Genomic DNA, 144,179 nt, shown 5'->3' on the forward strand with positions numbered 1-144,179 from the left:
GGCAGCAGATGGAACTCTTAATTTTGTCCAGTTGGCTACACACATGTCTCCATCCCCCATCTAAGCAAGAATGAAGCATCATCAGAGCTGAAGGACTCATTCCAGGCAGGCGAAAGCATGGGGAAAATGCACAGAGCAAGGTAGGTGGCTTGTGGAATAGGTAGTAGCCTGGGGAAAGTCCTGAGAATCAGATGGGGAAGTCAGTATAAGAAGCAGAGATCCTTACAGCTATTCCAGTTCATCTTTCCTGCCCCCCCTTTTTAAAAGAAACCCTTAAGACAAAGTCACAAAAAAACATTTTTAACACAAAGCTGCCACAAGGAGCCTGTGAACAACGCATTCGAAATATCTAAGCATCTGCGAGTAAACTACCAAAAAATATTTCCGAATGCAACTTGCAGAGCCCATTTTTAATGAGATGGCAGACCCAAAGCAAACTACTACTGCTAGGCTTGGGTTGTGCTACTATAATATCCACAGTATTTGGTGGGGCTTACTGCAGAGTGGGCAGTATATGTACTGATAGCCTAGAAATTCTTCAGAAGATGCTATTATGAAACTAGAGGTGAGTTTGAAAAATTACTTCTAGAAACCTACTGGCTGCCTGATCTCAACTATGCTGTTTTTGTATTAGCAATTTATGGTGGAGAAGAGGTTATTTAGGGCCATGGCAGAGACTCAGCTCTGTGTTCTAGTCTTGGTATTTTCCCTTGTCCTAATCTGGGGCTAAAGAATGGACCATTTACAGGCACAGTTAAATCCATGAAACAGAAGAGCCCGCTGTTTCTCAGTGGCAATTGACTAGCATCACTTCTCATCACAATACCACGCACCATCCCTCATTTTTTCAAAACTTATTTTGCCCAGAACAAGTACAGATTTATTCACACAGTTAAAACTGTTCAAAGAAGGGGATTCTGCAGCATAGGATATGACCCGAGGAAATTAGCTTTTAAATTTAATTAGCTCCCACTTCTGTGTAACATGTCAGAACTAGTTAGCACAACTACCAACAGGAAAACAACCCCAGACGCCGTGCTTTGTTTTGTTAGGACACTGTCCTACCTTGTCTAGAAATCAGTGCAGTGACCAGTTCTTCTCACTGACAGCACCCAGCCCACACAGGACAAAACAGACTAAAGTTTAAGTTATTTTTATTAAATTAAAAATGTATGTACAGATTGCACAATGTTAGAGTGGAGCACCAATATCGCAGCTGCAGAGAATCAACTGCCTGAAGACTCTACCGCAAGGGCAGCAATGAACAGCTTTCACTCCTCAGCCAAGAGCAAATTTTGTTTTGCTCTAAATCTAATCCAGTGCTTTAAACATTATGGCAGTGCGTTTCCGCTGGTCCTTAAGGTTACAGAAGAGCTGTCATTGCAGTCTGATTTACTGGTTTTAGGCAGTATCTGGGTGTTGAATAGCCCTCATCTGTCAATAAACTGGTTTGGGGCTTCTGATAGCCAGTATTGTAGTCAAGTGTGGGCAAGGCTTTCATTTTTGGCTTGTCATACTCCTTCTGACTTTGAGGTGTTTGATAATCTTCACTCCCTGTTTCAGTCTGGCACAAGGCAGTGAAAGTGCCTGTGGAAAGGGAACATTTATGCGTGGCAGAAGCAGTAGGAATGTTATAGCAGCTCTCTGAAGGAAAAGCGTTTTCTCTTCCTATGTGTCGCTCTATAATAGGAGTGGCGTATTCAGGCTCGTGGTTGGTCAAAGGCAGTGCATAATCGTGCCGATTTGCTCTCTGTGGGCAGTGGTAATGGTTCCCGGTCTCGGCGCTACCTTTTTTCTCATTCTCTGTGTCCATGGGTCTGAAAGTGGATCCCTTTCGGGTTACTGTCCCAGTTCCTATCATGAGAGGTTGTTGATAATCTAGATGGGAAACAGAAAGAATCACATCAGAATCTCAGATCACACCAAATACTGAATGCCACCTTAATTTGTGCTGAGCAATCGGCTATATTATTTGCCTTCTCCCAGAAAGTAATTGTTATTGTGCCTAAAGGAGATAGCTATTTTTTCTGTTATCGCTGAGTCATCTGACCAAGTTACATTATTTCTCAACTGCAGCAAAGAAAATTCAAGCAAGTACTTTGAATCAAATGTCGGGGGACTGTCAGGGCAATTAATTAACTTGAATAAGCTAAAATTAAGCACATTTCCAGGATGCTTCAAAGATGTATTTTAACTTCAAGACAAGAAACAAATAGGAAGCATATTGGATCATGTTTTATGTTTGTGTCAACGGGCATTTTTAATTCATTGTTTGCAATTGCTTATGGCGACGAGCAATAAATATTCATAAGGATCGTAAGATTTTCCTTGGAGTGCACAAATTTTATTAGAGACCATTTGTTTTCCCCCTGCCTTCTCGCCACAAGATCAAACCATCCTTCTCGCTCTACTGACAAACACAGCCTTCAGTCTATCAAAGGTCAAAAACAGATTCCTACATTAGATCCTTAGTAGAGCAATAGCTATTGATTATACAAGCTACATGAGCCATGTGCAATAGAAAGAAAAAAATGTGCACTATAATGTTAGAATTACTAAGCAAGAAAACATGCACACAATTGTCAAATTTATTCACCATCCTATCTAAAGGATGGTACGACAAATTACCGTTAAACTCCGAAAAGCTACTAGTCATGATAGCTATGTTCTGCCCCCACTGTTAGAGGCAGTATGCCTCTGAATAACCATTGCTAGGAATAATAGATAGTCAGGCAAAGTTCTCATGTCCAGCTTGCAGGCTTTGCAAAGGCATCTGATTGGCCACTGTGAGAATGGGATGCTGGGCTAGAGGGGCCTGACTGAGAAATCTCTTCTTAACGTCTTTGATGAGGAAGAATGTTGGAAAGCCAAAGCCATTACTCTACAGGTATCTGGAAGAAGAATGCCAACAGTTTTATGTGAACACACTGGCAGGGCAATAATAGAAGTATGATAAATAAATTTTAAAATGGTACAAGTTCTATTCTGCCAATCCTTACGGATGGGCAAACTAAGCCTGTTCTTTACGTTTCTTACGTGCTACATAGGGATTGTTTTCAGAAGACAGTGAAGTTACCTGCCATCTCTCTTGTGACGAGATCTAGCTTTTGTGGCGTATCCTTTTCATTATTATAACTGATGGTGAATTCAGTAGACTGGTGTCTGACAAAGGGTTGTTTGATTTGTTTCCAGAAACCTAGAAGTTCAAGTCCTAATAATGTTAAAAATCTCAAATGTGATCCAATATAAAACATTGCATGCACAAAAAAAGTAAAACTGTCAGTTTGATTCAGAGTGTGTTGGAAAGGGTGACATGTAATACTTAGGGTTAAAAGAAGCTTGCATTAGCAGAGATCAGTCTATCTATACAGACCACATAGGGCTAAATCCTGACAACTATCTTTCCTTCCATCCTGCAGTTGCTTGTGTTCCTCACAAGTCACCCTTGAGAGTTGGAATGAAGGGAGATATTGGGGGTGAGAGATGCAGTGTGTGTGTGTGTGTGTGTCCGTGCATGCATGTGTGTGTGAAAAAATCAGCAGAAGCTCATCTAGTATGGTCACATAAGGGACTCTCGGATCCCACCAATTTATCATCTGGATGTTCTCTTGGAGTCATGAACACACTTAATTTTAAATCAGCTTATTTGCTGATCATTTTTGGATCTCCCTCCCCAACAACCCATTTCAACAGCAGTGCACTGTTGAATTTCAAAGCAAAGCTAAATTTGGACTTGCTGAGCATCTCATGGAAGCAGGCCCGCAAGGGAGAAGGGAACAAGGGTGTGACATCAAAAAACACTGATCCAAGACTTTTAATGAAAATGGTTCCACAAAACCCTTTTCCTATTAAATTATCCCCTGGTAGAGACTGACATGGATAATGGATGCGTGATCCAAGCCATCCAGATTAAGCCACAGCGATTCCAAGGATCAGGAAGTACTAAGCACAGGAAACTGTCGCTGGCTGCTATCAATGACTGCTCCAGTTCCACCCATCCATTACATATATTAAAAGTTCTTGTGCTATTTGTGTGTAAGATCTTTAAGGGGAATTAGTCCCACTGCACACAAAGATATTGTTACAACTGCATAAACATTTCCCTTTCTCATTATTGTCAGATGATGAACAAAACCACAATTTTTATCACCCACCTGGTTTTCCGGTGTCGTATGAGCCATAAGCACCTCCTTTCTTTCCTCTCCTATAATGAAGAACAGCAACAATAGCACTTGGCTTCAGTTAGTCCTGCCTTTCACTTTTAAGGGGTCTCAAAGCGGCTAACATTCTCCTTTCCCTTCCTCCCCCACAACAAACACTCTGTGAGGTGAGTGGGGCTGAGAGACTTCAAAGAAGTGTGACTGGCCCAAGGTCATCCAGCAACTGCATGTGGAGGAGCGGAGACACGAACCCGGTTCCCCAGATTAGGAGTCTACTGCTCTTAACCACTACACCACACTGGCTCTCGCCAGATTCCAAGGCAGTCGTGTAGTTCTTCCTTGTTTTATATTTATAAAATGGTGGGACTGGACTTTGCAACTGGTTACTCAAAAGAGTGACAGAGAGAAAGAGAGAGGAAGAAAGTGCACTGCCCATGAGCCTTTTGCATAGGTCATCTCTTTCCCGATCAGAAAAGCCCTCAGGTGAGAAATGAATCATTGTGGAAATCTTTCTGCTGTTTTTCATGGAACTTCCTATTTTAGCTCACTTGTCTATAAAAGGCTGGAAGACTCCTTCTGTGAAGAGAGCCACGCTTTCCCATTCCCTGCAATTCATGGGGACATCAGCTGGGAGAAGGAACTCATTGGACGAGCAAGAGCACAATGAGGAGCTGGTGAGGGGACTTGAGGAAGCCCAGGCGACAGAATTTGAAACGCTGGTGATTAAGCTCGAGGCTTCATATTAATAATGCAAATACAGTTATAGGTTTTGGTCATAGCATTTTCCCTCTTCTGTTGTAAAACATCTGAAGGCAATCATCAGGTGCATTCCTGTTAGGTGGTAGATCTGCCAGTTACTCTTTAACCTACTAAACAGCTAAGGCTGTTATGTGTCCAAAAACCACCACAAGAATTTTTATGCTTTTCAACTCTGAAGTGAGAGTTACATACTTTCGTACAACAGCATAGATACCAATTCCAGATATCAGGAACAGCAAAAGCCCCACTACTACTGGAACGATTATGGTAGTAAGATCCAGTCCTTAAAAAGAAATGAAGATGAAAAGTTACAATATACTGAAAACCCAGCTGAAAAACTAACTTGAGGGCTGGACTACATATTGCATAGTACTGGTATATAGGGGGGAGTATGCAGAACCCAGGAAACGGTGGGACTTAATTCACATTATTGAATCCTGGCTTAACAAGCAAGGATATGCATCACCTCCTTGCACCCTTTGCTCCCATTTCACTCCTCCCTTCACATGATCTTGGGGGGGGGGAGCTGCTGTTAACCATGGCTTCTTGTTACGTACAAGCCAGGAATTATGCCCAATGGATTCCAAACAAGCCAAGTTTTGAAAGTCATTAACCACAGTTTCTAGCTAGCATGTAGTAGGAAGCCATGGTTAACTGAGGCCTTCTTCTTGGTTTCTTTCCCCATTTGCACAAGGGAAAGAGTGCAGCAAGAGGAATGTGGTTGCATCTGGGTGCAGCAGGCTTGCCCATATCCAGGCTTAACTTATGATTTGATTATGTGTTCTTCTGTGTTGAATACCACTCCGTGTGCTCAGACCTGCACCCACTTTAGATCGGTATTAAGCATTGGATACCTCTCAAGTTATACAATCAAGCCTTGTATATATCCAGAACACAAGTCACTGTTTCTGGTCATTTGGCCCTCATAAAGTAAAAACCATGTAGCAAAGACATGAATGTGCCCTGCCAACCTCACCCCCAATGAATCACATTTTGTTCCCAGGCATTTGAAAATTGGGGTTCAAAAAGGTGGTTTAGAAATAGGTTTACATTATCACTTCTGAAAAGTTGTCACAGTCTCTGGTAGGAGCTGTGCTAAGACTTTCGCCCTCCATTAAGGTTAGGAAAGGTGTTTCCTACCTAAGCTGCCTTCTTCTGAGGGTATGGGCTCTGTGATGGTTCTGTCTTCTTTTCTAACCGAGACACCTGTGCTTTGACTTGGTCTCTGCCAGAGCGGATGCGTAAGGGAGCTGTTAACTGCAAGGCAAAAGGTGGAACTAAGTGAACCTCAAAACAGTTGAAGGGCATTCAGATCCTGCTGCCAATCAAACCTCTCCCCGCCCCCCGAATGGTAAAACGGCTTACCTTGGTTTATGCGACAACCAATAAGTTCCACCTTCAGTGCTATTCTTTTGTTCCAGCTCTGTGGAATAATTCTCACGTAGCGGGCTACTATGGGGGGAATGAAATTATTCCGGACTATATCTCCATGATTAGAGTTGGCTTTGAATACCTGCCGTTTGAAAGGAAAATGAACCACATTATTTGGTTTAAAGCCAATGAATAACAACTTCTCCCCTTGAAATCACAGAGGATAAAAATCAACAGCAGCCTGTGTTGATTCACTGGGGGATGGCGAGGAAAGACCTCAACTCTCCAGAGTTTAAAGCTCTTCCTCCAATATGTAGACAGTCCTAAACTGGAGCAGTATAGCAGTAAAAAGATGGTTTGTGACCAGCTGAGCAGCTAGTTGCGCAACCAGGCTCAACTCCAAACAGTCCAAGGCCAGCAAGGAGTAGTTAACTCTTCCTCCTCCTTCAGATTGTGGCAGAGTTTGAGGCCGGATGCACAGCAAGCTGTAGAGTCAGCACTATACCACTTTAATTCAACCGGTAGAGCCAGTCTCAGCCTAACAACTGAAGGGAAGGCTTTAGCCCTGTACAATTCTAGCACAATTCTCTCTCCCCCGCCCCCCATTACTGGTGCCTGTTTCCTCTCCTTAACACAGCATTAATCAATGCCACTCTTTTACTGTTTCTAAAACTGTTTTCCTGCAACAAGTCCTCCTCCCACTTCACAAACAGTGGAATGGGCGTGTGCAAAATAATACCCTTCTCCCCTGCACACTGCCCCTCCATGTGTGCAGGTACTCCATGCCCTGTCTGTTGTGGGTGATCCTGCTTCACAGCCCTGCTGCTTGGCATGGGCCCATCCACTTTGCTAGTAAAGGGAATTAAGTATTGGAAACTTCAGTGTTCTAGGATTGGAAGAGCAGCACATTTCTCATTTTAGATTTAAAAAGTGACCACCACCAAAGAATGGTATCCAGCTGGTAATCCCCCATGGACAGAAACTTTGTTCCAGCAGAGCCTTCTGACGGCAGAACAGGGATCAAGATGATCTTTGGCAAATGCCTCCTCACCCCTGCAGTCTCTCCATTCCCCTAAGATCAACTTCTGGGAGTTGGAGGAAGTTTTGGAACTGGGGTGGGGGGTGGGGGTGGAGGGTGGAGACACACGGGGATCTGCAAGGGAAGGAGAAATTGCCAAAGAAGCCGGAGCGATGGGGAGATGGCTGTTTTATTTTGCTCAAAGTGTTCTTGAGATTTTCTTCCGACAGGACAGAACTTATCAGCACTGCCAGTGGAAAGCAAGATAAACATACTACTTCTTTTAAATTAATACCATTAAAAAGCCTTCTCTTTTTATAATTCTTTGTATAAGTTTTCACAGAAGGCCTAATATTAATTGCAATCATATGTTGATAGCCCATACTTTTTTTCAACTATGTGGAATACAGCGCTTTTGAAGTACCTTTGCAGCAGATTCCCATGTTGTGCAATGCAGCTAACTCAGTAATAAAAAAAAATCCAAAACGAGTATATGATGCTGGGAGATAATAACTTCTCCAGATTTGATCTCTAACTTGCCCTTTGTATTTAGGGGCAAAAAAGTAAGTTTCTCTCACTAAGCTGCAAGCAAACTCTGAGACTTTATCAGAGAGTTTGCTTGCAGAGTGTTTGCTTTATCTCCTACTGATAAAGGCTGAGCTTCTCCAATTCTTATTGTAGGTCAAATGAGCAGGAGTCCATGCCTCTTCTAGACTGATTCATGGAGCTGAAAAAGGGCATGGGAATGTAGATGTGCACTTGAAAACACACCCCACATTTAAAGTGCATCTCCCCTGTAAAGAATCATGGGAACTGTAGTTTAACCTTGACAGAGCTACAATTCCCAGCACCCTTAAACTACGGTTCCCTGGATTCTTTGTGGGGGCAGATGTACTGCACACCATCACAGAGCAAACCTTGGAAGTAATTCCCACTGCTTTCAATGGCCCTTAGTTTATTGTAAGGTGTGCTCAGGATTGCAGCCTTAATATTCTGCATATATCCCTGCCACACCTTATCAGATCCTTGTGCAATTACAACCTTGGGCTAGAAACCAGAAAAGTCCTGCTTTCAAGACAAGGGGAGAAGGGGAAATAAAATGGAAGATTTCTAACACTTAAAAGTTATAAACATAGATTGAAAAAAGCTGCTCCACCACAAGCAGTAATTTCACAGAAAATACTTCTCAAATAATGTTAAAGTATATGCAAAATCAGTTCACAATACAAGCAGCTCTTCCCCGCCCCCACACCGTAGGTTGTGAGTGAAGATTTTAAAAATACAGATTGTTATCTACAGGAGGGCAAATAACAGTCTAAGATTTGAGGGGCAAGTAGCTGCTGCATCAAATATAGGTCTCCCTGAAAACAATCCAATCTGCTTCCCCCACAGTGAAATTTGAAGAAGGAAGAAGGCTTTGTCCCTGGGGTGGGTGGATGTATGTATATGCAAAAGCATATTTTACTGTACCTATAAAGAAAGAAAATGGCAAAGAGGGCACTTTAGTACACTGTCCTGCTTCTTCTCATAGCTCAAATAATATTTTTTTCCTGCCAAACTGCTCATCCAGCTTCCTCTAGTGAAGAGGAATATCTAGTTTCCTTACAAATGTTTTCAAATGAAATCACTTCTCCATGGCGAAACTAGACTGGAGCCTTCTGAAAGTAAGGGACAGGGCAAATTACCCAAGTCACAACTAAACCTAGACAGCACAACGTGTGCAATGAGGGTGCTGAAAACCCATTGGAGTAAACAAGATTTGAGTATAACAATCCAGTAGCTCCAGCTGTCTGCAAAGGATGAAAGATGGAAGTTGGGCTGCAGGAGAACACCCGCCCCCCCCCCCCCCGGCAACCACCATTTCCCCCTTGCCCTTTATCTCCCCGCTTCCCCAGTTACCTTTTCTTGATTGCTTAGGATTCCTTTGTAAGTCCTCCATTTTGAGTTGTTATTTTTATAGTTGACAATAAACGTCTTAACGTAATAGTTAAAATTGAGCATTGTGGACCCTGTGGTTCTAATTCCTTGTAATGAAAGAAAAAGTAAACAAAAGGGATCTGTTTTGGTCTGTTGGTTAATAATAGTAAAATAAGCATACATTTCCTTCAAACAACAATCACTCATTTATATCTGCAGCAAAATTAAGAAATGTCGCCACCTGAAAACCTTTCGCTTTCTACTATATTATTTGTAAAGGCATCCTCAGATGTACATGCTAGGGCTCTCCCACTGTCAACAGTGATAGGGGAAAGGCTCCCCTGCACTTGTGAAGCTCATCTGGAACATCACACTTGCACAGGCTCTGGATCGCAAGAATCATTTTTACAGGCAAGTGTCTCTAGTGAGCACACCACAAACCGATAATGAAAGCTAATTAATATTTGAACAGACATGCTCTCCCCTCCTTTGGCATTGGCAATTTGTCCAGCAAAACTGCAAAAGGATGCCAGCAACATGGACTCAAGAAACAGTTGCAAAAATGGGACAAAACGGAAATGGGGTGGTTAGGTCAGCCTCAGTTATGTCCATAGAAGAAGTGGGATGGTTATAGGTCTGCTGGAGTAGAAGTGAGGCCACATCCCACCCCTCTTTGACCACTGAATAGCTACCATGTGACGGGTGAATCAGATTCAGGTAAGCTGCTGAGTGGGATCTCAGCAAATAATAATAATAATAATAATAAAAAACCAGGCCTCCAGCTAATTACACAGGTGTTTCTGTAATGTGGAAAGGGTCCCCATATCCAAGTGTGCAGTGGCTCATCTGAAATTGGGGTACCAATTATAATTACATTTAACATTTATCCTGCAATTGTGTGTGTGGTTTTTCTTACTCAAAAGCAAGCAAAGGGAACCCAATCCAAAACAGGACTGCAGTGCACAAAGAGTCATGCCGCCCTCTCCCCAAAAGGTTCATACCTCTTTCAGCAGCTGCTGATAATAAAAAAGAAACTTTAAAATCCCTATTGGTGTTATTAGGAGGTGTGTTTGAGAAAGGAGGAGGGAGTCTTGGGGAGCATCACAGTTGGGGAGGAAAGGATTAAACCTAATCCTAATCCACGTCACCCCCTATGCACAAAAGAAAAGAGCACATGCACAGCTGCAGCTTGAAGCTTATGTATTAAAAACACAATGCATCGTTTGATCAAATCCAGAATAGAACTACACTCTCATCACCAATCATGGTAACAGTGAATGTTGTCCCTAGTTGTTGGGTATCGGCAGAAGATGTGAGATGTGGAACAATGGGAGGTGGTGGGGCACATGTGAGAGTGTGTAAGGCAGGGCATGGGCAGATGTGGTTGCATTTGTGTAAGCATGGCTCTTTGTGTGTGGCAAAAGAACCATTTTCAGGATGGGACTAAGTGTCCTTTATCAGGGCCCTGCAAATAAATTCTCACCCAGTGTTGTGCAACCTGTTATCTGGGTGCAGCAATTGGTGCCCTACTCCCCTGCCCCCAGCCTTAAGCTATTATGAAAAGAATGGAGCCTCATTAACAACCCAGAAGAATTCATATATATTTACTTTTGTTTGTCTAAAAGCTTTAGAAGAACACAATTATAACCAACGACAAGATTCCGAAAAGACGATAGAAGATGCAAGTATGAGGAATTCCTTTCTGCATTTCAATGATAAAGGCTTATTAGCTGTTGATAAGAAGAGGACCTCAGCCCCATTGGGCCTTCTGCAATTTATCGAACCATAAAATATTTCCCATTTGCTTACTGGAAAGGCATATTGCTCCTGAACTGCAGCTGTGTGAGCAGTAAAATTTGGCCTAAAGGCCTTTCGGGGGGTGGGGTGTATTTCAATTGGTCTTTGCTAGTTTTAACAACTCAATGTTGTAAGTACCTACATTTTACTCAGAGTAGACTCATTGCAATTCATGGTCCTAAGTAAGCAACGTCCATTAATTTCAACAGGTCTACTCCAAGTAGGATTAACATTGGATACAACCCTTAGTTGTTGTTGTTTTTTGGCAGAAAGCAATTGTTGCAGCGTTACGAGACATATATACATTACAATTGTAAATAGCCCTTGCTCGGAGTACCATTTGAAACCTCACTTAAAACCTGAGGAAATCTAGCTTACAAGAACAGTAAGCAAGCTGCATAGGGTCACAACCGATAACTGAATGACACTAAACTGAAATCTAACTTAAGAGACGTACTCTTGCTATGACAGACAACTGACCTGTTATTCTTCTCCTTTCTCCCAGGTCAATTTCTAGCCACTGCCGAGAGTTGCTCTGGTTTGCTGCCCAGGAAGGCCCTTGGACTTTGAGCCAGGCCCTAACAGGAGACCACGGAACCACCTCCCCAATGTCATTGATTTCATCCCAAAATGATGACGCCGTGATCTGACCATCGGATGCATTTCGTCCTTCTAGGTTCAGTGATTGATTGCAACCTTCCAAAGCGAAAAAAAAGGGAGGAAAGTGTATTTTCAGATAATGATATTAACTATGACTATAATCATCAACCTAGAAGACTTGATTAATTTTCCCCCAAATATCATTAAGAGTTTCTGAAAATGCTTTCTTTCTCTACCCACCCATGAGCCCTAGCCTAACTCCAGTAAACAAAAGAATTTGATCTATGTTATAATAACTTGTTTTTAATATTTGCTTTTATCTTTATTATTTTTAAATGAATATTTTAGATAGGTTCTTTGTAAACTACTTGGAGATCTTCTGTAAAGTAAGTGGTATATAACATTCTTCATTAACAAGCAAACAAAATAAAGTAGTTCATTGTATTCGTGCCCAAATTGTATTTATTTTAATTGGAGAGTGCTTTGGTTTTTCCTGGATTATGCATTAATAATGTCTAAAATGAAAAAAAAAATATCCTTACCATTTGAGTTAAAAATAATCCGCTTATCTGACAGAGAGCCACTGTAAGAAAAAGAGATGACATTATCATTTTGATTAGCTACTCATGTACAAGAAATTTTAAACTGAAATAGTTCTGCTTTATTCTTACCCTGCCTTTTGATCCTACAACTTGATGCACCAAAATAAATACTTTAAAGTACTATACAGTTCAGGGATTGGTTGTGGATCATCTAACTCTGGCGAACAATAACCAGACCATTAGGGAGCCCCATCTAAGGTGCTCTGGGGTTTCTCAAAACAGAGCAGGATGTAAGTACAGTATAACAAGAAGCAGTTGACTTGTGCTTAACTCCACACTTGAAATCAACGAGGCTTCAATACATTGAACTCTGGCTTGAATGTGTCCCATAATTTTCTGTGGGAAGGGGACATGCAACTTACATGTTTTTGGAGCTTTTTAGTACAATATGTGAACTCTGGGTGCCATATGAATATCAAGGGGGGGGGGGGACCAAGGATACAGTTGCAATTTTATCATGAGCCTGCATAACTCAGTGCACTTTAAATCTAAACAGCTCTCAGTTTATTAACTCAAAACACCCAAAGAGAATAGATAGTGCCTGTCACTATTAACAGTACCTAAAATGAAATCAATTGTGCAATTGAGCTCCCCCAACTCTCCTCCCTGTTCCCTCCCTCCCAAGATGCCTGTTCACATCTTGGCTGATTAAGTGAAAATATGATGCTCCAAACGTGGCCATTTCAGTACATAGTTCGAACAAAACAATGGTTAACAAGAGTTTCCAACTCACACAAAGGAAGGAGTGAAGGGGCTCTGCGTGCAAGAAAAAGGCTTGTGTGTACACACATTATGCATGAACACAACCAATACTTACTCCTGAGAAAGGATGCCATTGGCTAGGATTCCTTGATACCGGCTTGTTCCTTTCAGTTTAATCACACTAATCTGACCACCCAGTTCGTCTGCAATTACTCCAGCGTGTATGGCAGATTTGCACAATAAGGAAGTCTTAGGTGCAGAAATCAAGTGAAAAGTAAGGCAAGATTTTAGTATTCAAACAAACTCACAGTCAGCACAATAAAACAAAACGAATAAACGCGGTGCCCTAAAAAAATTCAAGTCAAAAATGCAAAAGGAAGTAGCAATTTTCTGTATGCTAAATTACCTAAATTAAATGTGAAAACATGCTGAAGAGACTTAAGAGAAATCTACTTGTTGGACAAATATATTCTAAGGTTAATATTTTACAGTGTAGTAATCCTCCCACACTCATCCTTCCTCAGAGAATAATTAACTGAGTGTCATTTCCATATCATATGTGCAGACGAATAAAACAAGATGCTGAAGATCTCATACTATATGCAGGGCAAGGCTGAGGAAAATGTTCCTAAATTTGGTTATTGCTATTAAAAAGCAGATCAGTTACGCCCATTTTGCAAACTGAACAATAAGAAGTTGTACCTGAAGAACTATACCTATTATACTGTGACCTGAACAAAAATAAATGGCTAAGTTTACAAGCCCACATGAAATGTGCACGTATGAAATGCATATGCACATGTAATCTGTAACACTGTTAGCGCTAACAGAACAGCTGGCCACCATAATACTTTTATGCACAATTCTTTTCCGATTCCATACTTTGTAATTATGATTGCACAGTGGTAGAATAAATGATTTTCTAGCCAACATCTTCAACGAACTGAGGTAACCTAAGAATAATTTACCATTTCTCCCAGTTCCTGTCTTCAGCAAAATGCACTAACCTTCACTGTGCACAACTGGTTGTTCTACTGGTCTTTGAGCCCAGCATTAAACTTTTAGGTTGTGCTTATCTGCAATAAAAAATTCTTCAGAAAACAATGCTGTCATATCTCTAGCTTTCTGTAGACCGTGTTTGCTAGCCTGGTGCCCACCAAATGTTTTGGACAAGAACTCTCATCGGCCTCAGGTAGACAGGCCAATAGTCAGGGTTGATGGGAGTTGCAGTTCAAAACATCTGGAGGGCAGGAGGTTTGGGAAGGCTGTGCTAGACCTTTCCTTTATCCCATGTACTTACGTCTCTGTAGCCTTCCACTATATTCCCAGAAATATCACCTGCTATGTCTCTGCAACCAGCTGGACAGTACCTGCTGCCATGGAGAAAAGACAGGATCTTGTTGTGACTGGTGTAATGTACAATGCTCGCACACATGCACTTTGTAAAGCAAACAGTGTAAAGATAAAGGTTCTTCTTCTTCTAAATTCTAGCATATTCGTGTGCTCAAAATGGCACAAGTAGCCACATAAGCAGCAATGGAAATGAATTTTGTTCTGCTTAGTTCCTTCTAGCATTTTACATGTTCAGGGAACAATAGTAATTGAAGGAAAGATAACACAGCACAACTACATCTGTTCACACCTTGAGCAACTGGCTTACATGCCATTACTCTTTACACTTACTGCAAAGGGTATTTATTCAAGAGAACCGAGAAACAATTTAAACTGACATGGATCAGCTTTCAATCCTCCAGCCTGATCCTGCAAGATGCTTAGAGCTTTAAAACCCAACCACCCCCAAGACAGGAGTATTCAGTACCCAAAGCACTGCCCTAATTTCCCTTGGCATTACTGGTTATGCTACAGATAACGGCTGTTCAGTGGTCTGAAGCTGCATTCCTTAATTACTCTGGAATGCAAAGTCTCTCTCCAAGGAAGACTTCACTGCCTCTCCCATGTAAGAAGATAATCACAGATTTAGATACCTCCGGGTATCTTCAGAAAAACACATTCCTGTGGTTGGCAACAGGGTTCCAAACGCAGCACAAATGGTCATGGACTGTATCCGGCTACAGCTGTAAGTATGTTAATTGCAAGATGCAACATGACAACCAGAGTGTATTACCACCAAAACCTATATTTACCTGAATTCATTCTCCACGTGGTGGTTTGCTCTCTCCAGACATGTGATTAGATCTGCGAAAGGTTAAAAAAAAAGCTATTTGGGAATCACACAGAGAAGATGTGGATAGTCAATTCCAGCTGAACTGGATGTGGATAGTCAATTCCAGCTGAACTGTTTTCTCAAACCTTCCTCAGCAGCCACAGCACCTATTCAGTGTTTCCTTCTGCCAGCAAGCTTCTGCTCCTGCTCCCGTCCCCCCCCCCACCCAATTTGTTCCTCTGGATACACATTTTCTTCTGCACAGGAGCAATTGTTCTAGACTCTGCCCTCAGAGCAACAACTTCATTGAGAGATCAGTCACATCCTACTACATCCTGAAGCAATGGCCAAGTGAGGGTGGTAGAAAGAATTCCAACAGACATTTTTGGAATATTTTTGTACAGTGAGGATTTTGTTCCAAGGCAAGAGGCCTGAAAAGATTTCAGCTTGAGCAATGCGTCTCAACTACCATGAAAAAAAGAGTTCTCTTTAAGGAACTGAATCAAAACTTTGTCTGAGAAAAGTCTTGGTTTATATCAGCTAGTGCTCAAATACCTGTAGAAGATGAAGAAGCCCAAGGATAATAAGGCCTAGCCAATGAGAAATGAGCCAATGGGATCAAAATTAGGATTCCCAGTTCTATATGGCGGCCAATGCACTTAGATGTTCAGGTGCATGAAAGAGCCAAATTTCATCAGTGCCATCTATTAGATGAATTAGCACATTATTGAAATAGCATCCAGACCTTGATTTCTAGAGGGAAAACAAGCGGGTCAAGCAGTTGGCTAAGCGGCCAAACCCATAAAACCAGTTTGAACTACTTAGAAAACTTAAGCACATTCATCTAGGCCAGGTGCTTTTCTAAAACATCTGCTGGTAATACCAGGCAGGGTATTACCTTCCACTTCCACAGCAGACAAGGCAAAGAGGCAACCAGGTAAGATGATGGGGCGAGAGAATCATTGCACTCATCCCTGACAAATCTGCTCCGAAAAGGGCAGAAGAGTGGGGCAGGGAGAGAGGGACGGAGGCTGGATGGAGCGTAGCACCAACCCAAAATCATTAGTCCACGATGATGTGCAGAATTGTACTTTACCTGGATGATCACTACTAGCAAAGGACAACAGGAAGCCTCTTCCAGACACATGGGACCTGCTCTCAAAGTGAATGGTTGCTTCATTAGAATCTAAGATGATTTCTTCTGGGACAGGCACATTCCCACAGTAGGGTCCTAAATGCAGAACAAATAGTATTTGAAATCGTGTTTGTGGCCTAGAAACAATAAAGCGTACAAATATATTCATCGTCTACGGTGCATTCATCTATCCATGTGCATAATTAATTGATTTTTGTTTGTAATCTTTGAAGTTACTCAGACCACCAAATTCTTGCAATTCTGTGTTCAGTAGGAGATAAAAGCTGGCATTAACATTTCAAATTGTTTTAGCTTTGTAGACGGCTGGGGCTCCCTAGCCTTTGAAGCACAGCATTCTTAAAGTGCAGCAATCCATTACAGAAAGAGTACAACAATCAAAGGCAACTGAATATTGCATAGACTCAGCAAGATAGCATCACCAGGTACAAGTTTTAAATGCAATCACAACACAGGGGGAAAACCAACACATTTTTCTTGAGATGGCACATTGTAATAAAGGCATATAAAAAGAATTCTATATTTGAATACTTAACTGTTCATTCTCAATTTTAAAAAAAGAAATCATATTGTTTTCTTAAGATTCCCATCTACCCATCAAAATTTAGGGAAACAATCTATTAGAAGTCAACCTGGAACCAGTCTTACTTTTTCACATGAATTATTAGCTATAAAGCACCTTTACAGTTAACTTCTAAAACCAATCAGCCAAAAAAGGCATTACATTTGAAATTATTTCATTAATTGATTTTTTATTTAAGCTGATATTTTAAATTTAATTTAAATTAAATTAAATTTTAATTTAAGCTGATATTGATTTTTTAATTTAAGCTATATTACAATTTTACAAAAGAGAGGAAACATTAAATGAAGAATGATGCTTAGCTCTTGACCGCACTACACTATATACATTCCATCAGTTACCATTTGTCATAGATCGCAGGGAAAATAAAATGGCACAAGTCCAGCTGAGTCCAGCTCTGATGCATGACAGCCAGACCATCCTTGCCACCTGGTGAATAGTTTGGCAATGGAGGCCCCGAGAAACAGACAAAGTCAACACAGATTGACTCTTGCCATCATTTAAATATGTGAGCACCACGCTGAATTCTGGTAATTTCTTTTGCTTGCTTGGATGGAGATAGAGAGGTATGAGTGAGAGTGTGCAGAAACCCCTTACTGACCCTCAACCATCAGATCCATCTCCCCACATAGGGCTTCTTAACCAAATGATTTAACTACAGGGAGGAAAAATTATTTGTTAGTCAAGCAAGGATAGATCACTTCTGTTAATTCTTAATATGTCATGCCATGTGCCACACGAGCTGGGGGGGGGGGGGGGATACAGCTTTATAATTTGGAGATCATTGCACCTAACCTTCCCATCCACTCCCACATTTTCCCACAAGATTTGCCTCCACATATTTTCCCACAAATATATTTCTGCTGTCTCTTGCTTACGTTTCTCAATGACCTGTCTATTGCTCAGATGTAATTAAGACTGCTGACTCAATCTATGGCTGACTGGTCTGGCGCTTTCAAAGCAGCATACCTGTCCAAATGACGATGAGAACCTATGCTAAAAGTCTAGATGCATGCATGAGAGAGAGACAGGTCAGCAAAAAGTCTCAAGGCCTTAAAAAAAGTGTGTGTGGGTGTTTCTTGAGAGAAAACAACAAGTGGGATGGAACAGGAAATGTTGTTTGGTGCTTTACAGCAAGGGAGGGCAGACATCATGCCTGCAGGATCTACTCTTGCATTTTAAAAGAATTCCAAGATCCACCAGTCAAAGAACTAGAGAACTATGAGTACCAGGGTTGAACTCAGTTGTTCTACACAAAAATATGCTCCCCTCCTCTGGCCGTCTTCGTTTCACCCGTATAACTTAGGGTGGAGGGAAGAGTCATTTTGTCGTTATTGTTAAACAATTTGGAGTCAGAAACACATGTTGATCTACTATGAATCACTCAGAGATCAAACAGTAGATCTTCATCTACCTTTCCACCCACTCCTGCTCTACAGAATACAGACATAATGGAAAAAGTAACCAGCTTCTAAATAATTAAGTACAAAACACAGGAATATGGCAAAGTAATGCCATAAAGAAGAAATCTTATTAAATCTATTTTTGGTTGTTTTTATTATAGTACTATAAAACACATTGCAACTTAAGTGAAAGGCAATCCGTAAATTAGTTTCTAACAATATAACAACAACTGTACCTTAAACATTACCTTGAACATTACCTGTACCTTAAACATTACCTTAAAATAGGACTAGTTAACCTGTAGCCTTCCAAATTCCAACAGCCCATTCCAGCATGGCAAATGGTTAGACCTGGAATCCCGCATCATCTGGATGCCTACAGGTTAAACACCTGTGCATGACCATACCAAATCACATTAGCTGAGTGGGGAAAGTGCCCTTCCAGCCTTGAGCACCCAATGCTCAAGAACAAATCTTAAATAGCACTGGTTTCAGGGTAGCCTTTCTTACTTTGCTCAACAAAGAGTTAATTAGAGCTCTAAGTATTTTAATGAATCCAGTCTTACTGGTACATCGTTACATACCATGCACTGTTGTAGAACTGTGGATGCTAAGATAGTTAGATTCACATTGCTGGGATTCGATATCCAAGTCTCCAATTTTCAAGATCAGGCGTTTTCCCTGAGGCACCTGAATTCTCCTCTCACAGGTAGTGTAGTTGGGGTAGGTCCCCGGATAGTTCTTAGACGCCAGTGTTCCACTGTCTTGATAGATTATCATAGGCCCACATCCATCTCCTGGGGAGGACAAAGAAAGGAAAGGGGGTGATTAAGAAACCATCAAAGCTGTCATCGATAGGCACATACCTACTTCAAATCACTACACCCTTTCAAAATGTAAGTCCTCCTTTTTTCCATTTTAAAATTTAAAGCAGATTCTCAATAAACTCTCGGAAACAGGTCAGACTGAACGGGGGGCGGTACATGGGCCCCCAATTCAGAAATTACCAAATTTCTGTGTGACTCACACTTCCTGTTTACCATGGAAACCCATCGTGTACCAAACTTATTTAAATGCTCCTGTTCTGCCTTACAGTGGAGCAGAACCAGGAATAGAGACCTTCTTGCTCAACCAGGCCACTCAACTATCTTTTGGGTGAGCTCTCTCACCGCAGGATAACATGATCTTCTGTATCATCAGGATAAAGGGAAAGGAAGGTTCACCTCATCTTGTTGAAGGGTCAAACACAGGTGAGCAGCAGAAGGTGTGGTAAAATGTTCATCTGCACCAAGTGACTGTTCTCACTCTGGTAGACAGAATGTCCTCACACAGACTCTACAAAACACTGTGCTCCTTGTAAAGAAAAGTATGGGATCTTGCCTTCTTCCTCCCCACACAGACATTCTATTCCATTAGAACAGGGGTAAGGAACCTAAGAACCAGCGGCCTAATGCAACCCCCCAGACCACTCTATCCAGCCTTCGAGACTCTGTGCAGGTCACACCCCTTTCCTCACGACCACTTCTGTTGGTCCACCTGCTTTTTTCATGTGGAACCACCTACCACCAGCATGTGACCCTAGGAGGTTGCTCATGAAGGAATTACTTTCTTGGGCCTCTGCACTAGCGAGACACAGAAATCAGAAAACACAGGAAAGGGGGATTACCTCTGTCTGGTTTACACAAAGGCATGATTTTGCATGAGCGCTATACAGTGCTTACATTCTGACCCATGGGATGTTTTTTTTGCCTAGAAGAAAATGGTTTAGGAGGAAATGATCCTGACATTAACAGTGAATGACCTAAGCTGGGAGCCTCTTTCCTCCACCTACATGTAGCCTTGGGCTTCATTACTGGCAGATGTTCCCTTTTGTATTCTCAAACAGGATGACGGTGAATTGTCATACTGCCTGCACAGTCCCCTGATATTTCTGCACAGAACATCCGAAAAAGCAATTGCATTCAGAAGTAAGAGAATGATTTCTGGGGGAGGGTAGCTTTATTTATCAAGCTTCTCCTCCCCCTCTTCACTCATCCCTTTACAAATACAGCAACTAAGTTAAAAGTCCACCAGTCTCATAGATCTGGGAAGAGTTTCCTTAGGAGCCAACATAAAAGCACAATCCTATACACATCTAATCAAAAGTAAGTTTGAACGAGTTCAATGTGGCGTACTCCCAGGTAAGTGTACAGAACTGCAGCCTTCAGCATACTTCGGAGTAAAAATATTCTGAGTAAATAGGTGCAAGACTTTCTGAAAATTGCCTCCTTGGTTCCAGAGTGATCTGCTGCAGAACTCCTTTCGCAGTTCTATAGTACGGTATCTGTGTGAAGAGTATACAGTATTCTTTGAACAGTCTTCCCAAATCTAGTGCCCGTTGGTCATTCTGGCTGAGGCTGATGGGTAGTATGAGCTGTATTTATTTATTAACACTGTAGACCAGGGTGGATTTGATTTAAATCGAATCGATTTGAATCACGATTTAAATCACGATTTAAATCACTAATCAGTAAGACTTGATTTAAATCATTTTTTTTACAGAAAGACTCATTCTTGATGGTATAATCTTAATATTTACAACCAGATGAAGGTTTCATTTTTGGAATAAGAAATTTTCAGAGTAGTTTTTACAGTTATATAAAAAATGACTGATTTGGTTATACTATTAGAAATACATAGACAGATAATTATGAAATTATTGTGAGGTTTAATAAGTTAAGTATTTATATTTGGACAAATTTTCTGCTATACTTTATTGGAAGGAGAAAAATAATCATTTCCTTAATAACTATTTAAACCATTTAGTTAACTAAAACAATAATATTACAGCATATGTATCCATGTTTGTTAACTGATGTGGTTAAACGGTGTTAAACTTAGACTGAGATTTAGCACACATGAAAAACTTAAAACAAATCCTTATTTCTTGATGAATAGCCTTTGGACTATAATGTAACTTAAACAGAAAACTATCTTTATAAAGATTTTTCCTCCAAAAGCATTTTATTTTAAAAATCCAATTTAAATTTAAAAAATCCGATTTAAATTAAAAAAAAATCCGATTTAAGTTAAAAAATCCGATTTTATTTATTTATTAAAAACCATTGATTTTTATCCACCCTGTTGTAGACCACTTGCTAAAAATATATACATTCAAGTGGTGCACAACTATATATAAAGCATGGTTAAAACCGCACAAATCCAATTTCAAAAAACGTAAGATGATAAAATAAGAAACATTTAAAACAAATGTAACTAAGGTGGGGTAGAACAGTTGGTAGACTCTTAATCTCAGGGTCATAGATTCAAGCCCCACATTGGGCAAAAGATTCCTGCATTGCAGGAGGTTGGACTAGATGACCCTAGTGGTCTCTTCTAACTCTACAGTTCTATGATTTTAAATAACGTGACTGGACAGGCTTGCAGAAACAGGAAAATTTTCAGCAGGCATCTAACACAGCATAGCGAAGGGTCCTGTCAACAGGCAAGGAGTTCCACAGCATAGGCGCTGCCACACTAGATAGAGGCACAACTTATCACAAAAGCAGAATGGAAAAATGAGCGGCATTTGTAAAAGTGCAAGCTGTAGTCTACTCTAAAATGGCTAGCAGACACCAGTTTAGAGAAGGCTGTTCTGGACACACATACTTGAACATATAAAACCAGGATAATATAACTGGGGTTGTGATTCCTATTCAAAATACAGCAGTGATTATTTAGTTGGGGAACACCATGAGGCTCAATCCGTCCCAAAGCCTGTTGCTCCAAACAGAGGAGGCTTCAGGGATATCCGAAGGTGGATGCAAAGGGAATGCATGTCGGGAATCCCTCCTCCCCATAGGTGTCTGTTTACATTGCCCAATATGGACTTTTAAGGTTATGAAGGGCTTTGTCTGGGACAGCTCACACAAGTTTTTCTGGTTTGACAATCCTGGGTGGCTAAATGTTTACTAAGGTTTGTTAGAGAAACAAGATGCTTTGGGGTTGGGGGAAGAGGGAGCCAAAATGTTTGCCCCGGTCCAAGCCAAGGATGTGTCAGTACTCAAGAATTTTCAGGGAGGAAACCAGGTGCCATTGCAAGACAAAAAGAAGTGAACTATTAAAATGCATCATGAATTAAACAAAGAAACCTGATACTTACTTCTCAGTTCTACTTATTGACTACCCTTTAAAATCGTTTAAGGCAGGGTAGGTCTTAGTTTTAGAAAGACCTGTGCATCAAGAAGACCTATGTCCTCTCTTTCTTCATTTAATTGATTCCTTCCAGCATAGCACTGTGCTTGGGACCTTCACAAACAAACTCAAAGGGAATGAAAATGACACATTTGTCTTTCTTTCTTTCTCTTTCTTTCTTTCTTTCTTTCTTTCGCTCTCTTCTGGTGGGAGACACTGATCTGATTGGCAGCATTGGCTGTGCACAATTCCAGCAGTGGCCTTAGCAGATTATCAGGAGAAAACATTAAAAAGTGGAGCATTTCTCCACCATCACAGTTTTCTTTAACTGCCCCATTGTATATATACTGCTACTGGCCTCATCCCATTTAACTTGGTACACTAGGCACAGAACTTGGAACATATTGATAAACACACAAATACCAGGATGCTCGATTTTTATTTTAAAGAAGAACCTTAGCTACAATGAATCTGTCTCTCTCAAGTGTTTATATTTCAAGAAGATACTCTAAAAACAAAATACTACTTTAGTGCTTTTCTTTTTTATAATATTTTATTCTTTTTCCCCCATACAGAAAGTTACATTTGTTACTCAACAATTATATTCCAATTCAACAGAACTAGTGATTTCCTGCTCACCCAACATCAATGTTTATAACCCAATTCACATACAGTTGCGAGTGTTTTTCAAACTGCGTTCCAGGAACTCGGAGGGTCCAGATCAGGGATCTGGGTCCAGAACAGGGATCTCCCTTCAGAAGATAATTTTTTCTGAAAGACAGCATGGCCACTGGTTTTTGCTACAAATTGTAGACGAGAGCATTGGCTGCATTCTCTGTTCACTCAGGAAGGCAAAAGGCCTGGCCAGTATTCTGCATGAATAGACTGTGAACTTTGATGCATTTTAAAAATAATAATAAAAAAAATTATATCCTGCTGTGGGGGGGGGGGGGGAGAGATGAAGAAATCCGCATGAAGTGGTGAACAAAGCAGCACAAATTATAATAGTGAATAACAAGACAAAAACAGCAATCAAACATCCTCAAAATTTACAATTTGCCCAAGTTCTCAGGAGGCAACTCAGTGAGGAAGCTGCTCCCCAAAAGCATGAAGCCCGAGAAACTGAAAAAGTTGTGTACTGCATGTACGGGAAATGAGTTGGGCAGGGGGGATTGAATTCCACAGAATTCATTCAACAGCAAAGTCTACTGAAAAGTCTCCATAATAACTTAACAAGTTTCACAACTGATGTATACAAGCCCCTGCTTAAAAACTCACATTTCACAATCTAGTCATTCGTAAATAAATGGAAGCATTGGATAACTTCCCTTTTTTGAAATAAATTTCACAAGCTTTGTTATCTGGCTCAAGGGGCTTGTGGGGCGGGGAGAAGTCACAAGTGCAGTTATTAAACATCAAAGGCTGCAATCCTACGTACAATAACCTGAACTCAGTGGGACTTATTTCTGAGTAGACACACATAGGACTGGGCTGTGAAACATATACTTCACAAAGCCAGAACAGCTGGGTTGGGAGCTGGCTTCCTCCCTGACAGTAACAGCCACAAATGCTGCTCTGCAAGTCCTTAGTCCATTTCACATGTGAGAAGTCCTGTCCCAGCCAGGTGCACACTAGCACAGCCAAGCTTAATGTGAAAACCCATCAGCTGCAGAGCTGAATGGCTAGAACTTCCCTATCCAGCAACAGAAGGGAGTGGGCAGTTGCCAGCATCAGCTGCATACGTGGTTGACTACACTGCAGACTGTATTTGTCCACACCCAGACAAAACCAGGACTGCCCCAGCAAGCAAGAAACCGGCTCCGATATGTAAGTCAAAGTTCACATGCAAATGTGGTCAGGGCTGTAAAACAGGCTTTTGCATGTGAATCCTGAAAGCACACTTACTCAGCAGGATTACTTATTGACTGATGTCAATCAGTCGTGGGAGTTACATGTTCTTTGCTAAAATTTGGGGTGCATGTGAACCATCCATATATGGCATTAAAATGTTGCTACAATGCTCCAGGATCCAACACGTTAAAATGTTGCTACAACGCTCCAGGATCCAACACATTTTTTATCATTTCTAGCCAGTCTGATACACCAAACTAACTAGAGCAGCTCTACCTAGGATTGAGGATGGGGCAGAAGAACTTGTCAAAGCCTCTGCTCCCTGCTCCTGCCAACCTGGCAGTTCAAAAGCATGTCAAGTGCAAGTAGATAAATAGGTAACACTCTGGCAGGAAGGTAAACAGCGTTTCCGTGCGCTGCTCTGGTTCTCCAGAGCTTAGTCATGCTGGCCACATGACCCGGAAGCTGTACGCCGGCTCCCCTGGCCAATAAAGCGAGATGAGCACCACAACCCCAGAGTTGTCTGCGACTGGACCTAACGGTCAGGGGCCCCTTTACCTTTACCTACTGAGGTACTAAGCACCTGCACTGCTCTTTTAATAAGAAAACAAGCAAACATCATTAGAACACCACCTTCTCACCCTTTGCTCCATTGACCTTTCTCTTTAAGACTCTACAACTCCATAGACATTTTTATGCTGCTGTTGAGATGGTACTTTGGATCACAAGGATGAATTTGGGAAATACAACATGCAAGCACAGACATACTGCCTAATCTACGACAGGATCTTTCCTTGCTGACACTATATTTTCTGTATATGGAAGTATCTGTTTACACAACTCCCCCAAAACATGTCTCACAGATTGCAATGGGCTGAGATAATACAGTCAACACTATGTCGTTGGAAATGCATTACTCTTTCAGGGAATGATTGTGTATGTGTCTAAGTTAAATCCCACAGAGCACCATTTTGTGCAGGTCAACTTCGTTTAGCAATAAGGTTTGATGCTAAAGCTTGTTACTTCTGCAGGCATGGAGCTTGATCATGTGGAGTTGTTTCAAATGGGAGACACCAACGCCACTGGGATACTAGCAGCAGCACTCCCACATAGTGACAAAAAGTATGTCTCTGCCAGGAGACAAGTGTGCACTCATGCAAGAGCAACTCCCTATTGCTTTTGTTTCCCTCAGCCCAATGGAGCAGTTTGCCATGGTTGGAATGCACTTCAGCTTTTAAGCCCAGAGGCATAAAAACTCCCTCTAGGATGCCTTACAAGTTATTTCAGAGAAGTGTGCAATGGTTTCCAAGCAGTTATTTTAAGGAAGCAGCTCCAGGTTGTTGTTGTTGTTGTGTGTGTGCATGCGTGTGTGTAATTGCACCCCCACCCCTGCCCGGTGGCATAAAAAAATGTATGGGACCTCAATAAACTGCATTGTTTCCTGTGCAACTTGGATGTGTCTCGTTTCTTTTGTTCCTTTGGTTGGTGCCTCCCTCCCCGTTTTATCTCTCAGCTAGTGGAACACAGAAGAGCATCAACCCTACTCCTTGTCTCTCTATGAAGAGAGAAAGAGAGGGCAAAGAGAAAGCAAAAAGCTTTCCACTGAACAGGTTGGAGACAGGTCTAGCACACTGTTGGGAGGAAATTGTGGGTGACACCTCTGCCCAGAAGTCTCTCACAGGAGCAGCACAGAAGTTGCCGGGAATGTAATTTTTGCTCGCACTAGAAATAATTACCACACAGTTTTAGCTTGTACAGTAAGCCCACAACCATCTTCAACACCCAGCATCTCCAGGCAGGGCTGAGAGAAAACCTTGTCTGAAACCATGGAGAGTTGCTGTCTGTCAGCAGAGGTGGAGCAATGGTCCCGTAAGGTAGCTTCCTATGTTCCAATTGTCTTGGAAGCAAATGCGTTAGGTACATAAACGAGATTTTACAGTAAGAGTTTATGTTAGCAATGAGTTAAACTGATACCCATTCCAATTGTTAAAATCTTATGGAGACCCCTGGGTATCGATTTCATTCAGCTATGGCCTGTTTAACAAGCTAATGAATAACCGCAACTCTCATTATTCACTGTCATTCAAGCGACATCACAGCAGATAATATCAATACATACAAAGGTTAACACTAAATCTTTTGCTGGCCATGCCTATCCTCTGACATACCCAAGACCAAGTCAGGCAGTAGAAAAACTTTTGCAGAAGATTAATGTCTTAATATTTATACAGTACTTTGAATGTTTGAAGGATTTCACATCCTATCATTTTACAATCTTTCAAGGCAGGCCATTATTATTATTATTATTCATTATTATTATTATTATCATCTACCACCATCAGTTTCTTTGCTTAGGCTTAGGACTGTAAATTTGGAGGGACCCCTGAGGGTCAACCCCCTGCAATGCAGGAATCTTTTACCCAACGTGGGGGAACCCACGACCCTGAGATCAAGGGTCTCATGCTCTATCAGCTGAGTCCTCTCCTACTTGCATGTTGCTGTCGGGGCTGACACAGAAAGGGGTAATGGCTGGCCTAAGACCAACTAGTATGTTCATGGCAGAACTGAGGTTTAAACGGGGGACTTCCCGGCACTGGTTCTTAGCCATTGCACTACATAGCATCAACTATGCTTTGTAGTAAAACTGCACTTCATAATTTGTGTTTCTATTCTAAATTAAAAATCAAAAGATTTTTTAAAAAACAACAGTCCACATGCATCGACTTTAAAATATGGGTTACTGTTATAATCTTGCTGCTACTTAAGACACATGGCTAAACTAGGCATGGATTAACCGGGTCAAACTATATAAAGCACTAAAATCAGCTAAGACAGCATAATTCATTGTTCTACTGGCACAGACAAAGCAAAGGTGGGGGGGGGGTAGGGGAAGAGGGCAAAGACTAAAAGGAGAGGGAAAAAAACCTCTATTTTTAACTGGCATAGCAAAAATTATTTGGCAATTCTATACCCTTAAGGAAAGCTCTTGTGTGCAGTTAAAACATCTCTTTTTAATTAGAATATTTAGACCGTCCTCCCTCTAGAACTGCCAGATGTCACAGTTTCACAGCACGTAATGGAGATTCCTTTCTACCTCAGCTGTTTCAGCCAGCAAAATCAATGTACCTCCACAGCGTCCCTTAGATAAGACTCTTGTGCCTGGCAGCCTACATTCATCCATCGTCTTTTCTCAAGTTATTATTGACAGCCCTAGGTTTCGGCAGTGGAAATTCCTACATGAACAAAGAGTTACAGAAAGCAAAGTTCACCTAAGAAGTGCACACATAGCTAATGAAATAAAATTGCATGGAATACCAAACATAAAAGGATAACAAACCAGGGGTGAACCCTGGAAGTGAACCTCTATGAGCACACTGCAAGACTTAATTCCAAGTAAACGTGCACAGGATTCCAGCGAAGGAAAACTACCATTAATTTTGAAACCACAAACAAAGCATCTAAGAACAGAGAACAAAGTATATGTGATCTTCCATTGCATGATTTACAGGTTGTCTACTTCAGATTCCTTAGGGAATGCAAAGCTTTAGCTATGGAGGGGCAGGGGCAGGGCTATCCAGGCTTTTTGCCCTGGATGAAGCCTCCAGAGGGGTGCCATTGAGTGTGTGTGTACACAAATATATGTGTGGGGGTGCCAAACTAAGTCTTCAACCGGGGTGAAATAAAGCATAGTTTCGTCCCTGTGAATGAATTGCGAAACTAGACAAGTTTTACAGGCAGAAATGCAGCGATGAAATGGAAAGCACAAAAATCAAAGGACCGTCTTATATTTAAAAGGCAAACATTCAATTTCACACTTCTCATCACACTATTTAATGGTCAAGATAGGATTTTCAGAAAGCTTTTGATGCTCAGCTTCCCAGCAAGATGCCAAGCTATTTAGCAGCAAGTGAATTAACCAACTGTCAAAATGTGGAAAATTATTGTATATTAAATGTGAGTAACGTTGCATTTCAGTCCTATTAAGTGTGCATTCTCTGGCCTTATTAATTTCCCAAGTCAGCCTTTTACTGCCTCCCGCAATCTACATCTCTGCACACACACCACACATCAGGCTTCTTCATTCCCTTCAAAAAAGAAGGCAGCCGTATGTTCTACAAAGGAGGAATCTCTTCATGGAAGCAAATGGGCCAGTCTTGACATTTGATTTGAGCACTGCAGGACAAGTTGCTGTCCATCGACCCCAGTACTCCATCTGCAAATAAACTCCATCTCCTTCAAAGCTTTGTTGTGACGAACAACACTGGGAAGCCAAATACCTTATACCAAGTCAGACCATTGATCCATCCAGATCAGTAATGTCAACACTGACTGGCAGCAGCTCTCCTAGGTTTCAAGGCAGCCCCCCCCCCCAGCTCTACCTAGAGATTTCTAGGACTGAAACTGGGACCTTTTGCATGCAAGGAATGTGCTCTGCTGCTGAGCTAGGGCTCTTCCATGTGGAAATTGGGGTAAAGTAGAATATATATCTAGCACAAGGTTAGCTGGTGTGCCAGATGTTCTTGGGACTGCAACTCCATGAGCCCCCAGCCAGTTTGGCCAATGGTCGCAGGTGATGGAGTCTGGACTTCAACAACATCTGCTGACAAGAGTAGCACCGCAAATCATACCTTGGTCCTGTTATGTGCCAGTTCATCCCAAATACCTTCTAGCCTTTAAGTCCTGCATTTTCAACCATTTAATAAACACAAGCTGACCAGCCACAAACTACTTATTGGAAAGGTGAGAAAAACATCCGCTCTGCCACAATATGCACAATTATATTATGTATTATTATTATTATTATTAAAAGACGATGAAGGAAGAAATCTCAAGTGCTGTTTTAAATCTCCAGGAATCTGATCCCTCGAAGGCAAAGAACATCTGGTATCTTTTTCAGAGAGTTAAACCACGAGCTTTTCCAGTGCTGTCGAATTCAGTCATTCTCTACACATACAGAGAATCTCTCTCTCTCTCTCTCTCTCTCTCTCTCTCTCTCTCTCTCTCTCTCTCTCACACACACACACACACACACACAATCCTTCCGCGCTCGGCACTAAACTTTCCCAGTTCAAAGGAAACGTTCAAAAATGGCCCCGGCGGCCCCGACTCACCGAGCTTCTCCGCGCAGCTCCCGAGCAGCCAAGCGGGCAGCAGCAGCAGGAAGAGGGCGAGCGCCGGAGTCCCCGGCAGCAGCAGCCGCCGCCTGCAGCGACCCATGGCCCCGCGGGACTCGCGGCTGCCTGCCTGCCTGCCCAGCCGCCGCTCTTCGCCCTTTTCCCGCCGCTTTGAAACGCCCGCGGCGGCCCTCTCCCGCTCGCCTGCCTGCCTCCTCCTCGGGACGCCCCCTCGACGACGGTGGCGGCGCCGGAGGAGCGGCTCCCCGTCTGCCCAGCGCCTGGCCGCCTCCCGCGGGAGAAAGGAAGCGAGGAAGACGAGCGCGGCTCTTCCCATTGGACGGCGCGGTGGAGGGGCGGCTCCCAGCGGGCCCGGGCCTCCCCTCGTGCGCCGAGGGAGGCGCGTCCGTTCGCCCCGGCGGCTCCTTTCCCAGCGATGGCTCGCCTGGAGGTGTTCGGTTCGAGCCTGCCTGGAAGCCAGCGGGGATTTACCCCGAAGCCCTCCTCTTCCCTCATCTGGACGTGAGGGAATGGCACTCTGCCTGTACCCAGGTGCAACTCCTGTCTTCTCTAGTGTGTATAAAGTGTATTTTTTCACTTTATTGCACTACGCCAGGACTCCTTGGTTTAGGGACACTCCTTCTCGTTTTGCCTAATGGCGCCCTAGATTTCTGTCCCAAAGCCTTGCCCTGATGGCATCACTGAGCACTCCTTCGCCCTCGAAAAATAAATCGCAGCACCCAGATGTTTTCATGTGGGTTAATTTCATGTGGGTTAAGTCGTATGACCTTGAAGTCAAATATTGTGCATACATTAACTTGGAGCAATATCGCGTGTCCACCATCGTTATTAACAGTAATTTATAATTGGTAAGTTGCTTAAACTGGGGCAGCCTCTAGGCAACTTGCAGTCAATCTTCATTACCCATGCGCTTGCTTCGATTATTGCAATGTGCTACATACTTTTTAAAATGGCATGGAAACTGCTGTCAATTGAGAACAAGGTGGTTTGACCATATTATCCCTGTGCTTTGGCAACTGTAGTGGCGCCGAGTGCTTTTCTGGGCCCAACTTAAAGTGCCTTAAAGCTGGAGAAAGTGCTTCTGGGCATCCCACAGGTATCTGGTAGGCCACCGAGAACAGGATGTGGGTCACTGACCTGATCCAGCAGTGCTCTTCTTATGTTCTTAATGCCCTGAGTAGCTTGTGACCAGGTCATCTGAAATACTGCCTTCTATCCTATGTACCTAGTCCAACCTTAAGGTGCTCTTTGGAGACCCTTAAGGAATGAAGTGAGGTAGGTAAACACCAGGGATAAGGCCTTTTCAGCAGTGGCCACCCAGTTATTTATTGAGCAGCCTTCCTTCCCAGGAAGGTTCACTTGGCACTGTCTTTGTGATATTTTCTCATCATCCAGGCCTTTTAAACAACTGGTAGTAATGTGGACCGTTCAGTTTTAAAATTTGTGCATGTGGTGAGCTTTTGTTTGGTTGTATTTATGTTGCTTTGGGTTTTGTGTCTTCTTTGTGTTCCAGTTGCTTTCTTATTTAAGACAAACTGTCCAGAAAACTTCTATGCTACAGGGCAGCATCCAAATGCCATTATAATTAATTTGCCACCTCCCCTGCTGTTTCTGCACATCAGGCCAGAGTTTGTGCAGCTGGCTAACAAGAAACAGTGTTGGGAGTTCCCAAGTGTGAGTGCAGATTTGCTTTTGGAGGAATTTATTTGCTTTGCAAACTAGCAGTTCCATGTCCAGGTTCTTTCTTGCTTATCTAGTATATTTGTAAAGAAATGGATTACGTACTAAAATGCCATAAGTGTGCAGTCCTGACCTGCAGAGCCACTGGCTGGAGGAGGTAGAAGTGCCCCTCTGCTTGCAAAAAGGTGCTCCACCTGTGGAAAGTGGCACGCATCCACTGTGATGTGGGTGTGCTGTGGGATGTGCACAGAGCTGGACTTAGATCTACCACCTGCAATGTTTGTGCTAGTGGCAGACCCAAACCAGAGCATTCAGCAGCAGGTAAGAAGCAGCCTTGTATCTAAGGCCCAATGTGTGTGTGTTTTTTGGGGGGGAGAGCAGGATCAAAAACTCTAAAGTTCTGTTGGGAACCAATAAATTCTGCCTCCCATGTTTCCACAGACGCATTACCATGATTTAGCAGTGGCTGTGTTAGAGATCTCACACACATACACATTTAGGATTCATCTGTAAATCATCAATACTCTGGACCAAACCTGTAGCAGCTGTCCTTCGAAGCTCCAACTGCTTGAACTGAGGAGTTTTTGAAGCCATATATACAAGTTGAAAGGATTTATCCATATTTGATTTGGATGCAGGGTCTAATTTTTTGGTTGCTTGCTGTTGTAATATAGGGTAATAGCACATCAGTTTGTTTCAGGAGCCATATTCTTCTATCATGTGCTGAACAAGATCCAGCTGCTCAGCCCCCCTTCCTTGCCTCAGAGCAGGAGCAAGTGGGGAACCTGTGGCCTTCCAGATGCTGCTGGACTACAGCCCCAGTTATCCCTGACCATCAGCCATGATAGTTGAGGCTGATGAAAGATGGAGTCCAACAACATCTGGAGGGCCACAGGTTCCCCGCCCCTGCGCCTCAGAGGATCTGCTGCTTGCCAACTGCTAGTGGGGAAGTCTGTTTCCATTCCATCATGAGCAGAGCAAGATGCAGCTGCTCAAGAATATTCCCTTGGCTCAAGATTTTGGTGGGAACTGCTGCCTGGTCTGACATCAGGGAAGGACAAGGAAGAGGGCAGGAAATGCTGCCTGAATAATCCTGGTCCCTAATGTACACTGAGTGGTTTTGGTTCCTGTACCAGGTTTGAATGTGATCTTATTTTGAGAATCTTTTGGAAGCTTCTTTGAGAGCATCTCAGGACTATAAAGCAGGATGTAAGTATCTGCTTTATATTTTGCAAAGTTTGTTTGTTCACTATGTATTTAGACGCCTCTTAAGATTTTGTAACCAAATAATGCATGATGTTTCCTGAAATCAAGGAGTGGGTTTTCACTGATGTTTGAATACAGTTGGAAGCCATTTTGAGTCAAGATGATGGACTGAAATTTTTATAACTGCACTGATTTTAACCACTGATTTCCAAATGTGCACTGGTTGTTTTTGTTGTTTTTTAGAATTCCCGAGCAATGACAGCTTTGAGTCTACTAGTTGTAAATAAATAAACAAAATGTTCATTATTCCCTTGGTAGTATAAAGTGTTCATACCATTGTCAATTGTTTCCAGTGTGAACTACCCTGTGCTGAAATAAATGGCTGACCATCACTTAACATACCATTTTATTTGGTTATTATTCTACATCAGTGAGAACAAATCCCTGTCTCATGACCAGTTTAGTATCTCATGCGTGACTGTCTTTCCAGTCTGCTCCAGCTTTAACAGCCTTGTTTTCACAAGCTCCTCTGTAATCTGCAGAGGTACGTATCAGTCTTGAGCCAAACTTGTTGGGGCTTTTTGTGTTCATTTTTCTCCCTGTATGTACAAAACAATGTTAAATAAATGGTTCCTGCAAACAGGCAGAATCTATCAAAACCAAGGCAAGACAGAGGGGGTGTGGGTGAAAGAGAGACTAAGTTTGAGTTTTGCAGTCACAAGGGATTTTGTTTACTTTCTTCACATACATTCTCTAAGTATTTAAGGGTCAGTTCGCCAAGCCAACTCATCTTTTGCCATACAAGATCACATAGTGAAATCTCAGTGTGAACAAGAAGAAAGCCTTTAGCCAAAACCTATGGTTTCTGTTCATTGTCTGTCACAAGCCCAGGTTTGAACAACATGCTAAACCAAACCATGGTTTAGCTCAGTGCAGCACAGCAGCAAAATGAGCAAAGCAGCCATGATCTCTCCGGAAGCTTATATGTTTGCTTCTTCATGCTAAGTAAGTCATGTTTTGATTTAATGTTACAGGTAAACTGGGCCATTAAATCAGCCTACGTTAATGATTCAAAAGGAGTAGCCTCCTTAATCTTTTTAAGCAAAGACAACAGCAAAAAAAAAAAAAAAAAAAAAAGACTGTGGCACTGTTGGATGTGATTTATTGCAGTGTGAACTTTTGGAACTGAAGCATTGCTGCAGGGAGTTACATGATCCTTAGAAAACACTGGCAAAGCTTTCAATCCCCCAGATTGTGGTTTTGTGTTGTTGTTTTTTACTATTCATTTCCAAAGCAATCCCATGTGACAAAGGAGCTAGAATGTTATCAAGAATATGCAAAGTGGGCTGGCTGGGCTGCTGTCTGTCAACTTTGCTCTGAAATGGGTTGCCGTGAAGAGATCCAGTCCTAAAGTGACCTTAAGCAGGCAGGGCTAAGTGAGTAAAGGACATCAAGCCTGGGACAGGGAATCTCCACTGGCTCAAACTGCAAGCAGTTTGCTAGGGGCATGTTCAACATTCAGTAACAGGCACCCTCATGAATGGAGGCTATCATTCTCCAAAGTTTCTTAATAAGGGAACAAGGGGCGTGCAAATCCTGACAGGTTCCCACAGCCTTACGTCTGTCCACTGCCAAGTCCAACTGGGTCAAAGTAGCTGTGTCAGCAAGCCTAAAGGTTTTCCCAGCCTAGCCAGCAGAAGGCGTCCCACAATGACTTGGACAGCAAATATTTGTTTATAAAATTTATGAATCATCCATTCTACCTTAAAAAGCTCCCAAGGTGACATCCAATTCATCAGAGCTAAGCAAACAAACAAAACCCCTAAACACTAAAACAACAACATCCAATCACTCCTAAACTGCAGGAGGCATCAACATCAGTTTAAGTTTTAAAATGCCTGGGAAAGCAAAACAAACGACTCTGCCCATGAATTCGAACAGTGAGTTGGCCTGCTGAGCCTTTCTAGACAGTTGTATAGAGAGCAAAGTCTGCCATCATCAAATGCCAGACTACATTTTCTAGGTATTCTTTCTTGGACTGATGTAAACATTTAACGGCTTAATAGCAGCTCAGGTATAAATGCAAGTTTTGGTGGATTTTTTTTTGTGAGCAGAAATGCTACTCACATATTCAGGTGGTGTGTTAAAAACAATTCTCCAGCTTTAGAAGTGAATTGTGAAGAATGTTTTAAAAAAACGAAACAGTTTACATGGATACAGTATATAAAATGTGGTTAAAGGTCCTGTGGTTTGGTTTGGTTTTTTTCTCAATTCATTTCAGCGAAATCTTTCTTTGAAAAGGCAATTAGACAATATTGACTGCTTATTTAAAACATAACTACACCTACTTTAGTGCTTTTAAGAGGTGCTTCTTCTTTTAATATCTTGCCTCACATTTCACAGGGAAGGTTGCAAGGAAATGATTTTGTTGTTCCTTTGCAACAGGATCTAATGTCTTCTCAACCCTGGGATGCGTAATATAACAATATACCACTGAGCGTTTGCAACCCACTGAAAACAAGCACACATAATAACATAAGGAGAACCCTGCTGGTTCAGTCCAGGGGTCCGTCTAGTCCAATATCCTCTTCTCAGAGCAATGCCTACGGGACGCCCACAAGCAGGACCTGAGTGCAGTGAAATGAAACACCTACAGTAAGGACACGATAAGTGGGCTGTTCCCTAGCACCTGCTATCCAGAGGCATGCTGACTTGGCACTTATCAATTTAGAAATGTGTCGTTTCTGTAGGTGTTCCATTTCATTTGTCCATAGCAATGGTTTGTCATGGCATGCTAGTTGAAAGGTGGCACAGCAAGCTCTTCTTATAGCTGGCACTGCACCTGTATTCAGACAAACCATGCTGACTCAGCACATACACACCATGACCTTCTGTGTAATATGTGCTCTACTGCTGCCATCCTTGTAGTCTCTCCAATCCTGAGCCCAGAGGAAATTGTTCTCTGGACATCTGTGGGTTTCACAAAGACAAGAGCCAGACAGTCCACTCACTGTCTTTTGAGCCCCAAGCCTAGAAGGTACTCAGCAGCATAGGTCTGATACGGAAGGGGGGTGGCATGTCTTCTTCACCTTCTTCGCTACAATATATCCGTTTATTTCCAATTGTCAATGTCAAAAGGGACTAAAATCTATAAAATTCATAGAAAATCAATGTGCCAATTTGCTCAATTTCTCTAGGACTCCATGACACCTCCCCTGTCCTCCATAATCCCTCAAGCAAGGTGTCAAGACCCTAATCCTGTCAAATCACTCTGCCAAGCCTTTCCTCCGGGCAATGCCAGGTGGCAGACTATGCATACATGGACCATTGTCTTCTCATCACCGGTACTCAGAATGTGCTTATCTGCGCATATCTCCAGCTCTGCATATTCCTCCCTCCCTCCTCCATATGTTAATCCTGTGTAACCCAACCTCTTCTTAATGTATTCATGATGTAATCTGTGTAACCCAACCTCTTCTTAATGTATTCATGATGTAACTGGGATGTATTTTGCACTGTATTCTGGGACATGGAGGGAAGTTTCAAAAGTTCATGTCACCCCTTTCTCACTGTTCAATCTTGCGCTGTTCAATCTTGCCTTGAACCTCTTGTGCAATAAACTTGGATCTTCTGCAGTTTGCTCCTGTTTCCGGCTGAGCTCATTTTCCTCCGCAGGGACCCGCGGACTTACGAGCTGGGTGGCAGAGCAGCCTCACACCCAGATTTTACTGTAACAGGACAAAGCAGCCAGGTAGCAGGTGAGATTGAGCAGGAGCATTGCAGGGAGTTGGACTAAGATGACCCTCGGGGTATCTTCTATTATTTTAATGTTCTTCACCTGTATGAGAGGGGGTTCAAGCAATGACACAGTTCGTTATATTCATTCTTGCAGGAAAAATGGTGCAGGGTTGTGCTGCATCATATAATTTGTATTTAAATAGAAACATTCCAATATGTGTCAGCCCAGGTGAGGAGTTCAGAAATTCATGAATGCAGACCTAGATTAAGCAATAAGTGGCTGCACACTCCCACTAGTACCTGGCACAAAGTTGATTTATGACTACCCTTTCTACTTCACTGAGTCCAGGGAATGTTTTCTTTATGCATGCCTGGCATTCAATAAAAGAAAGGACCAAACAGTATCCAGCATTTGTAAGGTGTTTACAATTCCAAAATTTAACATGCGGCATATCACAGTGCCACCTAGTGGAAAGCATGATGAAAAGTGGAAAGCTGGTTGCTAGCCTATCAGAACAAGTTTTTTCAACAAACAAACAACCCGTTGCCAGATTTCATGTATTGTGCAAAAGACAGAATCTTGGACTGGCTATCAGAATGTTTTGTGTAAAAGTCAGCATCATCATTTTCATTTAGCGTGTATGGCTGAACTGTGTATCTCAAACATGAGCATGAAGCTTGCTGAGTTTAGCCCTCACATATTGTGTATGAGAGACTGTTGAGTGACTGTGTGTGTTTCTCCCATGCTCACACCCAGTGAGTTTGTTGATTTGAAGAAGATGGGAATAAGACAAGTAGGTAAGAAAGGGCATGCCGCAATTCAGTCTGTCCACTGAAAAAAAGGGGGCTCATATGTATAAAGAAATATATTATGCTCCCAGATTGCTGACTCCGCATGATTATGGTTGAAGTCCTAACCATGTCTGCTCAGAAATAAGTCCTCCTGAATTCAGTGGGGCTTACTCCCAGGTAAATGGGGTTAGTGCTGCATCTTTAGCTAAGACTGCACGTGACAGCTTGAAAGGGACCCACTCAGTACCAAGAGGTGTGTTTGTAGCAATGAATCTCATATGAAACAACCAAGAAAAATAATCACCCCCAAGATAACATTTGGGCTGATAGTCACTCAAAGGTTAGTAATTATCTATCAGCTCCTTGTTAGAAAAGACAGCTGGAACTTTTATCTTGACCCTCTGCGAGCTGGGTGGTCTTGTACAAGGACCCTAAAATAAATCAATAAAACTGCAGGATCTATAAGAAAAAGATGGATCCATACAGCCCACTGAGGCTGCTGTTAGAATTATTGATTATGTTTGCATAGCACATTTTTTCAAAAAAGAAAAATGCTTCATCATCTATGTCTTATCCAATTTCAGATGTTTCTGACTGCAGGTTTTTGAGTTGCCTGGTATAAGTTAAGTATGTAGGACAAATCCTTGAGAGCAGCATGACATGAGATTGTAGCCTCAGGATGTTAGCCACAGCTAGTTTCATGATTACAGAGGTATGGTTTTGAATCTCACAGATATTGATGGAGGATGGTGCTAGTGGAGCCGGCTAACTCAGCAGGTCATAGTGTAATAAGAATTTTAAGGTCTTAGATATATATTAAATGTTCATAAATGTACCAAGCAAACACGTACATAAATATATAAACCACATGTCTGAAGCAGCGCAGGAAGACAGTCCTGAAACCATTTTGACTCCCAAACTGACCAGATGTTTCTCTGCAAGGAGGGAGGAGGTGGAAAAAACCTCCCTTGTTACAGGAATTTAGTAATCACCATTTCAAAGGGTAACAGACTACCAGGAAAAGACTACCAGGAAAGGCCATCAGATAAGGCATTATCAGATAACCTGGCAGACAGGAAAAACAACAACATTCAAATTTCTGTTGTAGAACACCTTTTCTGTGATGTAGGTATGTCTGTGGGGGGTGGTCTTGGGTTACACCCCTTCTGTGATGCATGTGTGATGTATGGAGGAGTGGGTGGTCTTAAGCTCCAGGGCAGGGAATTTAAAATGTCTATATAAGGCCTTGCACACCATTGTTCGAGGTCCTCCTTTCCTGCGGGTGAGGGGAGCACCCTGTTGCAACAGATCAATAAAGATCAGGCTTATTCTCTGGTTGGCCTCTGTTATTTTCTCCTACCAATAGGGAATCCATGTAAGCACTCTATATGGGTTCTTGGATACCGCATAAGGGAAAAAGGGCAGATTTTTATTGTTTACAACAATAGTATGATGCTATGAAACCAAGGCCAGGTGGGTTGCAACCAAGGCCAGGTGGGTTGAAGTGTGAGGGTTCACTTTTATTCATTAAGTCAGGAAGACAGGTCAGTAGTACAACACAGGACCCATTTTCAGTTCTTGGAATGTCCAGGTGGGAACAGGTAAGACTCCAAAAATCTTAAAATCTCAAAGTGGATCACAACCTACCAGAACAACACGAAATAAAACATGACAGATAAAGGGCTAAATACAAAATACATATTTAATGCAACATGAAAAAATAAAAATACTCTGTTAAACATAAAACCAAATACAAAACAGCATCATTAGCAACTAAACAAAATAACCAAGATAGAAGCAGCTCCTGTATGGTAATCTCTCCCAAATATATCTTTAGCAATCTGCCACATATAAACCTATCTCAAGCATTCCCACCAGCTGTGCAGACAACACAGCTGATCCCTTGCCAGCCATTTCTTGCAATGCAAAGTCTGAACCATGGGTGCTGCTAAATCACCCATGTCTGGAAGCACCGTGTGAGATGTGTGGTTTATTGCAGAGCAGCAGAGCATGCAATGTGGTTAAGGTCCCTGCTGAGGAGCACTGCCCAGGAAGATGCCATAATAAGTACAAGAGCCTTTCAAGAGGCTAAATTTATGTCGCATCTTATGATGTAGGGTTGCATTGCAGATTACCGGCTGTACATCATCCTCAGAGAGATTAATATGTGTCATATTATGGAAAAAATCTGTCTGTCTATTTTTGTGACCTGTGGAAGGAAGGGTGTTAAATTACTTGGTGACCCCTGAGTATGAATACTACACATTTTTCCTCTCTGCCTTAATGTGTCACCAAGGGATTGCTCAGAAGAGGGGGCTGACAGCCTGCAGGTGCAGGAGCGTGTTGCAAGGGGAGTGGGGGGGAAATGGCCCCAGAGAGGGTTGAGGAACATTAGTTGAGCAGAGGACAAGGGGAGAAAATTTATCCTCTGAAGCCAATAAAGACCTTAAAAGTAAGGAACTCCTTTCTCACCATGTGACAGCAGCAAGGGTGTCTGTAGCAAAGTTTTGGGAAACCTTTGAGCTAGTTAATTTGTACTACAGTGGTACCTCGGGTTAAGTACTTAATTTGTTCCGGAGGTCCGTTCTTAACCTGAAACTGTTCTTAACCTGAAGCACCACTTTAGCTAGTGGGGTCTCCTGCTGCTGCTGTGCTGCCGGAGCACGATTTCTGTTCTCATCCTGAAGCAAAGTTCTTATCCTGAAGCACTATTTCTGGGTTAGCGGAGTCTGTATCCTGAAGCGTATGTAACCCGAGGTACCACTGTACTGTATTGTTACGTAACGGTCTGGCTGATATCTTGGGAAGGAAAAAAATTCTCATAAACTGAAAGTCTCTGATGGGTCTAGTTGTTTTATTCATTCATTCATTGCCTTTTTCCCTGACGAGACTCAAGGCGATAAAACCAAGAACGTGGCAATGAGATGGCACTGCAGACAAAATTTTCTATAATACTGTCCCACACCACTGCAAGTCTGTATGTCTGTCTGTTCACCTTTGCCTCACTTTGCTCACATGGGCAGGAGAGATAGCCTTAAAAAGCAAGAGATGTGGGTGAAAGGTGGAAAGTAATAGGCTGTGGGTGGGGAGTCTATGGCCCTCCAAATGTTGTTGGACAACTCCCATCAGCCCCAGTTAGTATGGACAACAGAATCATAGAATCATAGAATCATAGAGTTGGAAGAGACCACAAGGGCCATCGAGTCCAACCCCCTGCCAAGCAGGAAACACCATCAGAGCACTCCTGACATATGGTTGTCAAGCCTCTGCTTAAAGACCTCCAAAGAAGGAGACTCCACCACACTCCTTGGCAGCAAATTCCAAATAGTTGGGGGTGATTAAAGCTGTAGTCCAACCACATCTGGAGGGCCACATATTTTCTCATCCCTGTGTAGCAGGTTGCATTGGGGGAAGGGAGCTCACAGCCTTTAAGCTGCAAAAACCAAACTTTCTCCTCAACAAATCCCTCATTCAGCTGGGCACTCCGTAGAGGAAAATTCTGGTTTAGGCAATTGTCAGTGCATTTTAGAAATTAGTCACTAACTACATCATTCGCCACCCATATCTCATGCCTATTTGTGCTCATTCCTCCCATCCGTTTTGTGGCGCATTTGTGGGAGAGTTTCCTGGTGGATTCTTTCCATTTGTATCAATTTAGGGCAACCTATTTGAGGCCACTGTATTCAGTTCAAAAACTCACATTGACTTATGTTAGCCATTCCTAGGGATGGAATATGAACAGAACCATCTTCTTTGGCGATCACTCGTAGCCGAGTCAGATTGTCTTCCACGAACACTGTCTTAACAGTGAGTCCGTAAGTGACTGTGGAGGCCAATTCTGGATCCACACATCCTTCCACAGTGGGGACATAGGTTTCCGGGCTAGAGTTGATCATGGTGAGGGTTTGCCAAGCGTGCCTTCCTCTTAGTATGTTTCTCCCCTTTGTCCTGAGTTTAAGCATCTGTGACACCTTTGGTAAAGGCTGTTCTCCAATTCGAGCGCTTACAGGCCAGTGTTTCCCAGTTTTCGGTGTTTATGCTACATTCAGAACTAAAGCGAAGTCATGCTTCCTTCTGACCACAGTGTGTCACCCTCGTTCCATAGATAGCTTAAGTAGGTTGCTGACACCAGCTCAGCCACAGAAGACTAAAAAATATTTTCCTAGGAAAGCTAGTCATTGTCAGACGATGAGAATTTCTGCTTAAAATTTAATGCTAAAAACGACAGAGACGGGACCTTCTTGCATAATAAAGAGAATGTATACAAATCCTAGCTGTAATAGTAATGAAAACATTCATTTTTAAAAATGTCACTAACTTTCTAGGAGAAATCAGTATTTTATTGTTTGTCCACGACTGGACCTAATGGTCAGGGGTCCCTTTACCTTTACCTTTTTATACCATTGGTCAACACATTTGAGCATCCTTATTTTTGGAAAGAAGAAATCCATAATATTGCAGTAGGGTTTTGGGATTTGGTTGGGAACTGATACTGCTGCCGCCTGTTTGTATGGTGAAGAAGATGGCATGGCGCAGAAGGTTTATATTTGGCAAATGGAGCCTTCAAAATGCAGTAGAATCAGAGTTTCACCAGAACATTCAAAAACATGAATTACAGGGAACTTTAAACCTTATTTATGACTGCTTGTTGTGTCCTACATAGCAGTGAATTATTCTAGAATAAGGGAATTCAAATAAATGGTACTAATGATTTGTTAAATTAACTGTGGATAGCACACTGTGTTAGCAGAAGAAAATGACACATTTAAGAATGTTGACTAAATGTTGACTGCTGTATTGTCCCCAGACTAGGTACAACAATATCTTCTATTGGCACACATTAGGTTGGTGTTAGATTGTGCAAGTTTCTGGGCACCACAGGGCATTTTGCCAGTGCTCCCATTTCCCTCAGTAGCTGCAGCTCATTACTGAAAATATAAGCAAGATTTGTAGTGAACTATTAATTTCTATATGTACAGATTGGGGAAGTGTTATTGGAGGTATATAAGCAAACACATGGTCAGTGCAATTTCATAGCCATCAGTCAACACCCCAAAATGCCTAACTAACTCTTGTTACAACAGATTCTGAAAGCCTTATTGCCCCAGAATAGGAAAATTTGTTTAAATACCTTCCCCAGTCTGATGACCTTCAGATTCCATCTTCCATCAGCCACAAATAGCAGAGTCAATAGTCAGGGATGATAGGAGTTGCAGTTCAAAAATCTGTGGAGCACCAGAGAAGATTGCCTTAGAGAAAAGTATGACCACAATAATATTGATCAAGGGCATATAGCTTGAATAAAGTCACACTGCTTTGCTCCCGTTTCTTAGACCCAAGAAGTATCAGCAAGTGTTCTTACATCATCCCTTCCTGCTCCAATGTGATAAAATTTAGCAGCTAGAAATAGCAGCTAGAAAAAATGTTGCTATCTAGCAGGTAGATTATCAGGCTACAAATATCAAAAATAGGTGAAGCAATAGAGTTATAGAACCTTGAACCAAGGAACGTTGGAAGTCATCTAGTCCTGAGATGGGGAACCTGTGGTCCTCCAGAAGTTGTTGGACTACAACGCCCATCATCCCTGGCCCTTGGCCATGCTGGCTGGGGCTGATGGGAGTCGAAGTTTAAGACATCTGGAGGGCCACAGGTCCCCCATCTCTGATCTAGGCCATCCTGTGCTCAGTGCAGCATCTACAACACAGGATGTAACTATAGCATCCATTTCAGATAACCACCCAGCTCAAACACCTCCAGTGAAGGAGAACCCACCCTGCCCAAAACATGCCCAATGCTGTTATCATTAGGAAGTTTCTCTCTATATTTAACCCAAATATGCTTCACTGAAATTTCCACCCACTGGGACAGTAAAGAGCAAGTCTGTGCTGTTTTATGCACGACAGCCTTCTGATATTAAATTGAAATAAATACTACTACGACTACTACTACTACTGCTACTAATGATATTTGAAGACAGCCTTCATGTCTCTCCTTAATCGTCTCTTCTACAAGCTAAACATACATAGTTCTTTCAACTGTGGCTGCATATATTTAAAATTCATGGCTTCCCTCAAGGAATCCTGGGAACAGAGCTACAATTCCCAGCACCCTTAACAAACTACAGTTCCCAGGATTATTGGGGGGAAGTTATGTACTTTAAATATATGGTATGCTTGCAGTTGTCGTTTTCAGACCATTTACCATCCTGGTTGTCCTATATTTTTACCATCTTCAGATTAACTAATGCAGTTCTGTGAAACTTCAGAGCTTGTATATTCCACTCACCCAGCCTACACTGCCCTTAACACAATGTATTATGGTACTTGCTTTATGTTGCCTCATATATTTACAGTGTGGGAATGTTACTGCAGAAGAACATAATGAAAAACAAACACCTTGCAGTGGACCCCGTATTTTTCTGAAACTTTGATTCCAGCTCAGCATTTAGGATGGGAATGAATGAGGCCAGTGCACTTTAAGAAAAGGAAAGGAAAAGCCTGCTCATGTATTCCAATGCTTTCAATATTCAGGGAGGCGAGGCAGTGTTAAAGCATTTCTGTTATATTAGTATTTGGATTGGAAGGGCAATGAAACAGCAGCTCTGCTACCGAAGCAATACGCTCGTGAAATGTGAAGGACTGACAGCAGTGGTATGGTTAAGCATACTTGATGCTGTATAAGCTTTCATCCAGGCATACTTTCCTGGTGCTGTAAGCTACCAGCACGAGTCCTGTGAATATATGAAAGCATTGACCTGCCTATGATAAAGCTGAGAAGCTGAATATTTTGCTGCTGCTGTTGTTAATGTGAGACTCTGCAAAGCCTCTCTTTTCTCAAAGTCTGTATGCCTTAAGCAAACATGCCTCCTTTTGTAAGAGATTTCACCTCCTCTCTTTTTATCTGAGGCATCAGAAACTGCCATGGTAGGCAGGTGGGTAATGTGGGCATGGGGCTAAAACGCTCAAGACATTTTCTCTTGGGGAGGCCTGGCAGATTATTGTCATTGTTGCTTCTTTGTACCCAAATTCTGTCTCGAGCCTTCATACCTGCCACCCAACAGGGGCTCAGTTAACTTTTAGTTAGAGAGGGTCCAGGGCTAAGTGCACTCTGGTTACTCCCCTTTACAGTAGACTTACGTAGTATCACTGAGTGGCCAGTCAGTGTTCAGCTAGATGGACCAATGGCATGATTTGGTAAAAAGCATTTTTCTTGGCACATTATTATGGAGTGTATTGACAACAAATTGGCCTACAATAGTGATTCTGGATCAACTGAAATACCATAAATGATCCCATTATTGTGTGTGCAAACTTTCATTTAAAACGTTTGCAATCACACTTTATTCTTGGCACCTGTCTGTCTCAGGAGACAATGGAGGAGTGCGCCTTTGGGGGGGTGAAGTCAAGCGTTTGCTTTTAGAGAGTTATAGCGCCTGATGTGGCTGTGGAGACCGATATGGGAGAGACATGTTTTATTGCGGCTGAGGCATGTGAAGAAGTCCAGATGCACCATGGTGTTTCTTCTCTTCCAGCGGTCATTCCTCCTCCAGTTGCTGCTATGGATACACAACCTGATGGTCACTTCAGTTCTGCCAAGGCAGCAAAAACAACGCAGGTGGCAGCAGTTATCCTGTGTCAACAGCTACTGTAGCTTAACACTGGAATATTCCAGACATTTGATTCATCCTCATAAAAATAGACAAACCAGTGTTACTGCTAATGAAAGTATTGGTTGTAAAATTATGGGAACACAGGAAGCAGCTTCACACTGAGTCATACTCTTGGTCAATCTAGTTCAGTATTGCTTTACATTCACTGGCAATGGCTCTCCAAGGTTTCAGGCCAGGTTGTCTCCATCCCAGCCTTACCTGGAGATGGAGGAGAATGAACCTGGAACCTTATGCATGCAAAGCAGATGCTCCACCATTGAACAATGGCAGTCGGAGATACTGGGAGGAATCATAATTAAAGGTGCACAATCCTGATGTCCCTTCTAAGGAACTCACCCATGTGCACTTCTATTCTTGAGAGGCAAATCTGCTACCAATGTCAGGGCCGGCCCAATACATTTTGATCCCAAGGCGAACCACAAAATGGCATTGCCCTCCCTGTCAGGGAAGAAGGGGTGACTGAAGATCTACATCAGGGAAGGAAAGGGGGAGTGGAATAATCTACATTGGGATTTGCTGCCCCTGTGTAGGCAGTTGTCTCATCTTGCCTCATGGCTGGGCCGGCACTGAACAACTTTTCTCCTCTTGTCCACTTCAGTCTGTTTCCTTGGGGACTGTGTAAGTTGCTCATAATTTATTGTGGGACTTCAAAATGAAACCAATGCAGAAAAGGAACAGCAATATACTTGTCAGCCAGCTAAAAACTATGAGAAGCTTGCAAGCTGAATTGGCATGGCTTTTCTTGCCAAGGTCATGCCATGCCTCTTCTCACAGCCAGTTAAGTGAGGTGCACTCAAGTGCTCTTCAGCTTTGGAAATCTAACCTGCCCCCAGTGGATCAAACAACAAAAGTGCATTGCTTTTGCAAAAATAACAAGCTTTGAAATCTAGGCTGCAGGGGGGTAAATTAAAAGGAGCAGAAACGATGCCCTGGTTCTATGCATTTAGAATGTGCTGGCCTCTTTTTTCATATGCCGTGCTAAAGATGTGTGATCTCCTACCCTGCCATAATACTATGATCACCATGTTCTATAGCCAGTCAGTTTCACAGATGTGGAATGGCACTGAGCGGAGGTTGTGTATGCAACTGGAGACTTAAAGGGTAGACCATGGAACTGAGATGATGTATGGGAGAAGCTGTAAATAACACACACTTCACTAGGCAATGTGTCTCCATTTCGTGTGTCCTCTTCAGGAATGAGTCCCATAACTCAAACCAATTAAAGGCCATTGTGGACGATGCTTTAATGCTTTATAGTTGTTTTGCTATTTTATTGAAGGCAGGATCCAGCCACAAGTAAGCACTTTTCAGGTCCATTATTTCCACAGGCAAGAGTAAACATGTGATGGTTGGACTGTATCTCTGAATGAAGGCAAGCAGCTAGTTCTGTTTTGGACTGCCAGTTCCTTGTACATTGGATTAGCTGAAACCTCTTACTCTGTGAAGCATGTAAGTAAGATATACGATCCTCTCTGAGGACAACTTGAATGTATAGTACCCTTTGAAATTAACAAAAAGGTGTGAGTGTCCACCATCTCCTAGGATTGGGCCTGATGCCTGGAAAAGATGAGTCATCTTTCACAGACACAGAGGGTTAGGTTTTCAGGAGTTCAGCTTTCAGTCTGGCACTTCAATAAAGGACAGATTTTTTTTATGTGTGCTGAGAAACCAGGAGCTTTGACTTTAAAATGCAAGGGCAAAACCTCTTTAGGTTCAGGACCACATGAGTTACAACAGTGCTGTCAAGAATCATGGGACTGGAAAAAACGAGAAATTTCATTATATTGAATCCAAAATATTCCCCCCATCTCAATAATTCACACCTTGAAGTCAGCTGTCTAGAAATTTGCACCCTTACAACTTCCATAGATACTGCTGCAATCCATTGAAAACATGGCAACAGTACAGCTAGTATAGTTTTAACAGCACGGTTGTTGCTAAATTTGCATGGGATTAAGATGATTAGAAAACTGCAGGCACAACTGGACCTGTGTGCCATTGATTTCAGTGCAGACTGTGCAGTGTGATCCAAAGTATGTTTAAAAGTCAGTCCTCCTGAATTCAGCAGAACTTACTCTCTAGTTCAGCGTTTCCAAACTTGGGTCTCCAGCTGTTTTTGGGCTACAGTTCCCATCATCCCTGACCACTGGTCTTGCTAGCTAGGATGATGGGAGTTGTAGTCCAAAAATAGCTGGAGACCCAAGTTTGGGAAACACTGCTCTAGCTGATATGTTAGGCTTGCAGATGCCACAAGCAACACTTTTTATTTAAACCATAAGGGACTTTAAAGTGTTGGGGTGTATGTGTGTGAGGACCGGCAAAGAAAGGTAAATCGTTAAGAGATACAAAGCAGTTTGAAATGTTTTATTCTACCAAACCATCTATCTTCATTGCTGACTCCATATCCTAAATAATGTCTGTTTGACCCTGCCCCGTGTCTTACAAATTTCACTCCCAGAGGGGGACTTCTGTACCTTGTCTTCACAGGAGCAGAGGAATTCCTATACATCTACCGGCTTGGATCCTAAGATTAGTTTACTGAAGGAAGACCATCTTAAGGAAAGTCTCCACCACACCCCAGCAGCCCTCATCACCCCACCCACATTGTTCGAAGCCCTTTCAGGGGTTCAGGGGCTCAGAACCTTTCCTTTGATGAACTTCCTTAAGTTAGCTTCTCGGAGGATCCAAGCCATTGTAACCTGTGGGGTCAGGATGTGATATCAATAACACCGGATTAAGATTCAAAGGTCTGAATGAGCTCTTTTGACTCTTGAACCATCTTTTATCTCGGCCATGGAACACTCAGCACCTGTGCGCAGGATTCCGTCAGCAAAGTAAACAGCTTATTGCTACTTTTCTCTGTCATTAATGGAAAACTCGGATTCTTGAGATTCTTCTCTCCTCCTATATTATCTTGAACCTGCACTGGACAGTGGCAGTAATTAATCACACCTCCGCTGCATTTGAGCTTTCTCGTAGTCATTTTACAAAACAAGCAATCAAGAAGAGGAAAGGAGTTCAAAGGCCAAACTCCTTCCACTAAGAAGTGTTTTGGAGTTTGCGGTAGGCTTATAGCGTAAGGGGAGTGAAGAACTGACATGAAGCTGTCAGACATAAAATACCTTAAGTCGGTGGGAATTCATGAGGGTGGGTGCACATGAGCAAAGGAAAATAGGCAGGTTGCATTTTGATTTTTGTGTGTGGAAGGGGAATGCTTATGGAAGTTCATTACTGATCCCCAAAGAAGAGATGGCGCATTATTTATACATTTGTTTTACACCAGCAAAGTGCCCATCTTTATATCAGGTATGGTGCAAAGGGGCCTATATATTAAAGGCTCCCTTGAGGGAGCACACACCCTGGGCTGGGGTCCTCTTCAGGGCCAGCCCCCCCCCCCCCCATGTCCATCCAGTGCCAGCTCTAGCTACCACCAAAATGATGCTCAGAGAGGTGAGCAGGTGTTATTAACTTACATCTGTGGTGTTTAGATTTTAATTGCACATTAGAGCACTTTGGGGGCATAGCATAGTAATGGCAAGAGTAACAAATAATATTACAATTTATTTAGTCCATGAAATGTATGAGCTGCTTGATTGTAAAAAGAAAAAGCCACAAAGCAGTTTACAGAAGAACAGTTGAAGGAATTATCAGTAAAAACAATTTTAAACAAGAATTATATGGGAGAAAACACTCAAGGGCAGACTGGAGGGGGGGCTAAATCTGATCATTTATTCTTGTGGCCCAGGTGAGGGGACAGAACAGATTTTGGGGAATGTGGGAGATTGGAGGACAAAGAAGAGAATGGAAAAGCAAGTTTCTCTAGAGTCTAGTGGATTTCCTAGAAGGAAAGGAGGAGGAAATGCATCATCAAAGCAGGAGGAGGAGGAGGAGGAGAAGAAGAAGAAGAAAAAGAAGAAGAAGAAGAAGAAGACGATGACAAAAGGGAGCATGGATTTGCATACAATTTTCACATGCTAATTTTTATAATAGATGCAAATTTTAGAAGTAATTACTGCAACTTAAATAGGGGATAAAATACATCTCAACAGACTGTGGCTAGGTGACCTATGTGCCTGCTCAGTCTGCTGCCAAGGTGATGGGCAGCTGTGGTCTCCTTACTCAGGGTTCTTCATGTTTTGAACTGTACTTGGGCTAGACAGCCCTTCAAACAGAATACTGCCCTCTGTAATGGAGGGCACCAGGGCAGCAATAGCATTTCCATTGCAAAAGTGGATGGACACCAATGATTGTCACCCAGTAACAATAAAAAAGAACGCAGCCTACAGGTACTGCAAAAAGTGAGTCCAAAAAGCAGCAGTATTTGTATTTATTATCTGAGCTATAGACTTCCTTTTATGACAGACTTGCTCCTTCAAGGTCATGTGCAAAATTCCATTAAATAAGCAAAGATAATACATTAAGTATTAATCATCCAATTAAAAACTCCTTGCACTCCCTTTAACATTGAACAAGTGTTCATCAACGATAGTTATTAATAGCAACAGTAATTAATAAAACCAGCTGTTTATTCCCCAAATGGTGTGTGTGTGTGTGTGTGTGTGTGTGTGTGTGTGTGTAGAAGGGGTCATTCATATTTCTCAGGGTAGAAAGTGTTTGGCCACTTCTGAATAGGTCCTGTAGTCTTACGATTTGATTAATGATAACAATATTCAAATTTCACAAGAGTCTTTTGATACCTGACATTATTTTAGTTCTAGAAATGATCCTAACATCCTGGCTGGTAGTGAAGTTCTCGCAGTCCATATTGCAGATATTTGAGGAGCAATCCGTCAGACCATCACCACTGACAAAGCATAGTGTGAGTCAGTTCTGCTTGATGCCACCACAGGAAGCTCAAAGAAATTGAATTTATCTGTCTTTAGGATGAGTTAGAACCATTGGTACTGTCAGTTCAGATGCGCAGGTGATGGTTTCCAGTTCTGTCCGTGAAGCGCTTGCACAAAGCTGTTTGGAGGGGCAGTAGGAAACAACAGATACGTGAGCCAGATTCTCCCATTTATGCTGAATGCTTTTCAGACCTGTGGATGCCCAGCTGGAATCTTTGCATGAGGCCTTTGCCATATAAATACAAGATTAGTTTTATTATTTGCATAGTAGGCAAGAAACTCGTACTTTGTACCCTTGCAAGGGTAGCGAGAACCGATTTGTAGTATTTTCTCATGGCTACGGCAGGGGGTGGTGATGGTCTGCGCCAAATGCTCCTTTAGTACCTTTCAGCACTCTGCTTCCATGTGTGCTCCATGGTGACCAGCCATCCGTGAGCACAGCACTAAGAAGAGGCCACTTGGAAGCTCTCCACGGGACCATTTTATTAGCTGAATCCTGCTTTGCTTGTGAAACCTGAGGGGATGAGAACACTGTGTTTAGAGATGCATCAACACATGAAGACCTCAGGCCTGGATAGGCATAAATCAATTGCCTAATTTTAGCAAAGCTGGAACTGAGTAAAAAAACAAGCCCATGGTCCTTCTACACCAGAGTAGTGGTGATGCTGCCTTGAGCTCTCGTTCTTTCTTTGGCCTCCAAATGGTCACTATGAGATCAGGTCAACTGGCAACTTCTCTGCTTCACACAATACCTATTTAGGTTGCTCTTTAATGTTGTGAAGTTGTGGGGCTAAAAAAACTTGGCATGTTGGGCATGTCAGAAGTTATTGTGAGCTGAAAGCAACAAAAGTTTTCCCTGGAGCCCATGTACAGCATCCCTCAGAATGGTGCTAGCAGGGCTAGCATAAAATATTTTAATGTCGGAGGTGAAGGACAAGATGCCCCACCCTATGCCTCACAAAAAAGCTAATTGAACCAGCAGTTGAATCTTGCTCCAACACTGGTGGGGATTGGAAAACATACCCATTTCAGTTTCTCAGTTCCCCACTCTTAAGATTAGTTCTCCACATCAGTTTGCAATTTGAAAAAAAGGTTTCATGAAAATTCTCCAATATTTTAGTACAGATTTCTCCTAACCACACTTGTAGAACTGTAGAATCGGAAGAGATTACGAGGGTCATCTAGCCCAACCCCCTGCAATGCAGGAATCTTTCCCCCCAAAGTGGGCTTAAACCCACAACCCTGAGATTAGGAGTTTCATGCTCTACCGACTGAACTTTGCCCATCGAGCACATTTTTGGAAAGCATTTCATTCCTCACAGGAGGCATTTTGTTGTTGTGATTTTCCATCACTCCATGCCTTTTTCACACACATAACTTGGATGGAGAACTGAAATGCAAAATTCAGAAAAGTGTGGATTTCAAAGGATGGCTGCATTTGGGTTCTCGTATTGTTTCAGAAAGTGTGAATAAGGTCGGTTCTTCCTTAAATGCAAACTGAATTGCATTTCTCCCCCAGCCCTCAACCGAGGTGAATGGACAGTGCCCTCCACGGCACTTGAGTGCCGCAGGCTAGGTTAGAGGTCCAGGGCAGGTTGTGTGGTACACACCGCTCTGTTTTTGAACACTGCCTGCTTCCCAGCATCTGCCACCTGAGGCAGCTGCCTAAGGGCAGCGTTGGCCCTGCCACCTACATCTGTACTTTTTTTTTCAAAAAGGTCCACTCTCCACATTAAGAATCACATTGTATCCCACTCCTAGGACTATACCATTTCAGCATGAAGCTGCCTGTCCCTGATGTGCTGATTTTCTCTGATAGACAGTAAGGTGCCTTCTGATTGGTCATATCAGGTAGAAATAATAGAAGTGTCTTTTTGCTTGGGGAACAGCCTGCTGCTTGCCAGGTTCTGATTCCATCCGTCTGCACAGTCTGAAAGGGCCTGCCCTATCACTAGACAAAGTGAAGCAGCTGCTTCAGACAGCTGGTTTTGGGCATCATGAAAAGGCAACAAATTCCTATTTAATGTATTGTTGTATTTTTCTTGCCAGTGAGAGATGCTTGCAGGATGCTCTGCCTCAACTGACAAAATAATGTGGCCAACCTTGGGTACTTAAACAACTTGACTGGGATCATTTGGTGATCAACATTGGGCAGAAAAATGTCTTACACTTCCCCTGCTGATCCACATTCCCATCATGTCAATCTGATTGTGTGAACAGACCTTTAGTCTGCTACTGACATAACATTCTAGGCCTGGATCCTGATGAATGCCATATTGTGATGCCAAACAATGTAGGGTATTTTTTTTTTTTAAAGAGCTTTGATTATTGAAAAACAGAGAAAAATTGAAATGGATAGATTTCCCCATCCCTACTAGAGTGCCACAGATTACTGTATACACTGTATACACTTATCTGGCAGTAAGACTTATTATCCTCAATGGGGAGAATACTTCTGAGTATACATACATACATACATAGGATTCTTCAGTTAATGTGCATCCTGGTCAGGAGAACATGGGAATTCATTTTAAACAGTGCAAACCTTTAAATGTTTAAGATCATGCAATAGCAACAGGCATATTTTTTTTGAAAAAATAATGCTTCTCTGCTTTGGTAAACACATGCGACACCATTCTTCTTTGAATTTTATATCTGAGGTGTAGAGTTTAATAAAATAAAATAAGTCACTTGCAATATATATGGCCCCTCCTCTCTGATAGTGGCACATTGGTTTAAAGGGAATAACAATATTTTTTGTTAATTGTGGGATCGTTTTGTTCATTTAAGGAAACAATCAGAAAGCTATCTATATATCTGGCTTAAAAAATATTGCAATGACCTCATATTTCCATTTGTATGGAGATCACCTCATCGGCTCTAGATAATTATAAAGAAAAGTAATGTGAATGCTTCTCCAGTGGTCTATACTTAGCCAGGTCAACCATCATGTGTCTGCTCTGTAAATACTCAGTTTGACTTAGAAGTCATTATTTTAACTTTCCCTTCTGTACTGCAAAAATACCCAGAGTGTTTTGCCAGCACAGTGGATCTAAGATAGTTTGCCCTTCAAGTCTCCATGAAATGCTTTGTTAATCAAGGAATCTGAATACCAAGACGGCGCAACGTGTTTCATGAAAAGTAAGTGAGGATTGAAAGGCTAAATATTGCTTTAATACTCCTGAACTAACAGTGAGTATCAAGTGATTTTTTCCTAAGCTGTTTGTCATCATGGCTGGGGAATGTGTTTTTGTCTCCAAACCTACTTCCACCCCCACCCCACGCCAAGCTTTGTGCCTAAATTTATCTTTCTAACTTTTACTTTTAACTAGCGATCTTTTCAAGATTATCTGGTCATGTGAAATTAACGCAGGCATTGCTTATGCCTCCTAAGCGACAGCGAGCGTGGATGTCAGTCACGTGCTTCCTTTCCTAGTAGCGAAGAAAACTAAGCAGAGGCTGTAATAAAAAAAGGAATGGGTTACTAAGAATATGTACAGAGAATAGCAACAATAATAACTCAAACCCATTTAGCTGTTTATTTTTGTGTCTGTGTTCAGATGCGCAAATAAGGCTCTATATGTTGACACAAGTCAGGACTAAGGAACGCAATGCTTGGTTGGCAATCGTAATTCTGGGAGAATCGAAAAAGAACAGAAAATGAAAATGGGGCAAGACCCGTCCTCTAATGGGCACAGCTGCATGTACAAGAGAGGGTTGCAGAAGCCTGCAGTAAGGACCAAGGACCCCAAAAAGACACAGAGAGGGAAGAATTAAAAGCCAAGGCAAAACCACCTTTATAGTCCCTGTCTCTGCACATCTCCACCATTTGGTGGGCTTCTTTCTTACAAAAACATCCTGTATTACACCCTGTATAATACTGTATAATTGTTAGTGCTATATTATATGAAACATTCATTGCTGTTATCTATAGTGTCCCCAAAATAAGTGTATTTCAAAATACATTGGGCCAATAAAATTTTATTTCTGTGCATCCTTGCAATGTCATCTCTCTCTCCCACCTTCCCTATTTTTCTGCCTTTTCCCTTGATAATCCTTCAGTGTGTCTTCATGAGAACTGAAAAGGCTATTTTTATGGAGGGACTTATGGAGGTGTAAAGGAACTACCTTTCATCAATACTGTATATTTTGAAGACACAAATGTCTGCAGCTGTTCCTGCATAATCCAAAAAGCAGTTTTCTAACAGCCAATGTTTAAGGAGAAATTTTGTCATGTGTAGTGATGTATTCTAATGCAATACATCTGCATTATAAATATGAACCTGCTAGCATTTTGTTTCTACGATCAGGGAAGATCAACTGCAGTTTCACTGTGCTAAATGCCAATTTAATACGGCACGTTGAAACTGGTCCCCTTTCAGCTAGAATTTATAGACAAGGAAGGAACATTTCTGCCAATACCATTCTACTAATATTTGCAGATCTAGAGCCTGTTCCTGTTGGATGTTGAATCTCAAATATTTTCTTCTTAAATCAAATTTAAAGAACAAGTTTTAATACTGAGCATTAATAATTAACACATTTGTGTTTGTATGTATTTATGCTGAGCTCCATGCAAACAAATAAAATCACTTTACCAGTAGATGCTCTTTATCCATTTTGAATCAAATTAAAAATCCAATCACCTGGTGGCCTTTTCAAATCTGGGAAAATGTCAAATGTCATGCAAGGGCTCTTTTCAAGAAGGTGCCCATATCTGCTGTGTATTTGTGGGGGAGGTCATGATTACAGGACTCAGTGAATCCCTCTTCCCTCTGCACCTTTTGTTCACTTTCTGATGATCTGCGTAGTGAACATTCATCCTGATACATTTGCACTAAGTTTGCAGGGATGTGTGACTCTCTTGGCTATTTTATTTTTTTTAAGCATTCATTCTTATTTGCATGTGGGGAGGTTGCACAGCCTGAATTTGCTGATATGTGTCTGAAATGCACTTGAAAATAGCAGCAGCCCAGATATGCTATTCCCCAGCACTTCGAACGATTCCTACTGTAGTTAATCTTCAGCTTCATTCTCTCTTTTTTTAAAAAAATATTATTCTTTCAGCACTTTGGCCTGCTTAAAGATTATAATTGTTGGGGGGAAATAAACCAAATAATATACATTCTACTGTGTGTGTATTTTGATGTCTCCTTACGTATAATTTATACTTCAGCACAGTAGCTTGTAACATTCTCAAAGCTGAAAAAAGTACCAACAATCATTTGGATGAACTTGCATTGAATTGTAAACCAAACCAGTTCAGTTTGTAAAGAGATGAGAGCGAATTGGAATCAGTTCCTTTTCGGACCTGAGACTAGAACAAGTTACTTTTTACTTTCCAAGCTCTGGTTTTGTGGCCATTGAAATAATACCTGACACCAACGTGTGGGTTGAACGATAGGCCACTTTATTAAAAGTGAACACAAGCAGAACCTGCAATGGGAAGTTATCAGTGTGGGAGCTAAATAACAAAATTTTAAGCAAAAGCTTGCCTGGGTACGGGAAGGCAATTCCACCTCCCCACACCTTCAGCCTCACCAAAGGTGAACAGAGCGGCCTTTCTGCATCACTTCCCCTGGTGCCTAAAACTCTGAGTGGATGAGGCGGGTTCTGCTCAAATGTGGCCCTTATTCTGCATCCAGGTTGTAAAACTTAAAGGTGCAGGGCTTGGGAGCCATTCATCACCCCTAAAGATGCCTAAGGGGATTACACCATACAATAAAAGCATATGGCCTCCTGCAAAGAATCCTGGGAACTGTGGTTTACCTCTCACAGAGCTATAATTCCCAGCACCCTTAACAAGCTCCAGTTCCCAGGATACTTTGGGGGAAGTCATGTGCATGAAATATATGTTGCATATGCAGCCTGAGTTGCAGAGTGGGAATGTAGTATCTTTGTGACATTGACAGCTATCATATCAGGGCTGTGAACCTTTCCTCAGGGTTAATCTATCAGGGACTGCTTGCTGCTGGTAGGTGGGGCCAGACCCCAAAGTGCTCTTTCTTTTTCTCTTTCAATAACCTCCCCCATTTCCTTGCCACACGCATAAAATCAGGCTGAGGGCCACAGGCTGCCCACTGTTGCATTGTCCCAATCAGTGTGTCAGTCAGAGTCATGGGTTCGGATTTAAATTGATGGCCACCAGACATGGGGTGGAGAGAAGCAAGCATGATGCAGGTGTGTGTGCCAGCACATTGCTCATTTGTGTAAAACCACAGTTTGTTTTTTAACCAAGTCAGAGACTACCTCATAGTATGTAACTCATATGCCTCTCAGTATGTATCAGTGCCATCTCCATTGCTTCTGACAAAATCTGCAGACTTTCACGTGATGTAAATGGAGAACTTGTCTCTCTTGTGCAACCCACAGGTTTCACCTTGTGCGTTAGCGAGTGGGGCTAAAAATGGTAGCTGGTCTAAAACCACATGCATCTTTTGCAGTTGAACACGAAGGTCAGGGGTTGATACTGTATTTGCCATTCTCTGTGGCATCACCCCTTCTCATCTGGGCAAGTGCATTGGTGAACTCTTGATCATTTTTATCAAACAATGTTTTAGGGTGCCAGTCACTTTCTATTTCCTGCAACAGGTTTGAATTCAGTGATTCCCAGTTACGCAAAGCTGCATTCTTCTCAACAAAGAAATGATTTGCCACTCCACTAAAACACTTTGATGTGTTGCATGAAGATTTCTCCAGGGTCTCCCTTCTCAGATTCTTAAAGAAACCTGCAAGCCCCACTTCTTGCCCCATAGCCTTCTAACAACAGCTAAGGAAGACAAAAGGTAAAAGACCAAATCCTCTCTGTCCCCCTGTAACTTAGGGTTTCACCTGCTCTTTTCTTGCTTGACTCAGTCTAGAGCCATCATTAGTGGGCAGTAAAGACCATTCCACAAACTTGGAGTCATTTCCACATTATAACAATAAGTGTAGCCTGATCATGCCCTTTTTATACCAGAGCAAGTCTCACTATGTTAGTTGAAGCTTACTTTTTAATAAATGTGCAGAAGATGTCAGCCTTTATATTTATATAGTATTTTTCACCGTGGTCTGAGTATTTGCATATATTATCTCAGTGATCCTTAGAACCCTGTAAAGCAGGCAGGTATTGCTTACTCCATATTATGTAGACCATCTAGTGATTTCATGGGCAAGCTGATATTTGAACTGGGGACATCAAGCTAGCACATACTCTTTCCACTGTGCTACTGCCGTTTAAATGTTTTCCCTGTGAAATACTTTGGTGGTGGGAAAATAAGCAGGTCATAGTTGCTAATGCAGATTTAAGCAGTGGTGCCATGTATATCTGGATGATAACAAGGGACATCTTTATTAATTGTCCTGTATGGCAAATGAACACCATTTGGCTTTTGCTGTAAGCAGCTGTCTGTAATAGACATATGTGCATAAATGTAGAGTCTTGTGCGGGTGGCACTGTGGTCTAAACCACTGAGCCTCTTGGGCTTTCTGATCAGAAGGTCAGTGGTTCGAATCTGCGCGACGGGGTGAGCTCCCATTGCTCTGTCCCAGTTTGAAAGCACACCAGTGCAAATAGATAAATAGGTTCTGCTGCAGTGGGAAGCTAAATGGCGTTTCCGTGCTCTCTAGCTTCCGTTACAGTGTTCCATTGCACCAGAAGTAGTTTAGTCATGCTGGCCACATGACCCAGAAAGCTGTCTGCGGACAAACACTGGCTCCCTCGGCCTAAAAGCGAGAACCCCATAATTGCCTTTGACTGGACTTACGGTAACTGTCCAGGGGTCCTATATGTACAGTGGTACCCCGCAAGACGAATGCCTCGCAATGCGAAAAACTCGCTAGACGAAAGGGTTTTCCATTTTCTGAGTTGCTTCGCAAGACAAATTTCCCTATGGGCTTGCTTCACAAGATGAAAACGTCTTGCGCCTTTTTTTTTAAAACCACCAATGCATTCCTATGGGAAACCGGCAATACACATTGGTGCTTCGCAAGACGAAAAAACTTGTAGAACGAAAAAACTCGCAGAACGAATTAATTTTGTCTTGCGGGGCACCACTGTAATTGTTTCAAAAGTGCCAGAAAAGGAATAACAGTAATCAAAATGCATTTCTACAAAACCAACCTTCCATTTTCTACAGAACTGTGGGAACTTGGGAGATACAGGAGTTTCAAAGCAATTTGTTGTTGTTGTTGCTGCTGCTACATATATAAGATGTTTCAATAAAGAAAGTTGTCCCTACTGGCTAATACAGAAATACCTGCAATATCTTTTCAGCTTTAAAGCAAGCCTGATCTTAATTATGCCTTCTTACGCCTATGGTATTCTGAAAGAAGCACCGCTGAGTTCAATGGGGCTTAGTCCCAAGAAAGTATGTATAGGATTGCAGCTTAAAATCTTTAAGCACTGTCTGCCTTGACAGCCGATGCTCTTGTTGAGATGGATGTCATGGCTGGTGACAACTGGGAGCTGTTCTTGGAGGCTCTCTTGCCTTTTTAGGCTATGAGGGTCTCCGTGTGTTTAGGATAATGTGATTGACGGCTCCACTCCGGCCCCAATTAGCACCCTATAATTTATTAGCTTCTGCTTTCAGATTATGCGTTAACTTCACAAATATTTCAACCACGGAAACAGCAGCTATCAAGTGTCTCCTGCTTGATCCAACTTGTGGGGGCTGCAGTTAAATACAGAGAGCGCTCTGCGGCTCTGTCAGGAGAGAATAATCATTTGCATCTTTGCTGTCCGACTAGCAGCATCGCAGCAACAGGGGAAAAGGGAGGGGAGGCAGAGATCAAATTAAGGTTCGGATCATATTTTGGGGTCTCCGTTTGCAGGGGAGAGGTTGAACCTGTTGACTCGGCTAAGGGAGGCTTTTGTTTGTCTAACGGCTGCCGCTTGCATAAATATCGCCGCTTCAGTTGCACGCAAACAGCAACTGTGAGAATGACAGGAGTCACCACTAGTGCCATTCCATTGCCCCTGACTGCGGAAAAGGAAAGCAAACATAAAAATAAACTGCATGTGAAAAAGCTGAGGGTAGCATGTGCAGAAGAACATGGAATCCAGACTCTGAAAAGGGGATAATAAAAACTGTGTAAAAGATATACGTAGCCTCTGATTGCTTGTGTTGTCCTTATTAGATGGGATCCAGAAAAATGATTATGAAGGGCTGGCTCATGTGTGCATGCACATCAGTGGATATGTTTCACCACTCAATGGATTGCAGCTTAATGTGTGATCGGCCTCCATCAAAATAGTGTTCTTGATGTAATGCAAGGTGGCTCCCCAGTGATGATTGCCACACCTATGCAGATCATTAGAAGATGAGCAGGCATATATGGATTCACCCTAAGCAGTTTGTACTGGTGAGGTGTGAACACATCCAATCAGGAGGAATTTGCACTTAAGGCCATTCTGGCTAGATGCCCTGCTGTGCTGAGCTCTGCAATTGCAAGCCACGTAGCACCAGAGTAGGGAAACTGGCCCATTAGATGTTGCTTGACTACAACCCCCATTTGTCTCTGAACACTAGCTTTGCTGGCTTGGGCTAATGGGATTTGGAGCCAAACAAAGTCTAGAGGGTCACAGGTTCCCCATCTCAGATGTAGAATCCCTATAAGGAGCTGGGAACCTTTGACCCTCCAGCTATCGCTGAATTACAACTCCCACCATCCCTAGCAAACATGGCCAGTAGCCAGGGAAGATGGGAGTTGTAGTTCAGCAACATCCAGGGGGCCAAAGTTTCTCCACACCACCTAATGCCTCCATAAAGACCTATTGCATTCTGACTATATTTCCTTTCCAAATATGCTTAAAGATGTCTTCAAATTAGATTGCCTAGGTGAACACAGCCCATCAGATTTATGATAAAGCTAAAGCAGCAACATAAGAGCTAATGTAGGACATAGAAACCTGGTTATAATATTTGCTAATCTTTATTTCTCTTCCAACTAGGAGCAGCTCTGCAGAGGGCTAGGCATGTTAGTCTCAACAAACAGCCTTGTTCATCTTAAGGACTAACAAATTCATTCTGGCATAACCTTTGATGGTCTGTAGTCGGGCAGGGATCTTTTACGTCACCTGCATCCTTTTAAAATAGAGATTGTCAGGATTGAACTTGGGACTGTTTGCATGGAAAGCATGTGCTCTATGGTCCCTCACCAATAGTATAGTGGCCAACCAACTCAACTCCAAATCAGGAAGCTTTGAATCAACCCCAAACACCCTAGAATATCTCAGTCAAGTCCCTGTCACTCTGTTTCAGACCATCCTCTATCATCAATCTAGGAATAAGAGCAATGGCTTACCTTGCAGGGGCTGGGGCTGGTAACAATTGCAAGTGTATGCGTTCTGAAATCCATAGTAGGACAACAACTTTATTAGGCCAACCAAAAGGTCACATATGGAGCCATAACTTTTCATCAGGTTAAGTGGTCCAAATAACAAGGGGTGGGAAAGGAACAAAGGTTAGCTGATGGTGAAGCCAAGGAGTCGAAGTGTCTGCTCACAGTCTCTCAGCATGGCACGTGGGAGGACGAGGCTCTCTGTGATGTGCTATTCAGGTTAATCCATGTAAAAGACTGTGAACTTGCTTGGGTCTTCAAAAGCAAGAGGTGCTGGTCAAGGAGCCTAGTAGGCCACTTTCTGGTGAGCTGCATTCAGCGTAACAGGCCACATGCTGTGCATGCCTGCTTTAAACCCTTACCAGATATTAGCACAGATCCAAACAGAATTGCAAGGGGAAAGCAAGAGGGCAAGGCACATGGGCATAGCAAGTCAGTAATTTTTGTTGGGGTGGGGCAGAACCTCAGTTTGTTATGTACAGTGGTTAAGAACTTAATTGTTCTGGAGGTCTGTTCTTAACCTGAAACTGTTCTTAACCTAAGGCACCACTTTAGCTAATGGGGCCTCCCGCTGCCGCACAATTTCTGTTTTCATCCTGAAGCAAAGTTCTTAACCCGAGGTACTATTTCTGGGTTAGCAGAGTCTGTAACCTGAAGCGTCTGTAACCTGAAGTGTCTGTAACCTGAGGTACCACAGTATTTTTATTTATTGGGGGGGGGGAGCCGCCCCTTTCTTCCCCTCCTGGCTACGTCCATGGCAAGGCAACTCCTCTGCCATGTAAGATGATGGCAGTGCAGACAAGGTTCCCAAGGGACAGGAAACTCTCACTCCCAGGAGATGATGTTTGTGCACACAAGGATTGCTAGGAAACAGCTTCACCCTGCGGCAAAAGCTCATCTGAACAACCCTGTGGCAAAAAGAAATGAGAATCCGGTGCTAAAAGAGGTAGTTTAAACAGTTCTAGCAGCAGGGGGACCCAAATGCAAACTGAAGTTGTCATCTGTTATATTCTTTCAGCCGCATCAGTGCTAAGAAAGATTCTTGGGAAGCAAACTCTTGTTAAAATTCCGCCTCCAAAAATAAAACAGGGACTGGGAGCTGCTTCCCTGCCTCAAATGGAGATTTCCTTCTGTCTGTCCCACCATATTTTCCCGAGAGAGAACACTGGATCTTCCAGTGCAATGCACTTAAACTCAAAGGTGGTTGGTTATTTTGTTTTGTTTCAACGACACATATTTATGTGAATACAGTGATGTATCGCACAGTGGCTGGGAACTAAGGAGCCCCTGATTCGAACCGCAGCTCAACTAAGTGGCTTGAAGCAAGCCATCTCCCTCCCAGCCTCTCTCCTCCCTTCTGCAATATGGGGATGTTGATCGTCAGGCATCTTCATTGTACCGTTTCCGGCAACTTTAAAAAACTCTTTTGTTTAGATGTGTCAACCCAAACATGCAATTTTATTATGTATGTTTGGTTTTATCTATATTTTGATATTTTATTATGTCTACTGTTTTTAAATTATGCTTTTATTGCTATTTTTAAAATTAAAATTGTAAACTGGTTAGAAATGGGTTTTTAATTGTGAAGAATATAAAACTTTCTAAAGAATAATGCCAGCTTTCCTCCCCGCCCCCCCCCGGACTACTGTAACCATTACTGACTTGTTTTGAGCACTTGAAATGCACTATATAAATATTATTCATTCATTCATTATTTTCAATAGAACAGTTGGATGGAGAAATTTTGTCAAGGAAACCTGAACCTGAGGCATTTTAACAACAGATTCAGAATATTTTGTGGTGTACCTCTCATTGTGCATATACCGCATGAGCACGTAGCACAATCTTCATGCACAGTTGAGATGTCATGCTCTACACTCAAGCTGGCACACTTTCCTGCTACACTGAAGTGTGACCTAGAGGAATATTTGTGACATTTAAAGTGACTCTTAACTGATGTTAGCTAAGAAGGAGCATTGCACACTTATCTAGATAAAATGATTAGGCCATATATCATTTCCTACACTTGCAAAGCTCTAAATGGTTGTCCTCTCTAGATAAGCAGAATCCCCTGCCAAGTCTGCCTGAAACATTAGCAACCAGGGCTGCCCCCAATTTTGATAGGACTTGTTTCATGTCCATAAATCTGGCTGAATTATAGCCCTAAGGGAAAGCTAAAGATAAGATCCAAACTTTAGTGGCCTGGGGGGGAAACTTTTCCTGACCTTTCTGTATTGCTGGGAGTGCCCTCTGTTCTAATGAGAAGCCACCATATAGACGTGCTGCTATAAACACTGACCTTGGAACAGCTGCAGCATTTACAATTAGATGTAGAAAGATCTGAAGCAAACTGGAGCACAACCTTCCCCTCAGCTGTTGCTCATTGCGAGAGAAGACAGGCGATGGGAGAGCAGAGTGGGAAGGCCATTCTCTGGGGGTGACTGGCAGGCTAAGAGGTCAAGCCATCCTCCATCCTCACAAGAGAATGCAAACGTGGGGAGAAAAGGAAGCCTCATCCTGCCAAGTTCACTACCCCCTTTGATCCAAAGAGTAACACACAATATGCAAAAGTAACTAGCCAGCCAGAATAGAGCTCAGCACCCCTGCCTCTCTGGGATAGCCACACATGATGCAGACAGAAAGCAGGCTGGTGGAATAGGTTTGGTAGAATCTTGCCCACTGGCAGTGTAGTCCAGCACATGTTTTCAGTGGGGACACAGGTGGCGCTGTGGTCTAAACCACTGAGCCTCTTGGGCTTGTTGATTGGAAGGTCTATGGTTCGAATCCCCGCAATGGAGTGAGCTCCCGTTGCTCTGTCCCAGCTCCTGCCAACCTAGAAGTTCAAAAGCACGCCAGTGCAAGTAGATAAATAGGTACTGCTGTGGCAGGAAGGTAAACGGTGTTTCCGTGCACTCCTGTTTCTGTCACATTGTTCCATTGCACCAGAAGTGGTTTAGTCATGCTGACCAAGTGACCCAGAAAGCTGTTTGTGGACAAACACCTTGGCCTGAAAGTGAGATGAGCGCTGTAACCCCGTAGTTGCCTTTGACTGGACTTAACTGTCCAGGGTCCTTTACATTTTACCTTTTACTCTTTAGTAAATTTGTTTAGTTTGTAGCCCAATCTCATTTCTTTCTAAATATGGTTAGGGCTTGGAAGCACAGACAACAGCTGAAAAATTAGATGGAGGCCAGAACAGACGTTACAATTTTTCATTGTCATCAACTATAGCGAGCTGCCCCAGAATTTATTTGTTTAACCACTTGCCTGGGGTGAATATTTTGACCCACTCCAGCAAAATATATTGGCTGTGCAATTCTATACATATTTACTTGAAGTTAAGTCCCACTGTGTACAGTGAGACCTAGTCCCAGGTAAGGGTGTATAGGATTGCAGCTTAAGTGATGGATATTGGGATAGCGGCGGGGGGGGGGGGGAATCCTAATTTTACATACACACTGCTGGGGGCTCAGCTGGTGATGACCTACCAGGAAAGAGATCTTGGCGTTGTGGGAGACAGCCGAATGATATGTTGACCCTGCGTGTGACAGCTGTGAAAAGGTTGAATTCCATGCTAAGGATCATTGGAAAAGGAATCAAAACTGCCAATATCGTAACTCCTTTTCCAAGTAAGGCTGGGAAAGATTTCTGTCTGAAACCCTGGAGAGCTGCTGCTAGTCAGTGTGCAGACAATATTGAGGGAGATGGACCAGTGGCCTGAAGTGGTATAAGGCAGTTTCCCATCTTTGGGGCATTTGAACTTAGAGGGGGGAAGATGAGTGAGAGAGGACATGGTAGAGGTATGCAAAACTACACATGATGTGGAGAGAGTGATGCTTTTCCCCTCTCCAGGTATCTGGGGTCATCCAATGAAACTGATCAGTTGAAAATTCAGAGCAGACACTTTAAATACTTCTTTTACCCACTGTACAGTTAAATTGTGGAATTTGCTGCTACAGGGTGTGTCAAGCACCTCCACTTTAGATAAAACATGGAGGTTAAGGATATCACTGGCTACTGACCATAGTAGCTATGGGCAACATCTAAGATTGGAGACAGCATACCTGCACGACAGCACAATAATGTTTCTGGACCACAGCAGGAGAACACTACTGCCCTCATGCCCTGCTCTTGGATTTTCTATGCTTGCCCACTATTCAAAAACAGGATGCTGGACTAGATAAGCCTTTGATCTGATCCAGTGGGGCTCTTGTAAACTTAACATTACCCACACCAACAAAACCCTTGTAAAACATTAACCTCGGGGATGTTTCTGTTGAACACATTCAGGTTCTCGGCACACCAAATCTCCAGTCCGTTTAGCTTGCAAAACTCATACAATCAGATGGTGAAAGGAGACATCTTTAATTCAACTTTCCTACAAATAAACATCTCATATATGTCCCTTCAAAAAAGAAGAGAAAAGAGACCCAGTCACTGACCACTAGAAAGATACACACAGTGAGGATTCATATTAAATGGGGCCCTTTGTCTATCCAATTACTCCCCCACCCCAATTTTCTCCAGTTGTTACTTGTGGAGCCTTTTCTTTTCTTTTCTTTTTTGAAGGGTCTCTTCTTTCATCATAAAACGTTCCTTGTATAAAAACCTTATATATACACATATGGATGGATGCATTATCCAATGCAATTGTTGTGCCAAACTCGGAGAAGTGCCACCTTAGTTGTCAAGTTTCTAGAATTCGAACAGTTGTCTCTTGAACAGCTGCATTTGTGTAAGCCGGGAGGGCAGGTGGCCTGTGCTAGTCACTTGCCACTCATCACCATGCTGAAGACTGAAAGGTCTCTCCATTAAAAAACAAAAAAAATCCCAAACGTGCCTAGGAGTTTAGAATTCCTTTCTTTGTTTCTACAGTGGAAAGGACAACAATCCCATTTACAACGTCTGAATATCTTCTCATGCTGCTTTGAAAAAGGACTGTGGAGGTGTTTTTGTTTTTCGTTTTTTAAAAAATGTCAGTCAAAAAGAAAAGTCCATGCCATCGTGCCGGCAGCAAACCCTTTTTGCTTCCTAAAGTCAGCAATTTCAAAGTCCTTCTTTGTTCATCTTGATTCTTTAGAATGGCCTGGCCACTGTTCATGGATGAGGGCGCCCAACCCCATCATCACCCCATCATCATCTTAGGTCCTGTTGGTTGAAAGTTGAAGTCTAAGCAGCTTTTAACTCCCACTGAATTGCCCGTCTTCTTGTCCTTGAAATGTGACATGAGATACTGAAAGATGGAGGGGGACAAAGAAGATGGAGTTGTGGGGTGGTTGGGAACGCTTTAGGATCAGCAGTTCAGCTCAGGAGGGATCCACCACAGAAGGAATAACGGCGAGCTGTAAACCAAGATCAGAAGCTGTTACAAATCGACTCGATTCAGCTCTGTCACCACCAGTCCTACTTAGGCAGAGATCTGACTAGAGGGGAAGAAGAAAAGGTGGAAGGGCAGGTCTAAAACCAATAGAGGTCCTTGCTTTTATCCTGAGGCTGTAAACCTGAGAACAGAGAAAAGAGAGAGAGAAAGAGAAAGAGAAAATGGAAATAAAATAAAACAGAAAAGGGGGAGGAGTATAAATATATAAGGATGGGGCAGGGGTGGGGAAAGACAACTACCACCATTTTCTTGAAAGGGTAGGTAACCTATCTAAAAGCATAGTAATGCACTCTCGACGGGACAATATGGGATTGGGGGGGCAACTCCCATCTCTTGTGGGGGTGCAATTAGTGCCAGCACCGTCCGTTAAGAGTTTGGGTGTAATCTTCGACACCTCCCTTTCCATGGAGGCGCAGATTGCAGCTATAACAAAGGCGGCATTTTTCCATCTCCGCCAAGCCAAGGTCCCAGGCCTCAGAGAAGTTAGGCTGGCCTCAACTAGAGCCAGGGCTTTTTCGGCTGTGGCTCCGATCTGGTGGAACACTCTGTCACAAGAGACCAGGGCCCTGCAGGACTTGACATCTTTCCGCAGGGCCTGCAAGACAGAGCTGTTCCACCAGGCCTTTGGCCAGGGCACAGCCAGACTCCCTCCCTTGGCAATCTTCGCGGAGCTCTGGCCCAATGGTTGCCAGCGGCTTGAATTAATTAATTTTATAATGAATGATTTTAGAGTGTTGTTTATGCTGTACTTTTCTACTGTTTTATTGTTGTTAGCCACCCTGAGCCCGGCTTCGGCTGGGGAGGGCGGGATATAAATAAAATTTATTATTATTATTATTATTATTATTATTATTATTAAAAGGAGAACCCAAGTTCAAATGGATAGCTTCACAAGAGAATTTAGGGAATCCTGGAGGAAATCCGCTTTTGGCACTGTCCCTCACCTTTAGTTCCACATCTGTAAAAATGGGCACTTGGAATTGAATCAAACATTTTCTAAACAGAGAGGTGACTTGACTATAAACTAGGCATTAACAATGGGTTGCCATGATGAGCCCTCACAAACACAAAGAGCTCACCCTACTGGCTTATTAAGAGGATGGTGACAGTTTAGAAAATTATACTATAGAGCTCAAGGACAGGAGCAACTCCATAAAAATACACATTAGGGGAGCAGGGGGAAGTGGGAAACATTTGGAGGGGGAGCACCTGGACCCATTGTTGCTACCCCTTGGAGTCATCCCTGCTTGGGGAATAAATGCAACAGAGACTCACAAGAGATGTGACCAGTTTTATTTACAACTAGGCCCCTACAGGGATAATTGGTTTCACCCTTAGTCTTTTGAATTGTAGAATCCAGAATTCTTTCCTTAGAGAGGGAAAGAAAGAGAGAGACAAACACACACACACAGAGAGATGTTACCTAAGTTTGCACACCCACTAAACTAAAAATAAAAATAGTAATATCTGTATTTCATGGAAAACACATAGTAGACATCTCCTCTAACAAGAAAACATATTCTCTTTCAAGAATTTGATAAAAACTGAAAGTTTCTTGAGGAAAGGTTATGTTCATTTTGTGAACATACTCCCTAAGATAGTCATGGATAACTTTTGGACACCGAGGGCTGAATAATAAGTTGCATCAAGGAATACTTGAACTTGGGCTCTCTGGTGTGTTTCCTGATATCACAATCATATTACCTATTTTTCTCAGTTTGCCTGTATCAGTGGCTTCAAGTGAGCTCACCTATGATGTGTTGAAGCAGCTACAGAACTATCACCATTCAGCTACGGGGCCAGAGTGTTTGCATGGATACGCTACACTTAATATCACTGCACGAAAGCTAGATTTTTCTTCTTGATAATTACAGCATTTATTATTATTTTTTTGCAGAAAGGCAAGAAAAGCACCTGTTAAGTTTAGAAATAAATAACTCAGTTTTATGTCTCACTCTGTTTCTGTTTGGTGCCTTACTTTGTTTTCATGTGGCGTCATTTAATTTTTTTTTATTATGGCTAAGGACCTCAAAAGCTGGAAATGGCCCCCGCCTCTCTGGACCTCTGAGAAGGGCTGGGGGCAGGAATTGTATTCTATTACTGTTCATTTTGTTATTTGCATTTATTTGGGGTAGAGCAAGGGGACCTTACTGATGATGAACACACACACACACACACACACACACAAAATTCAGGATGTGAGAAAAGGGTGGATGGACAGAAACAGAAAGCTACACCTGCCAGGCCTTACCTGTGTCCACATTGAGGCCTAAACTCTGTGCCATTTCCCCTGCAGGACTGGCGAAAGGTGCTGGCGTTGTCCACGCTGAAGTGGCAGGCTCACTCTTGCCCAGCTCGCACGGAGGGCTGACGGGCGTGGGCACTGAGGCGGGCGTGAGGCGGTGGGGGCGCACGGAAGCGGCGGGCACCAGCAGGGAGCCGTAGCGAGGGTCAAAGTGAGGGCCGTAGACTTCGTGCACAGCGGTGGGTCGAGGGTAGGCTGAGCTCTGTGTTCCAATGTAAGGGTGGTGGTGGTGGTGATGGTGGTGATGGGCAGGGTGCCAGGGCTCCGGGGGGCCCTGGTGGAGATGACTGTGCAGCGAGCCTGGAGAGTAAGGGTCCGCTGTGGCAAAGGGCAGTTCGCTGTGGGCAGTGGCTGACAGTGGGCTGCCCAGTGACGCAGGCACTGAAGAGGGCTGGTACGTGCTGTTCCAGAAGGAAGGCGGGAAGCTGCGTTGACTCATGGGGAATGATCCATCTAACAAAGGAAGGTGGAGAAGGACATCAGAGCCACATCAGAAAGGTGTGATGTCCATCCATTCCGTTAACCACAAGGACTCCTACTGATAAGGCATGTGCTTTCTAGATAAGCATCCTTCCTGTAACCTGTTTCCAAGACAAATTGTTCCACCTAAAGGGTCTTCAGATTAGCCGCTCTCCTGGACTTTCACCCTGGCCATCAACCTCTTTTTCTGATTCACATCAAGAATAGAAGGGTGCTCTCCAAAAAAAAGAGTCCCTTGAATTATAAAGGCCAATGCCGTTTTTACCAGTGATGCCTTTAATAGGCAATTTCAATTGGTCAGCTGTAACCATGACTAAGGGCTCATCCACACTCATCCTTTTGCTCCACACTTTCTAGGAACAGGTCCTCATTTTAAGGCTCTGTGTTCAAGCGTTCCCTCTCCCACTACTTACATCGGGGAAACCTGCTCTTTAATGCTGAATTGGGACAAACAGCAATTCAGGTTTTCTGTGGATTGCTGTTTGGTCCAATTCAGCGATGAAGAACATGTTTTTGTGGGGAAAGCGCTGGGGAGGGGAGCACTAGAACAAGAAGCTTTAAAGCATGGACCTGTGTTTAGAAACGTGGCACAAAAGGAAGTCTGGATGAGCTGATTCAACCTGATTTGTTTGTGGAGAGATTAGGCCACATCAGCTGCTTGATGAGCATTCGCCTTGACTTTTCTGTGGTGAGATTGGATGATGTTGCATCAAGCCACTGTTATCCCACAGAGTGCAATCCCCAGCCCATTTCCTTAGTGTAAAAAGTCGGATATCATGGGGAAGTGGGTTTGTTTCACAAAAGCTCAGAATCAGCTTTAACTGCACAACCTGAATTTGCTGGTATGCAATTGAAAGTCTTAAGTTTAGATGGAACTCTAATGTTGATTTTTACCCTTGCATCATGTAAAGCCTCTGTCAAAATACAAACTAAGCATTAAAATCCACATTGGCTAGAATGTCCAACCAAGACCCTAGAAGCACGTTAAAAACTAACCAATTTATTATGGCAAAAGTTTGTGTGGATCTTAGTCCATGTCGTCAGGTACATGAAGTGCAGTTTTATTTGGCAGATACACATAGGAGTAAAGGGACATGGAGAGTAAAGTTTGGCATTAAATTGCAGTGAAATGCAAGACACAAGCTGACAATCTATTGATTTACGTTAAGTTAGTCATCATGTCCATTGATCTCAATGGGTCTACAGCGATGAGGACTGAGGATAGATACATCCCATTTTCTGTGGCAATTCATTCAGAACTGAAATGGAATTATCATAGCTTGCTTTTTATGTTCCATTGTCACTTAACTCCATCCTTTACATCCATGTATATATCTTTATTGAAATTAGCTGAATTGTAACATGAGTTTACTTTTGTATTGTGTCCAGCATTAAGATTGGTTGAATAATATGACATGAGCATAGATGAGCTGTTTGGTGTCTTGTGTCAAAAGGAAATATATTCTGCACTCTCCTAACTAAAAAGTATTACTGGCATCTTTCAAAAAATAAAATAAAAATGTCTCTAGTCCTTCAGAAACTTAACTCCACCCTGGTGAATCTTTTTAAAGAGAGAGTGCACGGAATGAGCCAGATGAACACTGAACCCTTGATTCCAGAAGAGATCCACACTGTGAGCAGCTCATGATTCTCAAGAGCTCATAAGCAATTTGATTCCCACAGAGGAACAGACAATCTCAGCTGTCAATGAACCTCGAGGCAGATAACAGAACCCTAACAACATCTGATCTCAAGAGATTATCCTTGGGATTATTCTCACAGAATCCCATAGTGATAAAATCTAAATTACACTCTACACGCTCTTTTTTAAAAAATGTGTTAAGTACACCATGGGGGGGGGGCGCATCTCATGCAGCCACCATAAGGATCCCATCTGGGTGCAGGATAATCACTGGCTTTAACCAAGGACACCTTGAGAGCTTCATGAGTAAGCGGGGGTTTAGATTTCTCATGACCAAGTCTCAACATGGAAGATCTGCATTCACCGTAAGGTCATGAGGGAGCTTGCAGATCTCTCTCAAATAATACCCTTGCAACTTAACTATGCTTCATTATAGGCATGGTTCTCACCTATTTTTATTTTTTAAAAAAACAGGGCGGGAAGACGCTTTGCGCCTGCGATCCTTCGCGCGCTTCCTCGGAAGCAAGCCCCGTGGAAATGTTTCCGAAGAAGCATGGCTAACATCAGGCTGCAGCTCGAGACAACGGCATCCTCTGTGTATCCAAAACAACCCTTAGCGGCTCCTCGGGCGTTCAAATCGCGACCAAAGCAAATCGCTGACCAGAGCAAGTGCTTTCCTACCAGGGCTGCCCTGTAAAATATTCGAGTACGCGGGAAAGTCGCGGAACTTCTTTAAGAACAAACGTACATCGGATCGTGTCCCTTAGCTGCTGGCTTCAAGCAGAGTTATGAGTGTCTGGGGCCGAGGTGATACGCTGCGTCCTGTAAGCCCCTGTTTTTGGAGGGCTGCTGCGGTCCCACGGAAGCGCCCTTTAGAGTCACAGAGTCTGCCATGGACTCCTTTCTCTCTCAGCCCTTCTAGTCGCCAGGAGGCATTTGAATGGGGATCGGGGCCGAGCGGAAAGGATTAAGCGGTCCCTGGGATTGGGTTCCCATCTGGTGCTGGACTACAACTCCCATCATCCCTTGGCCACCGGTCCTTCTAACTAGGGGTGATGGGAGTTGTAGTCCAGCAACAGCATGGGACCCAAGCTGGACTTAATGGTGGTGGAGCTCTTCCAGAGGGTAACCTGTCTATCACTTCGATAAACTTACTTCCCAAAGTGGGGAAATCAGATCTGAGGCGTCCACGGACCCGCCTGCTCATCCCACTGACCGGGACCCCCGCTGGATCTCTGCTCCGAAGTCTTGCCCTTGACCGCACGGCTGCACCCCATAAGGCAAAGGTTCGAGATTTTGCAAGTTTTCCAAGGGCGATTTTTGCCCCAGTTTTTGCGCATTGCTGAAGGGCGATGCAGAAGCGCACTAAAAAAGCGAATTTGCACTTCCGATCTGGAAAACCCCAGGGCTTGCTCGAGCAAAGTGGGGTGGGAGCATGAGAGTCTCAGGATCGTGGGTTCGAGCCCCACGTTGGGCAAAAGAGTCATACATTGCAGGGAGTGGATTAGATGGTCCTCACTGCCCCTTCCAACTCTACAGCTCCTTTATGATTCTAACTAGCCGGGGAAACAGAAGCTGGACCCCAGTGGAAGCATGTTTACTTCGAGAGACTGATGCCTGAAAAGAATGGCTATTCGGAAGTAATTCAGTGAGGGTCGCTCTCAGGTATGGGGCTGCGGCCTGACTTTGGGACTTCTGCGTAAACGTCTCTAGAATGGTGATGTCCGCATTTAAACAAATATTGCTGAATTTCGAGATTTCTCCTTTTCAGTAGCTTGCTTCCTGGCTACTGTGACTGTGCTTTGATATCCAAGTGTGTCATACATGGACGTAGCCAGGACTTTTATCAGGGGGGCAGGCTTTTGTTACCGGGGGGAGGGCAGAACTTCAGGTTTATATTGATGGGGGGTAGCTGCCCCCCCTAGGCTACGCCCATGGTGTCATACTCCGTATTGATTTTTGGAGAGCATCACCCAGCGTATCCAGAAATGCCCCAGCCATCTCTTTCTTCCCCAGAAAATGCCATATACTGCGGTGCAGTATTTCAGAATACAGGCAGCATTTTTTAAAAAAGAAAAGAAAAAGAAAAAAGGTTATGGTAGTTGAGAATTAATTGCCAATTTTAAAGATTTGCCTCTTTCTAAAAAAAAAAGCAATTAGTTATCACACTAATTAGTAATAACTAAGATAGCAATTAGTTATTACTGTTCATTACCCTGTCCGCTTATAAAAATGATTAAAAACCCAGCAAGATCCATGAATCGAGAGTGAATGCGTGTTCTAAAACCCAACTTTTTCTCTCTCCCAGAAGTCGTTGCTTGGCATCATCCGGCCTAGTCACAAAAGCCAAAAAGGTGGAAAAAAAAGGCGAGGGGAGGCCCCATTATCCATATTAAACAAAACACCTTGGAATCGAATGGAGAGGGAATGAGACCCCTAGTCTGTGACTCCGGCTTGTTAAGTACTTGAATTTAAGGGGGCTGTCCTAAGCGCACATATTATGGGGTACCTTTCATTGCTGAACAATTCGTTCAGAGTGAATGTACACATAACTGTGCCGTTAGCCCGTGCAATTCTACACTTGCATTTACTCCAGAGTCGGCGAATTCAATGGGATTTCTCCTCCGGTAAGCTATGTGCCACAATTCCAGAGGATTCCAGACAGGAACACCCGCTGCTGCAAAATGATTCCTACAACTATTTAAAATCACTTACTTTCTATATTTTTGCTTCAGGGTCGCCTTATTTCTACAACGCCAGGAACCAGGACTTTAAAAGCATTAAGTAATATTTGGGGGACAAAAAAATTATTTGCTCTCTCCAAGTAGCCTAACAGGTTTGGAGATGAGGCGGCTACGTTTTGCATCCCACGTCTTTTTATTCAGAAGTAAATGGTATTGCATCCCATTGAGTTTCATCTCAAAAGTGTTGTTTGGGGGCTTTTCCTTTGCCTTTATCGGGCAGCTTGGATTTTTCGTTTCTTAGAGCCTTGGAAAGAAAACCCCGTTCTTAAATGTGCGATTTGCGCACCTGGAAAACCCCAGCCTCTCTCCCCATCCGGCCTCTCCCTCGCCTTCTGCGTTGCCGGATTCGTTTCCTTTCCCCATTGAATTAAGACGCTCCCCCCTATCTACCTCCATGCGTTTCCCTTATGTCCCCTGTCCCATGTCCGCGGCCATTACGGGCGGAGTGTCTGTTCGTCAAAGGGGACGGTCTCTTGCTGCGACCTGTCGCCTCCCGATCGCTCTTTAGAGTGAAGAATATTAATCCCGAAATTAACAGTCCCATGCAAGATCCCTTTTTAAAAAGGAAGTTGATACTACGATCCTGTGATCTCTCTGCCTAGAAGTAAACCCCCATAGAGTTCAGAAGAGCTGCTTCCAGGGTGAAAACGGATAGTTTTGCAAGCTCTCTCTCTCTCTCTTAATTATATCAATGTTTAATTGGTTTTTTTTTTAAATGCTTCCCATGTTTTGAACTGTTTTTATTTTTATCTGTAAACCGTCTTGAGTCCCTGGTCAGGGGAAAATACGGGGAATAAATAAATATACTGTATTGTTATAATAATAAAATTCCTTCCAGTAGCACCTTAGAGACCAACTAAGTTTGTTATTGGTATGAGCTTTCGTGTGCATGCCCACTTCTTCAGGAAAGCTCATACCAATCACCTAGTTGGTCTCTAAGGCGCTACTGGAAGGATTTTTTTTATTTTGCTTCGACTACGGCAGACCAATACGGCTACCTACTTGTAACTAGTGTTATAATAATGTTACTGATCTGCATGTAAATTGTTAGAGAGCAACCCAGCCACGTGTCCTCCTGCAATAAGTCTTGTTTTCTTGTGTTCAGGTTGTTTTTAAAAAACCAAATAACCCCCAAATCACCATCCTCCTCCCGCCCCTGTTCCTTTAACAGCTGCTTGATGTGCAGGAATTAACAAGCGCCGCTTTTCGCCGCCGAAAGAGAAACGGAATCCGCTGCTAATTGCTGCAGCTCAAGCGGCGGCTCACGGCGCTGGCGCGGCCCAAGCCTCCGGCATGCTGGTCTCGCTCGCCCGGGCGCAGACGCCCCAGCTTGTTTCTCCCTTCCCCCAGTTGCGCTCCCCGAGGGGCTGCCGAGATTTTCTTGACAACGGCCTCTCGGGGGCCACAAAGGGCAGGGCAGCCCTCTGCCCTTCTCGGCCCGGCAGCTGCTCCAGGGAGACCTTGCTGGGCCATTTGTTTTGTCTTTCTGAAATCCCGGCAGCTGAGTTCCCCTCGTCAGGGATTTTTGGAGTTTGGCAGGAAAGGGGGTAAATTCATTTCTCCCCTCCCTGTGAAAAATTTAGCCCTGTAAATTCCAGAAAGTGGAATAATAATAATGCAAACTTTGGAAATGTACAAAGAGGTAATGTTAAAATTTTAAACTGGATTAAACTTGTGTTTTCAAAACTACACACTTTTTGATCCCATATGTGTGAGCAGCTGCCTTGGATTGAGCCGAACTTTTGGTCCAGCTAGATCAGAATCATTCACAATGATTGGCAGAGACTCTCAATTCAGACGAGGGACATTCACAGCCCTACCTGGGGATTGGACCTTCTGCAGGCAAAACAGGTGCTCTGCTAGCTACCATTGCACTGCCAGAGAGGGTTTAGTTGCAAGCAGGTTATTGAGATAAATGGGATGCTGGCGCTTTTTTAAAAGAAAAAAGGAAAAAAATACATAAAGGCAAATGGAAAGGTTAGATCAAGATTAAATTGAATAAAGCATGGACTGGCATGTCAAAGGTGACCCGGCAACTTCAGAAAAAAATGCATGAAGGGAGAGAACCCACCCCAAAACAAATTCCAGTGTGGATGCACCCCTAGCCTGTTTTTTTAAAAAAATTCTACCTCTCCTATATAGAATGGAATTCTGTAATAGAATTCCCTTCTATTCATATGCATAGAAGTTCATGGACCTACAGGACTATTCAAAACACATCATACACAACCCACCTTTTGCAGTGGAAAAGATTTAGGCTGTAATCCAGGAAGTAAACCTCACTGAACTCAGTGGGGCTTCCTTCTGAGTAGGGTTGCACTGCCAAACAGCACAGAACATGGGGCTCCTGTGGCTTTAAGAGATGTATAGATGAGGGTACTCCAGCAGATGTAGCTATAGGTACCTGGTCCTCCAACTCCCATTGACCCCCATGGCCAGGGAAGCAGCTGGTTTTGCCACTTTGTATTTTTACCAAATACAGAAGTGCGCTGTAGGATCAAACACAGCCTTCTTGTTCAGCATCTCTCTTCACACAGTGGCTGACCAGATGCTTGCTATCAGAAGGCCACATGCAGAGCACGAAGGCAAAGAGTCCCGCCCCCCGCAAATAGTTGCAGTGATATGCTGTGTCTGAATATGGAGGCTTCATATAGGTTTCACACACTTAACTGTTCTATTAAGATCAATAGGGTTTAGAAGAGCCTAATCTGACCTGGCCCACGTCCTTTACTCAGAGCATTCAATGCATCTAGTGTTGGGAATCTGATAATAATACTTTTTTGTGGCTCATTGCTTCCTTCCTCCACCGTTTTGGAAGCAAGGCACAAAAGATGAAATATATGCCCCTCATTGTTACCAATTAAAGTTTGTTTGTGGATTCTTGCAGGCTGCCATTTATTCATAAATAAGGCCCATTGAGTTGAATGCGACTTATGCGTCACTAACTCCCAAGTGAGCCTACAGGATTACAGCCTTGGTGAATGTGATTATTCCTGGATTCATTTATTGGAGTAGCTACTACAGACCATTAAAGCTGTGATCCTATGTACCCTTATCCTGGGACTAAGTCACATAAGGCCAAATCAATAATATAGTCTTAGGCTGTGTACACAATTCTGTTTATTATTAATCCAGTGTGTTCCTGTTTCTAGTTTGGAAAGTGGTATACCCACAATGTTAGCCATATATATCCTGCCATTGCTTATGAAGTACATTGTTTTGATGCATCTCTTCCCCCCTCAAAAAGCCCCAGCTTTGATCCAGATTGGGAAAAAGAAGGACCTAGCTATGTTTTAAGCTGGTACTGTGTACACAATCTTTATTGTCTTGGCTCCCTTCCTAATTTCAAAGAGGATAAGATCTTTTATAGGTGATTATAAACAGTGGGACGCGGGTGGCGCTGTGGGTAAAACCTCAGCGCCTAGGACTTGCCGATCGTATGGTCGGTGGTTCGAATCCCCGCGGCGGAGTGAGCTCCCGTTGTTCGGTCCCAGCTCCTGCCCACCTAGCAGTTCGAAAGCACCCTTAAGTGCAAGTAGATAAATAGGGACCGCTTTGTAGCGGGAAGGTAAACGGCGATTCTGTGTGCTGCGCTGGTGCAGGCTCACCAGAGCAGCTTCGTCACGCTGGCCACGGGACCCGGAAGTGTCTTCAGACAGCGCTGGCCCCCGGCCTCTTAAGCGAGATGGGCACGCAACCCCAGAGTCGGTCACGACTGGCCCGTACGGGCAGGGGTCCCTTTACCTTATAAACAGATATCCCTGAAGAAAATGTGTCAGCCATTATGTTTGCACACATGCGATATAATTCTGCCCCAGCCACTACACACTTTCCCCACTGTAGACATAGAACTCTGTGGGTTATGCTGAACACATCCATTCACAGATGAGCAGCACACCTAGGTTGTACCAAATGCCCCTTGTTTCAAAGCATTAGATCCCATTCAAAGTCTGTATCCAGGTCACTGCTGCTCCCTGAGCTGCCAGGCTTTCAGCAACAGCTACCACGCCTTACGGCTATAGTGGCACAACATTGTGTGCTAATTCTCCCTAGCCCCTTGCGCGGAACTACAGTTCCCTGCTAGGAAGGCACCAGTAGTTAAGCCACATTCAAAGAGCTTTCTAGTGCGGGTGCAGACAGACCAGGCAGCAAGGGTCCTGCAGGGCCAAGAGGCTTATCAGCTCACCCCTCCAAGAGCTGGAGCTCCTCATGGCAGCCTTCGTGCTGGAGCTGCTGGGCGAGTAGCTGCTGGGCTGGCTGAGGGCTCGGCTGAAGTGCTCGTCCACCACAGCACTGATGTCCCCTTGGAAATAGGTGAACAAGACGCATCTGGAATTGATGACTTTGGCCTCTGGGGGGCGCTCTTTCTCCGGGCTGCACTCTTCCTCTTTGATGCTGGCAGGGGCAGTGTGGCTGGAGAAGGAGCTGCTGGCACTGCTGCCACTTGTGCTGGCGCTCTCCGCGGCTTCCTGCATCTTCGAGTAAAAGGCTAGTTTCTGTGGAGGAGAGCAAAATGCAATCAAGGTCTGTGCACACATGCCTGCCCATCGGAAATGTGCCAGTGGCTCCCCTGCCAAACAGTTGCATTTCGAGGGCAACGAGGCAGCAGGAAAGTTCTGCCTCTCAACCCCAGTTTTTGTGTATAAGTAAATGAAATGCAACAATCCCCAGTCTTTTCTACAAACCCATGTAGGAGCCCCTCTCTGTGCATCAGAAGGGAATGAGGTCTGGAGGAGGAAAGCATGCATACATTGGACTGGTGGACTGATAGACATACATAACTTTAAAAAGTGTGTGTAATGAAATTCAGAGCCAGTGTGGTGTAGTGCTTAGAGGGTTGGACTAGGACTTGAGAAACCAGGACTCAAATCTCCACTCAGAAAGGAAGCTCCCTGAGCCAGTCACAGTCTCTTAGCTGCTAATCTACCTCACAGGGTTGTTGGGAGAAGAATACAGTGGTACCTCAGGTTAAGTACTTAATTCGTTCCGGAGGTCCGTTCTTAACCTGAAACTGTTCTTAAACTGAAGCACCACTTTAGCTAATGGGGCCTCCTGCTGCTGCCATGCCACCGGGGCACGTTTTCTGTTCTCATCCTGAAGCAAAGTTCTTAACCCAAGGTACTATTTCTGGGTTAGCGGAGTCTGTAACCTGAAGCGTATGTAACCCGAGGTACCACTGTATTGAGAAAGAGAGAAACCATGCATGCCATAACAAACAAATACAATTAAGCACTCTGATCAATGACTGGTGGTATGATTTATTGTTATTCCAGACTGAAAGTTTCTTTGGCTACAAAAACTCTCATTGCTATTGCTTTGCCAAAGGGCTGCTGGGCTATTTAAAAAAATAAAAAAGCTGGGGATGGGACGGGAGACCAACACTCTACACGTCTAAACTGTCTGCAGGCATCTGACCTACTCTGGCTCTTTTATACGCTCAGGTGGAGGCCTGGTGAAGAGGGGGTGGGTAGAAGGGACATGTGAACACAACACCCAAAATGCACGGATTCCTGCCAAGACAAGCTTTGCCTTTCATCAGTAGGCATATTTGGGACACTGTGGTTTGCGCCTCAGTCAGGTTTTACAATCTCCCGATCCACAAACCTTTCAGGCAAGAGAATTTGGAAGGGCTTTGCTCCAACGGTTCTGGCTGAAGGAGCTGCTGGATCACAGCAAGCTGCCCCGTCCCTTTCTCTGGAGGGAAAAAGCTTCCTACTCAAAGCGTACACTTTGAATCGAAGCAAACTGACCCAGTTCCCTGGGCTTGGAGGGCTGCGGCCAGCGGAGAGCAGCAAGAAGCAACGCGCTCCGGGTTTCTCTGTTTGGCTAGCGCGCTTCGCTCGCAGCACGCAGCGCCGGCGGAAAATTTGGCGACGAGCCTGGCTAGTGGAGGCCGACGCGCCGCTGAGGAGGACCCTCGGAAAGCAGCCGCGCAGGCCGGACAGAAGCGAAGGCGCCGCTCCTGCTAGCTCCGACCCGTATTTTGCAAGAGAAGCGGGGAAACAAAAGCAAGACCAGGGTGGAAATGGACCAGGCAACGGCCGACGTCCGCAGGCAGGAGAGAAGACGTCCGCGGCATCCAAACTAGCCCGAGACCTCAGCTGGAGCAGGCGGATGATCCCATTCCTTCTTAAAGATAAGAGGTGACACCAAGTGTCCAAATTCAAGGGAAAACACCAGGAGGAATCGTAAAATAAAAAAGCAACAACCACAAACTACCTCGCGCATGAAAGCGCTGAGCTTTAACAATGTCCGAATGGGACACAATGCGAATCGAAATCCAGAAGATGTCCGTGTACTTTGGTTTCTTAAACAAAATAAAACTATGCCAACAGCAAAAAGCCCTGTTGATTCTAAGAGACCGGAATGGCAGGCCAGAGATCGCGTGAAATTACTCTCAGTGAAGGGTCCCCGGAGCGCCAACACTATCAAAACCAAAAGAAGGAAAACTAAAAACCTGAGAAACGGCGAGTCCCACGAAATGGGAGCGAGGAAGATGTTGTTTTAAACATGTGGTCTACACTGGGAATGCTATTTTCTGAGCTTAGTGCTGGTTAGGAGCAAGAGGCGGCGGGAAAGCCACGCAGCTGGCAGGACTCGAACTCGGTTTGGGAAGAACAGCGCCCGCTTGGCACGGGGAGAGAGAGAGAGGCATTTCCGACGGGACCAGATTATTTTTCACTGGGTTCTTTGAGAGAGAGAGAGAGAGAGATCTCGAAGGCCTGCTAAATGTTCTCCACGTTTGCTTTGCCGCGGTTAGCGTGTCTGCAGCTGCTGCTGCCGTTGCCGCCGCCTCCGTCAAGGGCCATCAAAATGCAAAATGAATAATTGGATTCGGACACAGCGCAAAAGTCCTGGAGGGAGAGTAAGAAGACGTTGGAGGGGGCGGGAGGCGAAGCAGCCAGGCTCGCCGCTCTCTGGATTTCTGCGATTTAATTATGCTACGCCTTGCCATCTCAGGAGCAAAGAGGCTTTAAAAGGGGGATAGACGCATTCGCGGAGCAGTCAGTCAGTGGCTACTGGCCACAAGGGCTACTTGCACGGCTAGAGGTCTGTTCTGCCTGCGAATAATACGAGTCTTGGGGGGGACGGGACAGCAGGAGGAGGGAAGGACTCCTGCTTGGGGCCTTCGAAGAGGATCTGGTTGGGCACGATGCGACATAGGGCGGTGGGCTGGATCCAGCAGGACTCTCCTTATGCTGGAGCGATTTGGGAGCGTATTTTGACCCACGCCTGCCTCAGTCCCTGCGCTGACCGGCCTCCCACTCCAAGCAGCAGATATTGGAGGGAGGGACCGGCACCCAGAAAGCCCAGCAAATTATTTTTCATTCGCTCCATTTTCACCACCACGGAGGGCCCTGAGAGCGGCATCTCCCGCTCCTCACTCTGCCGAAAGACTGACAAACCAAACGGGACCCTTCCCCTGCTGAGTGACCTTCCCATTTCCTCGAGCTGCACCTCCTCGCCTGGAATGCACAATTGTAAGGTCCTCGGGGCAGGAAGCTTTCCTTCTCTTTGCTTCGTTACTGTGGCAAAGCATCAGGCGCATCGGCTTGGACTCCTGTCCATCTCCCCAGACGGGTCATCAGAAATGTCCCATTTTTAATAGTCTCGGGGAAAGAAAATTAGGTACCGCGATCTCCAAATCCTACTAATAATCAAGGTGCTTCAGAAGCCAGGTGCCGCCACAGCACGGAGTCGGCATAGGGAACTGGGTCCTTTCTCAAGGGACCCTATTCTGACCGGCCTTGCAGAACTATCTGAGAAGGAGCCTGACAAATTAAGAATTACAAGCATTATTCTCCATACATCGGTGGGAAGAGGAAAGAATAGCGAGGGCTACGCTTGGGACGTTATCTCGGAAGGAAGGAAGCAACTCGTGGAACTATTACCTGACATTCATTCGTTTTATGGCGGAACCTGAATCGACGGGGCAGACTAAGGATTTCAAAGTGAACTAAATTGACTTAGCCGCCGGCTGCGCCCTGCAGAGCCTAACTTCGCGTTATCAACCACATTTATTTGGAAGCAAACGGCTAGGATTGTTGGGCCTGTTCCGTTTAAGACGGTCATGAAATACAGAAAGAGTGTCGGACTCAATGTCGCCTGCTATCTCTTCTTTCAATGCTGAGTTTCAGTTTTCCTTGCAAACTGAATTTCTATTCCGCCCGACACAATGAAACAATTTTGAATTTCTTTTGCTGTCCAAGACGGGCTTTAAATGGAAGGCAATATTTCCGCATTTTGTCAGTTTTTTCCACTTAATGATATCTTATCTTTATCTGAACTCTTCAAGAACCAGAATTTATTTCTAGCAAAACAAACAAAACCCCCCCAAAACAACAACAACAATCCACTCACATTTGTTAAAGAGGCACGTTAGCTACCGACGCAATACAATTCAGATTTCCTTGATTCAAGGAAGGTTGCTCTAGCGACGGAAATGAAAACGAATTGCTTTTCTTATTTGCAACAACGAACCGAGGGGCAAGTGAAGGCGCCGGTCTCGGATTTATCGCCGCGCCTTTTGCATGCAAACGAACAGGGCTGAAACATTTTCCTACTTCCGAGTCCAGAGTTCTGAACTTTCTTACAAAAAGCTGCAGAACGCGTCCCGCCTGCTTAGCTTAGGAAATTAACCGAAAAAAAGATAAAAGCTCACTGAAAATTGCAATGGCCAGAGAGAACGAAATTGCAGGAAGCGATTCTCACAGGTTTCTAAAAATAAAATAATCATTTGGGATAGTTTGCGTTTATACAACGTATTCCGAGTCCAAAGCAATCCACGCTGTTAGCTTAGGACATCCTCGCAAGGAAGGCCAGCGTTACTGCACATACGGCTGCGAAGAACGAGGTAAAAATGGAATTCCAAAAGCCACCTCTGGAATTAGTGGCTGAACTATTGTTCCAACTCCTGTTACAATCTCATTAACACTTCTAACCATTACAGTCGTTCTCTCATTCCTGAAAACAAGTTTAAATACCTTTGGTGTCCATGGGTAATATAGTTTTAATTCCAATTGGCGGGCAGGCTGAGCTCGCTGCGAAACATCCCCACCCGCCATCACGAGAGCACTTCCTATTCCGAACAGGAACACGTTTGCAAAGAAAACCAAAATAAAATCACCACAAGCCTGAATAAAACGGAACCATTTGCTAATTCAGTTCCCCCAGAAGTGGAGGGGACCGCGGTCCATTTGCGTTTCAGCCCAAGAATTTTCTGACGGTAAGAGCTGTTCGACAGTGGAACGGGCTGCCACGAGAGGTGGTGGATTCTCCTTCATTGGAAAGGCTTTAAGCAGAGGTTGGATGGCCACCTGTCATGTATGACCTAAACTGAGATTCCTGCACTGCAAGGGGTTGGATTAGATGACCCTGGCGCTCCATTGAGACTCTCAAATCTACAATTCTATTATCCATCCAGGGAATACGAGTGGGGCGGGAAATGGAGCGATACAAGAAGTTGAGCCGCAGGATTCCATTCACCCCCCCCCCATTCCTCCGGCTGCGCTCATAAGTCACCCGCGACACATTATTGTGCCAAGCTCGAGCTAGAATTATAGAACTGGAGGGGACCCCGAGGATCATCTAGTCCAGCCCCTGCAATGCAGAAATCTTTCGGCCAATGTGGGGCTCGAACTCACGAGCCTGAGATTAAGAGTCTCTTGCTCTACCAACTGAGCCATGCCAGGGTATATGCCAGGCCAGTGGCACCTCCTCGACGGTGCCCGGGGCTTCCCCGCCTCCCCCACCCACCCTCCGCCCCGGCGACTTACCTGGTGGTAAGGGCTATAGGCGGCTGCGAAGTACGGCTGGGGAGGACCATAGACTTGGTACATCACATCCAGGCAGCTCATGGCGAAAGGCAGCCGCGACTCCGGCAGCGGAGCGTCAATTCTGGCCCGGCGGCTGCATAGGGGGTTTTTCCGATCGGGCCGCCCGCCCCTCGAGCAAGGAAGGGGCGGGGAAGGAAGCTCGCGGGAGGAAGGGAGCCTGGCCCTGCCCCGCCGCTGTCAGCCAGCGCAGCGCCAGTCCACGCGCCCACGAGGAACAGGCGCGGCGGGCGCCAGCCGGGAAGCATTTAAACCGCACGCTCGGCGTCAGGCGGGGGCGGGGCAGCCTCGGGCCAATGGGAAAGCGCCCAGCGCGCACGCGCGCCTCTCTGCCCGGTTGCTCTGTGACAGGCCTCCCTCGAGCCGCCGCCGCTGCTGCCGGGACAGACGTCGCGCCTTTTCCTGCACCTGGTGCGTTCGGACCCCTTCGCCAGAGCGACGGTAGATCCCGCCCCTCCGTGCACGTGCTTTGCATTGTGTGTGCGGTGGGGGGACCCAGGGGAGGCTGCAGGCAAGCAGGTAATATAGGCAGGAAGAAGGGCGATTGATGCCGCGGAGGAAAAACTGGTCCAAATGTTGTTTGTTTCTTCAGACCGAAAGGTCCACAGAGCGCATCACGTGCAGTCAAAGCAGGCAGTCCCTAACTTGCAGTCTAAAAAAGTAATAAAAATAATAAACGCATATATAAAAGCAGACTATGAGGAGGGAATGCGGCCAGGACGCAGGATTCGATTAATAGAACTCTGCAATTCTGATTCTTTAAGCTGCATGTACTAGAGCAGAGTATTTGAGAGAAAGCAACGAACACGAGCTGAATATCTGGAGGATTCCGTTCAGCGGCAAGATTTGCCTCCTGGGGGGAATATTGCTTCCTTCCACACCACATCTCTGCTGTGGCAGAGACTCATTCATTATATTTATTCGTTTAGTCGTGTCCGACTCTTCGCGACCCATAGACCAGAGCACGCCAGGCATTCCTGTCTTCCACTGCCTCCTGCAGTTTGGTCAAACTCATGCTGGTAGCTTCGAGAACACTGTCCAACCATCTCGTCCTCTGTCGTCCCCTTCTCCTTGTGCCCAGGGCAGTGAATAGCTGTTACTTCTGCTTGCCATCTGCCCCAGGTGGGTGAGCGAGCAGCAACTTGCTGCTAGGAGTAGCAGCAGACACTGTGTGTGTGTGTGTGTGAGAGAGAGGTGTACAGGTAGCATCGGGGATGGATGCTCCTTGTTAGGGATGGAGGAGAAATTCAATACGGTATGCATTTAAAGCCTAGTCTATCAGATTCACACTTTCTGAAACAGTATTTCTTTATTTAGAGCATTTGCACTGTGCTGTTCAGCCAAAAAGGCTCCCAAAGTGGATTACATGCTATGGAAACAAGACAGTCCCTACCCACAGACCTACAACCTAACCCCCCCCCCCCATCAAAGCACAGCTATCCTGCACAATTTGCACTTATCCAAATTTTGCAATGCAGTTCTCCAGTCAAAAATTTATATGTTTACAAAAATTTATATGTTGTAAGTGTGCTTAAAATGAATATATTAGGGAAAATAACGTACAAAATTGCATTGGTTCGGTGAAAATTGCTTGCAAAAATGTGTACATGGGTCAAAACTGCATATGACCATGTGTTCAATAAGAGAAGTTCACACAAAAATGCTGATGTATGAATTTTCATGAGGATTAAAAGAAACAAACTCACTGATTTCTGCAAAATGTGGAGAACGGGACTGGAAAAATGACAAATGGAAAGAACCAAAATTGACAAAATTCTTCTATCCCTACTCCTTGCAACCAGTGACCCTTGTAGTGGCTGGCAAAGAATAGCAGCCATGACCACTGATTGCCCTGTCTCTGTAGGCAGCTGTGCTGGCAGCAGCAGCTGGTACTCTTAACAGGCATTGCCACTCACTTGCATGGCCATGACTGGTGATGGCAGCAGCTGCCACCACCTGCCATCTAACTAGGAGGAGGGGAGGAAAAGGAACAGCTATTCACCTACGAACCCACTGGACTGCATTTTGCCAAGGATACCCCTGACTGACACGGCAGCCAGTGCTGGATTTATGTATAGGCTAAGTAGGCTGAAGCCTAGGGTCTCTTAATCTAGGGGGCCTCGCCAGCCCTCCTGCTCCCCAGTGGGCAGTCTCCCCTCTCCCAAAATTGTAAACTCAAGACTTCATGCAAGGGCAGGGCAACTCAGGCTCAGCAACTATTAGACTTGGCTGGCCAGTGGGGCCCAATTTGAGGCAGTGGGGCGCAACTTGAATTTTTTTTTTTGGGTAGGGTCCCAGTTCACAGCCAAAGTCTGCAAAATCTTATAGATATAAATAAAATCCATCTAGATTGCCCTGGTGCGGGGGCCCCCTTAGGTGCGGCCCCTGGGGCCCAATTTGGCCCAATTGCTCTAATTGCCTTAAGGTCAGTCCGGATGAGACTGTGCAGGGGTTGGACTGACAAGCCCTGCACCTTCTAGGTCCCTGGTGTCACCATTCAGAGTACAGACTCAAGGACTTGTTAGGGAAATAAAGGGGGGCACTTATTGGAAATCAGCTTTGTCACCTCTTCCCCCCCAAACTCCCAGACAATGAGCCCAGCCACCTTTTATTCACAGTCACATAAGCACTACACTGTAGCATGGCCATAAACTTGTACGTTCAACCACTGAAATATACACCCAATATGTAGCAATGGAGATTTATCGTCTTTTTCCGAGTATAAGACTAGGTCTTTTCCCCTAAAAAATAATGTCAAAAATAAGGGGGCATCTTTTATACCCACAGTGCCAAGGGTGGACTGGCGATTGGTTGTTGCTACAAAAATAGGGGGCGTCTTGTAGATGGAAAAAATATGGCATGTTACTGCTTTATGAATGAATATTGTGCTTTATGAATGGACTCTGTATTTTGTGAATTACCTAAGAGCCACCAATAGGGAGCTGTAGAATCTGACAGCTAACCAATTGGGTACTACCAAAAGTGACCCCTATTTCTGAAAGCAGGTAACCAGAAGGAAATGCTTCAGCTCAGCCTTTGCACAGTTGACTGAACACCCCCTGCTGTGCACATAATGGAGAAAGCTCGTAAAGTGTATCCCTTCTGGCTTCCTGGCCAACTCTATTACGCTGGTGTATACGCTGGTGCACCAGAAACACAGAATAGCAGCAAATAAAATCCGCTCATACTTCAGCAACTGATAAGATTTGTCAAGCAGTTCTTCCACAGTCTTCCTAAATTATAAAGCTCCAAAATACAGGCCAAAAGAGAGCAGGTCTGGGAAGAGCAAGGCATACAATGGGCACCACCAATAAAAAGGGCCTGCTCTGTGTAACTTCTGCCCTGTCATTTGATAGAGTGCCCACTTGCCCTCCTTCTTGACATGGAATACTCTCTATTGGAGTCTCCAGGTCCAGTACAAAGACCATAAGAAGGGAGAGCAGCGACCTTGAAGTTCCCAACGGCTGTTAATCAATCAATCAAGCAAGCAAGCAAGCACACAGGTCACCTTTGTCACAGTCAGGATGCCTACTGTATGTCCTGGCCAGGCCTGCACCCAATCTTGTTTTTCTACAATCTTGTTTGTCCTCAGTAACCAAAATTATATTATCAAGATATACAAGCAGAAAAGTTGTTTTCCTTCATTTGCAAAGAATCGTACAAAACAAAGTGGCACTACTAAAGAAAAGTTCCAGGGTGGCAACAGAAAGCAAACTAAAAATCAAGTTATAGGAAAACTGGTGCTATTAACAGTAATCCTTGTAAGTTGGTTAATTGGTTCGGCAACTTCCATGCACATGACGTGTGATGCTAATCCCGCCCCCCCCCCGAGTCAAATGATAACTAATCAGAGGCAGCTACAGCAGAGCTATGAGATTCAGGTGAGGGTCAGATGCCTTGTCAATCCCAGCAGGTATGTCAGAGGACGACCCGGCCTGCCCGAAGCTGCACAATGTGTTGATCTTACTCCTAATGGATGGGGTTTTCAGAGCACATTGCACCAATACTGCACTGGCTTCCTTTTGCTTTCTTCGGCACAATTAAGGGTGTCAGCTTTGACCTACGAAGTCTTTAAATAAATAAATAGGAGCCATTTGGATCTTTGCACAAAACAGAGAAGGCTTACTGGGTGACACAGAGATTGCATTTCTCACAGACACAGATTGCCAGAATGCAATATTACCCCAGCCATGTTCCTCTGTCCTGCAGCCACATCAGCTATGTTGACAGAATGCAATGTAAACTGAGTATGCCATTTCTAAAACACCCAGGATTTCCTCCATGCTAGGGGAATCCTCCTCGGTTAGCTGACAAATGAGGCAAAGACAAAGCAGCCTCAGAAGGGGCAGCTATTTAACTTCTGCTTGTGACTTTCTTGGGCTTAGACTGCAGAAGCATTAAAATACCCTCAAGCATCTGTAAGAGAAACACATTTGCTCACAGAAATTTTGAGTAATTGAAATGTACTTGCTAGTAGCCATAAGCAACAGAATTTGTGCATCAGTGTCATCACAGCTCAGCCTAATGCATTTTTATTTACAATAATGGAATTCCTACTGAGTTCAGTGGGTTTAAAGGCAAAGGGACCCCTGACCATTTGGTCCAGTCGTGACTGACTCTGGGATTGCAGCGCTCATCTTGCTGTACTGGCCAAGGGAGCCGGCGTACACCTTCCGGGTCATGTGGCCAGCATGACTAAGCCGTTCCTGGTGAACCAGAGCAGTGCACGGAAACGCCGTTTACCTTCCTGCCGGAGCGGTACCTATTTATCTACTTGCAGTTTGACGTGCTTTCAAACTGCTAGGTGGGCAGGAGCAGGGACCAAACAACAGGAGCTCACGCCGTCATGGGGATTCGAACCGCTGACCTTCTGATCAGCAAGTCCTAAGCTCTGTGGTTTAACCCACAGCGCTACCCGTGTCCCATACTCCCAAGTAAATGTGCAAAGGACTGCAGCTTAATGGGTAAGATTTTGAAGCAAAAAAGTCATTGAGATAAAGTGGCAAAACATCCTGACCCACTGCTGGGTAATCATTTGAAATATTTTTAACCAAGGAAAGAGAATCAATTAACAGAATCAGCTGGCAACGAATTCCATAACTAAAGAGAAATAAGAGAAACAGCATGAACATGTGAAGCAGAAAGAAATAAAATCTTAACCAGAGAATGGATGCACACAAGGGAAATAAAATAACATCTTGCATGGAGAATACAATGGGAAAGATAAGTAACCAATGGAATTAGTTGAAAAAATGCAAGATAGATACTGCAGACTTGTACAGCACAATGCTTTACATGTCTACTCAGAAGTAAGTCCCATTAAGATGAGAATAAGGAAGACCAGGCCTATGTTATCAGCAGCACCAAGTAGGAAAGCTTTCCTAGGTTGAATGTTTGAATGCTCCCACCTTCATTCAAAGCAAAACAATAGCAGTTGAAGGCTTTGATTCCTAAGATGCCTAGAACTGAGTGCAACTCCAAGCCATGACTGTGTAACTGAGCCACCATAGACATACCTAACACCACAGATGGAGATTTCATGTCACCTGGGCATGCAAGCAATGGCAAGAGTGAGGAAGCGAAGTAGCTTTCTTTGTTTGCCTCTCACTTTCCTGTGGTTGCACAGGTTGGACCCACAGGTCCAATGAATGGGAAGGAAGGAAATAAAGGAAGAGGAAGTAAATGCATGCAAGGAGGAGAGTCACTGAGAGCATCTTTCCAAAGTCTCCCTCCCAAAACCTGGAGTCAGCACTGAGAACCAGGTTCAAATCCCCAGTGTGCGAGCAACACTCACTGGGTGACCTTAGACCAGTCACTATCCCTTCACCTTACCAATCTCACAGGGTTATAATAATAAAACAAAGGGTGGAAGAGAACCTGGAGCTCCTTGAGGGAGAAGTGGGCCATACAACCTAACAACCAACCAACCAACCAACCAACCAATAATACCAATCGCTTGGCTACTGACTCACTTCCAGTGGTGGAGACACAGTCACATGGTCTCCCTTCCAGCATGTAGTACCACGTATGACATGAGAACTACATGCAGACATCCCGATTTAGGTTGCTTCTTTGAAAAGAGAAAGAGAATATGCAGACCAGGCCTTCAGAGGTGTAAGAGTGAAGGCCTCACATTCCTTGTTCCTTGAGTTGCTAGGGAGAAGAAAGAGAGGTGAATCTCAATCCTCCATCACAAAGGAAGGGAACTGGCAGCTGGGTGGTTGAATGAACAGGACTTATGGCTATTCCCTATTATTAACTGAGACCACTACATGGCTTGAAATTGAATACACATTTAAGGTGCCATGGAGAAGAATGTCGAGGGCTTTAATATCCCTGCAGTATTCTAGATAATTAATTTATTCAGTTTTTCAATGGGAGAAAAAAAGGTGTGAAATTAAATCTGCTCTTTGCACCAAGTGATTATGTGCTTTTAATAGGAACTATGCATTGAATAGTTAACCGGTTCATATTAATGCACACAGATAATATTTATTACAAGCACATATGCTACAATACATCTGTTCTGTACTTCAATATAAAACTGCTTGAAAGTCTGCTGCGGTTCTTATTTATGGGGTGTGTGTGTTGGCTGAGAGACTGAAATATGGCATCTGCTCCACGTCAGTCACTTTTCTCATCCAGTCCCAAGATGAGTTCTCCCTATAAGTGAGATGTAAGCATCACCAGTTCCATTTTTGTTGATTGCCGTAAATGAGGTGGTCTTGGAGGAGAAAGTGAGGAAATATATTTTAAAAGTATGTTAAACTGTTCCGCAGCCAGTTTACAGCAGGGTTCTCTCCCCGCCCCCATCCTGTGCCACACTCACATATAGTTGAAGTCAAACTTGTGTCTTTAATGACAAAGCCTTTGTGCTCCCTCTCTAAGTTTATTAGTGAGAAAAGGATATTTTTAATTTGTTGGGTGCTTCATAAGCAGACAGAGACACTTGAATTATAAGGATTCCCTAACCTTGATGAGCATACCATTAAGTCAGGGATGGGGGAAGTCTTTTAAGCCCAAAGGGCAGGTTCTTTCATAGGGAGCCTTCTCAAGGAGAGGCATGGTGGTGGTGGTGGAACAGCACAACAGGTGTTGGTTTCAGGTTGTGCTGTCTGTTCTAGAGAAGGTTGCTAGCTGTGGAAGCATTTTCCTGTTCCTTCCTCTTCCCACTGCTCTTTGTGAATCTCTGGCTCCCGCATACACAGAGACGCATGCATGTCTTTCAGTATTTCCCCAGCCTGTTTCCAGGATGCTCTTGCCAAGCCATACTTCAGCCTCTCGCCTTCCCGCTCCTTGCAAACACCACACGGTCCACACATTCCTGCGGGCCAGTAGCAAGCTTTCGCGTTTCTTTCAACAAGAAGCATAGATTACTGTCGCAGGAAGCAAGTCTGATGTCACAGCTGAAACTCCGATTTCCCTCTTTGTATAGGGGAGAGAAAAACATGTCCCGTAAGCACATTATAATGGTGCTCCAACATCACTGGGAACGATGTCCAACAGCATACAGTAGATTCCACATTAAAAGGATTCTTCTCCCCCACCCACATCTCCAACATTCGGTGCTACTTTTGTTTCTGTCCTACGACATTCTTAGAAATAAGCAAATTCAGAAAGTTCTGTGCTCTGCTTACAGCTGGGTGCTATCTTTTGTGTTCAGGGTGGGTGGGATGCAGTCAAGCACCAGTTGAGCACTCTCACCCATGGGCGTAGCCAGGATTTTTGTTTGGGGGGGGTGCAGGCCTTTTGTTGGGGGGGGGGCAGAACAGAAGTGATTGGTAAATTAGTTAAGTATTTCTATTGTTTTACTTGATTCCCCCCCCCCGGCTACTCCCCTGCTCCCACCCACCCAAAACATCAGCACATAACTTAACGGGTTCTTCACTTGGGCTGGAATGGACTGCAGTGAAAACGGCCCCCATACAAGCAGGCTTAGCATGACATTCCCACAGCCCCCATAGCAGTTAGGGATGCAGATGGAGCAATAGCGACAGGTGGGCATCAGTGTTCAGATGGGTGACAGTCTTGCAGACTGGAAAATAGACACACCTCAATAATATTCCAGGGCACAATATATTGAGGAGTCTGGTGGGTCAGAGATGCTACAGAATCTTTCAAAGTTTGCTGAAAAGACAGTGTTGCCTATCATGGCAGAAGTGCTTCAGCAATAATGAAGTGTAACAGCAGCAATAGCAGCAATAGCAGTGCCCTGATACAGTGGTTTGCTGTATGTATGAGAGGCTCCAGTGTACACATGATGGTCACCAGTTTTCTTCATGGAAGAAAGTGTGGAAGTCCATTTACTCTGTTGCTTCATGTGTGCTTCAGGGCTCTGGATTTGGTGCAAGCCTGAAAAAAACACACACACTGCGGCAAATAAAATATTGATAGACTAATGACAGCATAAAGTGGAGAGTCAAAATGTGAAGCATTTGACTTCTGGTTGAGGTCCAGAAATAGCTTTCTGACGCAAAAATCTAAAAGGAAATCTTTAGGAGAAAGAGGAATGTTCTAGTTTCACAAAGGAGTAGCCAAATAAGAGTTGGTAATTGATAAATCTGGAGGCACAAACATACATTAAAAAAAGGAAAATCCATGAACCATTAGGCTTAACAGACTAACCATACTGTGAAAAAGTATCATCTTCATACTCTGAGGATGTAAGGGAATGTTAAGGATGCATTCCTTGAATTTTCAGACGTTATTAGTGAAATAACACAGCAAGGTGAATTACACTGAGATATTTTTCTAACCATTCCAGCAATCTTGGTCCAAGTTGTCATAGGGCTGGATAAGTCATGAACTTTCGACCGAAGCTCAGATTGCTGGGAGACACATCCTCCTTGTTAGTTTCGGATGACAGTTCAGTGCACTAGAGAGATCCACTTGTGTATAAAGAGGAGGAGAGACGGAGGAAGATTTAGCACTGCATTTTCACAGGGGCAAGAAATTCCATCCATCTCAAATGTGTTTTGGCATGCAGCCCAGCTCCTTGTCAAGCACATGACCACCGCTTTGCCTCCTATTTCTGGCCTGGATTTAGATCTTGGTGGCTGAGCGAGCCACGTTAGAGGTTAAAATTAGGCAGCCCAAACTGCAACACCACACACTTCTCTCCAACAAAGGGAAGGCCCATTTGGAAAACCCAGAAAAAGGACAAGGGGCTTTGAGATTGAATGTCAGCCCTGTGTGCAGTTTCTCTATTTGCTCAGAAGCGTAAGAAAAACTACCTGGGCTCCCTTTTGTTTTGATGTCTAGTTTTTAAAAACTCGCTATTTAATTTATATCCTGCTGTGCTTCCCAAAGGAGCCCAAGGCAATGAAGACTGTGACAAGGGTGACTAACTTTCAGGGGTGATGACAGGACCAGCAGAAGCTGCCTTACAGAGTGTTTGTTGTGGGGGAGGAAGGGAAAGGAGAATGTTAGCCGCTTTGAGACTCCTTAAAGGGAGTGAAAGGCGGGATATCAAATCCAAACTCTTCTTCTTCTTCTTCTTACCCAAAGTCATTTAGCCAGTCTGGTTTAGCGTAGTGTTGTCTGCACCATCAGCCCAGACCATTGGTCATGATGGCTGCGACTGACGGGAGTTGGAGTCCAAAACCCTTGGAGAATTCAAGTTGGGAAAGAGCCAGTCTGCATTGGCTAACATAAATTTCAGAAAATACTAACAGTGACTCCAATCATTCAAATCCATTAGGCAGCACTTGAGCCATCTATTTATTTCAACTAGCAAAGATCTATGCACAATCACACTTTATATGCATATTGGTGTTTACAGCTTTGATTATTTTCCATGTGAAATCCTTATTATTAAGCCATTGTGGAAATCTGTGCAGCAGTTAATAAAAATCTACATTTTAGTGATGATTTGCCCATTATCACATCCATCTTCCTTGCGTGGAATCCTTGTCAAAACCAAATGAGCTCATTCAGTTTGACATGACCATGCATCTTTGACTGTATGTTAGAGACACAAATGTCATCTATATACAGCAGCTACTCACGTATCTCTTTTGGCTGACATTATTGATGTTTCTTATAACTGGTCCTGAGTGTTGGCTAATAGCTACTGCTATGGCTCTGAAAACAAATCAGAGAGGATTGCAGCCAGAGCTGGCTTTACCATTAGGCAGTTGCAGGCTTTGTAGAGTGCAGAACCTTTGCTGCAGCAAGAGACAATTTTCCTTTCCAATGTATTTCTCTTGCTCTGGAACAGCAGGTGAAGGTAAAAGTGAAGCTCTGTTGATGTAAAGGAGCAGTGAAGCTGGCAAATCAATCTTGGGATGAGCATTTATCTGTATCTCCTCCTCCTCCTCCTTCAAAATCTGATCTGTTCTGAGTTGCCCGGAGTTCTCTCTGATTGGATGTGTGCTCTGGATCCCAATTCACTCTGTATAAAATGAATGTTTCCTGTTCACTCTAATGGAGAATCTAAAAATGGCTATAATTCTGCAGCTTTGACTTATGCAGATGAAATTTACAGGCATATGAGTACCTCTAGAGTATACTAAACAAAACCACAGTGGCAGTAACAGAGAGCAGGCATGGCACCCAGTGATCCGGAAAGGCTGTGTGTGACATCATTTCTCCTTACCTCATGAGAATTATTTAACACATGCTACTCAAGTGCAATGGAGCACATCAGGTACTACAAAATGACGCTTGACTCCCCCTTTCTGCCCATACATCCTAGCATATTTCATTATTCTATTGAAAAGGTGCACAAGTCACAAGATAAATTTAAATTATGTAAAAGAGGATCAGAGTCAGTTCCACATACCATTTAGCATCCAAATAAGTCAGATGTAGAAAAAAAGAAAAACTATGGCTGCGTTTATAGAAGAAATCTGCAGTGGTGCGAAAGCCCTGCAGGACTGGCAAGAAAAGAGCATAGTGTCTCCCTTTGTAGTCAATGTATTTCAACTCTGACCATGTTATATTATCAGAAGAAAAAAGAGAGTCTTTTTTGTCTCCCTAGTTCAAGACTATGCTGGGACTGAGCCTGGTCACTCTGCAATTGGGGGCATAGAGCAGAGCTAACTATTCTTTGCTTTGGAACTTGATGTCTGCTGTAGTTGGACGGATGGTTGCCAGAGCAGAAAACCTAAGAAGGCATCCCAGATCTAGCAAGTGTTTGTTTTGGTTGATGGTCCGACTGAGGTTTCACACTGCTTCCTCCTGTGTTGTTTTTGCTGCATTAGCAGCACTGAAGTGACTTCACTGGGACACAAGCCTGGGCAGTGTGCATGGAGGTCCTAGGCTGCCCAGACAATAAGACCCACCTCTTGGCCTCACTAATGTGTTCCAAGGGAAAGCAATGCAGTATGTTTGGCACCTTGAATAATTATATACACCTCTGTCATACCTCTCAAAGCACACCAAACTCCACCTATGACTCACTGCAGCAGGAGCTCAAAAGACAATCCCCTCCCAGGAGCTGAGATTGAACAGCAGCATCCCCTGGCATACGCAACAGCACCATACTTTCCCTGATGAATTGTTGTCCTTTAAAAACACTCCTTTGTCCTTTAAAAATCAGGAAGGTGATTTTGAGAGGAATCGTAGCCTATGGTGGATTGGTTAACATCTCTCCCTCACCTGTCATTCCTTTGCTCTTGTTTGTAGTCTCATGCATTTACTTTCTATTAGTTGGGAGAGTCAAACAGGTCTCTTGGGAATATTGAATTTGGCCTTGAACTTGCATGCTGAGGGCAATCTTTCTTTCTGACATGTGCAGGGATTTTTACACCTTTGTGGAAGCTGCCATTGTAGAGAATCAGGGGGAAAGTGCACTTAGGATGGGGATAGAATCAGAATAGGGAAGAAGAATGTGGGAGCTTGTTTTGGGGAGTTAGAGCTGTGTCTGGAGTCCATTATATAGGACCATCTATCCATCCATCCTTCTCTTCATATACATTTCACAGCAATCTTCAAAAATGCAAGACAAAGAATTAATGGTCATAGCTATCATCTTCCAGCAACTTCATAATAAGAACTGTAGAAACTAAGAAGAGAGAAAGCATTCTAAAATGACTTTGGATTCGGTCCACATTTTCTCCTGCCAACCAAACGTGTCTCACTTTCACCAGCCGTTTAAAGGATTTCTAGGAAAGTATGTTTCCGTTTTTCCTCTTGTTGCCATAAATAAATTTGCCTTTTTTCCCCTGTCTGCCTCTTGTAAACATCAATGTCTAAAAGATGTGCTACCTATAAAAAAACCCAAATGGCTGCCCCCAAAATGTAGCTGCACTAACCCTATTGCATGTAACAAGAGACCTGGGGTTCAGCCATACTGTCATATAACATGGATAATAAGCTTCCAGTGTCTCCATCAATTTTCCTCTCTGTCCATTTGAGGTTCTCTTCCAAATTGCAGCCTCTCAACACTTTCCCTTCCTTCAGTTCAGATTGTCTCATACCAGGGTGCTCTGAAAAGGAGAGGGCATGAAAAAATCCAGACTGAGGGAGGGGAAAGTCTGGGAATGCAGTGATTTTGAGAAGATCGAATGAGTAGAAATCCAGTCAAACCTACTGGATATAAGGTGGGGACTATAGCACTGTGATAGAGTATTTGCTTTCTATGCAGAATGTCCCAGGTTCAGTCCCTAGTATCTCCAGTTACTGCTTGGAAATATTCCCTCCTGAAATGTTGAAGAGCTTCTGCCTGTCATTGCTGACTAGATGGGCCAATGGTCTGACTCGGTATAAGGCAGCTTCCTATGTTTCTATCTGATTGTACCAGCTCAACAGTGGTAGGAACGATAATGCTTCAGCCTTTTGTAATAGCTGCCATTTTATTTTCCCAGAATGCATGTGGTCTTGTCCCCATCCTCCTCCCTGCTGATGAGTCCTACAAAGGCAACCCTTAGACTAAGGAGGCAGAGGCTGACAGTCCAAGCCATCCCCTGGCTGCAGTAAGGAAGGAGGCAGCCAGATGAGAGCTGGCTGTGGGCTAGATGGGCTTTGTGGGCCCATCCATCTTAAAGGACCAGCTACCACCGGTGCTCATGGATAATTCATTGTCTGAAACAACAAAGAATCTTTTTATAGAAAAAGAGGCGCCAGAACTCACCATGAATCTGATTCTCTTATAATGGCAATGGTGCCCATCTGAGAGGTGCTGGAACTGATTTCTGGTGAGTTCTGGCTGAAAAAAAGCCCTGCTTATAACATTTTTTACTGCATGATCGCTCACAGACTGGAGTCCATTCTAGTCCATGACTCTTGCCATTGTTTTTGCTGACACAAACTTACCTGGTTACACCCTCTGGTCGTCTGAGACATACATTTCAGTGCAGTGCTCATGGTAAGAAAATGTCTGCCATGGCCTGCTGGACTGCCAGATATTCTTACGAGGAATGCTTCAAGTGACAGGTAGGCAATTGGCATTGTTCAGACCAGGCCACATAAACAAACAAAATTAGGCAGGGCCTTGCGCACAGTAGCCATGTGAGCTCCCTGTTAACTGTCCCCATTGTATATCACCTCAACATGTTTTGCTCACTGCTTTAGGTTTCATCTTGTCGTAAAGTTAAAGGGTGGCTCTTTAACGACCTCTTTCCACCTGCTTTTTGAGCATAAACGGAACACATGTAATTTCACACAGCTTAATTCGAGCGATAAGCTAAATCGCCTCTGCTTACAACCAGTACTTAGCGCTCAGCTTTTCACTGGGAAAGCGAAAGCAGATGTGATGCTACTAAAAGAATAAAGTGAGATGCTGTCAGTGTGCGCCATTTGTCTCACTGAAGTGCTGCTACTGGTGCCTCTTTAGACTTCAGCTGTTTTGATCTGGATGAAGACCAGAAAATAATCAAGGAGCACAGGATCTTAATTCAGCATGGCTTTTCTCTGGCAGAATTATAATGCAATTGATAATTAAGTGCGGGTGGAATCAAAGTCCAGGCTGCAGTTCTATGCATGCTTACCAAGCAGTAACGCCCATCAAACTCAGTGAGGTTTACTTCTGAGTAGATCCATAGCACTGTTAAGCACAGAAAACAGTTTTCAATATCTGTATTTCTCTTTTGGTTCCCATTAGAGTAGCATGTGCAAGAATCATAGTGAAATCCACTTCTGGGGAACATGCTAATTCTCAGATGCTGATGTTTAATCCCTCTCCACATGATTCATCACTGAAAATGTATGGGGAAAAGAATACAACCTACGTTTAAAATTGACATAGAGCAGTATTGCCAGTTTGGGGTCCTCCAGATGTTTGGGGACTGCAGCTCCCAGAAGCACCAGCTTATTTTCCTTCATATAAAAGTCTTCAAGGCCCACTGATTAATTTTGTTTGCCTCCCTGTCATACACCTTGTATGGTCACTATGAAGGAACTGTCACTTGGAGACTTTGTAGGAAACTGATGGCAAACATGAAGTTGTCCAAGGATGGGTGGGGGAAAAGCAAGAATGATGGGACTCTCTATTTTTATGTTATTCCATGCCCTCCACAGCATCCCATTATGTTATGTCATACTGCCACGGCAGTCATTTTGTGTCCACACTCTATCAAAATTCAAAATGTGCTCACTGGTCCAAAAAGGTTGGCAAACCCTGTTCTAGAGTCCTACCATATGGTACATTGCTACCTGGTAGGTTTTAAGTAGATCAGTCTCTGGTCAGCACTTGGAGGGGAGACCCTACCTGGGAACCATATGTAGGCCTCCTTGGGTTTCATGATGGAAGAAAGGCAGAATATAAATGCAGGACAATCAGACAATCAATCAATCAATCATCAATCAATCAATCAATCAATCAATCAATGTTCAGACTATAATGATTACTCAGTCAATTGGTGACCCATTTTTAGTCATCCTTAACTGAGGGATCTAAACAATTGATTGACCAAAGCTTGTAGCCTTTTGTCAATCCTCCCCTGGCAAAACTCCACCAATTAAATGGAATGTCAAAACACTGGATTTTGGAGCTGATGAGAACACAACTTCCTTCTGGGCCTGCCTCCCTGGCCTGACTGGCAAAAAGGAGGCACCTTCAGATGTTTACGAAGCAGCTCGTAGATCAGCTTGCAGAGGAGGGATATTGCACCACAGTTCAGCTGGGAGAAACATGTTTCAAAGATCTGAGGCGGGTGTTTGGGGAGGTCAAGGGTAGAGAGCCTTTGGAGTCTACTGGGAATTGCTTTCTTTAGCCTGGTCGTGTTAACGCCCTACTTGTATGGGCTGAGTCTAGAGAAGGGATTAATTGCCAGCTTAAAAATTGATCTCTTAACTTTGCCTTTAAAAAAAGAACACAATAAAAGGAGCCTTCTTTAAAAATAGGCAGCTGTCGGTGAGGCAATCGGACTGAGGAGAGAGTGAGTATATGGAACAGAGTGGCATTTGCGGAGACACAGGACTTCTTTCATAGCGTCGAGCCGGTGGTGGTGACAGAGCCATCTGTCCCGTCTTTTTGCCCTTCCCTGTCTGCCATCAATTTCCTACAAAGTCTCCAAGTGACAGCTCCCTCATAGTGACCATACTTGGAAACAAGGTGTATGACAGGGAGGCAAACAAGATTAATCAATGGACCTTGGAGTCTTTTGCAGAAAGGAAGAAAGATAGTGAAACTGGCACTGGGGGAACCATTAGGGCAAGGAGGAGGTGGCAGCGGGACCCTCCCAAAGTGCTGATTCCAGCATTAAGTATTCCTTTTGGTATTTTGGTATTGAGGAATACTTTTTGTGTGTGTGCCACAAGCCACAAACAAGCCTATGCATCTGCAGCAGCAGCTGGTGGAAAAGGAGGAGAGGTGAGTGGGCTGCTGTTCACAAGGAAGGTTGCAATTTGACAAAAGTGAGCTTGGGACACATCCATTCTGCATGCGCCCAAAGTCCCCCAAAGCATACTAGGAACTACACATTAAACACATGCACCCACGAACACACAAATAAATGCATGAAGTGCTTGGATATCTCAGCTGTTTAGAGTGTGGTGCTGATAACCCCAAGGTTGCAGGTTCGATCCCTGTATGGGACAGCTGCATAGCAGGGGGTTGGACTAGATGATTCTCAGGGTCCCATCCAACTCTACAATTCTATGTTTCTGTATCCCTGTCCAAGATGTCTACAGGAAACATGCTTCCTTAGGGAATCCCTTCCTTAGGTATCTTGCTACCACAGTGTGTGGAAATGGTCACTAGGTGATGCCTATTAAATGAGGGGCGAGAAACATGTGGTCTCCCAGGTGTGTTGGACTTCAGCTCCCATCAGTCTCAGCCAGAACAGGGAATGGCGAGAGATTATGGGAGCCATAGAACCAGCAACATCCAGAGGACCATGTTTTCTTTAAAAACTGAGTGCCAGATGCTGGCAACACTCAGTCCCATTTATAGGCTTCCAGTGTTGTGGCAGATGAAGCTTTGGTCTGTTTCAGCAGGACTTTTCTTGTTTTCTTACATCCACTTCATAAAAGGTATTCTCTTGATCTGTTGCTTAGCAGCCACTCTGCTTGAAAAAAAAAACAAATAACCACATTTAAAGCTATTTTTATGCAGTTTGTGTAATATATATATATAAAATACAACAATAAGCAAGATCCACTCAATGTTAAGCACTTGGAAATCCAATTCATTTCAGCAGGAGGATCTGAGCACGTGCTCCTTTTGAAATCAACAGAACCTAAGAATGCTTAATTTAAGCTTGGCAATGCCCTAAAAATTTACAGTGAAATTCGAGTAGGCGGGCCATTTCATTGGAGTAGGCTGAGGTACAAGGTACAGATCACATGGGTAGAGTCTCTCTGTGTATGTGCTTGTGCAGCCTCTGTTCAGAAGATCAGATGACTGCGCAAACTATCTGGTGATGGATGCCTGTGGTAGGGACAGTTGACATGATCCTGGCATTCCCTCCACATGGTCACATTGGTAATCTACATAGGGATGATAACTTTATGCTGAATTGATATATGGACTATGATTTCTCTCCCACCCTCTGCAATATCAGGCAGGCAGGCTGGCAGGCAGACAAACACACCAACATGATAGACTTCATTTTCATGGCAAAAAAACACAAAACCATTGGGAGAAACAGGTATTGGACAATTTATGACAATTTGATCACATGCTAGTGCTCTCGGAAAAGGCATGGTGGTTGGCAGTAGCTTGTAGACATTCCACAGATGCCTCATGGGCATATGACATCTTAGTAACTTTAAATTCAGACTAGGGGATCAGAATCACACTTCAATATACAAGCTATTACCTTAGGTCAATGAAGCATGACTAGTATAAATAAAATTATTTCTTAAATTGGTTCTGATGGGATATTTTGTTGGGTTTTATTAACAAACTGTGCACTGAAGATCAGTCCATGAAACAATGTCTTCCAAATGGTCCCTCTTCTGCCTGACCATCCTTGCTCAAATCAGGAATTATCCTTGCAAGCCACCTGATGTAATTGAAAACGGATCTTCATCTGGCTTTCTTGGACACTTCCCTGGGTAGATTTATCATATCACTCAGTTAGGACTTTGGGTGTGGGACACACACATTACAGGCTTGGTGAGCATGCTTCTTATGAGGACTACTGTACAACCCATATCGACTTCCAGGTGCTCAGTGGAGGAAGGGTGGGAATACAAACTTGATCCATTGATCCAGGATTTGCCAACCTGCTGCCCTCTAGATGTGGGGAATTGCAATGCGCATCAGTCCCTGTCAGCACATGTCGTCCAGAATGCCAGAAGGGCACCAGATTGGCAAAGGCTGGATTGTTCTGTTAGTAGTTATTATCGAGCAAACCATTGGTATTACAGCAGTGTATTTTACCCTGCTCTTATAAGCATTCAAAAAACAATGATGGAGAAAAACGTCCAATCTATTTGGTGAGTTGCCTTTACACAAAGGGGTTGCCCCATCATAACAGCTGCCCCGTGGTTTCCATGCAGCGACTGCAACAGGTGGGTCAGTTTTGATGGACATAATTTTATTCCTCATGGACATAATTCCTCAACATTCAGTGACTGACAATTGCGTGATTGCGTGAAGTCCCTCATTGTGTATCAAGTGATATTAAAAATCTCTTTCATGCAATTTAATCTGTGGTGCCATTGCAGTCTCAAGTGATGACTCCCCCAAGTGTGAACTCATCTGAGGGGCGCTAGCTTGCCAAAGGCTCTCCGTACTCTAGCATAGTTCATCTGCTCTCCACTTTCTCCTGCTACGTTTATGTAGTACTGTTATATTTTGCCCCATTCTTGCTTCTCCCATGACCAGTCCCTCTCCATAGCAAAATGATTATCGAAGAGCCAAAGCAGAGCTTTCCAGGACAGGACACCAATGCTAGAGAAGTGCCAAAGGTTTTGCAAAAATCTAGGGACTTCTAAACATGTGTGTGCCTTTCCTATGACTCAGTGCATAGGAGTCACTGAACTAGCATGGATGCAATTTCTTACATTCACCCAGTCAGTTAGACTGCAAAATTTGGATTTCTGCCATTGTGGTCTCATAGGTGTTGATGGGATTAAGCATTTAAATTGGCTCGGCACTGGCCTGTGAGTTGTCTTTTTGGAAAAAGTGGGTACAGTGATTAGACTGTCAGACTAGGACACTTGGGAGACCAGGGTTCAAAATTCTGCTCATCCAAGAAGCTCACTGGGTGTCCTTGGGCCAGCCACTGTCTGGCAGCCTAACCTACCTTACAGGGTTGTTGTAAGGCTAAAATGAGAAAGGAGAGAACCATGCACTCCACCTGGAGCTCCTTGGAGGAAAGGTGGGGTATAAGTACATTGTTGTGTTATGTAAAGAATAAAACCTTGTGCTGCTTTCATCTCCCGCTCTTTACATTTTCAGTTCTTGAGTGCTATGGAAGGCTTTTCATTGTGTATCCAATTTGCTGATCAATGAGTTAAAGTGCAAGCAAATTGCAGAGCTATATAGCTGAATTTTAAATACCTTTATAGAAGGCTAAAATCTTAAGATCTTACAATTGTTAGTACATCAAAAAACCCAAAAACCTCAAACCTAAAGTATGCAATGTTTACTGGCACATAACTAGGGCCAGTAGTTATTCATTAGTTTTGCAGCAATAGTGTAGCAGGTGCTATAGATTAGATGACAATTCTGAAATGGCTGGGGTGTAGGTAATCTTGCCAGGAGCTGGGGATGACTTGTACATTTTTGTTTCTCATTTTTCCAATCTTTGGTTCTGTTCACCACATTTCCACATTAACTTGTGTACATTTTTAAGAAGCCCTCATGAAAATTCACCAGCATTTCAGTGTACATTTCCCCTAATATACTCATTTTTGCAAAGCAGTTTTCCCTAATATAATGGATTTTTGTGTGTTATTTTCATCAATATATGCATTTCTATGCACACATTACCCCAGTATATGCATTTTTGCACACTTCACTTGGCTGAAGAACTGCATCACAAAGAAGTGTGAATTTTGAAGGGTGGCTGTGCTTCAATTCACATGCATTATTTTTGGAAGTGATAATACCCTAACCAAATTTCTCCATTAATCTCTAAACTGGAGGAGGGTCAACTGGGATTGAATTTTAGTAGGATCAAGTCCAGAAGAGATGGTTTGATTTCTCTTCTAATGCTCCAGGGATGAAGTTCATAGGGAGCAGTACCAAAGGAAGCCTGGAAAAAGTTCCACCAGATTCCAGGACAGAGATGGGGAGCAACATTACCCCAGGGAATGTGCTGAGGACCAAATGCTGGCCATGGGCTAGGCTGAAGCTAGTGGTGACCTTCAGCCAGAACCAAGACTGACAAACCCATCTCTCTCTCTCTCTCTCTCTCTCTCTCTCTCTCTCTCTCTCTCTCCAATCCCATTTCCACAATCTTTTTCCTCCTCCCCACTCATATGAAATTATGCTGATGGCCACAGTTTCCCAATCTAGTACAGAACCCAGCTACACCCAACTAGTGTAGAAAGTCATTTCTGCACTGGGATTTTACAAGGTTTTCCTTGCTGTGCTTTTGAATTTAGCACCTGGGGCAGTGCCAGTGGCTCCTTTTACTGGATTAGGACCACATTTATAATACCAAATAATAGATGATTGGTGATGTCAGTTCTGACAGCACCAATTGCCTGGTTTAGGAGTTGTGAGAACAGATTGGACTCTTCTTACATTTTTAAGAATGGGAGAATCTGCAATTATCATCTATGAAGTTCTACTACATGGACTTAAAAATAAGGGTGTGCTTTTTATAGGCATCTATTTATTCAATGAGGGAAGCGGGTGGCACTGTGGGTTAAACCACAGACCCTAGGACTTGCTAATCAGAAGGTCGGCAGTTCGAATCCCCCGACAGGGTGAGCTCCCATTGCTCAGTCCCTGCTCCTGCCAACCTAGGAATCATAGAATCATAGAATCATAGAATCATAGAGTTGGAAGAGACCACAAGGGTCATCGAGTTCAACCCCCTGCCAAGCAGGAAACACCATCAGAGCACTCCTGACATATGGTTGTCAAGCCTCTGCTTAAAGACCTCCAAAGAAGGAGACTCCACCACACTCCTTGGCAGCAAATTCCACTGTCGAACAGCTCTTACTGTCAGGAAGTTCTTCCTAATGTTTAGGTGGAATCTTCTTTCTTGTAGTTTGTATCCATTGCTCCGTGTCCGCTTCTCTGGAGCAGCAGAAAACAACCTTTCTCCCTCCTCTATGTGACATCCTTTTATATATTTGAACATGGCTATCATATCACCCCTTAACCTCCTCTTCTCCAGGCTAAACATGCCCAGCTCCCTTAGCCGATCCTCATAAGGCATTGTTTCCAGGCCTTTGACCATTTTGGTTGCCCTCCTCTGTACACGTTCTAGTTTGTCAGTGTCCTTCTTGAACTGTGGTGCCCAGAACTGGACACAGTACTCCAGGTGAGGTCTGACCAGAGCAGAATACAGTGGCACTATAACTTCCCTTGATCTAGATGCTATACTCCCATTGATGCAGCCCAGAATTGCATTGGCTTTTTTAGCTGCCGCGTCACACTGTTGGCTCATGTTAAGTTTGTGGTCAACCAAGACTCCTAGATCCTTTTCACATGTACTGCTCTCAAGCCAGGTGTCACCCATCTTGTATTTGTGCCTCTCATTTTTTTTGCCCAAGTGCAATACTTTACATTTCTCCCTGTTAAAATTCATCTGGTTTGTTTTGGCCCAGTTCTCTAATCTGTCAAGGTCGTTTTGAAGTGTGATCCTGTCTTCTGGGGTGTTAGCCACCCCTCCCAGTTTGGTGTCATCTGCAAATTTGATCAGGATGCCCTTGAGTCCATCATCCAAGTCGTTGATAAAGATGTTGAATAAGACCGGGCCCAAGACAGAACCCTGTGGCACCCCACTAGTCACTCTTCTCCAGGATGAAGAGGAACCATTGATGAGCACCCTTTGGGTCCGGTCAGTCAGCCAGTTACAAATCCACTGAGTGGTAGCATAGTCAAGACCGCATTTTACCAGCTTCTTTACAAGAATATCATGGGGCACCTTGTCAAATGCCTTGCTGAAATCAAGGTAGACTACATCCACTGCGTTCCCTTCATCTACCAGGCTTGTAATTCTGTCAAAAAATGAGATCAGGTTAGTCTGACATGATTTATTTTTCAGAAATCCATGCTGACTATTGGTGATCACAGCATTCCTTTCTAGGTGCTCACAGATTGTTTGCTTAATGATCTGCTCCAGAATCTTCCCTGGTATTGATGTTAGACTGACTGGGCGGTAATTATTTGGGTCCTCTCTTTCCCCCTTTTTGAAAATAGGGACAACATTTGCCCTCCTCCAGTCTGCCGGGACTTCGCCTGTTCTCCAGGAATTCTCAAAGATGACTGCCAGTGGTTCTGAGATCACATCTGCCAGTTCTTTTAATACTCTTGGATGCAGTTCATCTGGCCCTGGAGACTTGAATACATCTAAACTAGCCAAGTATTCTTGTACTATCTCCTTAGTTATTCTGGGCTGTGTTTCCTCTGCTGAATCATTTCCTCCAAATTCTTCAGGTCGGGCATTGTTTTCTTTATCGGAGAAGACTGAGGCAAAGAAAGCATTGAGGAGTTCAGCCCTTTCTGTGTCCCCTGTTTGCATTTCACCATCTTCTCCTCTGAGTGACCCCACTGTTTCTTTGTTCTTCCTTTTGCTACGAACATACCCATAGAAGCCTTTTTTGTTGCTTTTAACCTCTCTAGCAAGCCTGAGTTCATTCTGTGCTTTAGCTTTTCTGACTTTGTGTCTACACGTGCTGGCTATTTGTTTGAATTCCTCTTTGGTGGTTTCCCCCCTTTTCCATTTTTTGTACACATCCTTTTTTAATCTTAACTCAGTTAAAAGTTCTTTAGATAGCCACCCTGGCTTCTTTAGGCACCTTCCATGTTTCCGTCTCATTGGTATTGCCTGAAGTTGTGCTTTTACTATCTCCCTCTTAACAAACTCCCAGCCATCATGAACTCCCTTTCCTTTTAGTATTACTGTCCATGGGATCTCACCCAGCACTTCCCTAAGTTTTATGAAGTCGGCTTTCTTAAAGTCAAGAAATTGAGTCCTAGTATGCTTGGCTGCTCCTTTCCGTTGTATAGTAAACTTCAGAAGAGCATGATCACTTGTGCCTAATGATCCTTCCACTTCTACCCCATTAACCAGGTCATCGACATTGGTTAGGACCAGATCTAAAATGGCTGTTCCTCTTGTTGCTTCTCCCACTTTCTGGACAATGAAGTTGTCTGCAAGGCCAGTGAGGAATCTGTTTGACCTTATGCTCTTGGCTGAGTTTGACATCCAACAAATATCTGGGTAATTGAAGTCCCCCATTACTACTATCTCCCTTCCTTTTGCATGCTTGGCCATCTGTTCCAGGAAGGCATCATCTATGTCCTCCGTTTGGCTTGGGGATCTGTAGTAAACTCCCACAATGAGGTCACTATTATTCTTCTCTCCCTTAATTTTGACCCAAATGCTCTCACTTTGGCTTTGAGGTTCTAAATCTTGGATCTCTTCACAGGTATACACATCCCTGACATATAACGCCACTCCTCCTCCTTTCTTGTCTGGTCTGTTTCTCTGAAATAGATTGTATCCCTCCATTTTTACATTCCAATCGTGGGACGTATCCCACCAGGTTTCAGTGATGCCTATTATGTCATATTTAGTTTGCTGTACCAAGAGCTCAAGCTCATCTTGTTTATTTCCCATGCTTTGTGCATTAGTGTACAGACATTGAAGTCCATTAGTCATTCCCCCGTGTCTCTTATTTAAGGATTTTTTCCTCCCACCACTAGGTCTGCTTGCTGTTTGCTCCATTTGGTCTATGACATTTGGATGATCATCTTCATCAATTAATAGACTCCTACCTTCAGGAGCACTGTCTCCCTCCCCCACATTAGTCAGTTTAAAGCCCTCCTGATGAGGTTTCTTAGTTTTTTGGCAAAAACATTCCTCCCAACCGTTGTGAGGTGCAGCCCATCGCTTGCCAGAAGTCCATCCTCAAGAAACTGCAGTCCGTGATCTAAGAATCCAAACCGTTCCTGTTTACACCATTTGCGAAGCCAGCTGTTTACTTCCACTATTTTCCTCTCTCTCCCTGGGCCACGTCGTTCAACTGGGAGGACAGATGAGATGACGATTTGTGCATTTAATTGCTTCAATTTCCTGCCCAGAGCTTCGTAGTCTCTTTTGATCTTCTGGAGGCTATTGCTTGCAGTGTCATTGGTTCCCACATGAACCAAGAGGAAGGGGTAATTGTCAGTGGGTTTTATGATTCCTTGCAGTCGTTCAGTTACATCTTGGATCTTAGCCCCGGGGAGACAGCACACTTCCCGAGACATCTTGTCAGGCCCACAGATCACTGCTTCTGTTCCCCTCAGTAAGGAATCCCCTATCACCACTACACGCCTTCTCTTAGGTTTGGTCAGGGTTCTTCCGTGAGCGGTCCGTTCCAAGGTCGCCTGCACATTCCCTGAGGACTGACTTTGCTGCTCATCTTCATATACGTGATCGACTGTAATGAGGGAGAGATCCTCAAATGGAGTCTGCTCTTCGTCTTCCATGCTAGGGGAGAGGACCTCAAAGCGATTGTGTATTTCTAGACAATCAGAGCGAACCCTGGGCCTCCTACTTCTTTGAGTCACGTTTCTCCACATATCGGGCTCAAGGAGTTTGAAAGCACGTCAAAGTGCAAGTAGATAAATAGGTACTGCTCTGGCGGGAAGATAAATGGCATTTCCGTGCGCTGCTCTGGTTCGCCAGAAGCGGCTTAGTCATGCTGGCCACATGACCCGGAAGCTGTACACCAGCTCCCTTGGCCAATAAAGTGAGATGAGCGCCGCAGCCCCAGAGTCGGTCATGACTGGACCTAATGGTCAGGGGTCCCTTTACCTTTATTTATTCAATTGCAATGATCTGAAGGCCACACAGTCCACCGTTTTAGAGCATGCGCATGGTACTGGAGATAGCATTGTCAACCACATTTCCCTTTTAGCTATAGAGAGGAAGACAGCTAGGCTTTCTCACTAGAGATTTTAGCTACAGGGTCTCCTACAGCCTACAGCCTTCCCCAAAGAGTTAATGTGGCATTACCAAGAGCCTGTAAACATTAGCTTATGAACATATAGTGCACATCTGTGTGTCACCATCATGCAGACCAAGGTGTGGGAAATGGCATTTAAGCATTTCATGTGAAAGCCTGCTTCTGTCTAATAGTTGATCAATGCAGGTTCAGAACTTCAAGCAGTTTTCAAGAGAAGGATTCATTCTACGAAGCTTTCTTTATGAGTTTCGCCTTGCATTCTTAGAATCATGTCATTCTAAGCCCCCTCCCCTTTCGCCTTGCATGCTATAGGTCACAGACCCCTGTCTTCTTAAGCACCAGCCCTTTAGCAACTCAGTGAGACCATTTTAACTTTCGATCCACTGTCTGGAAAGATCAGCTCCGCACAGGTGGAAGAATTTGCTTGCATGGATCAAAATTCAGACTGGAAACCACTGTAAAGGAAACATGAGAAAATGAGTTTTGTTTGTTTATTTTTGTTTTAAAGAAAAGAATGGGAGAGAGCTAAACAAGTAGTCAGAAAAGAGAGTCAGAAAACTTGAGCTCAACACAAGTCATACACAAATGGAGGGACATTGTTTTAAAATTATGTAATGGAATCTGTAGCTGTTTAGAATAGCCTAACTGAACTGCTTATGGGATCCAAATAAGTAATTGAACATGTCACATGTCATAAGCTAACCCTTTCATTCGGGCATTATTACTATGATCACTGTAATGCCCTCATGCTTATTTTTAGCAGCAATTTTCCTCTTGAAAATATTTACCAGCACTTAAAATACCATATAGGTATATACTACAGGGCCTGCTGTGTCGATTGGATCTTGGGACTAGGGCCGAAAAGCGCTTCTGTCAATGAGATCAAATTATAGACAGCTCCACTAATCTGCCTCTCATCAGAAATAGCCAGAGGGGGAGGGAAAAAATGCACAAATGTAAACATAAAAGGCGAAACCTCATGATTTGCATACTTGTCATGTTTCACCAGCAAACAATTCCAAGCGGTTAGAGTGGGATGGGCCAGAGTTTGGCATTGCTTCTTGGGATCCTCCCTTTTAACAAGAGGGTGGGCATCAGTGATATTAATTGATTGGTGGTTTTCACCATTCTGAGCATGATGAAAAACAACAACAACAAACCACCACTCTTTTGTATTTAGGCTTCCGTTTATCAAACAAGTGTGCCAAGCCACCAGACTAAATGAAAATATACCCTCCGCTAACCACGCACGGCATCCCTCATAACAAGCTGCAGAAACTCTCTAAAGCATTGCTGTTATGTTGTGGGGAATCTTGGGAATTTAGCTCACCATGCCTTTGAGCCAGGAAAACGGGCCAGTTGGAGGCTGTGGGGGGCGGAGTGAGGAGGGGAGGATTAATTATTTCTTCCAATATTAACACCTGCCATTTTAAGGGAGAAGCAGAACGTTTGCATGTACCCAGTTACTGGGGGCTGCAAATGTGTACAAGATGATTTGGCAACATGAATCTTGGCATTCGAAATAGGCAGGCAGCCATTCCTTGATGGATATGGATCTTGACACCAGAGAATCAGTCTCAAACTCCAACCCCCTGTCCCATCCAGACTCCCCTCCCCACATCTTTTGGGAGGAAAGTGCATTGTACTATTCTCCTTCTTTAACAAACCTTCAGATCCATTAGATTCTCTTTAGTGGATCCAGCAACATGCTGTCCAGAGTTTCATTTTATGGCACTTTTGTCCCTTGTTGTCCTGATGTGAATTTCTTCACATATGGTAAATGCATATGCACACTTCCTCTTTCTGGGAATTGTGGACTCAGTCCCTCCTCCCTTGCAAAACAACACTAGATGTGAACCATTTTACAGGCATGTTTCCCATACATAATGCAATAAATATGGCACGCTGCACAAGAAATATGGGAATGGAGGGGAAATAGATCTGTGTGTAGACAGAACCGGGAAGCTGTCTGTTCTGGGAAAACACATAGCTGGGTTTAGCTTTGATATTAAAAAAAAGCAGCAGCAGAAACTAGCAAGAGATCCATGGTGAATGAGTGAAATGTGGCACAACTGAGCCAAAAATAAAAGAAGAAGAAGAAGAAGAAGGGAGGGAGGGAGGAGAAGGAGGTAAGGTAGCTCAGTGACAGAACATCTGCTTTGCATGCAGGTCTCAAGCTCTTTCCCTGGCATCTTTAAATAGGGCTAGGAAATACTTCTCTCTGAAATTCTGGGGAGCCACTCTCAGTCAGTGTAGACACTACTCAGATAGATGGATCAACAATTTGACTCAGTATTAGGCAGCTTCCTATGCTCCTATGAAGGCTCTAATAATAGTCCCATTCTATCCTGTCTTGGTTAGACTCCACTTGGACGACCATGTCCAGTTTGGGGCACCACAGTTTAAGAAGGGTTTTGACAAACTGGAGTGTGTGCAGAGGGGGTCGCAGAAAAGAAGCAAAAAACATGTGTGCACAAGAGAGAGAGGTGGAGAGAAGTCTTAAGTTGTCTGTGTGGGAGAGAAAGTGGGTATATGTATGTATGTATGTGTGTCTGTGATGAGGGATGTTTGTTTTGTGAGTGTTTGTGAGAAAGAGGGGGAAAGATGTGCATTTTGTGCCTGCTTGTAAAAGAAAGGTGGAGAGAAGGGATGTGAGTTCTCTGCCTCTGTGTGTGTGTGTGTGCGCATGCATGTGTGCATGTGTATCTGAGGGGAGTGGTGTGTGTTCTCTGCCTGTTTGTGAAAGAGAGACTTACTCTCAAGTAAGTGTGCAAAGGGCAGCAACCTGTTCAGTGTGGATTTGGAATGAAACTAGTCAGTTGCCTTTTAGAAGAATAATAAAATGGAAAAGCGCTGCAATCTGAAAGGAGGAAAAATACTGTTTGTTTTGGAAGTACAACTATATGTTGCTTCGGAGTGGAAGAAGGGAATATTATTATGGGAAGGGACTAAGATAGAGAGGCTTGCTTAAGGCGACCTAGCAAGATCATGGCAGAGGTGAGATTCAAACCAGGGACTTTCTGAATTGCAGAACAGTCTCTTAGCCACATGGACTCATGTCTCCCAAGTATACACATTTTTGTACACATTTCTTGACTAGAATACAGCATTGCAAAATTCAGGGATCTATGAATTTTGGACCTGGGATAGCTTAGTGAGTATAGCATGAGACGCTTAATCTCAGGGTTGTGGTTTCGAGTGCCAACTTAGGCAAAAGAACCTGGCATTGCAGGGGGTTGGATTAGATGTCCAGTGTGGTCCCTTCCAATTCTGCAATTTTATGATTCTATTATGCCTTTGTTTTGGTTGTTGTATTGTTTCAGAAAGTGTGAATTAGGTACAGTAGGTGCACTTATTGAACTGATTTTCTTCTCTATGCCTACATGTGAGTAATTGCATGACCAGGGCTTGGATCCTTTGTGCCTACTTAAATTTCGGAATCACTGCTATGACTGCCATTGAATTATGGAAACTTCTCCTTATTCCTATGCCTAAAACGAGACCACCAAGCTATTTAATCTCAGCTAGGGAACAGCCTTCAAGGGCAGTGACTTTTGGCAACTACTGACCTGGGACTCATTCCAGCCAGTGACTTATAGGCAAAAGGTTTTGTATTCAATTACCAGTCTCATGAACTGCTTGTTCCCTGCCAAACATTATAAATTTCACTCATAGCTTCACATAACTTTTTTATTAGCTGAATTAAATGCTAGCTGCTACTAATCAGGACTCCTTGTCCTCAAGTATGGAGGACATGAGCTATGTGAATCGATGAGGTGCTTAAATTCTCACAATCCCCTTTCAGTGATCATTAGATGTCAAAGACCAGAGGGAGAACGGAGGACCATTAAATTCTACTCTGTATTTCAAATGCAATTGAGAACTAGATCATTTTTATTAACTGCATGCTGTGTTCATTGGAAAATAACATTCATCATCATCATCATCTAACCAATATGTTAAATCACATTTGTATTAAGAATTGATGGGGGAATTATGGGAAACATGATTTTTGTGTGTGCGTTTTGTTTTTATGAGTCACAAATTTTGTCCAGCCAGCTGAAACCATAATTAGAGCCTTTAGAATTAATAAATAAAAGTGGGATTTGCAACAAAATATTGCAGAATGGAGTGCTGCTGCTCAGAGTTCCAGCCAGCCATTCCCTTTTCATTGCATTTTATCTCATGCTGGTTTTGCATTCCCAACCCCACCTCCAACCGTGAGTCAGCATTCCATGGCCACTGAGCATACTCAGTCCTTACTGGGCTGCTCTGGGGTTTCCCTCTCCCTTAAGCTCCCACTAGAGATTTTTCAAGCTTCTGCAGACTTTGATCATCCCCCAGACATGCAGTTACTTTCTTCATGTGCTTCAGATAGTGCTTCAGATAGTGCTGTTTTGGCTACCTAATGATCCAACCAATAAATTTGCAATAATATACAGTATAGGATTTTCCTTGGATGCATGTAGATCACTGACTCCCACCTTGTTCAAATGGGAGCATGGATGCATACAGGTGTTTGTTGTGCATCTGGAAGGTGGAGAGACAGTGCAGTGTAATTCTAGCAACTGGATCTAATGGGGGCAGACAGGGATCTGAAATACGACCCTTACAAAGGTCTCCACAGAGAGGTATCAGTTCCACTCAGTCCTCTCACGCTTTACTTTCCAAGCATCTCAGTTGAAAGTCAAGTTTGATCCACAGGACTTCATATCATTCTGACTTTAAGTTGATCTAAATGCAAATAAATGCAAATAAGTTGATCTAAATGCAAATAAATAGAGGTTTGTGCCTTATTGTTTGTAGCAGTAAAATGGCAAATGTGACTCAAGGTAATCGAGTGTGAAGTGATGCACTAGGGTAAAAGATCCTAATTTCACAAATATGATCATGGGGACTGCACTGAAGCTGACTGATCAGGAGAGAGTTCTCAAGGTTGTGGTAGATAGCTAGATAAAAATCAAAACCTAGTGTGAAGAAGGCCATTGATTGATATTGATTGATCAATAATGACATTGTACAAGTCTACACTGTGACACACTTAGAATACTGTGCACAATTCTGGACAAAAACAATATTGCAGAGCTGGAAAAGGTGAAGAAATAGGCAACCAAAATGGCACAATTACCTATGTGAGGAGTATTTACAACTTTTGGGGAATTTTAGTTCACAAAAAAGATGAGTAAGGGTGTGTGTGTGTGGGGGGGGGTGACAAGAAGGCAGCCTGTGGGGGCTCACAGTGGCATGAGCAGCCATCGTGCCACCGCAGCTGCATGTGGAGGAACCTCCATTCGCAGCTGCAGCCACGAGCAGAGGATCCCAGTGCCGGCAGCAAACTGCTATGTACAGCGCATGTGCGGTGCCGCTACGTATGGCGCATGCATCGTACGTAGCGATGCCACATATGTGTCCTACGTAGCAATGCCCCACCCCGGGTATCACAACTCCTTCGTTCGCCCCTGGCTCCAGGCACTTACCCAGGGTTTTGTTTCCTCTTGCTTCTCCCATAGCTACACCTTTGGATTTCAGCACAAAATCAAGCATGGCTCTGACTCCCTGGTTTCCCAGCCTGCTTCTAGCTTCTAGCTCACATCACTCAACTTTCAGCTCTGGCATTTCTCTCTAACTACCAGAGAGTTGAGGGAGGGGGACCCACCCACTTGCCATCTGGCACAGGGCCCCTTGCTTTGTTATCTCAATGGCCCATACTTAGAGGGCCATTACCTCACCAGGAAGCTAGCCTGGCTATTCCAGGAACTGAATCCACGCCAGGCTGACCTATAGAAGGCACCCAGTTATGGGTTAATTGTCATTTAAATGGGTGTTAATGTAATAACAAGAATCTTTCAAAATCTAAATACAAATATGCAAAAACAAAAACAAAAACCCAACATAAATGCAAATCATAGACTATGCATGTTGAAATTCAAAAATTTCCATAAAATATGATATCTAGCTTGAACTTTGTACCCTCCTTATGGGTTTCAAGGTACAATCAAGTTTTACAGTGAAGAATATTGAGTTTTATGCCCAAAATCCAGCACTGACTCACAATTTTTATAGGAACCCAAGCCCCATTATATCCTTATTGAAGACTCTTAATACTGAGCGCAGGACTTCTTGACTTGTAATCATCAATGATTTTGTTTCTGTGTGACTTTCCATCAACTATATTATTTTGTAGTATTTATATTTCAGAATGATTAAACCTAAGCAGAATTTGATCAAGACTGATGCTAATTTCTTTCTCTCACTCAAGCTTCCTGATGTGTAAGCATGTGGGGAGGCAGACTAGAATTCCTACTGAATTATGTTGTAACATAGCTAAAATACATGTTCTTCATATCTTATTTCCCCTAGAAGAAATTTAATTCAGTGATGAGTGGAAAATATATTCCTTGTCCAAGTGAAGCAATATGAAAAGATTTGGAGGTGGGGTGAGTATTATACATTAATGTAACAACAAAGGACTGAAAATGTTATGGAGCAGCGATTAAGGAAAATTGCTGCCTTGTGGAATTCCTAAAGGATTTAGTCAATTTGATTCTGTGTTTTACTCCCAGTAATGAGATTCCAAAGCCGCCACTCTGCAAGGATCAAATTTATTGTTTTCTTGGCCACCCAGATGGGTGAAAAGGAGCTGGTCCAGTCGTTGGAAATAGTTTCTCAAAGAAAAATGTGTAAAACAGATACATTTCTGCAGCATTTTGGACTTGCAGAATTCTAAACTTGTTTACTCATGTGTCAGCTCCACTGAGTTCAATGGAAGTACTCACAGTCCCAGGTCAGCATGCAAAGGGCTGTGGCTTTAAATGGACATAACAATATCTCCTGTTCAGTAAGGATAAATACGTCTGCTTTGCTATTTCCATTTAAAGCGCTTCACTTTACTGGACCACAAATGCATGCCTAGAGAAATAAAGTTGTAAAGCTGGAAGGGACCCCGACAGTCATCTAGTCCAAGCCCTTGCAACACAGAAATCTCAACCAGATCATACATGGCAGGTGGCCATCCAACCTCTGCTTAAAAACCTGCAAGGAAGGAAAATCCATCTCTTGTGGGACTCTCTTCCACTGCTGAGCAGCTCTTACTGTCAGAATGTTCTTCCTGATGTTCTCCTTTCTTGAATCCATTGGTTTGACTTGTAGTCTCCAGAGCAGGAGAAAACAAGCTTGCTCCATCATCCATGTGACAGCTCTTTAGATATTTAAAGAGGGTTACCAGTCTCCTCTTTACCAGGCTAAACATCCCCCATTCCCTCAACTGTTCCTCACAGGGCTTTGTTTGCAACCCTTCTATCATATTAGTTGGCAGCCTCTGTAACATCACCCTGCCAAGCCTCCTCCTACTTATTGGGCAATACATTCTGAATATTGTGCAAAGACTACTGCCCAAAATCTTTCCAGGAACGGAGAAAAATAAAAAGGGCACACTAGCAATGCCACATTGGTATTTTGTCTCATGCATTAGAAATCTTTATATTCTTTACTTTTTGCCCTCACATATCAACTACTGTATTTTTTGCTCTATAAGACGCACCAGACCACAAGACGCACCTAGTTTTTGGAGGAGGAAAACAAGAAAAAAAATATTCTGAATCTCAGAAGCCACAGCAGCAAGAGGGATCACTGCAGTGAAATCAGCAATCCCTCTTGCTGTTCTAGCTTCTGTGATAGCTGTGCAGCCTGCATTCTCTCCATAAGACACACACACATTTCCCCTTACTTTTTAGGAGGGAAAAAGTGAGTCTTATAGAGCAAAAAATACGGTATTTTAGAATAGGATGGCAAGGTTACCTAAAAAGAGATGACAATTTTTTTAAAATTTAAAAGCATGATTATTTTTTCCAACTGGAAATAATACTGTAGTTGCTTTCAGCATTTGGGATTGCAACATACTCCTGCATTCCCCATCCTATTCATTTCCATATGCTGCCAGGGCACCTTAAATCTTATCAATAACACACCAGGGCAACAGTGCAATTTCAAGTTTCAGTGGGTGAGTTGATGGATGGGACCAAATCAACATCAAGGTTCAAAAGCCAAATTCGGCATAATTCAAGATTGAAATGCAAAATTGTAAATGCATGTTTGTGCTTACTTTTTATCCCTCATCACCTTCCCCAACCTGATGTCCTCCAGATATTTTGGACCCCAACACCCTTGAGCCCCAGCCAGAATGGTCAAGGGCCAGAGATGGTGATAGCTGTAATCCAAAACATTGGGTTGGAGAAAGTTGCATCATCACTAGGGACTCATTATCAGTAGTTGTTCCCAAGTAATAACTACTCAACTTTGCCCTGTGATCACCTGCCACTTTAAGATTGCCCGGTAGCTCTCCTTCTCCATTCTGTTTTAGCAAAAAAAGTCACAAAGTGGGGAATGGATCCCATCTGGCAGGGAGAAATCTGCTCACTATGATAGCCCAACTTCTAAAAGGTGTGGTCAGCTCTCAGATGGAGATTATTGACTTCTGATTGGCTAAAAATGGAGCCTTGTGTGGGTGTTTGTAAAAGGGGTTTCAAGGAGCCCTGTGCTGTGCTTTGAAGTCTCAACAATCAGGGCTTCAAAGCATAGTGTCACTTGATGTTATAGTGGTGTGAGGGGGCCTACAGGTGGTAAGGGAGATAACGATCTGGCCTACTGGCCAGAAAAGGTCCTGAAGTAAGGATTTCTTCTTACTGAATTCTTCTGCACTGCTCCAAAAACTTTGACTCAATGCGTCCACATAACTTTTGCAAGGACAAATGTGTGATCATCTGGCGACACAAGTCATACATTAGGACAAATTACTAGTTTGTGTGAAAGAGGAGAGATACTGAAGTCTATTGCAGTTAATTGGGTGAATGACCACTTTAATAGGATATCTGTACTTACAGAAACAAGTTTGCTTGGGGATTTCCCCCCAGCCTTAATTGGCTCATCATTTACAAGGACAGTATTACTCTGGGCATGAAATGCTGCAAATTGCTCACAGCTGTCCTGCTTGTTCTTGTCTTGTCATTCTTCTCATGTCTAATGTAATGGCTACAGGAAAGGCAAGATTTTCCTCTAAGAACTAGCTACCATCAAATTTATGCTGTAACGGTATCTGATGTTTTCATGAACTTTGACAGATGGAGGATTTAGAGACACTGAAGCAAGACAAGCCCCAACTAGGAGGGAGGGGGAAGAGCTATGGGTGTAGTTGCATGAACTATATACTTTTTACAGAATGAACTTCTGCAAGGGGGAGGGACTGCATGCCCAAATAGAAAACAAAATAACTTGTGTTAAACTTGAAGGAAGACAGAGAAAAAGGTGAGGGAATGGCTACTCTAGTAGCAACAATGATGTAATTCACATTCACCAGCCCTGCTGAGAGACCAGAGATATTTGGTTCTTCCTCTGCTTGAACAATTTCAGTTTCCACTGACCATTATAAGAACATTGTTAACTAAGAAGTGACTGGGAAGATTTCTGTGTTGTTTGTAGTAGTAGTAGTAGTAGTAGTAGTAGTAGTATAAAGCAGTATGAATGTATGCTGATGCCCACACCTTTACTGGTAAACCTCTGTGACCAGAAACCAGTATCCCCCCTCTTGAATGTTAATGAAGCATGCAACCTCGCTTCTGCAGTCTCTCGACAGGGTTGGAAAAATGAGGTGGTTTATAATAATCTAGGTAATCTAGAGATAGTTATCATAATCTAGGTAAGTTATTACTCAGAACTGAAAAACCAAGCCAGGAACACACCAGGGTGAGGAAGACATTGTAGCTCAGACAAGGTCCCAACCCCAACAGGAAGACTGTTAAAGCCCTTCCCGTCCCTGAACTGCAGCAGACAGCATCCCTTTCTTAAAAGAACAAGGAACCAGGATTACCTCAGTAATCAAGTGAAGTAACTGGAAAAACAAATAAATATTTACCTTAAACAGCATACTATGACAGAGCACTCCTTCCTGATGACATGGTGACAAAGAGTTTTTAAGAAAGAGGGAAAGATGGAGGATAGGGAGAGTCAATAGAAGAAAGGAGAAAAATGAAGCAGAGCCAAACCAGTGACCACCACCAGTAGATATGGGTTAGGTCCACATGCTTACCAGCTCATACTATTCTTTTTGCACATGGATGACCAGGTGCCCTTATAACACACATAAGGCAACGTGTGACTATTGGCACCCCATGCAGAGATATTTTCATTTGCTTACGTATTAAAATATTTCTATACTACTTTTTGTTTACTGATGGAAATACCAAAATGGTTCACACAGCAACAAAGCATAACTAATCCAATAAAAAGAATTATAAATACAAATCAATAACATCATCACAATGACCAATATTAATAATATTTAGGAAAGCCGGGTTGAGAGTATATATCTCCACTAGGTAGCAGTAAAGTCCCATTGTTGGCACTCGCCTGATCTCAATGGGGAGAGCATTCCACATGGTTAGTGCCACAACTGAGTAGGCCATTTTCTGTGGCTGTACCAGATGGCACTCTGCAGATTGTGGTATGGCCAGGAGTGCCCCATCTGCAGACAACAGTGCTGAGGTCCAATTTGCATGCTTCTTTTCTCTAAAAAGAAACCCAACAATTGGCAAGATCACCCTGAACTCGGCCTGAATATAGACCTCCACAGGACGCGGGTGGCACTGTGGTCTAAACCACAGAGCCTCGGGCTTGCTGATCAGAAGGTTGACAGTTTGAATCCCCATGATGGGGTGAGCTCCCGTTGTTCGGTCCCTACTCCTGCCTACCTAGCAGTTAGAAAGCACGTCAAAGTGCAAGTAGATAAATACGTACCGCTCTGGCAGGAAGGTAAACGGTGTTTCCGTGCACTGCTCTGGTTTGCCAGAAGTGGCTTTGTCATGCTGATCACATGACCCGGAAGCTGTCTGTGGACAAACGCTGCTTCCTCGGTCTATAGAGATGAGCGCACAACCCCAGAGTCGTCCGCGACTGGACCTCATGGTCAGGGGTACCTTTATCTTTATAGACCTCCACATGGACTGCCCATGTCCACACATTGTGCTATGCCCAAATCAGGGGGGGGGGGGTACATCCACCCATATCAGATGCATGGGCAGATTATGATGGCTAGATGTACATGTGACTTGGTGCTGTGAGGACCTTTTGGTCCTTAAAAAAGAAAAAGAAAAAGAATGGGATCCCATGTTGGAGGCTAAAGGCAGGTTGTGGCTGGGAAATGGCTGGAGCCTACTTTCATTGAACTCTTGTTCTCACCTCCCAGACTCTATGTTCAGTGCAGAAAGTACAGTCCTTGCACTGGTTTGTATCAAGTATGCAAAGCAGCATGGGGCAAACTACCCTGCATGCCTAGACTCCAGGGATTAGAAGCAGCAGTACGTCCAATACCAAAATTAGGGCAGTCTGGTCTCCAAGCTCAAATTCTTCTGTTCTTCCTATCTCGGAATTCTGAGGCTGCCTTCCTATAGCTCCAAAGTGAATTATGGAGAAGGAGACCATATTTCCATAATGTTTTACAACATCATAACGGTCTATATATACATACATAATACACTGAGTTCCCAACTTGTGTTACCAACTGTCCGCTCATCCCAAGCTGGCAGCCTGTGGGGGATACTTAGCTGGCCCCCTGCTGATTTGTCTCTCTGTTTTCTTCTCAGCTGTCCCATCCAGAAGCCACAGTTCTAAAGTTACAGGACAGTTTCTAACTTTGTGCTTGTCCCAAGGCATCAGGACAGGGGCACATGATTTGTAATTTATGAGGACACCCATAGAGCTGTCACTTTCAAGGCAGGTGTTAAGAAACTGGCAGGCAGCCTGAGCAAAGAAAAAGACTGACCTCACCCTGGAATAATGGCGGCTAACATGGTCACAGGACAGAAAGCATTGACATAAGCGGACTTTAAAAATAAAGCACTAGGTCATTCGGCAAGACTACGGACGTTTGCACAAGATGTCGTTTGCACAAGATGCAGTTGCATGTAAAATCTAGGTTGGAAACAGATTTTTTTTTTTTTTGTTAAGAGTCAAAAGTGGTATAGTAAATGCATCATTGCACAGATTATTTTGTGTTCACTTACAGATTTCTCAAAATGCCATAAAATGCCACTCTACCTCTTTTGCAAAAGGTGTTAGTAGCAAGAATGCTCAGCCTCACCCCATGGGCAATGAAACGTTCCTCACACCACCATCAATATTTAGAAAATAAGACTCTTATTATATACAAAATAAGACCCTTGCATTATAATTTCCAGTGATTTTGGAAAACATCCCCTCTCTTCTCCTTCTGCATTGCTAAGCCTTGCAAACGATGTGTTCCTTACTAAACAGTGGTCTTAGCTTTGCTTGTGCAAATATTGTATCTTGAGGATTTTCACAAAGTAGCCCTCAGTTTTTAAGATTTACATAATAGGCACCTCCCAGAGACATGGGAATATGAATAAATAATCTGGTGAGGGTGGCATTTTGAAGATATTTTAATAATTTAAGAACTATATCTATTTCATTTGCAACACTATTGATAGTGTAGAATGCAGCAAGCCTGGATGGAAAGATTGTTAAGATACTATATACTGTGGTAATTCACTAGGCTTATTAATAGTCAGACAAAAGCAAAATAACAGCACAAACACACATGCCATAATATAATTGTGATGCAGTCTGTATTCAGTAGCTGTTTTTGCCATCGATTTCATTGCGATCGTTCCTTTACTTGTTGCATTGCATAGAAGGAAGTCTACCAGAGTGTTACATTGCGTTTCAACAATGTTACATGCACAGACAGGAGAGAACAGAAGCATGTAGCTATGGCACTAATAGTTACGTGTAAGGTTAGAGAGAAGATGCTAAAGTGATATCAGCCTAAACAATAAGCAGTATTAGTCTTTGGTGATTTGCGATTATTATGTGAAGATATATTGGAGACCTGGTGTAACAGTAATAACAATCCCTCACAAATGAGCTTCTTTTTAACAAGATAATTTTTGAAGGGAAACCTCTGTGGTGTTTTTGTGTGCATCTGTTTTAGGGTGGTATCATTACAACCACTGTTATGTCCCCAAATGTGATACTTTTCCAAGATGGGGGCCTTTCTGATGCCATTTTTCCTTGTTGATTGTACCATAGGAAAAACAATGCTCGGGTATTTGCCTTGGTCTCTTCATGGTAGCAAGCAAATGTGCCCATCATTCATGCCTTTGAAGCCTATCAAGACTGGTTCTGCTATTAGGGAGAGTGAGGTGGCTGCCTCAGGTGGAGAGCATGAAGCAGTCCCATCAGCCATTTCTATCCTATCCTCCTGTGGTGCTTCCTGTTACTGGCCTTGGGTGTCTTGCTTTCTTGAAAAATTACCTTTCCCCATTGCCTTTTGGAAAGGCCCCTGACTAACCAAGCAAGAAGAGAGAGAGTCGGCCCAAGCCATGGACTTCAGCAGCCATTGCATGAGTGCTTGCATTGCTCTGATCACGCAATGCATGATGCTGTTGTTGCCTTACATTATTTGTCCGAGTGCACAACAAGCAGGTGTAAGATGGAGCAGGGAGTGGTGGCCAGCAAGGTGTTGGGAGGACAGAGCTGTGCACTCCCAAAGCAAGCCTACTGCCCCCAAGCACTGCGGAGAATGCTGCCCCATCATGAACACTGAAGTGAAATTCAGCTGTTGGTGTATAAAGCTTTACATTGTACAGTGGGGTAGAGGCAATGTCTTGGACCAACCTTATTTCTGATGGAGATGGTCTTCTCTTTACCGCACACGGTACAGTAACACAATATTGCTGATCTCCACATTTGTATTGGAATTGTTTTAAATGTTTTGCCGCCCTGGACTACTTTAGGAGTGTGGGAAATAAATTAGATAGATAGATAGATAGATAGATAGATAGATAGATAGATAGATGATAGATAGATGATAGAAAACACGGCTATCCGTGATAATTTGGTTGCTTTGGGTTTCTCTCAGGGGAATAGAACAGCACAGAATTCATTCATTTATTTATTTTGTTAAATTTGCACACCGCTCTTCATCTGAAGATTGCAGGGCAGCTCACAAATTTAAAATAGAAAATGAAAACACAAAATACACAATGAAAAGAAAAACAAAACAAAACCCAGTCCAGTATACCTGAAGGAGCGTCTCCACCCTCATCGTTATGCCCGGACGCTGAGGTCCAGTGCCGAGGGCTTTCTGGCGGTTCCCTCATTGCGAGAAGCAAAGCTACAGGGAACCAGGCAGAGGGCCTTCTCGGTAGTGGCGTCCACCCTGTGGAACGCCCTTCCAGCAGATGTCAAAGCGATAAACAACTACCTGACATTCAAAAGATATCTTAAGGCAGCCCTGTTCAGGGAAGTTTTTAATGTGTGATATTTTACTGTATTTTGGGTTTCTATGGAAGCTGCCCAGAGTGGCTGGGGAGGCCCAGCCAGATTGGCGGGGTATAAATAATAAATTATTATTATTATTATTATTATTATAACCCAATAACCACATTCTAGAGGATCCTTGGTTAGCTCTGCTTCTCCCTGTAACATCTCATTTCAGGATCCACCCTGGTTACCACCCGTGGCAATGGTAGTAGTGGTAGCATTCACTCCACCATGCTTTCTGCGGTCACAGTGGAGGCTTCTGCAGTGGTAGTGCTTCTCCCACCAGTGGCTGGCAGAGATCTGTGGATGGAGATATCTACCACATTCCCTCCAGCAGCTCAGATTGGGTCCCCAGATTGCCCTGGATTGCTAAAATTTCCATTTAATCTCCAATGTGATATGATGATGATGAATACCCACCCATTTGTCTGGGTTCCCCCAGCCACTCTGGGGGGCTTGCAGTATTTTTATTTCAACTGTGATTGCTTTAATGCTTACTGTACTCAGTTTTTATGTTTTACTGTTTTATGACCTAATGTAAGGCGACCTGGATGTTTTTAACTGAAGAGTGTCACAAAAATATTTTGAATGAAATAAAACAAACAAAAGCTAGTGGAAGAGCAAAAATGTAAAAAGGTAATGATTACTTAAAGAACTGTAAGAGTAATTACAGATCACTGAAGACGAAGTACAAGCACAGCTTATTTGTACTATATATACCAGAAAGCTTTTCTTCTTTAAAAATATATTTCCTTAAGAGTTCTGTAACACTACAGCTAAGAGCAAATGTTTAAAGGAAAGGCTTAAGGAAAATTATCTACTGCTCACTAACTTTCTGTTGGTTAAGTCCCGTTTGTAGCCTTTGTTTACAATCCACGAGGAAAGGGAACTCCCCAAACACTAGCTCTGGTCCAGGCAATGGTTTTCCAGCACGACATCAGCTAAACAAGGATTAGTACTGGCCTTGAGTAGACTGAAGTGATGTGCTCTTCAGTTAAAGGTCAAGCTGACATTGCCTCAGGGAAAACGAGGCGTTATCTTTCACACGGCACTAATGGCCTCCACAACTATCTTACTCAGTATAATGCAAGAATAAAAGGACCGTGTTGATGGAAGGACATGTCTAGAAAGAGGTTTCTGTTCAATGGGCATCTCAGAAGAAATTCCCAGTCTCTGTAAAGTGACCAACTGCTCTGTGTTGCATGTTTAACCAAAAAGTTGCATTATAGCACAATATGGTTTTGTAATGTACAGAATAATGGCGTGCCTGGCATACTCTGGTCCATGGGGTCATGAAGAGTCGGACACAACTAAATGACTAAACAACAACAATCATACAAATATTCAAAGTCAAGTCTTATTTTGGATCTAAGGTAGGACTGTGATACATATTACCTTCCAGAGGTTGCTGCATTCCAACTCCTGTCAGCCCTAGCCAGCACAAACAGTCATCAGGGATGATGTGATTTGTAGTTTAACAACCTATGGGGGACCACAGGTTCCCTGTCCTTGATCTGAGGAGTCAGTGAAGGACTTCTCAATGATTCCCAACAGCTTTGGCTATAATTGTAAGTGCCTGAACACACCACCAGTTACTTTTAATTTCCTGCTTCCAGTGTGCTTGCTATTATAGATGGAACTGAAGCATACAAATCCTAGTCTTGCACTAGAGGTTTAAATAAGTTGCCCTTCCTTTGGAAAAGGAATAAACTTTTAAAAACTTTTTTTGGGTGAAAATATTTTGAATTTGCTTCTTCAGTAAATACAGATGTTAAAATGGGTCAAATAATAAAACAATAAAGTTAATTGCTCAACAGAAACCAAAATTAAATGCACATCAATGAATCCATACATTAACGTGGACCAAAGAATAATCATCATGATGTTGAGAATGAGAATAATCTGCTATGAATTTTCAAAAGTTGCTTATTCATTATGCATTTGGATACCTCTTAAGATATCATAACCAAATTTTGCATGACTGATCCTGAGATCAAGGACCGTGTTTTTGTCTGTGTTTGGATACAATTGGTTGCCATTTTGAATCAAGATGGCAGACTGAACCTTTCAAAACTGCACAGACTTTTTTTTGGTTTCTTAGAATTCTTGAGCAAGGCTTCTAGTAATAATAAGTAGTAGCTTGCTGCATGTATCTGCAAGCATTTGATAATTTGATTGCCTGGGTCATCCTTCTACACTTCCAGTCCACATTCATCAACATTCTGATCAGGGTTGTGGTAAAATTCTCCTTACCACTTGGCAAAGTTATGCAGACAATCAGCATACCAAATGGTTACCTGCACTCTGTGGTAAGTGGGCTCTTGACATCTGAATTCAATCCTTTTTGGTTATTCTTTTTAGATCTTGAGTGACTCAGCAACTTGAGGGCTTGCTCTTAAATGTTGGCAGTAAAGTGGCACTGCTGCACTGCATAGTGCATACATATTGGTTGTCTGAATGCAACTGGCTGGTGATGACGAAAATAACACAACTATATCCATCTAAGTTGTGAATGGGGCACATGTCAAATTACCTTTTGTGAAGTACAGATGTGCCTAGATTAAGAATGGGAACATTATCCCAAATCAGTGATGGATATACATTTCTCAGAGAATTAAAGGATTCTATTTTTAACTAACTGAATAACTCCATATCCTGCATGCTAACTTTCTAAAAGTAGGTAAGCCACCATATTCAATGGCTTTCACGTCAACACTTTGCCTCAAGCTAGTGTTGACACAAAGCTTTTTTTAAAAAAAAAAACCTTTCGAGATTTTTGCTATTCTCAATGAATTCTGTGGAAAGTTTTGTTTATACTGACCTAGCACATTCCACACTAAGAGATGTTAAGTTCACAATGCATAAATGTTAAAGCTGCTACCTATACTTCTGGTACATTGTTTCTTCTAGCATTTTCTATGCTACATGAAACATATATGTGACCCTTAAAGGCCCAATCCCCAATTAAGGTAAAAGACATCCTTCTTCCACATCTCAACTCAATTTTAGGGTTTTTTTAATTTTAGGTGCTTACTCATATGACATTTTACCAATTGATTGATTGATTGTATTTAAACAAATGTGCATATCTTTAAACCCTCAGTATTGATGTGGTTTTGAGACATTGGAGGAAGCATGTGACAACATTTTATTTAATGTAAATGGCCTCTTTAATGTGTGTGTTTACAGTAATAAGTCAGAACTAGCACACCCTCTTCCATTTGAGTTTCATTAATTCATATGTGCCAAACTGATTAGAACTGTCCACCATCAGTCAATTAAAGTTTTTTTAAAAATTAATTTACCAGTTATGTTATACAGCACTCAACACCCACTGTTTCTGAATTTTGGAAAATTCAAAATGGCTGCCTCTTTTGCTGCTTACTGAGGTCACCATTATAGGAAACAGCAGATGAATAACCAAAGAGAACCACACACTTTTAGAGAGTGGCTGGATCATTATTCTGGCAGTTCATTTTAACTGAAAGGTGTAGTGTTAAATACTCGTTCAATGAAATGGTAGTTCAAGCAGACATGCTGAAAATATAAGGTAGTGCATGGAAATTGTTTTCCCACAAATAATTGCAGAATATTTTTGTCTAATCCTTGTTTCCTCCACCTCCTCCTGCGCCATGTGTTATGAATGCTAATCTGCAGTGATATAGTTGTTGCTCTGAATTACTAAATTATTTAAGTAATATTTAATTCTTGTTCACTTTAGAATTTATTTGTTTGTTTCCCACTTTTCCACCCAAGGAGCTCAAGGCTCCTCCCAATGAGGAACTCCCCCTCCTCATTAAATAAAGAGGTGTTTCTTGAATGCCACCAAACTCTGAATATTAACACATTCTTGAGACATTGAAGGATGCGTGTGATAACTTCTAAATCTAAACTCTTCTTGTCATTCCAAATTTCGGAATTGGAATTCAGAAAATACAAATTTTGCCGTTCACTCAACAATGCTCACATAAACATAGTTGTATGATTCATTTTTCTGTTTCTACAACGCCAACACAATGGGTTGGATCCAGACAGTGCATTTCCACTCAATGCTAATTCATCCTTCTGTCTCCTGATGTTTGTGTTTCTCAGGAAACAAATGTATTGGTGGTAAATCGAAGAAAGGAATAAAAGGTATCCCTCTATTAAAATCCATGCTGATGTCTACTTTTGCTCATCTTTGCCCTTCATTATATTTAATGCAACCCCGCTGGCTTCAGGAGAGTGTTGCTTTGAATGCAGTGAGCGACAAAATAAATAAATAAGCGAGCCTACTTGTTTCCAGGAGAAAACAATGAGCTGCCCTGCCTTTCCCCCATTGTCTTTCCCCCTCCTTAATTAAGATGGTGCATTGGGAGGAGCAAGGTGAAATAGGCAGCACAAAGAAAGCGGAGGCGTATGTAGCTTTTGCAGCAGCAGCTGCACAGGAAATGGCAGATCTGGAGGAGGCAGAGAACGGCAATGCTATTTCAGTCCTTTCTGGATTGCATTTGCACATTTAATGTCAGTGAGATTCTCTCGGTGGCCAGCCAGACATCTTCCTTTCTGAGGTGCCTGTTAGTGTGTGCATGCTATTATTTCCCCATTCAATTAACTGCTAAGGAGACTGAAAACTATGTGCCCAGAGCAGGAGACCGAGTCCATCCTCATTTGCTAGTTAATCAAAATCCAGTGGCTTTTGAAAATAGTTCGAAATAGCCATTCATTAGAAGGGATATCTAAATTTGAAATTCAAAGGACAACGTGCAAGGCAAATAAAAGAGCATGGGTGATGCACAGATTGTTCAGCCATTCAAGCTTCCATTTACTTCAGGAAACAATGAAGCAGCATCTGACCTGGAAATGATCTTGACAACACTCGCAGGTGCAGAGATGGTGTCAGCGGCAATTATCTACGAATACACAGACTGACTTTAAACATTGACTTCCATGCTTTGTTTTTCAGGGGATGGGAGCTTCTAAAAGGCACCTTTGCCAATGAGTGCCACTGGTGGCTGGGCCTTGCTTAGCCTTCATGAGATTTGGTTGATGAATTAAGTAGCATCTCAACACAAGACCCTAAACCATATGTTGAGTAAAATGGTACAGTTCCATCCAATAAACAAAAATGGTACAAGTAAAAAAAAATATTGTACAACAAGCCCGCAACTTATGCCCGGGTTATGTTCCGGGGATCGTGTATAATTCCAAAACCGCTTAATGTCAAAACACATTGGTGCAATGGTGGGTGGGACTGCTAAAGTCTTTTTTTCCTGAATGCTCACTCCTTTTCTGCCCTCTTTTAAATAGTTTTACTTATTTTGCCAAGTGTGTAAAGTTAAATGTGCATAAATTGCGGACTTACTGTACAAAGACCAGGGTCCAGGCATGCTCATTCACACAAATAGGCAGTTCAGTTAAATAAACATTCAGCAAATATGAAAATGAAAACAAGCAAACAGCTGATCAGGGAAGACACTCCTGGGCCTTAGTTAATGATGTGTGGATATGACCAAGGAAACTGCTCTGAGCATGATCAGAAGAGCTCCAGAGTCTAGCAAACAAACAGACCACTTAACGTCAGATATCTTGTCTGGGTTGAAATAGTGATAATGAGAGGGAGGGAAAAACTGCACAGCCAGAGCAAATGGCCACTTGCCTTAGTATGATAAATATTGGGTTTTCTGCCTGGAGACACAGAAGATGGGACATCCTGTCCAGAGCAATCATTTTGGGATTGAATTCAGCTGAGTGGTACAGAGAGCTGATTGGGCAGAAAATGGAAGACGGACAGAAAGCATCCAGGACGCTCTCTACATGGAAACGGATTGTGGAAGGATGTATGGAACAGAAAAGAGTATGGCTTTGAGATTTTGGAGAGAATTTGAAAATAATTGCTGGCTGTTACACTTGGTAGGGCTAAGCCCTGGTTGCCCTACTGCCTTGGTGACCCACAAATCAAAAGCAGCTGCCTCCTGCTTATACAGTAGTGCCAGTGGATTAGAATGAAAAAACAGTGTTTACATCACTTGCATTAAGCTACCTAAGGAAGAGGGGGAGCCCATGGTCCAGTAAATAAAAACGTATGTGCCAAATATCTACTCAGTCCTTTATTAGAAGAATCTCTTTTATACTTTTGTCAAACATGGTGATGGTCAAAGGCTGGTTCACACTCCCCCCCCCCACCATTCTTTTTAATGCTTTTTATCTTCTTTCCACTTACAAAGCTTCTGCAAAGGAGTAAAATGAAAGCAAGCATGGCAGAAGACACAAAGGCAAGATATCAATCAGGACAACCAGCCGACTGTGCTCTAGGCAGTTTCCAAGCAATTTCAATGGAAGGCCAGGCAAAAGCAAGATAAAAGGCAGTGGAAGCAAGACATTATTTTCTACAATCAAGTGACCATGAATGCTGCCAGTTACCAGGATATAGAGTGGCCATCATGAGCACTTATTTGAGTATTTCTGTGAATACAAATGAAAATTCCATATAAAGGGGGACTATCAAATTTGAGTGAGAATGTTAATTCCAATGATATGTGTGCATAACCACTCAGTGAGAGAGATTTTTAAACAAATATAAGTCAATGACTTAGAAATATCATAATAACCCTTCCCATATTTTCAAGAATTGCCCTCAGATGATCTCAAAATATCAAATTAATGAATGAGGTGCAGGTACCCATTGCTATGGTTTCCACTGAATTGAATCAGATGTTTGTAAGGAAGCTGCACACAGGCAAAGTGAATTTTTCAGCCATACATGTGGAGAAAGGAATTCCACCCATTTACCCATTTTAGGTTTTCTCTTTATTCTTTAAATTCCCCCACCCACAATAATTTATATATGTCAAACAAAACACATAGAGCAACTGGTTGATTGTTCCTATTAGGTCATAAAGGTGATAACTATCCTTAGATCCTAAAGGACCTGGTTCATATTTATCTTCTTTCAGGTGTAATTTATTCTACTTATCTGTTTAATTCATACTCCTCCCTTCTTCCATGGAGTTCAAGGCAGTGTCCATGGGAGTTCAAGGCAGTCTTCAACACAGAAACTGATCAAATTTAGACTTGCTTGTTGTTGTTATTTAGTCGTTTAGTCGTGTCTGATTCTTCGTGACCCCATGGACCAGAGCACGCCAGGCACTCCTGTCTTCCACTGCCTCCCACAGTTTGGTCAAACTCATGCTGGTATTTTTGAGAACACTATCCAACCATCTCGTCCTCTGTCATCCCCTTCTCCTTGTGCCCTCAATCTTTCCCAACATCAGGGTCTTTTCCAGGGAGTCTTCTCTTCTCATGAGGTGGCCAAAGTATTGGAGCCTCAGCTTCAGGATCTGTCCTTCCAGTGAGCACTCAGGGCTGATTTCCTTAAGAATGGAGAGGTTTGATCTTCTTGCAGTCCATGGGACTCTCAAGAGTCTCCTCCAGCACCATGATTCAAAAGCATCAATTCTGTGGCGACCAGCCTTCTTTATGGTCCAGCTCTCACTAAGATTTGCTTAGCTTCTGCAAAATAGCTGCATCATGTGCCATCAAACAATGCCTTGGGGTTATATAATTATCTCCGGCCATAAAGAAGAACAGATGGATGTAGTTATTCCATACCAAAGCCATTTCTGCAAATTGGCGACACAAGCAGAAGTATTTCAGCAGTGGCATCGACAGAGTGTTACTTGTTGGCTGGTGACAAGCAAAGAACAGATTATATAATAGCAGAAATATTGTATCCAATGCTGGATTTATGGGTTGTATCCAATAAATGGTTTCATGCTGGTGGAGGGCACTTCAGTCGCATAAGGTGTGACACTCAATTCTTGCTGACCCCCTTCTATCTACTGCACTTCTCTGCACCAGAACTCATACTGTTCCAGAGGGTTCCCCAGTCTCCAGGAGCAGCTTATTAAGGAACACAGGGGCTGGGGCTGGAAGGAATTAATGAAAATAAACTGTCCCAACTTACAAGAGTAGAATTACTGTTCCTTAGCACAAGGGAAGAGAACCTCAGCACTTCAGAATTATCTATACCATCCTTGAGTCTCTCTGTAAACCAAACCCTCACTAACCATACTTCTCGACTGCTTTGGCTTAATATGTCTGTGTCCTTGGACTTTGAAAATGCCTCTTGTCTTGCCTGGATGGAGCTGTGTGGTTGAGACGTAACTTGCTACACAAAGCAACACAACCAATTGCTCTGCCCACTTTTCCCCTTGGTCCCTCTCACCATTGGGATATGGCCCCCAGGAGGGTTTCCCACAAGGGAAAATGGCCCTTGGATTGGGAACAGGTTCCCTACCCTTGGCTCTAGCACAAAGCCATTATTATTGAATGCAACCCATAATCTGTACCAAAGATATCATGACCTAATGGAAGCTTCGCTAGTGGTAAAGGCATTAGTTGACTTAATTGTATATTTCGTAGCTCTCAAGACCAACCCACACTATGGACACTGGTTTTATACCATTGTAAGACCTCTCCAAGTTTCAGCTTGGCAGTTGGAGCTGCACTCTGGTACAGGAAATATCATACCATAAGAAGCAACTTTGTCAGTCATCTTTTCAGTTCTGTTGATTTTGTTTAATCAGTACAGGATCTGCTATTGAAGTGTGTGTATGAGTAACAAAGCAATTGGGTGATATTTTAAAAACTGGGAAGGCATGCTTCTCTTCTCACATTCATGGACCTCATTTTCTTTTCTGCTGATAAGAAGAGATACTTCTAAGTTAGTCTTTTGTAGCTGCAGATAAAATATCTGGCTCTGACCAGTCAGGAAATATCGATTATGGTGTATTTCCTCTATTTAAATGTTTGATTCAGTCAAGGATTAAAAGAGCTCCAGAAGCTGGCTAGGGTTTTGCTGCACTAATCACCTTCTGCATTCTGAGGAAGTCTTGTAAATGGGATCATATTGTGAGCACAAGAGCTCCAGCCCAGCCAAGAGAGCGATTTCAGGCTCCTAACAGCAACAGAGTGTTTAGTCAAGCCACAGCTGGGCATGCTGTAGAATGAAAACTAAACCTGTAGCCATGCACTGATCTTGGCAAAGCGGACCGTCTAAGCTCATCATCTGTTTTAGATTTGCTTTCAACTCCCTTGGGAAATATCTGTATGTAACAGCAATGAGTTTAACGATCTACTGGGCTGGGCTGAGAAATAAAGTTTTAACCAGACGACACTATGCTCAAGGACTTCATATAGAACTGTATGTTTTTCCAGAGAAAGAAGGAGCTCAGGTCCATAGGTAATCTGGCAAATCTGTAACCTAGGGGATCAGAACATCGCTGCCAGACGAAAAACTGGGTTTCTGTTTTTGCCGAACTCCTTGACGCACAAATCTGAGTGGTACATAGGCAAGGCAGCAATGCGTCCGAATTCCAGTTTCTGGTAACCACAGTGCTCTTGTGCTGAAATCCTGCCTGCTGCTTGCACCTGGCTGGCCCCTATGAAAACAGGATGCTATTAGTCTGTTCCAGCAGGCTCTTCTTACATTCTTAAGGCAAGGGTTAAAGGCAATGCAGGGGAACTGCATGGCTAAGCATGAGCTGAGACATCGATCGAACAGGTACTATGCTCCCCACCTCTTCCTTTTGAAAACTGGGGCAGCCACAAGCCTTCGTGTGGCAAACAACAGGCATTTCTGCTCCAGTCAAGCCAATGGGCGCTTCTACAAACAGGCTGAGCCTGTGAGATTTGTCCCTGTCAATGCTGACTTCTGCAGGTTCTTGGGTCAGGAGTCGCCGGCACAGCATCTGACTTCCTCTAAGGCACCTCCCCCAGAAGAATCTTCCTGACAGGAGTGACAGGAGGCCCTTGCAGTGAAGGCCGCTTAGAAGGTGCCCGACTAGAAGTTTTTATTGCGGGGGGGGGGGGGGGGCACTTCTCTGACAATCTACTTGAACCTTGACTCTCTTGATCACTGGTGGCCCTCTCCACCAGCCTCCCTCATCCCACTTGGGGTGTCTCCCAGGTTGGCCAGCTCCAATCCTCAGATCTCTTGCTTCACCTCTTTGGAATCCATGCATCCTCTCCAAGATGTTTTCACAGAGCTCATGACATGGAGGACATTAACTGTGAACACAAGAAAAGGGTACCTGAGGAAGAGAGCGGTGGGAATGGGGAATTTCAATCATTTTCCACATTCTCTATTTTGAAAGTTGGATGAATGTGAAAAGACCCAATTTCACCACCAATTGGCAACTGATTGTGGTCCAGAAATGGGTCCTACCTCCTTAACAATATCATGATGGGAATAAATAGGACAATATTTGGAACGATTGTATACAAAATGTGGTAGGATATTAATATTTAATATTAGTGTTAGGATAATAATATCAAATTTATAAAATAATGTATGAGTTAAGGTATTTTGGTATATATTCATTTATATATTTTCCCCATTACACAGTTTTGTGTCTTTTTTTCCTTTTCATTTTGCATCACTTCATTGCTTTATAATTGAAATTTTTTAAATAAAATATCAATATTAAAAAACAATATTATGATTGGTGGATATGGCCAGTGGCAGATCTTGGGGTCTCAACATCAGTGCCTTGTGTGATGCCATAATTTGGCGCCCCTACTTCTCAGGCTGCATTCTAAATAATAGTTGCAGTGCCCCCAAGGCTCTGCACCCAGTGGGACTGAACCAGTTGCACTCCCTTAAGTCCACCTCTAGATGTGGCCACAGCATTGCAGTGAGAGAAGAAGCCACGCCTGTTAAACGTCCCCTGCCATGAAACTGTAAAGGCAACAATTAACAGTGAAAACATACAGCCAGGTGTTGGTAACCCTGGCATTAGATTGCATTGCATGTTAATGGCAGAATTTACGACTGTACAGTCTCGGCCAGCTGTTAGGCAATCATAGAGAATGATGCCGAGTCTACTTCTGTTGAGATGATTTTCCATCCGCAATGCATACATGTACTTTGGACCAATTATTTTCTTGCATTTCTTTTTTGGTTCAAGCACTGCTTTAAGGGAAGCCATTTGTTATATACACATAGTACAGTGCTTTGCTCCAGTTTTGTTGTTAAACTCACCTTGGGCTAAATGCTGAAACCATTGTGAATTTGGGAGAGCTTTAAGAAGTGGAAGAAGGTTCTGAATAGGAAGCACATGAATGCAAGCATCTGTGCTCCCTAAGATTGCCATACTAGTCTTGTGCTCCCACACATTATTGTTACCAGTCAGCATGGGGAGGCCAGCAAGAATTCTTCCTCTCATCTCTCTAAGGGCAACCAGAGAGACACCTGCACAGAAAAGGTAGAGAGAGAAGACCCAGCATGAAGAGCAGCCATGCTTGTAGGCTCCAGGCTCCTTCATATACATCATCCTCATATTCTGCCTCTCTTCTTTTCCCTCCCCGCAAACTAGCTCCTTTTTAGAATTCTGCAACAAAAATCCCAGAAATGTTATTTTGCTGGAAAACACATACAAATGATAAAATTCCACAATCCTAAGGCAACTTTTCAAAGAGTGGGACTATGACAAGTCCTAACTCCATGATTTTAATATTTGTAAATTTGACATTCCTTTTCTGAGTTGGAGAGTAAATGGGTCTATTATCAGTTCCAAGCCAGATGTTTTAGTTTACTGAGCCTGTTTGATCCCTGCACCTGTCTAAGGCCAGCAGTTGCTGGATTAGCATAAGGGACTGTTTTTTTTTTTTTTAATGGACAACTGTTTCTGAACAAGTGAGCAGTGTGAAAATGAGCAGACTTTTGGTATAAAGGCTTGCCTGTTTGTGCCACAAGGCAGTACATATCATTTATGGTGCAAAACAGGCATGCAACATTAGCCCCGTAGGCTCATGTGCTGGAATATACATTACAAAGTGACAATTACAGGAACTGTCAAAGAATGGAAGAAGAATAAATGATGGTTGGGCGGGGGGAGGAGATGTATTACCCACATCCATCTGTGAGACAGCCGTGCATTTACTCAGAATTATGCATTGTTTATGGTGGATTATGATGATTAGAAAAGGAAGAACTGGCTCCCTGCCCCTACAGAGAATTTCATCACGAATCTTAAAGGGAAGCAATAGCTTTTTGTTAAGAACAGCCCATTATCATCTTATATCGGGCATGTCCAAAGTCTGGCCCTGGGGCCACTTGCAGCCCCCGGGCTGGTTTCAAACGGCCCCACAGGCAATTTTGAACAAGCAATCTCTTGTGGCCCCTGAGTGCCTGCCCACCAAAGCCATTTCCTTTTTGTGGGCTCATCACAAGCTCTCTCCTCTGTGCAGGGGGCATGGCTAGCTCCCACGCCATTAGGGAGTCCCCGGCTGCATCACTCCTTGGGTCGACCAATCTAGTTGGCCAGGGGGGCATGGCTAAATAATAATAATAAAATAATACGGTACACGTTCAGGACGCTGATGCTGCAGCGATGGTGGTGGCAGAGGGGCAGCTGCCGCCTTTACCCAGTGTAGGATTTATGTAAAGACTAAGTAGGCTGAAGCCTAGGGCCTCTAAATCTAGGGGGCCTCGCCAGCCCTCTCGCTCCCCAGCGGGCAGTCTCCCCCTCTCCCAAAATTGCAAACCCAAGACTTCATGTGAGGGCAGGACAACTCGGGCCTCTAAATCTAGGGGGCCTCGCCAGCCTGCCCGCTCCCCAGTGCTGCTGTCTCCTCTCTCCCAATATTGCAAACCCAATACTTCATGCAAGGGCAGGGCAACTCAGGCCCAGCAACTATTAGACTCGGCTGGCCAGTGGGGCCCAATTTGAGGCAGTGGGGCGCAACTTGGATTTTTTTTTTTTGGGTAGGGCCCCAGTTCACAGCCAAAGTCTGCAAAATCTTATACATATAAATAAAATCCATCTAGATTGCCCTGGTGAGGGGTCCCCCTTAGGAGCGGCACGTGGGGTCCAATTTGGCCCAGTTGCTCCAGTTGCCTTAAGGTCAGCCCTGATGAGACTGTGCAGGGGTTGGACTGACAAGCCCTGCACCTTCTAGGTCCCTGGTGTCACCATTCTGAGTATAGACTCAATGACTTGTTATGGAAATAAAGGGGGGCACTTATTGGAAATCAGTTTTGTCACCTCTTCCCACCCAAACCTCGAGACAATGAGCCCAGCCACCTTTTATTCACAGTCGCAGAAGCACTACACTTCAGCATGGCCATAAAGCTGTACATTCAACCGCTGAAATATACACCAATATGTAGCAATGGAGCAATGTTACTGCTTCATGAATGAATACTGTGTTTTATAAATGGACTCTGTATTTTGTGAATTACCTAAGAGCCACCAATAGGGAGCTCTAGAATCTGACAGCTAACCAATTGGGTACTACCAACAGCGACCCCTGTTGCTGAAAGCAGGTAACCGGCAGGGAATGCTTCAGCTCAGCCTTTGCACTGTTGGCTGAACACCCTCTGTTGTGAAAGCTCATAAATTGTATCCCTTCTGGCATCCTGGCCAACTCTATTATGCTGGTGTAAACCCTGGTGCACCAGAAGCCCAGAATAGCAGCAAATAAAATCCACTCATATGTCAGCAACGGATAAGACTTGTCAACCAGTTCTTCTAAAGTCTTCCTAAATTATAAAGCTCCAAAATGCAGGCCAAAAGAGAGCAGGACTTGGAAGAGCGAGCCATACAATGGGCACCACCAGTGAAAAGGCCCTGCTCCGTGTAGCTCCTGCCCTGTCATTTGATAGGGTGCCCACTTGCCCTCCTTCTTGACATGGAATGCTATCTATTGGAGTCTCCAGGTCCAGTACAAGACCATAAGAAGGGAGAGCAGGGACCTTGAAGTTCCCAACAGCTGTTAAGCAAGCAAGCACACAGGTCACCTTTGTCACAGTCAGGGCGCCTATGTCCTGGCCAGGCCTTCACCCAATCTTGTTTCTGTACACTCTTATTTGTCCTCAGTAACCAAAATTATATTATTAAGATATACAAGCAGAAAAGTTGTTTTCCTTCATTTGCAAGTAATCGTACAAAACAAAGTGGCACTAATAAAGAAAAGTTACAGGGTGGCAACAGAAAGCAAACTAAAAATGCTTTGCAGTTCATCAAAACTATCCAGCAATATCAAGTTATAGGAAAACTGGTGCTATTAACAGTAATCCTTCTAGTTGGTAAATTGGTTCGGCAACTTCCATGCACATGATGTGTGATGCTAATTATTTCCCCCAAGAATTAAATGATAACTAATCAGAGGCAGCTTCAGTTGCAAATGGTAACAAAATATCTGTGAAAGGAAGAGGAGCAGGTTTGCTCAAGTGTGTTGCAGGTAAAAATACTGTTTGTAATGAAGTAAGAGCAGTAGTTCACTTGCTCGAATTAACAAATAAGAAAGTTTTGAGAATTTAAATTCTAGATTAAAATTGATTACTTAATTGAGAAGGGGATTGTAACAAAAACACTGGGGCCTAATTTGAATAGTAGAGTGCCTAGTATCTGGTGGGCAGACCAAAGCACTTGTCAGGAGAGCTATGAGATTCAGGTGAGGGTCTTGTTAATCCCAGAAGATATATAACAGGAAGACCCAGCCTGCCCAGGCCTTGTGATTTTAAATCTCTGCTGAGGCTCTCCCCTCAAGACAATATTTGCCTCAAACCTGGATCTAGGCATCGAGGGAATTGTTCCTTTTATTCTTTATTAAACTATTAAATAACCCACAGGTTGCACTTTTCCCTGCTTCTGCTCCTGACAATTGGTGGTTTTAATTTCCTGTGGTGCCTTGGAAGGCCACCATTGTGGCCACCATGGGAAGTTGGCTGGCTGGTGGTGCCACTGATAGCCCAGTGGCCCAGCAACATAAGAGGCTCACTAATGTAGGTTAGGGACCAGAGACACTTTGCTGAAGTGCTCAGTAAAACATATCCACAAGCATTAACACTTCTTCATAGAAATTAATCCCTCATTTGTCAGGGAAAGGAAATGAATGCATTTAAAATGTGATCATGGGAGAGTGTTATCTGACCTGAAATAAATATAAATGAGGTATTTATTTACTGACCCTAAGGTATCTGTGCAAATGCTTCCACTGAAGATGAATTAGCCACGTGTCAAACAAGTAAACCTCCATTTGTCCTTATTTTGAGGGACATGGTTTCATTTTTACCATTGTTCTTCTTCCTGTATAGCCTGCCTACTCATGCTTCTTTAGGCCTCTCAATCTCTCACCACTTGAATAGCAGCTGGGCTTCTGTCAAATGGGAGTTGACCCTCAGAGGGACGGAGAAAAGGCAAAGGTATGCAGTGCTGACAGCCACATAATCTTGTTTGCATGAGAGAAATTTGCCATCATAAAAACTCTCCCCCATCACCCCTGGAGTCTTCATGAAACACTGGAGAATATGTGTTTTTCACTGAGGGCCCGTTGGCTCTAACACGGCATTTCTTCTCAATGTCTTCAGAGGATGGATTTTATACAGTGCTCTCTCTCTCTGTGTAGAGAGAGATACCTCCCATTCATGTCTGCTGTGACTGCTACATTGCACCTGGGAGATGGTAGGCTCAGGCTGAGAGAGGGGTGTTGCCATCTTGCCAAATGAGTCCACATCAGAGGCAAGATTTCAGCCAGAGACGACCTGGTCCAGATTTTACCTGCTGTAGTCCTATACACACTAAGAGCACAATCTAAACCCAAAGTACGCCAGTATGAGAGAATTTAGATTGGGAAGATTTTGGGCTTTTCTGGCTCAGCTGGGCTCAGTGTTAAGTCCCTCACTCTGGCTCAGCCAGGGCTTAGAAAGTGGAACTTAAGCCAGTGGACCTCCTGCCAGTGCAAATCCCCACAAAAGGGGTGTGGTGGAATGGGGCAAGGAGGGGCTTACACCTACTCCAAAACTTGTTCAGTTCAATCATGTGGCCTAGGGCCCAATCCTGTAAGCTCTGGCCCACACTCACCTGCTGGTTCAGTCATCATCAGCCCCTCCCAAAGGTTCCTGAATGGAGTTTGGAATTGGGGTAACTTATACTGATGAAATTATGGGATGCTAGCTTCCCATAGTTAGGATTGCTCTTTAACCTGGAAGTAAGTCCCATTGGGTTAAAGCTATGGTTTTCCCAGTAGTGATGTATGGAAGTGAGAGCTGGACCATAAAGAAGGCTGATTGCCAAAGAATTGATGCTTTTGAATTATGGTGCTGGAGGAGACTCTTGAGAGTCCCATGGACTGCAAGAAGATTAAACCTATCCATTCTTAAGGAAATCAGCCCTGAGTGCTCACTGGAAGGACAGATTGTGAAGCTGAGGCTCCAATACTCTGGCCACCTCATGAGAAGAGAAGACTCCCTGGAAAAGACCCTGATGCTGGGAAAGATTGAGGGCACAAGGAGAAGGGGACGACAGAGGACGAGATGGTTGGATAGTGTTCTCAAAAATACCAGCATGAGTTTGACCAAACTTCAGGAGGCAGTGGAAGACAGGAGTGCCTGGCGTGCTCTGGTCCATGGGGTCACGAAGAGTCGGACACGACTAAACAACTAAACAACAAAACATTGGACTCACTGGGTCTAATTTCTGAGTTAGCATGTATAGGATTGTGCTACATTAGCTTAAGGGTTTTTCCCTTCTTGTGGCAATATCATTGCATTATTCTTCCTTACTATCTGCATTTTGAGCTAGGGAAATGTGTTAAACACACACCAACTAATAGAAAGGAATTTCACAGCAAAGTAATGGAATTCACGGTCGATTCTAACAAAATGCCTCGACAGTATGTAACATGCTAATCTTACCACAGTTGTTGCACACTGATCCGTACCAGAGCAATAGATGAGTTTCAGATTGACCACTTCTCATGATAAAAGGGTTTCTTGTGGGGAAGGAGAGTTATGTTATTTTGTGTTTGGGGTTAGGATTTAGAATTCAACGAGTCTGACATTCTTTTGGTGAACTGGAGATTATTATTTTTCTGTATTACTTCTTAAATTATGACTTTATTTGAAGACCTACCTCTTGACTGTATTGCAAAATGAGTGCAGCAGATAGTCACAACTGCTTTTAATACTTTCAGATAGAAACGTGAGGAATATATCTATTGAAAGAAACTGACAACCCATTCCTGTTTCCTAGAAGTCAATTTCTATGGGTAAGTTCTACAAGCCATATTAACCCAGCACCATAACTAGAGAATTAGGAGTAAGTTAAAATATACGCTACTACACAATATAGATATTTTAACTTACTCCTAATTCTCTAGTTATGGACCATAAAGAAGGCTGATCGCTGAAGAATTGATGCTTTTGAATTATGGTGCTGGAGGAGACTCTTGAGAGTCCCATGGACTGCAAGAAGATCAAACCTATCCATTCTTAAGGAAATCAGCCCTGAGTGCTTACTGGAAGGACAGATCCTGAAGCTGATGCTCCAATACTTTGGCCACCTCATGAGAAGAGAAGATTCCCTGGAAAAGACCCCGATGCTGGGAAAGATTGAGGGCACAAGGAGAAGGGGACGACAGAGGGCAAGATGGTTGGACAGTGTTCTCGAAGCTACCAACATGAGTTTGACCAAACTGCAGGAGGCAGTGGAAGACAGGAGTGCCTGGCGTGCTCTGGTCCATGGGGTCACGAAGAGTCGTACATGACTAAATGACTAAACAACAACACAATACAGTGGTACTTCAGGTTACAGACGCTTCAGGTTACAGATGCTTCAGGTTACAGACTCCGCTAACCCAGAAATAGTACCTCGGGTTAAGAACTTTGCTTCAGGATGAGAACAGAAATTGTGCGGTGGTGGCGCAGCGGCAGCGGGAGGACCCACTAGCTAAAGTGGTGTCTCAGGTTAAGAACAGTTTCAGGTTAAGAATGGACCTCCAGAATGAATTAAGTTCTTAACCCGAGGTACCACTGTATAGATAATGCCTAGAACCCTGCAAGCATTTTCTAAAGTTATGGCATTTTACGAATAGAAGGTACCGTAAACAATATTCACCTGCCTTCATCAAAACAGTAAAGAAAATAAAGAAAGGAATGAAATTGCTTAAATATTGGCTTGCTAAATTACAATATAACAGTTGCTTGCTTCAAGTCAGAGGTCAATGTCTTTTCCCTTTTGCTAAACGCTGGCTTAGGTGAAAGACTATGTACTGTATACTGAATTTACTCAGAACAAGGTTTCCATTAGCAGAAATGTCATTGTTTCTACAAGATTCTTTTGTAGTAGTATATGGCAGCTATGCTTACTAGCCTTAGATCTTTCAAAGTGTGTTAACTCCCCTTTCAAGCTAAAGTTGCCTTGAACTTAAAATGTCACTGTACATAAATAAAAACTCTTCCTTTTTAACTTGTGAATTTTTATTACTTCCCCCATTTACAGATTCCTGTTCTTCATAATGTCTGTAATGATCTTTACTATCACATGTGGAATAATAATAATAATAATAATAATAATAATAATAATAATAATAGATTATTATCTGTACCCCACCTATCTGACTGGATTTCCCTAGCCACTCTGGATGGCTTCCAGCATATATAAAAACATAGTAAAACATTAAGCCTTAAAAAGCTTCCCTATACCGGGCTGCCTTCAGATGTCTCCTAAAGGTTATATAATTACTCAGTTCCTTGACACCTGAAGGGAGGACATTCCACAGAGTGGGTGGCACTATCAAGAAGGCACTCTGCCTACTTCCCTGTAGCTTCACTTCTTGCAGCAAGGGAAATTCCAGAAAGTCCTCGGTCCTGGACCTTAGTCTCTGGGCTGAACAATGGGGGTGGAGATGCTCCTTCAGGTATACAGGGATGAAGCCATTTAGGGCTTTAAAGGCCAACAATTTGAATTGTGCTCAGAAACATATTGGAAGCCAATGTAGGTCTTTTGGGACCGGTGTTATATGGTCTTGGTGGCTGCTCCCAGTCACCAGTCTAGCTGTAGGGGTATGTAGATACTTACAAAGTGTGTATCAGCCTCCTGTATCATGCTGTTGTGGATAAGCAACTGTGCAGACCTAGGATGCTTCTAGACTGTTAGTATTTTTGGGTGGGATGCAATCACATGCCAGCAAATTTAAGTTGCAGAATTACAGTTGATTGGGAGATCTTGCGCATCAAATCCACTTCCCCCGAAGACTGATCTTTCTGCCATTAGGAAGGTAACAGGGAAATGCACTGGATAACATGTAGGATAACATTTGCTTTGATGCAAGATCATCTAAACTTGGTCGCCCTGATGGATGGCCTTTATCAGGAGGAAGGTGGTGTGTGTTTGTGTGTGAAAAGTGTGACGCTGTTATTCTTTCCTGATCTCTCCATGGCCTTTGACACCATTGACCATGGCATCCTCTAGAACCAGCTCTGTGAGATGGGCATTGGGGAGAAACCTCATTCCTGCGAACAGAATGAATGTTTGTTAAGTGGCCAATATCATCTAATCTCCCTACAAGAAAACCTGGATGGAGGCTCAGTAAACAGGTCATCTGGAAGTGCCTTCTGACTGATAACTGTAACTTTCTTCCTGTGTTTAATTGATACTTTCCCAGAAGGTGATATACAGCCAAAATTTAAATGCAGATATGTTTTTGGTGGAACTTACACTGAACTGGCAGCTGTACCCACATGTGCAGATGTTTGATGGGGAACTCTACCTGAATAGGGGTGCTGTGCTCATAATAGCTGAGTACACTGCTCACCAGGTGGTCAAATGTTGCTGGCTCTGATAGCGCTGTTCAGCAGACTGACTGACTGAATTCAGGGCATGTGGCTTCTTTGTTCCTTCCCAAAAAGTGAAGAGAAGGGAAGCAGGTGTGCACAAGAGCACCTCTAGATTGTAAGCCTTGTGTTTTCTCCACTCAGTGTTCCCTGAATGACACTTTTAAAGCAATGGAAGCACCAGCGGGAATTGTCACTAGTGTAACTATTTTTTTAAATAATCAAATTCATTTCATACATGAAAGTAAAATCTATTTTAAAAAATTACTAAATAGACAAAAGGCAAGTAGAATTTAAACTTCCTTTGCTGCACTGGAGGGCTTGGGTTGTTATGGTGTTGTTTGGAATCTTTTCTCCTGGGTAACAATGTAAGGGTGCATGTTTCTGACAAAAGCTTTCCCAGCAAAATGTGGAGTGATTCAAAGCCAAGGTAAAGGGGTCTTATGTCAGAGGGAGCTTTCTTAGTTGCTAGATCTCTGCAGTCACAGTTTAATTAATTCTTTCCATTGAGAAAAGGATGCTATTCATGTTTTAGTGTATTGACAGTGACAGCTCCAAGTGGAAGTATTCAACGCATTGTGTGGGAGACCACAGAATGAGATCTGCTCCACTTTTTATGAAAAGCAGCACAATACCATGAGGATAAAAGAGCTATGAACCTGATCTGTCCTTGTGGATGTTGTTATCAAATCAAGCTTGTTTACACATTCAGTATATTTATGTGCATAGATGGTATCCTTTTATAACTCAGACACTAGGTGGCACTGGACTTAGTTGTACCTAGGTTGAGTCAGGAGAGGGACGCGGGTGGCGCTGTGGGTAAAGGCCTCAGCGCCTAGGGCTTGCCGATCGAAAGGTCGGCGGTTCGAATCCCCGCGGCGGGGTGCGCTCCCGTCGTTCGGTCCCAGCGCCTGCCAACCTAGCAGTTCGAAAGCACCCCCGGGTGCAAGTAGATAAATAGGGACCGCTTACTAGCGGGAAGGTAAACGGCGTTTCCGTGTGCGACTCTGGCTCGCCAGAGCAGCGATGTCACGCTGGCCACGTGACCCGGAAGTGTCTTCGGACAGCGCTAGCCCTTGGCCTCTTTGAGTGAGATGGCCGCACAACCCTAGAGTCTGTCAAGACTGGCCCGTACGGGCAGGGGTACCTTTACCTTTACCTTTACCTTTAGGTTGAGTCAGGAGTTTCTTGTTCTACACTTGTTTAGGAAAGTTATTGTGCTGTTAGTTTCCTGACTAGTGTGCTTCCTAAGTCTTCCATGACTCCATGCATATTTTGTTACCCCACCCCAAATATCTAAGTGAGAGATTCTGGGGGTCCCAACACATACCTTGGGTTTGGTTTCATTGAAATGAAAGTGGCTCTTGGGCTCTGATGTAGCAGATGGACCTGGTGGCTTCCTTTTTTCTGTCGCAGCGGATTTGCAGCACTCCAAATCCAGCTTATTTGAGAGGAAAGAATCACCGGGGAGGCCTGTCACACTCCACAGTCCCACTGGCATACCATGAAAGTTCTCACTGCACCCGTGGCATTGAAGAGGTTTCAAGATGGCAGTATGTGCCTTGTTCAAAATGGTGGTATTCTACAGGAACCAATGCAGCTATGTTCAGAATAGCATTGACTCCTGGGGGGCAAACCAGTTGGAACAAGATGGCTCGTTTCTGAAGTACCAGTTAGCAACTGCTCTAGGCACCTCCTACCACTCAGTTAGTTTCTTCTGCTTCAACCACCAAAAAAAGAAAAGAAAAGAAGTGACGGTAGCAGTACAAGTGGGAGGACAGTGGCCAGAGTCAGGAAGGATGGAAGAAGGAGGCAGGAGGACATGAATGGCGTGGCAAAATTAGGGCCAGACTAGCCACGAGGTGAAGTGAGACAGTTGCCTCAGGGTGACAGGCTTCAGATAGCTGGGAGGGGCAGCAGATCCAGCACCGCCGGCCACCTTTCTGTGCTTGTTGGCCTCCTCACCCTGCATGCCCACTGTGTGTCCACTGCCCTGTGTCGACTGCTGCTGCCGGCTGGGAGCAGACGGGGCATGAGACAATGGGTGTGTGGGTGGGATGCAGTGGGTGTGCACAGCAGAGGAGGAGGTGCGGGGGTGGTGGTGGTGGTAAACCGTCCAAGGCCAGCCCTGGATGAAATGTCTCCTTCTGGATGAGTACTGTACTGTGTCAGCGCATCTCAGAAGGGCTCACCTAGTTTTAGAACTTCTCCCCTGTCCACTTTCCTGAAAACATTATCCTCTCACCCAATGAGAGGGTGATTTTCTCCTGGTTTCTAGCAAGGGGAAGGAACCCATCTGATCTTTTCGGGGGGTGGGGGTTGCTGCTTATTTTCCAGGATCTCGCAGGAAATGTGCGTGTTGGTAAACTGTGGAGAGAGAGCCAACTGCACTTCCTGGGCTGCCTCCCTGAAAGAGGAGCTTGCTTCCAGGATACGCAGGCTGATGGGAAACTGACCCACAAAACCACCCCTATTTTTTTATTACTACTAAAAATTGGCTCAACTCTAGTTTTTAATTAAGCAGATGAGGGCAATGGATTGCTTAATAATAATAATAAATGCTGCAGTTTATGCAAATAACCCTCCCTGATTTCTTACAGTGCAGTCATTTTCAGTAATTCTAAGCTTCCACCATAAACATCTTTTCCTTCAGGTCCAACAATCAACACCTGTTATTGTTGGGTTGTTTTAACACAAGACTTTGCCAAAGAAATCTTCATTTTAGTTTGCTTGTGATAGTATTATTACCCCCTAAGAAAACAAATAGATAAAACAGCAACACAGTTAGTGTTTAGATCTCCCCATACACACCAAGCCAATTGCAGTTCAGGTGCCTCAAGGTGTTGAGAGGAGAACACACTATTTTTGTAAGTGGCAATAGCAGGCAGCAGACATTAAGCCAGAGGAAGTCTAGGAAGATTTCCTCCTCTGATCAGAAGGTGAGATAAGCTTGAAACTCTACCTGTCAGGAAGGGTCTTTATCCCAGTAGAAGGATCCTGAATACAAACACATCTAGCTAATGAATCTTCGCCTTTTCTCAAAAAGTGAAAGGTTTTAAAGTGTCATCACTGTGAATAAAGCCAATATGCCAATATCAGAAGTCATGCATTGTTCATTAGACTTATAGGAGAAATAGCTCTCTCCTGACTCTTTCTAAAATAAGTAATGGTGACTTGTAGGGATAGACAAATCTGTTAAGTTTGGTTCTCCAAGTTTCTCATTTTTTTCAGTCTTAAATTGAAGTCTTGGGATATTCGTTCAGGGGCAGTTCCAAGAGTTTGAGTGTTTTTGTGTAAACACAGAACACTTATAACTGAACCCTCACATAAGATGTGATTGTCCAGTAAAATGTATTTTATTGGGTATTTGTGTGCGCATGGTTTCTCTTTCTCTCTGCAAAGCTTGGGCTGATATAACAATGGAGACTGGTGACAGTTCCATAAATTGCATTAGGACTGCAGGGGGAAGCCTTCCTCTTAACAAAGGGATAATAAGGTAGCAGTTTAATAGGTTGCCCTGTGTTCAGAAATACCAACAAGCTTTAAGTACATGCTTAAGGACAGTCCTGAGAATAGATGGATTTAAGCATGTATTTAAATTAGGCTGGAGTGGAGGAGATGCTGGATTATATAGTGGACAGAAGCTATTTTTATCCTTCTGTTGTGGAGACCAACTTGATATGTATGGCCCATAAATTCCAATGGAATGTCATTTACAGCTCTGGAATTCCAAATGGATCAAAGTGAACA

The 144,179-nt window shown here is 43.4% G+C and overlaps 2 protein-coding genes across 10 annotated transcripts; both read right to left on the reverse strand.

Moving 5' to 3' along the window:
• Positions 1–1,137: 1,137 nt before the first annotated feature.
• On the reverse strand, positions 1,138–41,981 carry DCBLD1 (discoidin, CUB and LCCL domain containing 1). Of its 5 annotated transcripts, none has more exons than XM_083435210.1 (15): positions 41,936–41,981; positions 18,814–19,026; positions 16,187–16,321; positions 15,071–15,122; positions 14,227–14,299; positions 13,042–13,175; positions 12,165–12,205; positions 11,503–11,718; positions 9,208–9,332; positions 6,285–6,432; positions 6,060–6,176; positions 5,112–5,202; positions 4,155–4,204; positions 3,077–3,211; positions 1,138–1,878 (listed from the first exon to the last, which is right to left on the reverse strand). In XM_083435210.1, exons 1-15 carry the CDS (start codon positions 41,964–41,966, stop codon positions 1,364–1,366), a joined length of 2,076 nt encoding a protein of 691 aa, XP_083291336.1. In that variant the 5' UTR covers positions 41,967–41,981; the 3' UTR covers positions 1,138–1,363. The 5 variants fall into 5 exon arrangements, with proteins under 5 accessions (XP_083291336.1, XP_083291334.1, XP_083291335.1 ...); XM_083435208.1 differs by lacking the exon at positions 41,936–41,981 and adding an exon at positions 29,365–29,666 and having other exon boundaries at positions 14,227–14,296; XM_083435209.1 differs by lacking the exon at positions 41,936–41,981 and adding an exon at positions 29,365–29,666 and having other exon boundaries at positions 3,077–3,196.
• Positions 41,982–63,986: 22,005 nt separating this feature from the next.
• Positions 63,987–82,246, reverse strand: VGLL2 (vestigial like family member 2). 5 transcript variants are annotated; one of them, XR_014509950.1, is made up of 5 exons: positions 81,968–82,246; positions 76,378–76,687; positions 67,272–67,778; positions 66,296–66,389; positions 63,987–65,141 (listed from the first exon to the last, which is right to left on the reverse strand). XR_014509950.1 is itself a non-coding variant. In XM_083435228.1 (5 exons), the coding sequence occupies exons 1-4, from the start codon at positions 82,046–82,048 to the stop codon at positions 66,355–66,357; spliced, it is 933 nt and encodes a 310-aa protein (XP_083291354.1). In that variant the 5' UTR covers positions 82,049–82,246; the 3' UTR covers positions 63,987–64,982; positions 66,353–66,354. The 5 variants fall into 5 exon arrangements, 4 of the variants coding, with proteins under 4 accessions (XP_083291354.1, XP_083291353.1, XP_083291352.1 ...); XM_083435228.1 differs by having other exon boundaries at positions 63,987–64,982; positions 66,353–66,389; XM_083435227.1 differs by having other exon boundaries at positions 66,353–66,389.
• Positions 82,247–144,179: the final 61,933 nt, after the last annotated feature.

The sequence above is a fragment of the Podarcis tiliguerta genome (genome assembly GCF_965153285.1).
Source record: "Podarcis tiliguerta genome assembly, chromosome: 3".
NCBI classification, from domain to species: Eukaryota; Metazoa; Chordata; class Lepidosauria; order Squamata; family Lacertidae; genus Podarcis; species Podarcis tiliguerta.

Coding starts and splice junctions, on each gene's coding strand:
- DCBLD1 (XM_083435212.1), bottom strand. CDS start 29,470: ATGGGTCGCTGCAGGCGGCGGCTGCTGCTGCCGGGGACTCCGGCGCTC. Junction 6,433..9,207: donor TCCTAAGCAATCAAGAAAAG/GTAACTGGGGAA, acceptor TTCAAACGGCAG/GTATTCAAAGCCAACTCTAA. Junction 4,205..5,111: donor ATCTATGCTGTTGTACGAAA/GTATGTAACTCT, acceptor TCTTCATTATAG/GAGAGGAAAGAAAGGAGGTG.
- VGLL2 (XM_083435225.1), bottom strand. CDS start 82,048: ATGAGCTGCCTGGATGTGATGTACCAAGTCTATGGTCCTCCCCAGCCG. Junction 67,779..76,377: donor GAGCTCCAGCTCTTGGAGGG/GTGAGCTGATAA, acceptor TTCCTTTGTTAG/ATGGATCATTCCCCATGAGT. Junction 65,142..67,271: donor AGGCCTCAATGTGGACACAG/GTAAGGCCTGGC, acceptor CTCTGTTCTCAG/GTTTACAGCCTCAGGATAAA.